Source organism: Hyperoodon ampullatus, assembly GCF_949752795.1.
Source record: "Hyperoodon ampullatus genome assembly, chromosome: 2".
In the NCBI taxonomy this organism is placed as follows: domain Eukaryota; kingdom Metazoa; phylum Chordata; class Mammalia; order Artiodactyla; family Ziphiidae; genus Hyperoodon; species Hyperoodon ampullatus.
In genome coordinates this window covers 175,752,196-175,896,374 of record NC_136915.1, presented here as the reverse complement: position 1 = coordinate 175,896,374, position 144,179 = coordinate 175,752,196, and the positions used below count along the sequence as shown (strand labels likewise).

General features: G+C 39.8%; 2 protein-coding genes and 1 pseudogene across 6 annotated transcripts; 1 reads left to right on the top strand and 2 right to left on the bottom strand.

Annotated features, from left to right (window-relative positions):
• Positions 1 to 19,624: 19,624 nt before the first annotated feature.
• MIXL1 (Mix paired-like homeobox) lies at positions 19,625 to 21,296 on the top strand (the record flags this gene model as incomplete). The annotated part of the gene is made up of 2 exons (XM_079697698.1): positions 19,625 to 20,032; positions 20,991 to 21,296. 2 exons carry the CDS (start codon positions 19,625 to 19,627, stop codon positions 21,294 to 21,296), a joined length of 714 nt encoding a protein of 237 aa, XP_079553824.1.
• A 6,252-nt stretch (positions 21,297 to 27,548) lies between these two features.
• On the bottom strand, positions 27,549 to 129,432 carry LIN9 (lin-9 DREAM MuvB core complex component; the record flags this gene model as incomplete). 4 transcript variants are annotated; one of them, XM_079726458.1, is made up of 15 exons in its annotated part: positions 27,549 to 27,654; positions 28,149 to 28,246; positions 28,404 to 28,583; positions 33,159 to 33,284; positions 57,117 to 57,197; positions 60,979 to 61,080; positions 61,938 to 62,057; positions 63,898 to 64,031; positions 93,186 to 93,343; positions 106,662 to 106,787; positions 108,507 to 108,640; positions 119,020 to 119,124; positions 120,647 to 120,741; positions 122,382 to 122,414; positions 129,354 to 129,432. In XM_079726458.1, the coding sequence occupies 15 exons, from the start codon at positions 129,430 to 129,432 to the stop codon at positions 27,549 to 27,551; spliced, it is 1,677 nt and encodes a 558-aa protein (XP_079582584.1). The 4 variants fall into 4 exon arrangements, with proteins under 4 accessions (XP_079582584.1, XP_079582585.1, XP_079582586.1 ...); XM_079726459.1 differs by lacking the exon at positions 57,117 to 57,197; XM_079726460.1 differs by lacking the exon at positions 60,979 to 61,080.
• Positions 129,433 to 138,927: 9,495 nt separating this feature from the next.
• LOC307066683 (isopentenyl-diphosphate Delta-isomerase 1-like) lies at positions 138,928 to 139,544 on the bottom strand (annotated as a pseudogene). Its single transcript has one exon. The product of its transcript is annotated as an isopentenyl-diphosphate Delta-isomerase 1-like (transcript).
• Positions 139,545 to 144,179: the final 4,635 nt, after the last annotated feature.

Genomic DNA, 144,179 nt, shown 5'->3' with positions numbered 1-144,179 from the left:
TGCCCCTCTCCTGAACTCCGCAGTCCCACTTCCTAGAGGTCAGAGTTTCTCAAGTATCCTTCCCTGAAATTTTTTCTATGCATATGCAAATATATACATGTAAATACAGTACAGAGCTTCTTTAAAAACATACACGTGTGCTTAGAGTAACAACTTGTTTGGCAATTTGCTTTTTTCATTTCACAATATCTTGGGGACCTCTTTCCAGATAGTACATTTAGAGCTACAAATTCTTTCTGCTTGGGTCTAGATCTCCTTTGAACCAACATACCCCAGTTTATTTAAGCAGGGTGGAGGGCACAGGAAACCAGACAAGAGGCACTCACCCATGCAGTCTCTCAGGCTCACCTGGGGAAGTGCAGAGGGGCCGCATTCCAGAAGGTGGCTGTGCTGTGTCATTATCCCTTCTCGCACTGCAGGCCGGGGAAGGATTTGAGTCCTGGAAGAGCAAGGGACCTAAGAGTCCAGTACCCACACTGTATGGATGAGAAACCTGAAGGGTTGTGTTGACCCAAGTCACCGCCAGCTGGTGGCAGATCCCATACTTGACCCAAAGTCCCCCAGCCCAGCTGACACACCAGCCCACCCTATGGTATCAGTCCCTCCCTGCCTCACACTCCACCATCCAGCCTCCTGGCCTGGGAGCACCTTTGAAAACCGCTGAGAGGGGCCTCCTCTTGTGCCTCACGGAGAACTGGGGGTCAGGGCAGCAAGTGGCCTTTGATGTGGCTTCTTTGGGGAGTGAATCCATCTGTTTGAAGGATTTTTAAAATAACGGATTTCTTGGAGTATTTCCCCCCAAAATTTAGGAAGTGAGTACAACCTATGATCTCATTAACTAAAAATAAGCAGAGTTAATATTTTCGAAAATGCCCCTCGAGAAGCTTTTCTGTGAATATATGTTTGGGTATTTTTTTATTTTTAGAAAATGGTATATTTTCCATATTGTTTGTCATGTAGCTTGCTTTTCACCCTCTGTGGAAGGGGGCAATATTTCATTTTCTCATGACAATGAATGTTAGTTCGCATCACAGTTTTCAATGCTTGCATCACGTTATATCTTATGAATGTACCATAATTTATGCAGCCAATCGTCTGCTGGTGCTGGTTTGTAATCGAATCAACTGTAGAAGAGTCAGGTTACCAACCAGCCTGTATTTCCTTCTGTGTGCAGCACTTGCTGAGGGGAGGGCAGAAATGTGCGTCTCGGCTCCTGTCCTCCGGAAACCAAACGTCTGCAAACACAGATCAAGAATGACAGGAGGGACTTGCCTGGTGGTCCAGTGGTTAAGACTCCGCGCTCCCAATGTAGGGGGCACAGGTTTGATCCCTGGTCGGGGAACTAAGATCCCACATGCTGCTCGACCAAAAAAATTAAAAAAAAAAAAAAAAAAAAAAAGACAGGAGACCGTGTATCGCTATGCTGGGAGATGATAAATGTGCCGGAGTTGAGAGAAGGGAGGGATGGAGGCTTGTCATGGTGAGGAGCTTAGACTGTGGTGTCTGGCAGACCTGGGCTTGGGTCCAGGCTGGGCCACTAAGCAGCTTGGATAAGGAGGTCTTGAGTCCTGTGCCCAAAGCCACAGTTTCTTTTTTTCTCTTTTTAATTAATTAATTAAATTTTTTGGGCTGCGTTGGGTCTTCGTTGCTGTGCACAGGCTTTCTCCAGTTGTGGCGAGCAGGGGCTACTCTTTGCTGCGGTGCACTGGCTTCTCATTGCGGTGCCTTCTCTTGTGCGAAGCAGGGTCTCTAAGTGCACGGGCTCAGTAGGTGTGGCGCAGAGGCTCTAGAGCGCAGGCTCAGTAGTTGTGGTGCACGGGCTTACTTGTTCCGTGGCATGTGGGATCTTCCTGGACCAGGGCTTGAACCCGTGTCCCCTGCATTGGCAGGTGGATTCTTAACCACTGGGCCACCAGGGAAGTCCAAGCCACAGTTTCTTTATCTATAAAATAACTGGTGACAACCATACAATGGGATACTTTCCAGCCGTGAGAAAGGAATGAAGTGCTGATACATGCCACAGCATTAGATGAACTTTAAAATATTTCACTTAAGTGAAAGAAACCAGACGTGAAAGATCACACAGGGGATGATTCTGTTTTTATAAAATATCCAGAATAAGCAAATGCAGAGAGAAAGGAAGTAGATTGGTTGTTACCAGAGGCTGGGAGAGGCGAGAAGGAGTTGTAACTCCTTAGTGGACACGGCGTCTTCCCTGAGGGTGATGAACTCGTTTGGAACTAGAAGTGATAGTTGCACAGCACTGTATACGTACTAAATGCACTGTATTGTACACTTGGAAATGGTTAGTTTTGTGTTCTGTGAATTTCACTCCTTAAATAAAACAAATGGTCACAGTGATTGTACTTACCACATAGGGCGGCTATGAGAGTGAAGTGAGATAAACTGTAGAGAGCATTAAGACTTCCCTGGCAGTCCAGTGGTTAAGACTCTGCATGCTGGGGACTCCCCTGGTGGCGCAGTGGTTAAGAATCTGCCTGCCAGTTCAGGGAACACGGGTTTGAGCTCTGGTCCAGGAAGATGCCACATGCTGCAGAGTCACTAAGCCCATGCGCCACAACTACTGAGCCTACGCTCTAGAGACCGCGTGCCACAACTACTGAAGCCCGCACACCTAGAGCCCATGCTCCGCAACAAGAGAAGCCACGGCAATGAGAAGCCCGCGCACTGCAATAAAGAGTAGCCCCTGCTCGTCTCACCTAGAGAAAGCCACGCACAGCAACGAAGACTCAACGCAGCCAAAATAAATAAATAAATAAAATATATTAAAAAAAAAAAAGACTGCATTATGCGGCAGCGTGACCGGAAAAAAGAAAGAAAGAAAGAAAGAAAGCATTGAATGCAGAACTCAGCACAGAAAAGAACTCACTATCAGCTATGGTTACAAAGTCCTTCCTCTGAGCAAAGCGTTCCAGGGCTTGGGCCCCCAAGAAAAGCCAAAGTCATTACGCTGTGTCTACTAACTAATCTGGACCCATTACCTCCCTGGCCTGTTTTCCTACTGCTTCCCCTGCTTCACACACTGGACTTGGGGTTCCTGCAACCCACCAGGCACACTGCGACCCTGGGACCTTTGCATTAGCTTTTCCCTCCACAGCCGTCACCTTCAGCGTTTGCTCCAGGCCTCTCTGACAGTCCTATTTAAGAGTGTCATCTCCACCCTATCCTCCTTCCCTACTCTTTTTTTTTTTTTTGCGGTACGCGGGCCTCTCACTGTTGTGGCCTCTCCCGTTGCGGAGCACAGGCTCCGGACGCGCAGGCTCAGCAGCCATGGCTCACGGGCCCAGCCGCTCCACGGCATGTGGGATCTTCCGGGACCAGGGCACGAACCCGTGTCCCCTGCATCGGCAGTTGGACTCTCAACCACTGCGCCACCAGGGAAGCCCCCTTCCCTACTCTTTATAGCACTTCAACCAAACTATGTAGTTAATTAACATCATACCAAATGCCTACATAATGAATCACTTATTTTGCTTATCGTCTGTCGCCTCTAAATCAGAGCCCCATGGGGGTCAGGAGTTTTGCTGTTTGGTTCACTGCTGTGTTCCCAGTGCCCGGGACAGTGCTGAACTGATGGTAGGTGCCCCCGGAACACCTCTGGATGAATCAGGTCGGAAGGCCAGAATGTCTCCCATGAGACTTATGCTGGGAGTGGGGACAGGGCCAGAGAGTGTCTGGGGCTCACGAGGAGCCTTGTGGGTTCAGAAATCCTAAACTTCTGAGGCGAGTGTGCCGAGAAAGGGCAGGAGGGAGGGCACACTGACCAGATGGCAGGCTCCAGAAGAGCCAGGGAACATCTGTTTTGTCCCCAAAGTGGTTGTCTGAGGACCAGGTTGTCATCTCAAGACTCGGTCCCTTTGGGGTTTGTGCGAGGGAACACCTTGATTCCTAGATGCTCCCAGGTGGATGAAAGAGGGCAGGGAAGCAGAGGAAGAGGGCTCTGGCTTTCCCATCATCTAGAAGGGAGTGCTGGGCGCCGCAGAGTGGTGGTGGGAACTGCATGGGGTTTGGAGGTGTGGGCAGACCCCTCCCCACCACATACAAGCTGTGGGTCCTTGGGCTGGTCATCTACATTCTCAGAGCCTCAGTTTCCCCACCTGTAAAATGGGAGAAAAGGCACATGAAGAATGGATTATTGGGGAAACGACTAAGGTTATATGCACAGAGCAGTTAGAAAAGTGCCTGGCCCAGCATGCATACTCCTTCCTCCCCCTGGATTGTACTGTCTCTGTTGGTTTCTAAGTAGATGTGTAAGAGAGCTAAGTCTCACAAGAGGGTTTAACATGGGTCTACGTGAAGTGCATTATTGGTCAGAGGCCATGAAACGATTTTGTAGTAAAAGCCCAGTATGTTGCGTCCCAAGGGTTTTTATTAGCAGTCTGATAAAACCATGGCTGTATCTCCCAACAGAGGGGTGGGGGTGAGGGTTGCTGCCTCCTGTCTGCCAAGCCTTGTTGTAGGGCCTGATGCACAACCAAAGCGGGACTCAGGGCCTGCTACAAAGCTTCAGACAGTGGGGTGGGAGAGTGTCTGGATCAGCAAGGGGGGCACACGGTGATCCTAGCACCATGAGGGGCCAGGTGCCAAAGAACTTGGTACGAGTGAAAAACCCACTGGGCATCGGGCCACCTCTGTCTGTCCCCTCTGTCCCTGCAACTCCAAACACAGCACTAGCTCTTTGTCCATTTCCCTTAAGTGTCTGGGGTGATGGCCTGAGTCCGGAGGCCCCTGCACAGTACACAGCCGTGGGCAGACCCCCGAGGTCCTCTCCTCTCTGAACGGCCTCTGTGTTAAAGAGAAAAAATTATTCATGACACTTGTTAAAGATGGTAATGCCGACTTTATTCAAGACCATCATCTTGATAGAAATAAGGACCACTAGGATCGAATTTTGCAGGGGAGGGAGAGAGATTGGTCTCAACTCCAAATACGGCAGGGGCAGGGGGGAAATTATAGCCAAGGAGCAGGGTAGGAGTCAGCGGATGGAAAATTACTAAGAGGTAATTACTAATATTACATCGGGGAACGGGGGATTCTGGCTAAACTAAGCTAACAAGATTCCTGCTGAGACAGGCCAGGGTGACCGGACATCACCTGGGGATGGTGAAGGATGAAGAACCTGGTCAGACATTTGAGGGGGGGATTCCTGCTAAACTGACTTAGCAGGGTTCTTGCTAAAACTGGATTCTACGAGGAGGTGCACAGACGAGCCTAGGAGAAGCTTCGGGAGCCTGACTAAAGTTGGGTCAGACAGAGTCCTTGTCACCCTCAAGCACTACAGTTTCCCTCTCCACACACAGGGTCCTGGGCCAGGTCCAGAGCCCCCTCATTGGACTTGGTGAGAACCTGAAACCCCCCAAGTCTCTGCTGGGCAGGGATGATGCCTATGGACTCGGAGTTCCCGGGGCAGAGAGAGGGAGAGAAGCTGGCATCGGGCTGGAACCCCTCTTACTTGTGATGATTTGAGAGTCTGGGGGTCATCCTTGCTTCCCCTCTCCTGGCTGCTGGCTTTCGGACCCCATCTCACTGTTCACCAAGGTTTCCACCAAAGAGGGTCAGGAGAAATGGCAGGAGATTGAAAACTCAAAAAGTCTGATGCAATTATCTACTTGTAACTCTGGTTTTAAGATTAAATTAATTAATTATTTTAAAAAATTTTAATTGAAGCACAGTTGCTGTACAATATTATGTGTTACAGGATTACAATATAGTGATTCACAATTTTTTAAAGGTTATGCTCCATTTATAGTTATCATAAAATATTGGCTATATTCCCCATATTGTACAATATATCCCTGTAGCTTATTTTATACCTAATAGCTTGTACCTCTTACTCTCTACCCCTATATTGCCTCTCTCCACTTGCAACTCTGTTTTTAAAAAAAGAATTTTTTATTTTATTTAATTTATTTTATTTTTTTAAACTTTTTCATTTTTATTTATTTTATTTAATTTAAAAAAATTTTTATTTTATACTGAAGTATAGCTGATTTACAATGTTGTGTTAGTTTCAGGTGTACAGCAAAGTGATTCAGTTATACATATACATATGTTTATTCTTTTTCAGATTGTTTTCCCATATAGGTCATTACAGAGTGTTGAGTAGAGTTCCCTGTGCTACACAGTAGGTCCTTGTTGATTATCTATTTTATATATAGTAGTGTGGGTATGTTAATCTCAACCTCCTAATTTATCCCTCCCCCCCCAACCTTTGATAACCGTAAGTTTGTTTTCTAAGTTTGTGTTTTAGGAAAGAATTTTGAGGAAGAGAATAAAACCTGACCAAAAAGAATACTAGAGAAATCTTATATCTGAGAAGTGGTTGGAAGTGGGTTCTGCACACAGGGGGAGCTCCAAAAGACTCAGATGGTATGGTTGAACTTCTCAGTCCCTCAGAGACTCCTCACTTGGTGGGAAGGTGGGTTATGATTAGTGAACCATAGAATTCTAGGAATTCTTTATTCTAGTGCTCAGACTTGGCTGCACATTGGAATCACCTGGGAGCTTTAATAACTCTGATGCCAGTGTCCCACCACAGAGGCTCAGATTTATTCCATCTGAGGTGCAGTCTGGAGTCAGGATTTTAAAGATTTCCCCAGGAGACGAGAGTGTGCAGCCAGTTTGGGGGTCACATCTCTCCTCAGTTTCCTCCTTTTACACATCAGGAAACTGAGGCCCAGAGAGGGGAGAGCTTGCTCCAGGCTTTGCCTTTCTGGGCTTTGCCCTTGGGCCCAGTCTCCTCAGCATGTAACCCAAAGCCCCCCTCCTCAGGGAAATGACAGATTTTGCCCGATAAGGGCCCTGCTCCCCGCTGCCCTCACGCCCTAGGTGTGGCTGATTGGCATGCTAATTCTCCCCCCCACCTCCATCACCCTCTAGGTGGCTTCACAAGTCCCTGTCAGCTGACCACTTCCTCCAGCCCCTCCTCCGAGGCTTCAAAAACTGGAGAAACTTAATATGGCCCCAAGGTCCTTTCATCCCATCAGTGCCTTTCATCTGAGCCTTTTAAAAGTGAAAAGTTTCAACTATCAAAGAACCCCCGGGAAGAAGGTAGGAGGCAGGTACCACTTTCCCCATTTCACTGCTGGCAAAACTGAGGCTCTGGGAGAAGCTGTCAGTTGCCCCCCTGAGCCCTCCAGTTCCTCTTGAGATAAATCAGTTGACAGAAACCTGCAGGGGCTGAAAGAAACCCCACTGAGTCTTCCAGAAAGAGACGGCCGACCAGACAGTTGCTTCGGCATGGACGGCCTCCCCTGTCCTCTTGTGTCTCAGCACCTTGGGTGGGTGCTATACTCCTTACCTTTGTGCCCTCAGGAGCTCAAGGCCCCGGACTCATACAACCCCAGACACGTCTGAGCTGGCCCCAGAGCTCGGCAGGCACCGGGGGCCCTGCCCACCGGGAGCTCGCAGGCCAGATGGGAGCCGAGATGAGCACACCTGAAACAACACTGACTTTGCAAAGCAGTAGTGAGACGTGATAGACCCGGCAGTGAGGGGCCGCAGAGGGCGGGAGGGCGTATGGGCAGAGCCACAGTGCGTGCACGGTGTCCCTCCACCTCGCTTTACCTGCAGCACCGCCAGGAACGTAGTACGGATCAGCCAGATGCTCCGCGGGCAGTGTTTTGCAGTGTTCATTGCCTCATCAGCCGAGACTCGCACCTGGCCTGGGCTAGCCAGCTTAAAAAGCCCTTTCGGGGGGCTTCCCTGGTGGCGCAGTGCTTGGGAGTCCGCCTGCCGATGCGGGGGACGCGGGTTCGTGCCCCGGTCCGGGAGGATCCCGCATGCGGCGGAGCGGCTGGGCCCGTGGGCCATGGCCGCTGGGCCTGCGCGTCTGGAGCCTGTGCTCCGCGGCGGGAGAGGCCGCAGCGGTGAGAGGCCCGCGTACCGCAAAAAAAAAAAAAAAAAAGCCCTTTCGGGAGTAAGCACCTCTGCTCTCCACAGACACATTCTGCAGAGGAGAAAACCAAGGCCTGGAGACGTTAAAGCCCTCGCCCAAGGTCCAACAACTAATCGAGGACTCAAGTGAAGACAAATTCAAGAATCTGCACCCTTCTGGGGCTGGAGACTTGAGCCAGAGTGGGCGGGAACCCCGAACTTGTGCAGTGTGCCAGCCACAGAAAACCCCTGACCCCCGCCTGCTTATCTTAATGAAATGTTCACCGAGCCCCTCTAGTGTGCCGGATACGAGGCTGGTGTTGGGTGAATGGAGAACGAGTCAGATCCAGCTTCCGCCAGTCTCCCAGGGAAGGTGGATGATTACCCAGGCGTCCCAAGCAGCGTGTAGACAGGAGGGCTGGGAGCAAGTGCCCCGGTCTTGGGCTCAGGGCTCCTTTTGGGTGTTCATACCACACTTCTACGTGGGCCAGAACCCCAGGCCATCTAGCGCAGGTCAGGAACTTTAGTGACTGCGTGGGAAGAAGGCGGGGTCGCCCGGATGGGGCCGTGCGTGGGGATTGTTGCCTGTGTCTGGCCTCAGGCTGTGAAATACACTCAGGCGCAGCGCAGTAATAGACCTGAACAGACTCTTGCTTCGAGGAAAAGCTGGGGCTAAAACAGGGAGAGGCCTTTTAGAGTCTGAGATGGGTGCTCCCCAAACAGCCCAGCCAGCCCCTCGTCATCCAGGCCCCTGCAGACTCCGCCCCTTCAGCCCTCAGCCCTCAAGGTGCCTCGTGGACCCCCAAGTAAGAGATGCACACTCAGCCACGCTCTCCACTCAACCTCATTCCTCTCTGGACGCGCTGGGAGGCAAAGGCTGCTCAAGTTGCTGGACCTCTCCTAACCCAAAGGCTTGTAAAACATCTCTGCATCAAGACAAAAGCTGTGCCCGAGGCCCCGGCTCAGACCAGATCTCACTCAGGCCCTTCCTGGAGTGAGCTAAATCACCTTCCTCTTCCACAGTCAGCATCAGATGCTTCCAAAGTAGCGCTGGCTCCAGGAAAGCGGGGTCTTCCCAGAGCTGGAGCAATCAAGGGATTTCCCCTGGGGCATCCTCGGACATATCCTGAGTCTTTCCAAATGCAGAACACACAGAAGATTACGAGAGTTTGAGAATGATCGCTGTACAGTGAATACAGATACTGTTAAAGCCTGTAAGGAAAAGTGTGAAAGTCTCTCTCCCCCATCCAACGCCACTTCCCACACAGATGGGCACACACACAGATTTTAGATTGTGATTTCTCTCCGGCGTCTGACAGATTTTATAGTGTGCTAGGCACACGGGGGCATAGTGATATCAAACAAAGAAATTACAGTCTGGCCAGGGAAACAAGATTCGACTGCAGAAAAACTATACATGAAATTATATACATATATGTACAGACACACACACCCATACACAGGTACCTACACAGAAAAGGTTTTACCCGGAAGGGTTGCTAAATGGCTGACCTCAGATAGATTTATTTCTGGGTCTTTTCTTTTTTCTGTGGTTTACATTTGACTTCTGCAGAAACTAGGACTCACATGAATTGACTGGAGAGCCCCACATACATAACCAAGGAACGGTGGCAGCTGGGGCAGACCCGGGGGGAGGACGACTTGAACCCGGACTGGCAGGGGGTGGGGTGGGACTTGGAACAAGTATCAGAAGGTGGAACCAAGTTACTCCCGAGAAGGACAGGGGTTTGAGAGCCGAGGAGGGATGGCCTGAGGGGGAGCAGACGGCACAGGCCCTGGCTTGGCTCAGCCTGGCTCTGATTCCAGCCATCTCAGGCCTCCCGGGCCCGTCCCCTCCCTGAGTCACCCTTCACCCCAGGGAGACTCGGGCAGGAAAGGCTCCGTGAGATCACATCTGCGCAGTCTCCACACGGGGAGCTCCAGGCCGGGCCGGGCCTGGCAAGCCCACCATTAGGCCCACGGGGTGGGGGGAGCAACGTGGAGAACCGGCAACAGGCTGGGGCGGGTCTTCCCGACTCTGGAAAGTTCCCAGGCTGGGCTCCTGAGCTCAGCCTCTCCGGGACAGGTCCCCTGTCACCCCTGCCCCTCACCTTGGGCCAGGACCAAGCGCTCAGGAAGGGGGAGCTCCCCCAGCCGTGCACACCCCCAAGGCACTCTCGGCCCCAGTGGCAGAGGTCGGAGAGGGGCCGGCCTGTAGGGGGCTGTTTTCTTAAACCCCACTCAGGGACATTTTTAGGGCTGTGGTTGAAACTGGGGAGTCCCCTCCCAGACTTACAATGGAACGGTCCTGAGCTGACCTCTGACTGGCTCTTTGCCACCAGGGTGGGCACGACTGCCAGCAACTCGTCCTCTGGGGAAGACTTTAACAACAGATGAGTCAAAATTCCTGGCAATGCCTCAGAACTCAACCCAGAGTCCCCAGAAACTTGCCCAGGATGATGGGGGAGAAAAAAGATGAAGAGCTGTTTGCAGAAGAAAAAAGGGCCTTGAGAGCAGTGGAATGAGAGGCTTGATTTTTCCTCTTCTGGCGTATTAGCTCTTCCCCTGTAGTCCCTGGCCATGGGGGTCCCTGTCCCCAGGCTGATACCTGGTTCTGGGGATCCAGGCTCCCTGACAGGCCTTGCTTATTCCTGCATTCGTACCTGTGTTCATGCCCTCTTCTCCCAAAGTCCTTCTCACAGCCTCCCTAAAGCCTGTCTGCCCGCCTGCAAGGCTCAGCCCGGCCACCCTTCATCCAGGAAGTGTTCCTGCACCTGCCAAGCCCACCCTTGCCTCTCCACCACGTCCTCTCCTTCTCCCCCCAGTACTCCCCTCATTTGATAAAGCAGCATGACCAAGTCTTCTGTGGTTGTGCCATAAACACACTGACTCGGTGGCTGTGCTTTGTGCAGCCTGGCTTGTGGCAGATTCCCCAGAGGGAAGACCCAGCTACAGATCACACTCAGCTCCGGCCCCGCCCCCTTCCTCTGCTTCCAGCTCCAAACGGGGTGACTGCGGCTGGTCTTCTCTCCCCTGGGTTCATAAAGCGAGTGCCACCTCAGGTCAGCAGACCCTGCCTCTCCAAAGTGGTATTTCTGTCCTCAGCCTCAGTATCTATCTTCTGTTTCTTTCAAAAATACTGCCTATTGCTTTTTAAAACTTTTTATTCCGGAAAAATCTCAAGCATTCACAAAAGTAGAGAGAATAGCATTGTGAAAGATCATGACGTAACTTCAACTGTTATCAATTCATACCCAATCTTGTTTCTTCTATATTTCCCCTCTCTTCCCCCGACCCCCAAAATAGATTATTTTGAGAGCAAAGCCCAAACATCTTATTATTTCATCTGCCAATATTTCCATGTTATCTCTAAAAGACAATCAGTCTTTTAAAAGTATAACACAAAATCACCGTAACTGAAGAAATATTAACAGCAATTCCCTAATATTGTATCCTATCTAATGTTTAAATGTCCCATCTTGCTTTAGAAATGAACTTTTTTTTTTCGGTACGCGGGCCTCTCACTGCTGTGGCCTCTCCCGTTGCGGAGCACAGGCTCCGGACGCGCAGGCTCAGCGGCCATGGCTCACGGGCCCAGCTGCTCCGCGGCATGTGGGATCCTCCCAGACCAGGGCACGAACCCGTGTCCCCTGCATCGGCAGGCGGACTCTCAACCACTGCGCCACCAGGGAAGCCCTAGAAATGAATTTTTACAGATGGTTTGTTGGCGTCATTCCCCAAATGTTGCACTGGGTTGATATGTCTCTTTGGTTTCTTTTGGTCTTCAGGTTTTCTCTCTCTCTGCACTTTATCTGATGAAGCAGCTGTTGGTTTGTCCTGCAGAGGTTTCCACACTCTGGGTTTTGTAGAGTGTATCCCTGTGGGTGATGTGGGACCTGCTCCTGTACTTCTTTTGAACTGGTAGGGAGCTCTAACGGCTGAACGAAATTCTGTTTCTAAATTTTGGCAAGAATGATTCATAGGTGGCGATGTGCATTTCTACAAGGACGCAGAGTTAGCAGCCATGACGATCACCGCTTAGGTCCACTATTTCATTAGAAGTTGCAAACGGGGTTATTCTAACTCTATCATTCCTTCTTCATGTATCAGCAAAACACCTCTATAAGGAGAAATTTTTCTTTGTCAAGAGTGTGTTTCCCTTGAGTTTCAGTCATACAGAAAAGGAAGGATAAACACTTCTTTCTTTTTCTTTGTTTACTAGTCTTCAGAAAAAAGGGTTTTTCCAAAGGTGACCAATTTTTGGTTTTTGTGATCATTATGAAATAAAGTTTTTTTTAACATACTTGATATGTTTCAACCTATTGCTTTTAGTATTCTTTTTTTTTTTTTTTTTTTTTTGTGGTATGTGGGCCTCTCACTGTTGTGGCCTCTCCCGTTGCGGAGCACAGGCTCCGGACGCACAGGCCCAGCGGCCATGGCTCACGGGCCCAGCCGCTCCGCGGCATGTGGGATCTTCCCAGACCGGGGCACGAACCCGTTTCCCCTGCATCGGCAGGCGGACTCTCAACCACTGCGCCACCAGGGAAGCCCTAGTATTCTTTTTTGACTTTTTGTTTTGTTTTGTTTTTGTTTCAGGATTTTTTGATTTATTTATTTATTTTTGGCTGTGTTGGGTCTTCGTTGCTGTGCTGGCGATTTTTCTAGTTGCAGTGAGCGGGGGCTACTCTTCATTGCGGTGGGCAGGCTCCTCTTGTTGTGAAGCATGGGCTCTAGGTGTGCAGGCTTCAGTAGCTGTGGCACGCGGGCTCAGTAGTTGTGGCTCACTGGCTTAGTTGCTCCGCGGCATGTGGGATCTTCCCAGACCAGGGCTCGAACCCATGTCCCCTGCATTGGCAGGCGGATTCTTAACCACTGTGCCACCAGGGAAGTCCACTTTCAAGATTCTTATTTATGCTCAAACTGTCCCAATGTTTGGTCAGTAGGAGCCTATTCAGATGGTTTCTTGGGAGGGCTCCCTTAGTAGTGCTTAACAGTTTGTCATTTTCAGATATGACTAAATATTTTAGACTCAAACATTTGCTGTCTCAGGCCTAGAATGAGCCATTTCCCAATGAAGCATTTTTCTCCTTTTAATAGGAAATGGTATGTAGAGACCAAAGTCTCAGTGCTAATGAGTTTAAATAATCCCAGAATAAGCAATCCAAATTAAAAGCCGGGCCCCCTTTGGCACTATGTACAAGTGATAAACCCAAGGCAAAAGCATATTTGGGGCAATAAAAGGGAGTGGGCTGAGTCTGGGTCAATGGCTGGGGTCTCGGAGTGGTGGGTCAGCTGCGTGGGGCGGGCTTCATTCATGCAGAATGGCCACTAGCCCAAGAAGCCAGGTTGCAAAGCCGAAGGCCCAGCAGTAAGGAGATTCTCTTCATGGTACTGCAGCTCGGTGCCTGGAGCACATGAGCACTGTCTGAAAGAAGAGGAGGTCAAGGTTACTTACTGTTCTGTCCAAGGGAGTCCGAGGGCCGGGACTGTGAAAAGGTAAATGCCCAATTGCTGGAGAGAGTGGATCTGTTTATTTAAAACAACCCTTCCTGGGCTTCCCTGGTGGCGCAGTGGTTGAGAGTCCGCCTGCCAATGCAGGGGACACGGGTTCGTGCCCAGGTCCGGGAAGATCCCACATGCCGCGGAGCAGCTGGGCCCGTGAGCCATGCCGCTGAGCCTGCGTGTCCGGAGCCTGTGCTCCGCAACGGGAGAGGCCACAACAGTGAGAGGCCCATGAACCGCAAAAAAAACACCAAAAAACCCCCCAAAAAAACCCTTCCTGGTGCACACTAAAATGGATTAGAATCCATTTGAAGGTGCCTTATTATATCCTATATCCACCAAGAATCTGTGCTTGATTGGACTAACTTTAGGCGGTATTTTACTTGCACAGATGTTCTCATCTATTATAGGCTTATAATATATCCAGTAAATGACAATACATTGGAAATACAGACCCAATACATGCTGGGTGGGACACAGAGTCCAGAATTGATCTTAGGTTACTTTGGGTATCTGCTAACATGCAATAAATTATTTGGGGGCAGAAAAGACAGGTATTGGCAGATTCTGTGTTCTCCTGACACCTCTCTCTTTACTTCTCCTGGTTCAGTTTAACTTTGTGCAAGACACATGATACGCGCTAATTCAATACCATGCCACACCCCACAGAGAGTCAGGGGATTCTGAAGCTAAGTTTCATTACCCGCTTAGAAGAGAACAGAATGATCAAAATGAAATGGAGTTTAGTCAACTGACAATGTTGAAGAAACTCATGGTATCATAAGCAGTGTTCTCATATCATCACTTTGGAGAAACACCATTCATGAATGCTACAGGAGTACCTCACACACTGCTCGGCCAAATCTATAGGAGACTGTCCAGTAGGAAAATGAGGTAATCATTTTGATGATCCAGAGTTCTGTTTAAACAATAAAAATGAGATTCTAGAATTCAAATCTAGTGTATGATTTTGTATCAACTGAATATCTCTTTGTATCTACATATAAAAAATTATCATGGGGGAGTTCCTTGGTGGCCTAGTGGTTAGGATTCCGGGCTCTCACTGCCGTGGCCCAGGTTCAATCCCTGGTTGGGGAACTGAGATCCCGCAAGCTGTGCAGCGTGGCCAAAAAAAAAAAAAAAAAAAAATTATCATGGATCTAGAGATTATCATACTAAGTGAAGTAAGTCAGACAGAGAAAGACAAATATCATATGATATTGCTTATATGTAGAATCTAAAAACATGATATAAATGAACTTATTTACAAAACAGAAATAGACCCACAGACACAGAAAACAAACTTATGGTTACCAAAGAGGGAAGACGGGGGAGGGATAAATTAGGAGTTTGAGATGAACAATATGCACTAATATATATAACGTAGTTAACCAACAAGTTCCTTGTAACTATACTCAATATTTTGTAATAACCTATCAGGGAAAAGAATCTGAAAAAGAGTATATATATTGATATATACATATATTTATATATATAAAACTGAATCACTTTGCTGTACACCTGAAACGAACACAATGTAAATCAACTATACTTCAATAAAAAATATCAAATCAACTATATATTCGATTAAAAATAAATAAAATCAAAACAAAGAGGAGTACAGACAGACTGTGGACAATGAAAATACGAAAAATTTCAAAACTTAAGCTACAAAATCTAGCACTTACCAAATAAAAAATATTCAGATGAAAAAAGAAATGATCAAAGAAGAGCGATTTGCTGGATGATGATACAGAGCTTAGCTGTTAAATATGATAGCTACTAGCCGTATGTGGCTACTTAAATTTAAATCAATTAAACTGAAATAAAATTTAAAATTCAGTTCCTTGGGGGCACCAGCCCCACTTAAAGTGCTCAGTAGGCACATTGCAGAAAGAAATGTCAGACAAATGCCAGGTGTGAGGACCAAATACTCTACTAGTTGTTTCAGTTTTTCTTTTCAAGTGTGTAGACATAAACTTGGAAAATTTATGGTTTCCTTTTTCTGAGGTTGAAATGTTCTTTTAACTTTATTGCATAGCTATGTGAATCGGGGTCGTGAAAGACATACAGAAGAGTCTTTCCTGCTCAGAGGCTTTTGGGTAAAAATCACTGAAAGAAGAAAAGGAATCATCCTTTTAAAAAACTCAACACACTGGGTTCAAAATCTGTTTCGTGTTTGTTATTTGAATTTATATGACGCTGACTAAACAACAAAAAAAGCTTCTTAACATTTTATCACTTTCCTGGCACATTAATACCTTTTGGGGGTGTTGTCTCTCAATCTCTTGTAACCACTGGTTCTGAAATAAACTTCAGAAACTGAAGAGGCCTGGGCAGAAGAGGAGATGAAATCAAAGCGAGGCCAGGATCAAAGGGCCAAACAGCTCTCGGATCTCAAGGTGAAAGCAGAGCCATCGACTCCCCTCGGCTGCTTTTTCCTGGCTCTCTCTTTAATAAACACCCAGGGCTCCAGAGCCAGGCCTTAGGGCAGCCCAGAGGGGAAGAGAGTACTTAGCACTTGGAGAGGAAAGGCAGGCCTCTGTGATGTTTGGGGGAGTCAGTGACAGGAACCGTGGTGGGAAATGTGGAGGAAGCAGAACAGGATGGTGACCCCAGATGGCTCCATCCTCCCCAGCCTGGGCTGTTACAGAGCCAGTCTTGGCTCCAGAGAATAATGTTTTCTTTATGTGTCGTTTTTCTGCTGCGTTTTTACTTGTATTTACCAGCTTTCCCCCCATTATACAGGAAGCATCTCTGAAAACTGTCTTCTATTTCACCCTGCCCTTCCTTTGTGTCTATTTCAATAGGCGTTACTGACAGACCAAATATAAATAATGGCCAAAAGCGCTCAGCAAATCAAGTGGTGAGGAACAGAGCCCACGTGTTAGTGAGGGGGAATCTGACCCCTGACCTCAGTGATCCTTGTCTTCGGCTAACCCTGAACTTTGGTTTGCTATTCTGTAGCTGGTAAACTGACTTGCTTTGGTAGAAGAAAGTACTTTACAGAGCTTATGTAAAAGGTAGTTAAATTTCACAGATTATCTATTTTGGGAAAGAACTTGCAATAGTTATTTTTTAAGATATTGCCAAGGATCGGGCTCTTTCCATGTTGCATTTGGAGAAACGCGTATAGAAGAATGAACAAATATGCATTGTGCATTCGCAGCAGGGTAAATGAGTAAGGAATCTAGAACTTGGATTTAGTGAGAACCACTTTAGGTGTTTGTCAAGCAAAAGAGAAGCAGAAAATAACTTCAGAGTGAACGTACTCCCTAGAGACCCTGGAGAGGCTTACAGATTGCTCACCTTGGTCAATGAAAAGCCCAAGAGAACTGGGAAAACTGTTGCTACTGTGCAGTAACACCTCTTTTCAGATATATTACATTGCATTCTTTGCTTCAGTTTTAAAAAATTAGTTTTTTTTAAAATTCAGATTTTACCAGTTTTTCCACTAATGTTCTTTTTCCTTTTCCAAGGATCCAACTCAGAATACCACATTGCATTTAGTCATCAAAAAACTAGGTTTGAAAAATGAACTTATAATGATAATACAGGCACACAATTAAAAAATAATAAAAATAATAAAGCACACCGAAGGGTATACAATAAAGTCTCCAACTATAACACTTCACTCCCAATTCCAACCCTGGGTTTCTACTGTCTCCTCAGCGAGGTTATTTTTTTAGGTATATGCAAGCACACACCATTAAAACTTCATTTTAGAGCAGAAGGAGGAGAGAAGGGGAAAGGCTGAAATCTTATTTCAACATAGAGGATTATAATTCCACACAGACTCTCAGGAAAAGTCATAAGAAGATAACGCTCATTTAGTCAGTTTGGAGGATTATCAAGTTGCAAATGGAACACTGCAATTTCTTACCACCAGTTTAAAAGACAGAGAAAAGACTGTCTTACATGTTGAGATTCCTTCATCAAATCGTCACCAGGCACTCCATTCGTGTCTGCAGGTCCATTTTCCTGGCAAAACTGCAAAACAGGCAGGTCTGGGGGCCCCTCACAAGTGAGCAGATAGCAGCAGAGGAACGAGGCTTGGATAAAGGACTTGGTGGGGGGCGTGATTTCCACACAGGCCGGAGAATGCTGATGACTCTTGACCCCTGGGCAGACTTTCTGGGTTGCTGGGCCATCTGGCTCTTAAACCTCAGCTGGCAGCCAGCAGCTGGCAAACCTCTGCTTTCCTTGCGTGGTTGGCCTTCTGATCTCAGAGCGACAACAGTGGAACTCGGGGTCTGCGTGGATCTGGCTCCATCACTTCTACCTATGACTGGGAACCCAATGGGCCCAATGTGCCTGGAAGAGAACAACCCCGAGACTGGAGAGGGCCAGGGGGCTTCACCCTCCTCTGAGGCTGGCAGGGGAGCTCAGCAGGGGGCCCGGGGGTCATGTCTGGAGACCAGCTCGGCACAGTGCCTTTGGAGTCATTTGGGCCTCGTCTAGATTGTGGAGTGTTTCTTGATCTGTAAAACTGGGATAGGAATACCTACTTCATAGGTACATAAGTAAAGCACAGCCTAGCACCGTGACACTACAAAAATGGTTTTTGAATTAATGAAAGAATGAAGGAGCATAGTAAAATAAGAGGGTCTGACCTCCCATCCCATACATCTTCTGCCTAAAAACCCCAATGACCTGGCTAAGGAATAAGGGAGGAAGAGAGGAGAAGGGAGAGAGAGAAAGACGGGGTAAGGGGTGGGCAGATGGAGAAGCAGGCTGTGAGAATGGTCAGACTGCCTACAAGAGCCTCAGGGGCTGTGCAAGGGCTCTGGGACACGGTCCCTGACCCTATCCCCTATCCCCACAGGGAGAGAATCAAGCACAGGGCTCCTCTTTGCAGCTGCCCCAAGAATCCTTTTTGCTTTGACACCTGGAAAGTCCATCCAGGACGAAACTATCCAAGCTCTTCCTGAGGCTGTCTTGTAGCATTCTAGAATGGATAGAGACAGGTGGGGACTGTAGCCTAAGAGACCCTCCCAACTCAGAGCCCTCTCTGAGTCAGTGACAGTAAATGGTCCTGGTGAAATCAGGGCTCAGGTTCTGGGAGCAAGAAGACCCAGGCCTTTGGGCTCCTCTCCTGAGGATGCGCACTCTGGTGGAGCAGTTCCCATACTGGACCATGAGTTTCTATAAAGTGAATTCAGTGGCATCCAATTCAACAGATGTTAATTGGTGCCTTATGCATAGTAGATGTACAAACTAGTACAAACTAGTAGATGTACACTCAGACTTGAATGAGAGAAGTGGTTCCTGTTAAGACTTTACAATCTAGGAGCGGAAGCAGATACGTAAACCGTAACCACAGTACAAATCAGGGTAAAACGGGAACCTTAAATGAGGACCAAAGGGCAGAGGCAAGAGAGAGTGGAAACGTGGTGGTGCCCCTTTCATCTCCTCCCTTCCAGCTCAGACGCGTCTTGAGCACTGTTGGCTATCTCCAGAAAGGCCAGATCAGGAGTCAATAAATGAGTCTAGAAAGGCACATTCTCAACCCTGCTGTGCCTAGGGTACCCTTATTCCTAGGCTTACAGGGACATTCCAGACAAAAGGTCTCCTCCCCTCCAAGATGAGTTTACTGTCTCTCTTTGAGGTCTCTTTATCTGCACCCCCTTCTTCTGATTCAGGATTTGTTAGGGAGGCTTGCGGAGGACAGGGGCTGGGCTGTTTGACCAACCTGGTACAGGGTCTAGCACATAGCAGGGGGGGTAAATAAATACCTTTGATGACGACAGACGGGGCAGCGGGCAAAGGCTCACTGACCTGGCCATGCGAGAGAGAGGCGACCCCCGGCCCTCGCCGCCCTGAGCGGGTGACCTGACCCCAGAGGAGGGCGGTTCCGCCCGCACTCCGCCCACCCACTCGAGGGGCCCCTCGCCGCCGCGCTCCCGGGTCAGACCTGCTCTGGGGGATGTGGATTGCGGTGGCGGTGGCGGTGGCGGGGCTGGCGGGGCGGATGAATGGGGGAGGGGTCGGAGGGGGCCCCGGCCCAAGTTCACGCCTTCCTCCCTCCATCCCACGGGCAGCGGAAGCGATTATTCCCCACCGGCGTCTGGCGGGGCGGGAGGCGGGCTCGCACCCCGAAGAGACACGGGCCTCCCCGCGTCCACCCCTTTGATCGCGCCGCCACACCGGGACCCCTCCCTCGGCCCCGGGGCCGGTATAACTAGAGGCCGTGCCCCTCCCGGCGACGCACTGGGGTCCGACAGCGATGGCCGCAGCTGAGCCCAGCCAGCTCCAGTTCGGGGAGATCGCTGCGCCCCCCGCCTACCGGCCCGCCCACCCCGGCGGGGCGTTCCTGCCGCCCCCGAACCCCGCCGCTGCTCTGCTCCCCGCGCGTCCCTCGGGCCCCGGTCCGGAGCGCGGCGCCCCGGTGGCCTTCGCCGGCTTTCTCGGGAGGGGTCCCGGGCCCACGGCGCCGCCCTCCGCCGCCCTGGGCCCGCCTGCGCCCCCTAAAGGCGCGGCCGTCCCGTCGGCGTCGCAGCGCCGAAAGCGCACGTCGTTCAGACCCGAGCAGCTGCAGCTGCTGGAGCTCGTCTTCCGCCGGACCATGTACCCCGACATCCACCTGCGTGAGCGCCTGGCCGCGCTCACTTTGCTCCCGGAGTCCAGGATCCAGGTGAGCGGCCGCGGCGGGCCGGCACGTTCGCCGGTGCCACTTGCTTGACGTTGAGCAAGTTCCTTCCTTTGAGCTTCGGTGTCCTAGGCTGTAAAACCAGTACTTGTTGCCTACGGTGATTGTGAGGCTTAAATGAAAAAATTCAGCCGCACGCTCAATGACTTCTGCCTCTCATTGCTGAGGATAACAAGGGCCCCTCCGAGGAGGCTAGCTGGTCTCTTGAAATGGTCAGAAAGTAAATCCTCAGCAGGAAGATAATAGGAAGTATTTTCACACTTTTTCCTTATCCAGGAAGAAGGGATGAGGCACAGTTGGTGTTTCCTCCTGCTGCCTCACCAAGTTGCCCCCTGGGCCCCTAGGCCACTTTCTTGGCAGGTATCGGGTCTGCAATGTGGGTTGTAAAGGATGTAACGTCTTGGGGTAAAGCCTGAAGCATATGGAGCTTCTCGTCAGAGTTTGAAAAATCTAGCACAAGGTGCGTTTGTTGCCTAAAATAATAAGGACAGGTTCCTCGGTATTTGTGGGGAAATAGTGAGCTGAAAAATTTATTCATATAAGTGAATGAAGTCCACTGAGCAAAATGCCTCCTTAAATAATTTGACAAGGGAGTACACGTTCAAAAACGAATTTTCCAAATTCTTTTAAGGGCTATCATCTTTAAGCATAGTAGCACTTTTTCCTAAAATTCTTAAGTGCTGCTATTTCTGTGGCCTCATTTTTCATTGCAGATGTCCCTATATAAAGTATAGCTAGAACTAGGTATTATTCCAATTTTGCATCTGGGAATGGTGAGGCCGAGAAAGCTAGGCGCTCTGATTTGTGAAGTGTTCTGTGAAAACCATAAGATTTGGGAGCAGGGAGCCAGGGCATGTTAAACTGGAACTTATTATGAACTATGAAGGTGTAATCGTAGCATGAGGACTCCAACCAAAAGCAGTTTCTCTCTCCCCCCTTCCAGGTGTGGTTCCAGAACAGGCGCGCCAAGTCGCGTCGTCAGAGCGGGAAATCCTTTCAGCCTTCAGCCAGGCCAGAGCTTTTCCTCCATCACTCTGCTTGTGAAACTGAAGCAGAATATTTGAAACCCCAGCTGCCTCTGGAGGTAGATGTGAACTGCCTGCCGGATCCCAACAAGGTTGGAGGAGACATCTCCGACCCTAGCTCCCAAGCTCAGAATTTTGAAACCTATTCTCCTCTCTCTGAAGACATTGGTTCAAAGCTGGACTCATGGGAGGAACACATCTTCTCTGCCTTTGGTAACTCTTGAGGCATCTGGGGGAATTCAGGATAAGTTCAGAGGAGCCATAACTGACAGCCAGGGAGACACACATCAGAACACCATCCTTTCTGGCTTCCACGTTAAGGACTCATCCATGTTAACCTTGGTAATGGTTTTGGGTCATCTCTCACCTGTGAAGCTTCTTCCCCTTTTGCCCATGAACTTTTGCCCATGGCCTGTTCTTTCTTTATAGTACACCCCCTTGGAGTTCTGGCATTTTTTACCAGTGCATCTCCAAACCTGCACTTTCATTCTGGTCTGCATACCTGCTCTTTCCTACCAGTCCTGTTGTTATTTTTTCGAACTAGTTTTTCAGAACTCACTATCTTCACAAGAACTCCTTGGTTCGACTCAGTTTCCCCTTGTGCGTAACAGGTGCTGTCTTCATATGGCTCCTCCAAGGCTTATACCCTTAGACTCATGTTAACCCAGCTCCTTCAATCCTCATCCTATCATCAAGATTTACTACTTTTAAATTTGGCCTAACATCTTTATGCTCATTCGTAGCTCCAGTGATTCTGCATCCAGATTATTCAAGAGCCCCCTGCCTCAAGTTTCTCAGCTTTTAAAATACTCTAGAAATCTGTAGTAGCCTCCAGTTGCTACCAAATTATAAAAACGTTTTGGTTACCCTTCCAGATAACTGACATTGATAGCCTACAGGACCATTATGCACATCTTCTTAGGGTCACCCATCCACAATATATATATGCCTCTGTCTCAAAGCCACTCCTTTCAGTTTTAGAACCAAATGAATAACCTCTGTCTTTCAAAACACTCTAGACCTCCCTCTTTCTGAAGGCTGTAACTTTTTCTAATCCTCATTTTGTACCTGTTACTTCAATCACTGCAGCATTACCCTTAGCACTTGTTATTGTACTTCTGTGCAACTTCAGTTTATTATTATTAAATGTTTTCCACAAATGTTTCATTGTAATTCTATTTAAATGACTTCTGTCATTTAGATAGCACTTAGTACAGCCCTTCACTCCATAACTGCTCAGTACATATTTTGTGGTCATGAGAAACATTTCTAAAAGAAAAGTTTCTGCAAATGTAGTTTATAAAGCCAGTAATCATGGTATCAGTAGGCCACTGTGCTGAGAAATTTAACTTGGTTAAAAGTCTATCCAGCTTGTTCAAAGTTTAGTAACATGAGTGTTCTGGTTTCAGGAGATTTCTCTTTCCCAATTTTATATGATAAGAATGTATGTAAATTACTAAGTTAGCCCAAGATAAATTATTGCTTCGAGGTTTTGAGGGTTTTCAGACTCCTAAGGACAAAAGGAAACTGTATGTGAGGTAATCATAGGTGAGGTTTCTCTGTAAACTGCTTTGGAGGCAGCTCATGAGAAGCCGTGGCTGGGGCCAGGACTCAGGTTTGTCTTTTTTTTTTTTTTTTTAATGGAATTTTTTTTTCTTTTGGCTATGCCACGCGACTTGCAGGATCTTAGTTCCCCAACCAGGGATTGAACCCGGGCCCTTGGCAGTGAAAGTGCGGAGTCCTAACCACTGGACCACCAGGGAGTTCCCCAGGACTCAGGTCTTGATGATTCCTAGAAGAGTCAGAGCTATGCTGAATGTCTCAGAGATCATACATGCCACTTACCCTGATTTTCATAGAGGTGTTAAATGGCTTGCACTTTTCAGAGTAGCAAATCCACTATTAAAAACAACCAGGACATAGTTCAGGCTTTAGTAGCAGACTTGCCTTCTGAACCTTAGAAGCTGTCTGAAACCAAAAATGAAATGATAAACATTAGCTCTTACCATTTTCAGTGCTTGTTATGTGCCAAACATCGTGCTCGGGGCCTGCCCCCGGGGTGGCCAGGAAGTCTCTCAATCACAGAGCGCTTCCTTTGCATTTAGACTCGTGACGAGGCCAAATGAGATGATATAAATATTCACAACTGAGAGACATACAATAATTAACTTACAGTCCAGTCCCCTGCCGGGGAGAGACGCCCGCTGGGGGAAAGCACAGGGCAGGGACCCCGACCCCGTCCTCCACAAAGCTTGGGTCTGCAGCCAAGTGGGTGCGCGTCGCCTCCTGTCCGCGTCTGTTTCCCCACTTGTACCAGAAAATACTACAGTACTGCACCATCTCTGGACGGTTGAATCTGAAGATGTGGAACCACAGACAAGGAGGAACTACTACATATAGGAGGGATGACTGTGAAGTTACATGGGGATTTCCCACGGCAGGGAGGGTTGGCCCCTAAACGCCCTCCCCACACCATGTTCAAGGGTCAACTGTGTATCAGTCTTTTCCTTTATTGTTAGCACGTTGTGCGTCCAGTTGAAGACATCTTTCCTGCTCCTGGATTATAAAGGTAATTTTCCTGGGTTGTCCTACAGTGGACTTTCCCGTTTAGGCTTTCAGTCCACCGGGACTTGACTTTTGAATATGGTGTGAGGTGGGGGGCAAGTCTCATTTGTCTGTCTGTCAAACTGTCCCAGCACCAGATTAACTTTTCAGTTACATCAGCAACTGCTTTATTTTAAAAAGTAATAGAAAAAAAAAAAGTAATAGAAACACTCCTACTAAAGTTAGTGAAGTACAAACCACTTCTTTCTTATCTATAGGCAATCTGAAGATTTTTGTTGTTTTTTGTTGTTGTTGTTAGGGAAATAAACCATTATAAAAAACCATTTACACTACTTTATTTCACTTAAACATTCGTGTGTCAGGATATTTTTATTTTATCATAAATGATTACTTAAATCACTGGCATAAACATTCCTGAATTTTGAATCACTTTAATTATAAATACTAAATATAAATTTTAAAAAGCTAGAAAGACAATTTCAACACATTTTACATGAAAAACTTAAAACATTCCGTCTTTCTTTCCGTTCTTACTTTTCCTGGATGTTCTCAAATAAAAATAAGCAAATGACTTAAAAAAAAAAACAAAACTTGCAGTCCACTAAGGATCACATTGAAAGGAAACTTGGTAATTAGCTTATTCACTTTATCATTGCATTTATATTGTGTTATGTTCTGCTTTCCCCAGTGAAGAGTTTAGAAAATCTACAAATACTTAAATATTGCCACAATTTTTAACGTGGGATCCTCTAAGAACAGTGATCTGTACCCCTCTCAAGCTCTTAGGAGACCCTAACTGCTAAATGTATCTATTATAGGCACTATATGTTTATTCCTCACAACTGCCATATAAGGTAGGGACTATTATTGTTTTAAAGATTACGAATTTTAAGTAGTGGTTGACAAACCACAGAGCTAATAAATGACGGCCAGGACTCAAATCTAGGACTAACTCAGTCCACCATTTATTCACCACCATATAATGCCTGCTATATTGGCCTGGCCTTTTTAGTTAGGACTAATGATAACGTGACAGGTTTAAAGGCAACTCCTTAAGCAGAATTTGTACACCCAAGTGAGTACTGTCTCATCTTTCAAAGCAATCATCATGGAGGACCATACTTTTACTCCAGTGACACTAATGTTGCTTAGAGCTCTTTTGAGACTCTTATTTGTTCCACAAGTATTTGGTGTCTATAAAAGGTACTTTATCAGGGCCTGGAAATAAAATGGTAAGCAAAACCAGCAACGGTCCCTCCCCTCATGGACCAAAGAGGCCAGTATGGAGACAAAAGAAGAAATATAAAATTGCAAATGTGACAAAGTGCTGGAAGGAGGGGTACACGAAGACCTGGAGATGATGTGTTGTGGTCAGAGAAAGCTTCCCTGAGAAAGTGATGCTGAAGGTAAGATCTGTAGGATGATCAGGAGTTACCAAGGTAAAAGAAGAGGGAACACAGAGGTCACTGAGTGTGCAAAGGCCCTGTGGAGTAAGGAACAGGATGGAGAAATTGTAGGGGAGGCTAGATCATGCCTGGCTGTGTAGGTCTTGTAAGAGAGTTCTGAAATTGTCCCGAGAGCTGTAAGACTTCAGATGGGGATAACATGACCAGTCCTGTGTTCTAAGAGTATCGCTCTGGCTGCATCTGAGGAGAGCTGAGTGGATACTGGGAGATAAGTTAGGAAATGACTGCTGTGTTCCAGGCTAGTGATGATGGCAGCTGGGCTAAGAGTACTGGTGATAGTCTAGATGGAGAGAAGTGCATGAATTCAAGGGAAAAAAAATTTTAATTGGCAAGTTGTTCTGTAGATTCTCAACGGTAGCAAGTGAATCTGATTTTTGGAACTAACAGTAATTCAGAACCAAATCTACGTTAACACCTGATATGCTTGCTTGCTCGCTCAATGTGGCTTTGATAGTTTTCTTTAGAGCTCCAAAAACGTGTTAAGCAGTGGCAGCATCATGTAAATGAATGTACAGCTGACCCCAAATGACTACTTTGAATTATACAGATTTCTTCTTCCTTACACAAAAATAAAATTCAAATATATTCTTAGGCACAGTACTTGCCATCAACACATGATGGCACTGAAAGATACGGACAATGCTTAATTAAATATGTGCAAAATCAGGTATAATTTATTTTATTTTATTATTTTTTTGACATCTTTATTGGAGTATAATTGCTTTACAATGACGAGGTATAATTTAAGTGTGACAAGTTAGCCTTAAGAAATGTAAAAGAAAAAATGTAAAAAATGCTTACCTAAGTCTAGGCAGAATATATTAAAAAATAAACCCTTCTCTAGGTCTACAGTAAGCCAGGTAACTTACTTGCTTAGTGTTTTCCACAGTAATTACTCAGTGATGGGAAAAATAAAACCCTAATGATATTTTAATTCAAAATGACTGGTAATTAATCTGTACCGTTTTTCCTAAAAATATAATTTAGTAGAAATGATAATTTTAAAAAACTTTTTAAATAGAAGGAATACTTATCAACTTGTATTAATTAAATGAAAATGTAGATCATATTAATTTTCATAGATCAATTTATTTAGAATTACAAATATTAAGAATAAAAGATTTATGCATTTAATTAACATAACAGTTTAGCTAAATATAAACTCTGCACTAAAGTTCTGCAGTGGCACAATACCAACAAAGAATATGGAAGCATTTTTAAACTATACAAAAATTTCAAATGGAAAATAATCTTGTTTCAGTTTTATTATACATTAACATATAAAAAGTCTCATTTTATGAGACATCTAAAAGAATCAAAGCCACTTCTACAGCTATATCTTAAACTCCAAATCTGAAAACAATTTATTTTATTGACTTTATAATATTCTATATTAAAACAGAGAAAATTCCAAATACACACTTTTTACAAGATTAACATCTTAGGCAGGGTTTTCCTTAAAAAACCAAAAACCAAAAAAGCCCACAACCAAATACAAACCTTTTTCTCCATTTCCTAGCACTGGCTATTATATTTGTTTTCCTTATAAAATCTTTTTACTTTAAAAATTGTGTAACTGTTGGATTTTAACCAGTAATCTGGTTCATGAGTTGTGCAAATAAACAAAAAATATGAAAATAGTGTGTTATCAGTCTTTTTTCTTTAAAAATAAATCCCATAACAATAGCACATCTCCCCCTGAATCGATGGGAAGAGACATGCAAAATCCATTTGCTGAATTTAAGCATCTTGCAGTAATGTTTCTTTCCTGCTCCTTCATTTTCTTTCAACAGACAAACAACAAAGGTTTCTTTTATAAATTATGATAAATTAAAATATTTATTATTATAAAATGATCTCTAGAACCATGTCACATTGCAAGTATATATCATATATACTTGTAAAGTCCATATTTCCCACCTATATTCCAGTGGCTTCCTAAAAATGAGGACTTCCCATATCTCATGATGTTATCTTTTGAAGACTGAGGCGGTGATCAACTAAATGAACTGGAGTTGTAATTTTCTAGATGGAATTTCCACATTGCCATGCATAATGCACAAAAAGACCATGTTTCTTCACGTTCTCCACTGCAGTAGTTGTCTGCATGGGTTGGGTTGAATTCATGCACGTTAAAAAGATGGTCAACATATTCTTCCATGAAATTATATTATGTTCAGACATTTTCAGTTTAAAAGTACTTGCTAATAAACATATGTAACATAAGCAGTGCTACTGCAGCTGAATAATAAAAGAAAAATAAATATAATGCTGGTCAGCAATGCTGGTTTAAGAAGCAGTACAGTATATTAAAATGCCTTATTTGGAGATTTAAATTTCTCTTCTTTTCCAGCAGTTAGGTTATTTGGTGTTGGAAGCCTATATAAAGGAAGAGAACTTCTCAAAAACAATGTCCTATGCAGTTGGAATAATTAAATCTTCTATTCAGTCTCTGTTGGTGTTATTTGCTGCAAAGGCATGTAAGTTTCCCATCTGGCTCAGGCCACTCTGAATGTGTGCAACATGAATTTCTACATTATTCTGAAAGCAACTAAAGAAAGAAGAAACATGGTTAACTACATTATCTCACAAAATGAAGAAAAACAATTTTTAAAAAAGGCAGAGCTGAATTGCAGTTAGGAAATAGCTAAGATAATGACCCCAGGTAAGTAAGAAATCTTCCCTTTACATTAGCCATAATTCTACTTCAGTAGTAATTGAAAGAGTATATTTGAAAGAAGCAAAGAAGCCATGGGAGTACTGGAAAGAGAGGATGAATCTCTCTTTGGGGAAGACTTCTAAGTTGAAATCCATGCTAAACCCAAACCTAAATATTACATGTCTTCTGATTCCTTTGTATAAAAAAACCCATCTGAAAATTCTACTCTGTCAATAGACTGGATATAACCAAAAAACTCGTTTACAATTTATTTAAAGGATAAAAATCATATGAATACTTCATAAATATGTAAAAGTCTTAAAGCCTATACTGGAAATCACTATGAATTTAATATAAAAATAATTAGAATACATCTAACGAATTACCTGATATTAGAAGCATCTATTGTACTCTTGATATCATTTAATGAATCTGTAAGTGATTTAAATTCAAAGGAATTCAGGTCTCCTCCTTCTGCCAGACACTAAAGGAAAAAATATTTCAAAATTTAATTGAATTATAGTTCAGATACAGACAAACACCCTGCTCTAATATAGTTTCATTTTTTAGCAACAAATTAGTATAGTTTGTTTAGGTGTCAAAATTAAGAAAATATTCTTAATATTTTCTCCGAAATTTACCTTAATTTGTAATAAAATAGCTGTAAGCCTGGAGATTAAGTCTGTCAGATTTTCATTTTCAACACAGGGCTGTCCTGTTGAGGAATTTGCATGCCGAACAATTTCCTGTGCTTCCTCCTCACACCTTCGTCTCATATCTGTCGGCTGATCTGCAGGCTGGAGCCCTTGGTCTGGAGCAAGCTGAATACAGATGATTAAAACATAAGATGTACATTCATAGGGCCATGATAATTTCTGTATGTTTGTGCCCTGTTTTCAGGTTAGGATTTTTATAAATCTAGCATTTATAACAAAAATGATGCTCACTCTTACCTTAGAAGTTTTTTCTCCTCTAACTGTATTTTTTTTCTGATTTGTTTTATATTTTTGGTAACTTTTTGAGATACTTTAAAACTTCTAAAAAAGAATAGAACAAAAAACTCTTGATAACCTTTTACCCAGATTCACTAACTGCTTATGGTTTACTGTTTGACTTAACATTTGATCTTTCTCTGTCTGTATATAATTTTTTTTCTCTTAACTATTTGAGAATAAGTTGCAAACACTGTGCCTCTTTACTCCTAAATACTCCAGTTTGTACTTCCTAAGTCCAAGGATATTCTCTTACATAACCACAGTGCAGTGATCACAATCAGGAATTTAGCACTATTTATAATGCCATTTTCTAACCGTCTGTATTCAGATTTCATCAACTGTCCCAACACATAGCTAGTTTTCCCCCTGAAAACATTTGGTTGTCCTGTCTCTCTAGACTTCTTTACTCTGGAACAGTTCCTCGGTCTTTCATGACCTTGATATTTTTGAACAGCACCAGCCAATTATTTTGCATAATATCCCTCAATGTGGGTCTGTCTGTTTCCTTTTGATTAGACTAAGGTTATACACCTTTGGCAGGAACACCACAAGAGTGATGTTGAGTTCTTGTCAGTGCATGGTGATCAGGAGGCGCATGATGTTTATCTGTCCCACTACTGCTGGTGTTATCTTTAGTCACCTCGGTTAAGGTAGCTATGTGCCTCCTAATCATCCCAGAGAGCTTTCTTGATCATTCTTAGAGCAGCACACTGCTCCACCATGGGATGTGCCATAAGTTTACCCAACTCCCTATGTATGGGCATTTAGGATTTTTCTAATATTTTGCGATTATCAGTAACACTGCAGTGAAGAACCTTGTCTTCTAATACTTAAAAGTTTTTTTAAAATTGAAGTATACATAAACATTATAAAAGGATACAAATCCTAAAGTGTATGGGTTAATGAATTTTCACAGATCAAACATGAGAAATCAGCATCGAGATTAAAATGGAACATTACCAGCCCCTCAGAGACCAATTGTCATCTTCCAGTATAATACTCCAAGGGTAACCCCCATCCTGACTTCTAGTATCGTATGTTGGCTTTTACTGGCTTTTGACCTTTACATAAATGGAATCATGCATTATATATTCTTTTGTGTCTGACTTTATCTGTTCAATATTTACATATGAACAAATATGTTCACATATTTGTGAGTTCATCCATAGTATTGTGAGTAGTTGAGTTCATTCATTCATTTTTTTTTCTAAGACTTTTTTTTTGATGTGGACTATTTTTTTAAAGAAGTCTTTATTGAATCTGTTACAGTATTGCTTTTGTTTTATGCTTTTTTTGGCTGCAAGGCATGTGGGATCTTAGCTCCCTGACCAGGGATCGAACCTGCACCCCCTGCACTGGAAGGCAAAGTCTTAACCACTGGACCGCCAGGGAAGTCCCAGAGTTCATTCATTCTTATTGCTGAGAATTCCATTGTATATTATATGTCAGTTTACTGATTCATTCTCGTATTGATGGGTATTTGGGTAATTTCTAATTTCTGGCTATAATGAACAGTGATGCTATGTATGTTCTAGTGTATATCTTTTGGTAAATACATGTTCACATATATTTGGTATATATTTAGAAGTAGACTTGCTTGTTCTTATTTTAAAATCAATATTGTACTTCCATAAGAACTTTGTGAAAATTAAATCATTTTACTCCATTAGGAAATGAGCCTATCACATATGGCCTTGCGTACATAATGAGATACAAAAAGACTGGTGAGCAATCCACTTCTGCGTGTTTTGTTACATGTTATCTTGGACTGCTTGGTTTGCACCTCTTGTGGATGGTTGCTAGTCCATGGGGAGAACTCTATTTGCTAGGACACACATATTGCTATGGAGGTAAATGACAGTTACCCGGAAAATAAAAATAAATGGTAATGGATGGCTAAAGGAATGAGCAAAATATACTCAGAGTTTAGTTACAGGTAATCACAGTTCATTTCCCTCAGTTCTATTCAAGTGGATTGATAACATCACCAGTGGCAGATCTTTGGGACTAAACTATGAGGCTAGCGTCATAAAAAACTGTTTAAGAATCTCATATCACAAATAGAGATGGCTTTAAATAAACCCATGCACTTATGGTCAATTAATTTACAACAAAGAGGCAAGAATATACAATCGAGAAAAGGCAATCTCTTCAATAAATGGTGCTGGGAAAAATGGACAGCTACATGTAAAATAACGAAATTAGAACATTCTCTAATACCATATACAAAAATAAACTCAAAATGGATTAAAGACCTAAATGTAAGACCAGATACTATAAAACTCCTAGAGGAGAGCATAGGCAGAACACTCTTTGACATAAATTGCAGCAATATTTTTTTGGATCCTCCTAGAGTAATGGAAACAAAAGCAAAATAAACAAATGGGACCTAATTAAACTTAAGAGCTTTTGCACAGCAAAAGAAACTAAATAAAACAAAAAGACAACCTACTGAATGGGACAAAATATTTGCAAATGATGCAACCAACAAGGGATTAATTTCTGAAATATACAAACAGCTTATACAGCTTAATATCAAAAAGCAAACAACCCAATAAAAACATGGGCAGAAGATCTAAAGAGACATTTCCCCAAAGATGACATTCAGATGGCCAACAGGAACATGAAAAGATGCGCCACATCTCTAATTATTAGAGAAATGCAAATCAAAACTACAATGAGGTATCACCTCACACTGGTCAGAATGGCCATCATCAAAAATTCTATAAATAATAAATGCTGGAGAGGGTGTGGAGAAAGGGGTACCCTCAGACACTGTTGGTGGGAATATAAATTGGTACAGCCAGTATGGAGAATGGTATGGAGGTTCCTTAAAAAACTAAAAATAGAGTTACCATTATGATCCAGCAATCCCACTCCTGGGCATATATCCAGAAAAGATGAAAACTATAATTCAAAAAGATACATGCACCCCAATGTTCACAGCAGCACTATTTACAACAGCCAAGACATGGAAACAACCTAAATGTCCATCAGCAGATGAATGGATAAAGAAGATGTGGTATAATATAAGAAAAAAACAAACCAGAACAAAACAAGAAGATGTGGTACATACATACAATGGAATATAACTCAGCCATAAAAAAGAATGCAATAATGCCATTTGCAGCAACATGGATGGACCTAGAGATAATCATAAGTGAAGTAAGTCAGACAGATAAAGACAAAGATCATATGATATCACTTAAACATGGAATCTAAAAAAATGATACCAAAAAAAGATTAAAAAATGATATAAATAAACTTATTTACAAAACAGAAATAGACTCACAGACACAGAAAAGGGGACATATAAAGGGTTACCAAAGGGCTTCCCAAGGGGTGGGGGAAGGATAAATTAGGAATTTGGGATTAATAGATATACACTACCATATATAAAACAGATAAACAGTAAGGACCTACTGTATAGCACAGGGAACTATATTCAATATCTTGTAATAACCTATAATGGAAAAGAATCTGAAAAAGAATATATATAATTATATATATAATATATATATAAAATTCAGATACATATATATATGTATCTGAATTACTTTGCTGTACACCTGAAACACTGTAAATCAACTATACTTGAAAAAAAAATAAGAGTGGCTTTACTGGAAATATACAGCCTCTAAGAAAGCAAATGCAGGAGCACACTAAACTTATCACAATCATCTAATTCTTACCTTTTAGTAAGAAACTCAAATTTTAGGTGAACCTGTTGAACCACCTTCATATATATAATTATATGTGCATGATAATGATAACAATAATGATAATTCACAAATAACTCTATAATCTATGTGACTGAAGTTCAAGAATCTATAGTTCTAATGTAAAGTTTATTTTTTAAATTTTTATTTATTTTTTAAATTGTTTTGGCCACGCCGCATGGCTTGCGGGATCTTAGTTCCCTGACCAGGGATTGAACCTGGGCCCTCAGCAGTGAAAGCACGGAGTCTGAACCAGGGAATTCCCAAATATAAAGTTTAAAAAGGAACAAACAAAATTATATACACAGCATGATCATAACTTTGTGAGAAAAAGCATGTATGGTAAAAAAAAAAAATTAGGAGGAAGTAAACCAAAATATAGTCTTTGGGATAGTGGAATTAAAAGAAATTATTTTTCTGGATGTTTCTAAATTTCAGGAGAGCTATAATATAATCATTTGTAATTCAAACAAACAGAAAACCAACAGAATTGATAGCTCACTGTGTATAAAGCACTCTTCAATACTGATGCTGTAAGGAACAGAAATACATATAAAATATGGTTCTGCTAAAGGATCTTGGCTTAATTTGGATTTTCTGAAATGTGATGGTAACAGTATTAAGCTTCAGATAAGAGTGGAGGTCACAATCCCCTCAAGGGAAATTCATACAAATTACCTACCTCATAGCAGTACTGTTGAACTTTATGCAAAACTTTGTTTAGGTCCTTGTTCAGTTGTTCAAGCTCTAGAACAATCGTTGCATATCTCCGCTGAAATTCAATGCCAATGGGCATGGAATATGATTTCTGAGAAGAAAAAAAGTCAGTTTTGATAAATTTTTTTTAACAATGTGATTTCAATTTCTAACAGGACATTGGACTTACTCAAAATAGACTAAAGGTTATTAAAACAGTCTGTACTCAATGTTACACTTCTTAAATATGATAATGGTATTACTGCTATTTAGGAGATGGTTCTTAGGAGTGTCATGATGTCTGTCATTTACTTTTTTTTTTTTTTTTACGGTATGCGGGCCTCTCACTGTTGGGGCCTCTCCCGTTGCGGAACACAGGCTCCGGACGCGCAGGCTCAGCGGCCATGACTCACGGGCCAAGCCGCTCCGCGGCATGTGGGATCTTCCCGGACCGGGGCAGGAACCCGTGTCCCCTGCATCGCAGGCGGACGTTCAACCACTGCGCCATCAGGGAAGCCCTGTCATTTACTTTTTTTTAAAAAAAATATATTTATTTATTTATTTTTGGCTGCGTTGGGTCTTCGTTGCTGTGCGTGGGCTTTCTCTAGTTGCGGCGAGCAGGGGCTACTCTTCGTTGTGGTGCGCGGGCTTCTCATTGCGGCGGCTTCTCTTGTTGCGGAGCATGGGCTCTAGGCACGCAGGCTTCAGTAGTTGTGGCATGTAGGCTCAGTAGTTGTGGCACATGGGCTTAGTTGCTCTGCGGCATGTGGGATCTTCCCAGACCAGGGATCAAACCTGTGTACCCTGCATTGGCAGGCGGATTCTTAACCACTGCGCCACCAGGGAAGTCCCTGTCATTTACTTTTTAAAAAACAGAGATCGTGTGTGTGTGTGTGTGTGTGTATAACATATATATATATATATATATACACATATACATATATATATATATACACACACACATATATATATATATAGAGAGAGTGTGTGCACGAGAGAGATTAAATGAAGCAAAATTGTTGAATCTATATATATGTTTGTTATATAAATCTTTCAACTTTTTTATAACTTTATCATTTTTAAAAATAAAAAGTTGGTAAAAAATTATATATATTCATTTGAAGTGTTCTAGTTACTAAAACTCAATTGATTCTCCACCTGGAATCAATTCAGTATAGCACAATGGATAAGAGCATGGGTGCTAGAATCATATTATATGTTCAAATCCCAACTCCATTATGTACTATCTGTGTGACCTTAAGCAAGTTCCTTAATTTCTCTGTGCCTCTGTTTCCTCATCTGCAAAATGGGGATAAAAGAACATCTACCTAATGAGATTATGGTAAAGATTAAATGAAATAATATATGCCAGTATATTGCCTTCCATATAGAAAATGTTCAGTAAATATTAACTGTTATCATCACTGTTATCATTTCATATTTGCTTCCTACCAGTAAGTGTAAATGGACTTTGATTCCATTTCCTTTCCTCTCTTCATAACACCTCCAATAAACTACACTATCCATTCTGCTCCAGCTACAAATGCTGCAATGAGACGTCTTCAGTCAAGCCAAGTTTAACCCACTTCTTTTTTCAGAGGATTTCTGAGAAAGCAGATCATCATGTACCAGGGAAACAAGTACAGTTAAGAAGGGAAAGGTATACCTAGACGGATACGGATAAACTACTTACACTAGCACTAAATCACAGTATTATAATTGTTTAAGCTAACAGAAACCTTAGAGATCATCTTGTTCAGCCTTGTCATTTTACAGATGAGAAAACTGAAGCCCAGGAAAGTTAAATGCTTTGCTTAACAGCACACACTATTAATAATGTACCAGGCACTGTTCTAAGTGTTTAACAGAATCTCACTGAATCCTCACAACCATCCCATGAGAAGGGTACTATAATTATTCTCATTTTACATATGGAGGAATCTGAGGTCCATGTACCACAGCCAATAAGTGGTAAGCATACTGGATCTGAAGCTAGACTGCATCAGTCAGAATTCCTCCGCCACTTCTCTAGGAGGTGGGTCAAAAAGGATCTTGCTGTGATGTATGTCATAGAGTGTTCTGTCTATGTTTTCCTCTAAGAGTTTGATAGTTTCTGGCCTTACATTTAGGTCTTTAATTCATTTTGAGCTTATTTTTGTGTATGATGTTAGGGAGTGTCTTAATCTCATACTTTTACATGTACCTGTCCAGTTTTCCCAGCACCACTTATTGAAGAGGCTGTCTTTTCTCCACTGTATATTCTTGCCTCCTTTATCAAAGATAAGGTGACCATATGTGCGTGGGTTTATCTCTGGGCTTTCTATCCTGTTCCATTGATCTATATTTCTGTTTTTGTGCCAGTACCATACTGTCTTGATTACTGTAGCTTTGTAGTATAGAAACGGAAATAAAAACAAAAATAAACAAATGGGACCTAATGAAACTTAAAAGCTTTTGCACAGCAAAGGAAACCATAAACAAGACCAAAAGACAACCCTCAGAATGGGAGAAAATATTTGAAAATGAAGCAACTGACGAAGGATTAATCTCCAAAATTTACAAGCAGCTCATGCAGCTCAATAACAAAAAAACAAACAACCCAATCCAAAAATGGGCAGAAGACCTAAATAGACATTTCTCCAAAGAAGATATACAGATTGCCAACAAACACATGAAAGAATGCTCAACATCATTAATCATTAGAGAAATGCAAATCAAAACTACAACGAGATATCATCTCACACCAGTCAGAATGGCCATCATCAAAAAATCTAGAAACAATAAATGCTGGAGAGTGTGTGGAGAAAAGGGAACCCTCTTGCACTGCTGGTGGGAATGTGAATTGGTACAGCCACTATGGAGAACAGTATGGAGGTTCCTTAAAAAACTACAAATAGAACTACCATATGACCCAGCAATCCCACTACTGGGCATATACCCTGAGAAAACCATAATTCAAAAAGACTCATGTACCACAATGTTCACTGCAGCTCTATTTACAATAGCCAGGACATGGAAGCAACCTAAGTGTTCATCATCGGATGAATGGATAAAGAAGATGTGGCACATATATACAATGGAATATTACTCAGCCATAAAAGAAACGAAATTGAGTTATTTGTAGTGAGGTGGATGGACCTAGAGTCTGTCATACAGAGTGAAGTTAAGTCAGAAAGAGAAAGACAAACACCGTATGCTAACACATATATATGGAATCTAAGAAAAAAGAATGTCATGAAGAACCTAGGGGTAAGACGGGAATAAAGACACAGACCTACTAGAGAATGGACTTGAGGATATGGGGAGGGGGAAGGGTAAGATGGAAGAAAGTGAGAGAGTGGCATGGACATATATACACTACCAAATGTAAAATAGCTAGCTAGTGGGAAGCAGCCGCATAGCACAGGCAGATGAGCTTGGTGCTTTGTGACCACCTAGAGGGGTGGGAGAGGGAGGGTGGGAGGGAGGGAGACGCAAGAGGGAAGAGATATGGGAACATATGTATATGTATAACTGATTCACTTTGTTATAAAGCAGAAACTAACACACCATTGTAAAGCAATTATACTCCAATAAAGATGTTAAAAAAAAAAAAGAATTCCTCCGCCACTGGGTCTCATGCAGTGAAAGAGAAGGAAGGGAAAGAATGTCAGAAGGAGATTAGGGAAGGGATAAGTCATTGTTAAAATTATTTTGGGGGTTTCCCTGGTGGCGCAGTGGTTGGGAGTCCGCCTGTCGACGCAGAGAGGTTTGACTGCACAGAGACCATAATAAATCAACTGCTTGCAGACTCATATCAAAACCCTATCAGTGAGTGGCAAGTGAAATCAAGCTCAGGGCTCCCACTGATTCTGCATTATGGTGAGTTGTATAATTATTTCATTATCTATTACAATGTAATAATAATAAAAAAAGTGCACAATAAATGTAATGTGCTTGAATCATCCTGAGACCATCCCCCGCCCCCCACTCCTGGTCCAGGGAAAAACTGTCTTCCACAAAACCAGTCCCTGGTGCCAAAAAAGGTTGGGGACCGCTGCTTTAGGTTGTCACATACAGGTTGAGTGTGGCACACAAGATGGACTTTTTTTTTTTTTCTTGGATGTATTCTACTTTCAGGACTGGTTAACTAGTAAGGAGATTTCTGCAGAGATTCATAATCTCAAAAATAAAAGAGGACTAACAAACATGATATGACAATTCTGACAACATATTCAGGGCAAGAAAAGACCAACTTTCATAGTGGTGGATGGAGAGAGGGAAGGAGTACAGACAACATAGTATTCAGAGTTTTCCAAAGCCACTAATACATGGTTTTTTTTTTTTTTTTTTTTTTTTTTTTTTTTTTTTTTTTTTTTTTTTTTTTTTTTTTTTGCGGTACGCGGGCCTCTCACTGTTGTGGCCTCTCCCGTTGCGGAGCACAGGCTCCGGATGCGCAGGCTCAGCAGCCATGGCTCACGGGCCCAGCCGCTCCGCGGCATATGGGATTCTCCCAGACCGGGGCACGAACCCGTATCCCCTGCATCGGCAGGCGGACTCTCAACCACTGCGCCACCAGGGAGGCCCAATACATGGTTTTAAAAATGGTGAAGACAGAACTCTCAGGGATAAATCCCCTTTTCCACTCTTGAATTATTATTAATGTCCATGTATGACAAGTCAAATTTCCAAAGTGGAAAAGCAATTATTAGAGACTGACTGAGACTGCTAGTTCAATATCTAATAGTGTTGAGGCAATTCAAATCTACTTTAACAAATTCCACATGCACTATTAATTTCTATGTGGATGCTTTGTATATGTATTTAAAAATATTTTAATAATCCAAAATAGAAAAGGCATATTGAAGTCAATAGCTTAGTTAAACTTTCACTGACTTTAACATACTACATAATCTGGACAAGAAAAGGTAGTTCAAAGCTTTAACTCTGAATGAACTTGATAAAAACTTTTCAGGTGTATGGCTGAGAAATTTGTCCTTGTTGTATCATAAAAGTGACTAAAGTATTTTAAAATAATTTTCCTCCCTTTGCTTTACAAATTGAAAGTTTGAACATCTAATTTCATATTTTGACAACTCTGGCTGTAGTTTGCTTTTGCTGAGTAAAGTATTAGATAAACAATTAAGTTTTCCAAAATTAAAGGAGACTTTATCAGACCAATGTTCCATTTTTTAAATAAATTCCATCAGAAAATATACTGGACAAAGTAGTATGTCCAGTTCTTTGAGATGAAAAATAGTGAACTACTCAGGTCATTTGGGTAAAAATAGAATAGAAATTAGCTATCAGCTTCAAAATTAAGTTAAATTAATTAAATAAAATTAAATATTTGTTAGGGCAGAGGCTGGGTAGGGATAGGGTAGATAAAATTACTCCTAGTCAGTGCTAAAATCACTTGGGATTAATGTAAATGTTAAATTAGTTCAATGTCACTAACCTGATGTGTCACAGAAAATTAGGGAAAAATGTATACCAAGAAAATCTGTAATCCATAAATCTGAAAAAATTGCTACACTTCTGAAGGTTTTTTAAAATAATAGTTCTGCATATATTAAAAATAAAATCTCCTTACAATTCCTGGGAGTCTTCCTTCTGCAAAGAAGGAATTAAACTAATTGAATAATCTGTATTTGTCCCTGAAATACTCTGCAAAATTCCAACTCACAAATAATATACAAAACAGAATAAATAATAGGTATGTTAAGATTAAAGGATATAACTTGATTTTTACTACCTCTACAAGGCTGTACATATATTATATCAACATAATAGAAATGGCATAGTCTCTGAAGATACTTTCCACATTTTATTTACTTTTTAAAACTAATCTCAAATCACATACCATACACCTATTTCCTTTTTGATGATTCCACTTAAACTTAAGGGTATGGTTTGTTAAACAAAGCTTATGAACAAAATAATTATCATGTTTATTGCATGTTATACAAAGGAGCTATTTTGAATAGAAATCCATCCTTCTCCACCATTTGTTTTTAATGAACACAGGTATCAAACAATCCTGAACATACTTCTGATACTACTAGCAGTTAGCAACTCTTCAAAAATCAACACAATTAGCAACAGCATTCATTTTACCTGCTACCTTAAACAATTTAAATTTCAACTCTTTGGCCAAGGAAGCATGTGGTTTACGCTTTTTCTTCTTTTGGAAACAGTTTTATTCTAAAGCATTCTGATACGTCTTCCCTTGATCTTATCCTGTAAACCTGAATTCCAGGTTTATGGTTAAATGACAGTGCCTGGATATGAGAAAAAAAATAGAGTGGTACATTTTCCTCCTGTTGTCTGAAAACATAATGAGTGTACATGTTTTAAATATTTTATTAGCAATGAATGACCATATGTTTACCAGTTGGAATAGTTTTATTAAATGTTTGAGTGTTTTGCACTGTAATAACAAAGATAGTAAGCTGGAGATCCTCTAAAATCAATTGTTGTCTGTTTGTTCTATGGATGCCTGTGGAAGTTTCATATTTTCTTTGGACATTATTAGACTTCCTAGCTCTTGAAGTAATGTTTTAATGCTATATGAATTATGACATTTTGCTTAACACTGGTATGTTCTGTGAATCCACCATCCCACTGGAAATATTCTATCCATATTAAATTTTCTTGTAAATCTAACTAATGGAGGAGTTTCTGGATATCTAGGTCATTCTAGCTTCCAGGCTTTATATTCTGTTTTCATAATTTGTCTGTGGAGACCATCATCATCTTCGGTGGCTCTAGACTTCAGTTATTTATTTCTGAATGTTAAACTCGCCTTGCATTCCTGGAATAAATCTATTGGCTGTGATGATGTACCTTTTTAAACATACTAACAAATTCCCATTTGTTAATATTTTGTTTAGAATTCTGTCACCTACATTCATGAATGAGATTGGCTAGTAGTTATTCTCTTTTGTCATATCTTTGTTAGGTTCTGATATTAAATTATTCAAGCATTACAAAAATGAATTGGAAAATGCTCCTTGTCTTTTTCCTATTCTCTAGAAAAAGTTTTTGAAAGTTGATGGTAATGGTAAACACCTGGTTGAATTCACTGGTATGGAAGAATTCATCTGGGGTTGTAGGTTCTTTGTGGTCAAGTTTTAAATTACAGATTCATTTATAAGGTAGTGATAGGCTTATTCAGACTTTCTAGTTCTTATTATATCAATGTTAGCAAGTTGTATTTTTCTAGGAATTTGTCTCCATCTCAATTTTCAAACATATTTACAGGTAGCTGTTTATAATATGTAGTAGTCTGCTCAGGCTGCTATAACAGAACACCATGGACTGGGTGGCTTAAATAACAGAAATAAATTTTTTTGTAGTTCTGAAGGCTGTAAGTTCAATATCAAGGTGCTGGCAGGGATGGTTTCTGATGAGAACTTTCTTCCTGGCTTGTAGATGGCTGTTTTCTAATTGTGTCCTCAGATGGCCTTCCTTCTGTGCACCCATGAGAAATCTCTGGTGTCTCTTCCCCTCTTCTTATAAAGACACCAGTCCTATTAATTTGAGCCCCAACCTATGGCCTCATTTAACCCAAACTACCTCCTGAAAGGCCCTATCTCTAAAGACAGTCATATTGGGCTTAAGGCACCAGCTTCTGAATTTGGAGGGGACAAAATTCAATCACACAAAATTCAATAACACAGTATCCTCTCAAGATCTTATTCATGTCTGTAGGTGGTATTGTGATGTCCCCTCTTTCTTCCTTTTTAAAAAAAATTAATTAATTTATTTATTTTTGGCTGCGTTGGGTCTTTGTTGCTGTGCGCGGGCTTTTCTCTAGTTGTGGCGAGCGGGGGCTACTCTTCGTTGCGGTGCATGGGCTTCTCATTGCGGTGGCTTCTCTTGCTGCGGAGCACGGGCTCTAGGCGCATGGGCTTCAACAGTTGTGGCTCGCGGGCTCTAGAGCGCAGGCTCAGTAGTTGTGGTGCACGGGCTTAGTTGCTCTGCTGCATGTGGGATCTTCCTGGACCAGGGCTCGAACCCTTGTCCCCTGCATTGGCAGGTGGATTCTTAACCACTGCACCACCAGGGAAGTCCAGTCCTCTCTATTTTAGATGTGTTTTCCTTTTCCTTAAAAAAAAAAATTATTTATTTTTGGCTGTGTTGGGTCTTTGTTGCTGCATGTGAGCTTTCTCTAGTTGCAGTGAGCGGGGGTTACTCGTCTTTGTGGTGCGCAGGCTTCTCATTGCGGTGGCTTCTCTTGTTGTGTAGCACGGGCTCTAGGCACGTGGGCTTCAGTAGTTGTGGCATGCGGGCTCAGTACTTGTGACTTGCAGGCTCTAGAGCACAGGCTCAGTAGTTGTGGCACACGGGCTTAGCTGCTCTGCGGCATGTGGGATCTTCCCAGACCAGGGATCGAACCCGTGTCCCCTGCATTGGCAGGAGAATTAACCACTGTACCACCAGGGAAGTCCCTGTTTGTTTTCTATTTCATTATTTTTCTCTTTGGATTTAATTTGTTGTTCTTATTCTAAAGTCTTGAGATAGATGCTTAACTTACTGATTTTCCAATCTTTCTTCAATTTAAACATGTTTTTTATTCTAAAATAGGCATGGCTGCATACCAAGATTTTGATATATAATTTTCAATACCACTAAATTAGAAACATTTTCTATTTCCTGATAATTCATTCTTTGATCTATGGTTTATTTAGCACTGCATTCTGTAATTTTCAAGCATGAGTTTTCTTCTTGGTATCCTTTTGTTATTAACTTCTAAGCTTATCTGCACTGTGATCAGAGAACTTGTTCTGGAGAATTCTAATCATTTTGCAATTTGTTGAAATTTGATTTAGGACCAGCATACAATTAATTTTTGTAAATATTCCTTGTGGGCTTGAAAATAATAGGTATCCTGAAGTTGGCAGGTATAACTGTCTACATATGCTAATGAGATCAAATTTGTTAACTGTGTTTTTCAAGTCTATGTTCTTTTTTAAAAAAATTAATTAATTAATTATTTTATTTATTTTATTTTTGGCTATGTTGGGTCTTCGTTGCTGTGTGCAGGCTTTCTCTAGCTGTGGTGAATGGGGGCTACTCTTCGTTGTGGTGCGTGGCCTTCTCACTGTGGTGGCTTCTGTTGTTGCAGAGCACAGGCTCTAGGCACATGGGCTTCAGTAGTTGTGGCATGCAGGCTCAGTAGTTGCGGCACATGGGCTTAGTTGCTCCGCAGCATGTGGCATCTTCCCAGACCAGAGCTCGAACCCGTGTCCCCTGCATTGGGAGGAGGATTTTTTTTTTTTTTGTGGTACGCGGGCCTCTCACTGTTGTGGCCTCTCCCTCTGTGGAGCACAGGCTCCAGACGCGCAGGCTCAGCGGCCATGGCTCACGGGCCCAGCCGCTCCGCGGCATGTGGGATCCTCCCGGACCGGGGCACGAACCCACGTCCCTCGCATCGGCAGGAGGACTCTCAACCACTGCGCCACCAGGGAAGCCCTGTTAGGGTTACCTTGTCTCCTATTGTGTCTGGGATTTAAAATTGAGTATTAGACACTGTATGTTAAAAACTGTAGAAATAATTTCAGGCAGGTCTAGTATGATATTATATTCCTCTAAGAGGATTTATATTTACTTCTAGTGGGCTGCTTGGGGTCCTAGTGCTCCATAATCATCTTAATTCAATTTCAGAGGTAAGATTATTTGAAGCTGGGCCAGTGTAGCCTTTTGGGGTTCCACCCAGAACATGGAAGGTTCACCAGCTTCCCTCAACCCTTGCTAGTTCTCTGGACTCTAATTTTTATCCTCCCCACCCTTGTAAGACTTTTGAGAACACCACTCAGTTTTTCAGCCACCTTTTCTGCAACTTGCAGAAGCCCCTAAGGAAAAAGGAATCCTAAATGCCAGGTCTCCCCTTCTGAGTTTACTTCTTTTCCTAGATTCTATCCCTATAATTCTTTAATACCTTATTAATGCTCCAGTTTCTTCAAACAGCTTATTTTTATATTTTATTACAGAGGAAATAGCTATTCTCAACTATCTGGATTAGGAAGACTAATCCAAATTATCTAGTCTACCATTATCAAAAGCAGAAGCAGCATTAACTTTTCCCAAGCAGTATGTTCAAATTCTTTAGAGAAGTGTCTGTTACTTTCCCTCCCTTTAACTTGGGTAAATACCACATTTACATTCTGTCATTGGGATGAAGAGGGGAATGTGGAAACAGAAATGGAATGAATTCCTTTTAAAGTACTGCATCTCACTTTTGAATTACTCTATCATATTTGCAACTATTGGCATGGAGTCTCTTCAGGGTTCCAACATGCAGACTCCTTTAGCCAAGGTTTTTATTTCATCCAACAACACGTAAGAAAAATTTAAAAAATCTTTCAGACATTGTTAAGCATTCTGTTTTCATGTATTCTATTTACTTTTTTTTGTACTTCTTATTTTGCATGGAATTGTAAGGGATAGGAAGAAAACACATGTTCAGCCTACCATCCTAAGTCAGAAGTATAATTAATCTTTAAAATGCTCATACATTTTGACCCTGCCATTGTACTTTCTAAGAATTTATCTTTTTTTAAAATTTTATTTTTTTATACAGCAGGTTCTTATTACTCATCAATTTTATACACATCAGTGTATACATATCAATCCCAATCGCCCAATTCATCACACACACACACCCACCACCACTTTCCCCCCTTGGTGTCCATACGTTTGTTCTCTACATCTGTGTCTCAATTTCTGCCCTGCAAACCGGTTCATCTGTACCATTTTTCTAGGTTCCACATATATGCATTAATATACAATATTTGTTTTTCTCTTTCTGACTTACTTCACTCTGTATGACAGTCTCTACATCCATCCATGTCTCAACAAATGACCCAATTTCATTCCTTTTTATGGCTGAGTAATATTCCATTGTAAATATGTACCACATCTTCTTTATCCATTCGTCTGTCGATGGGCATTTAGGTTGCTTCCATGACCTGGCTATTGTAAATAGTGTTGCAGTGAACATTGGGGTGCATGTGTCTTTTTGAATTATGGTTTTCTCTGGGTATATGTCCAGTAGTGGGATTGCTGGATCATATGGTAATTCTATTTTTAGTTCTTTAAGGAACCTCCATACTGTTCTCCATAGTGGCTGTATCAATTTACATTCCAACAGTGCAAGAGGGTTACCTTTTCTCCACACCCTCTCCAGCATTTGTTGTTCGTAGATTTTCTGATGATGCCCATTCTAACTGGTGTGAGGTGATACCTCATTGTAGTTTTGATTTGCATTTCTCTAATAATTAGTGATGTTGAGCAGCTTTTCATGGGCTTCTTGGCCATCTGTATGTCTTCTTCGGAGAAATGTCTATTTAGGTCTTCTGCCCATTTTTGGATTGGGTTTTTTTTTTAATATTGAGCTGCATGAGCTGTTTATATATTTTGGATATTAATCATTTGTCCGTTGATTCGTTTGCAAATATTTTCTCCCATTCTGAGGGTTGTCTTTTCATCTTGTTTATGGTTTCCTTTGCTGTGACAAAACCTTTTAAGTTTCATTAGGTCCCATTTGTTTATTTTTGTTTTTATTTCCATTACTCTAGGAGGTGGATCAAAAGAGATCTTGCTGTGATTTATGTCAGAGAGTGTTCTTCCTATGTTTTGCTCTAAGAGTTTTATTGTGTCTAGTCTTACATTTAGGTCTCTAATCCATTTTTAGTTTATTTTTGAGTATGGTGTTAGGGAGTGTTCTAATTTCATTCTTTTACATGTAGCTGTCCACTTTTCCCAGCACCACTTATTGAAGAGGCTGTCTTTTCTCCATTGTATATCCTTGCCTCCTTTGTCATAGATTAGTTGACCATAGGTGCGTGGGTTTATCTCTGGGCTTTCTATCTTGTTCCATTGATCTATGTTTCTGTTTTTGTGCCAGTACCATATTGTCTTGATTACTGTAGCTTTATAGTATAGTCTGAAGTCAGGGAGTCTGATTCCTCCAGCTCCATTTTTTCTCCTGAAGACTGCTTTGGCTATTCGGGGTCTTCTGTGTCTCCATACAAATTTTAAGATATTTTGTTGTAGTTCCATAAAAAATGCCATTGGTAATTTGATAGGGATTGCATCAAATCTGTAGATTGCTTTGGGTAGTAGAGTCATTTTCACAATATTGATTCTTCCAATCCAAGAACATGGTATGTCTCTCCATCTGTTGGTATCATTTTTAATTTCTTTCATCAGTGTCTTATAGCTTTCTGAATACAGGTCTTTTGTCTCCCTAGGTAGGTTTTTTCCTAGGTATTTTATTCTTTTGTTGCAATGGTAAATGGGAGTGTTTTCTTGATTTCTCTTACAGATTTTTCATCATTAGTGTACAGGAATGCAAGAGATTTCTGTGCATTAATTTTGTATCCTGCAGCTTTACCAAATTCATTGATTAGCTCTAGTAGCTTTCTGGTGGCATTTTTAGGATTCTCTATGTATAGTATCATGTCATCTGCAAACAGTGATAGTTTTACTTCTTCTTTTCCAATTTGTATTCCTTTTATTTATTTTTCTTCTCTGATCCCCGTGGCTGGGACTTCCAAAACTATGTCGAATAATAGTGGTGAGAGTGGACATCCTTGCCTTTTTCCTGATCTTAGAGGAAATGCTTTCAGTTTTTCACTACTGAGAATGATGTTTGCTGTGGGTTTGTTGTATATGGCCTTTATTATGTTGAGGTAGGTTCCCTCTATGCCCACTTTCTGGGGTGTTTTTAGCATAAATGGGTGTTGAATTTTGTCAAAAGCCTTTTCTGCATCTATTGAGATGAACACATGGTTTTTCTTCTTCAATGTGTTAATATGGTGCACACTGATTGATTTGCATATATTGAAGAATCCTTGCATCCCTGGGATATATCCCACTTGACTGTGGTGTATCAACCTTTTAATGTGTTGTTTGATTCTGTTTGCTAGTATTTTGTTGAGGATTTTTGCATCTATATTCATCAGTGATATTGGTCTGTAATTTTCTTTTTTTGTAGTACCTTTGTCTGGTTTTGGTATCAGGGTGATGGTGGCCTCACAGAATGAGTGTGGGAGTGTTCCTTCCTCTGCAATTTTTTGGAAGAGTTTGAGAAGGATGGGTGTTAGCTCTTCTCTAAATGTTTGATAGAATTCACCTGTGAAGCCATCTGGTTCTGGACTTTTGTTTTTTGGAAGATTTTTAATTACAGTTTCAATTTCATTACTTGTGATTGGTCTGTTCATATTTTCTATTTCTTCCTGGTTCAGTCTTGGAAGGTTATACCTTTCTAAGAATTTGTCCATTTCTTCCAGGTTGTCCATTTTATTGGCACAGAGTTGCTCGCAGTAGTATCTTAGGATGCTTTGCATTTCTGTGGTGTCTGTTGTAACTTCTCCTTTTTCATTTCTAATTTTATTGATTTGAGTCCTCTCCCTCTTTTTCTTGATGAATCTGGCTAATGGTTTATCAATTTTGTTTATCTTCTCAAAGAACCAGCTTTTAGTTTTATTGATCTTTGCTATTGTTTTCTTTGTTTCTGTTTCATTTACTTCTGCTGTGATCTTTATGATTTCTTTCATTCTGCTAACTTTGGGTTTTGTTTGTTCTTCTTTCTCTAGTTCCTTTAGGTGTAAGGTTAGATTGTTTATTTGAGATGTTTCTTGTTTCTTGAGGTAGGCTTGTATAGCTATAAACTTCCCTCTTAGAACTGCTTTTGCTGCATCCCATAGGTTTTGGATTGTGGTGTTTTCATTGTCATTTGTCTCTAGGCATTTTTTGATTTCCTCTTTGATTTCTTCAGTGATCTCTTGGTTATTTAGTAACATATTGTTTATCCTCCATGTGTTTGTGTTTTTTACGTTTTTTTCCCTGTAATTGATTTCTAATCTCATAGCGTTGTGGTCAGAAAAGATGCTTGATATGATTTCAATTTTCTTAAATTTACCGAGGCTTGATTTGTGACCCAAGATGTGATCTATTCTGGAGAATGCTCCGTGCACACTTGAGAAGAAAGTGTAATTTGCTGTTTTTGGATGGAATGTCCTATAAATATCAATTAAATCTATCTGGTCTATTGTGTCATTTAAAGCTTCTGTTTCCTTATTTATTTTCATTTTGGATGATCTGTCCATTGGTGCAAGTGAGGTGTTAAAGTCCCCCACTATTATTGTGTTACTGTCAATTTCCTCTTTTATAGCTGTTAACAGTTGCCTTATGTATTGAGGTGCTCCTATGTTGGGTGCATATATATTTATAATTGTTATATCTTCTTCTTGGATTGATCCCTTGATCATTATGTACTGTCCTTCCTTGTCTCTTGTAACATTCTTTATTTTAAAGTCTATTTTATCCGATATGAGTATAGCTACTCCAGCTTTCTTTTGACTTCCATTTGCATGGAATATCTTTTTCCATCCCCTCACTATCAGTCTGTTTGTGTGCCTAGGTCTGAAGTGGGTCTCTTGTAGACAGGATATAGATGGGTCTTGTTTTTGTATCCATTCAGCAAGCCTGTGTCTTTTGGTTGGAGCATGTAATCCATACACGTTTAACGTAATTATACATATGTATGTTCCTATGACCATTTTCTTAATTGTTTTGTGTTTGTTTTTGTAGGTCCTTTTCTTCTCTTGTGTTTTCCACTTAGAGAAATTCCTTTAGCATTTGTTGTAGACCTGGTTTGGTGGTGCTGAATCCTCTTAGCTTTTGCTTGTCTGTAAAGCTTTTGATTTCTCCATCGAATCTGAATGAGATCCTTGCATGGTAGAGTAATCTTGGTTGTAGGTTTTTCCCTTTCATTACTTTAAGTATATCATGCCACTCCCTTCTGGCTTGTAGAGTTTCTGCTGAGAAATCAGCTGTTAACCTTATGGGCGTTACCTTGTATGTTATTTGTCATTTTTCCCTTGCTGCTTTCCATAATTTTTCTTTGTCTTTAATTTTTGCCAATTTGATTACTATGTGTCTTGATGTGTTTCTCCTCGGGTTTATCCTGCATGGGACTCTCTGCGCTTCCTGGACTTGGGTGGCTATTTCCTTTCCCATGTTAGGGAAGTTTTCGACTATAATCTCTTCAAATATTTTCTCTGGTCCTTTCTCTCTCTCTTCTCCTTCTGGGACCCCTATAATGCAAATGTTGGTGTGTTTAATGTTGTCCCAGAGGTCTCTTAGGCTGTCTTCATTTCTTTTCATTCTTTTTTCTTTATTCTGCTCTGCATCAGTGAATTCCACCATTCTGTCTTCCACGTCACGTATCCGTTCTTCTGCCTCAGTTATTCTGCTATTGATTCCTTCTAGTGTAGTTTTCATTTCAGTTATTGTATTGTTCATCTCTGTTTGTTTGTTCTTTAATTCTTCCAGGTCTTTGTTAAACATTTCTTGCATCTTCTCTATCTTTGCCTCCATTCTTTTTCCGAGGTCCTGGATCCTCTTTACTATCATTATTCTGAATTCTTTTTCTGGAGGGTTGCCTATCTCCACTTCATTTAGTTGTTTTTCTGGGGTTTTATCTTGTTCCTTCATCTGGTACATAGCCCTCTGCCTTTTCATCTTGTCTATCTTTCTGTGAATATGGTTTTTGTTCCACAGGCTGCAGGACTGTAGTTCTTCTTGCTTCTGCTCTGTGCCCTCTGGTGGACAAGGCTATCTAAGAGGCTTGTGCAAGTTTCCTGATGGGAGGGACTGGCGGTGGGTAGATCTGACTCTATGAATTTATCTTACAAATGGACACAAACAAATGCACAAAACTATACAGACAAGGACATTTACTGTAGCAGTAGTTTAGTATAATCATGGAAATAACTCAAATATCAATTAATAGATTATTTAAATTATGGTATAATACAAAAATTTTAAGAGACTGAGATAAGTTAATATATAATGATATAATTTCATTTTTGTTAGGAAATAATTTTCAAAGCAACTCGGAAACAGACTCTGACCTGTCAGGGTGGCAATGGCCACTGAGCAGGGAGGAAGTTCTGCCTCGCACTCTGCGCAGGCTCTAGCTCCTCCAATAGCAGTCACACCTCCTATCAAGGTGACAGTGGCCAGCACACCCTCAGGAAAGATGTGGCTGTCATCCACATAAAATTCAGCCTTCACAGCAAAGACACTGGGCACATGCAGTCTACAAAGGGACACTCCCACATAAAAATACCCCTTCAAGACCACAATAGTTAACTGTTTTACCCAAATTCACAGAGACAGAGAAAGTAAAATGAAAAGGCAAAGGAACTACTCTCAATTGAAAAAGCAAGAGAAAACCCCTGAAAAAAAAAAAAAAAAGAAACGGAGATAATCAGTCTATCAGACAATGAACTAAAAAATTTGGTAATATGGGAATTCCCTGGCGGTCCAGTGGTTAGGACTTGGCGTTCTCACTGCCAGGGGCCCGGGTTCGATCCCTGGTCCGGGAACTAAGATCCTGCAAGCATGAGATCTTAGTTTGCGTGGTGTGGCCAAAAAAAAAAAAAAAAAAAAAATTTGGTAATAAAAATGCTAACTGAATTAAGAAAGAGAAATGATCTATAAGCACAGATCATTTTAATAAGGAACTAGAAACTATAAATAAGACCCAATCAAAAACAGGTAATTCAATTCCTGAGATAAAAGCACTCTAGAAGCAATGAATAGCAGACCACATCACAGAAGAACACATAAGTGATCTGGAAGACAGAATAATGGAAATCACCCAATCAGAACAGCAGACAGAAAGACAAATGAAAATAAACAAACCAAAAAACCCAAAACAAACAAACAACAAAAAAACCCCAAAAGCAACATGTGAGATCTTTGGGATAATATAAAACGTGCCAACATTCACATTATGGGGTTTTCAGAAGGAGAAGATAGAGAGAAACTGTATTTAAAGAAATTATGGCTGGAAATTTCCCAAATCTAAAAAAGTAAACAGATATCCAGGTACAGGAAGCACATAGGGCCCCAAACAAGGTGAACCCAAACAGACCCACACCAAAACATATCATAATTAAAATGGCGAAAGTTAAAGATAAATAGAAAATTCTAAAGGCAGCAAGAGAAAAACAGAGTCATAAATAAAGGAATGTCTAAAAGCCTATCAACTGATTTCTCTGCAGAAATTCTGCAGGCCAGAAGGGAGTGGCATGATATATTCAAAGTCCTAACAGGGAAAAACCTGCAACCTAGGATACTCTACCCCGAAAGATTATCATTTAGAATAGAAGGAGAGATAAAGAACTTCTCAGACAAGTAAAACCTAAAAGAGTTCACCAATACTAAACCTCGCCTAAAAGAAATGTTGGAGGGTCTTCTCTAAATGGAAAAGAAGTAACAGTCTATAGGAAAGGGGAAATCCCAAAAGAAAAGGCAAATATATAGTAAGGATTGAAGATCACTTAAATAAGACAGTACCTAGATTAAAAAAAAAAGAAATTATAAAAGCAACTATAACTACAATAAACAGTAAAGGGATAAGCATGAATGTAAAATATGACATCAAAAAACAACATATGAAGGGGAATTCCCTGGTGGTCCAGTGGTTAGGACTTGGTGCTCTCACTGCCAGGGCCCCAGGTTTGATCCCTGGTCAGGGTACTAAGATCCCACAACCCGTGCAGTGTGTGTGTGGGAAAAAAAAAAAACAATATATATATATATTTATATATGATATATATGATATATATATATGAAGGAGGGGAGTGAAAACTGTAGAACTTTTCAGAATGTGTTTGAACTTAAATGATTATCAGTTTAAAGCAAGTAGACGTAATTATAGGTCAACATATGTGAACCCCATTGTAACTACAAATCAAAAACCTACAGTAAATACACAAAAACCAGAAAGAAAGGAATTCAAGCATACTAAAAAAGAAAATCATCAAACCACTATGGGAGAAACAAAAAGAAGAAATGAATGAAGACGAACTACAAAAACAACTGGAAGGGCTTCCCTGGTGGTGTAGTGGTTGGGAGTCCGCCTGCCGATGCAGGGGACACGGGTTCGTGCCTCGGTCCAGGAAGATCCCACATGCCGTGGAGCGGCTGGGCCCGTGAGCCATGGCCGCTGAGCCTGTGCTCCACAACGGGAGAGGCCATGACAGTGAGAGGCCTGCGTACCACAAAAAAAACAAAAACAAAAAAACAAAAAAACAAAAAAACTGGAAAACAAGGATTAAAATGGCAATGAGTACATATCTATCAATAATTACTTTAAATGCCAATGGACTAAACACTCCAAAAGACAGCGTGGCTGACTGGATAAAAAAAACAAAACCCTTCAATAAACTTCCTAATAAACTCACTTCAGGGTAAAAGACACATACAGACTGAAAGTGAGTGGATAAAAAAACACTTCATGCAAACGAGAATGACAAGAAAGCAGGGGTAGCAATACTCATATCAGACAAAATAGACTTTCAAAGGTTATAAGAAAAGATAGCAAAGGGCATTATATAATGATAGAGGGATCAAAACAAGACAGGATATAACACTTGTTAACATACATGCACCTAATATAGGCGCACCTAAATATATAAAGCAAATTTTAACAGACATAAAGGGAGAAATTGACAAAAATATAATAACAGTAGGGGACTTTAACATCCCATTTACATCGACGGACAGAAAATCCAGACAGAAAATCAACAGGGAAACAGTAGTCTTAACTGACACATTAGACCAGTTGGACTTAATTGATAGCTACAGGAAATAACATCCAGAAATAGCAGAATACATACACATTCTTTTCAAGGGCACATGGAACGTTCTCCAGGATAGATCACATACTACGTCACAAAACAAGTCTCAAGAAATGTAAGAGGATAGAAATTATATCAAGCATTTCTCCCAAGCACAACAGTATGAAACTATAAATGAACTACAGAAAGAAAACCGGGAAAGAACAAACACACTGAGACTAAACCATATGCTACTAAAAAAAAAAAAAAAAAGGGGGGGGTCAGTGATGAAATCAAAAAGGAAATTAGAAAATACCTCAGGACAAATGAAGATGAAAACACAGTTTTCCAAAATCTATGGGATGCAGCAAAAATAGTTCTAAGAGAGAAGTTCACAGTGATATAGGCCTTCCTCAAGAATAAGAAAAATCTCAAATAAACAACCTAACGTACCACCTAAAAGAATTAGAAAAAGAAAAACAAAGTCCAAAGTCAACAGAAGGAAGGAAATAATAACGATCAGAGAGAGAATAAATAAAATAGAGACCAAAAAAATCAACAGAGAAGATCAATGAAACCAAGACCTGGTTATTTAAAAAGACAAATAAAATTGATAAACTTTAGCCAGGCTCTCATAAAGAAGAAAAGAGAGAGGACCCAAATAAACACAATACTACAGAGAAATAAACAAACAAAATGACAGAGAATACTACGAATAGTTATATGCCTACAAACTGGATAACCTAGAAGACATGGACAAATTTCTAGAAAGATACAGCTTGCCAAGACTGAGTCAAGAAGAAACAGATAATTTGAAGACCGATCACTAGGAGTGAAATTGAATCTACAATTAAAATACTCCCAGCAAACAAAAGTCCAGGACCAGACAACCAAACATGTAAAGAAGAACTTATACCTATCCTTCTCAAACTATTCCAAAAATCTGAAGAGGAGGGAATGCTCCCAAATTCATTTTATGAGGCCCCACCATTACCCTGATACCAAAATCACACATAGACTCTACAAAAAAGGAAAATTACAGGCCAATATCTTTGTTTAATAGAGATGCAAAAATCCTCAACAAAATATAAGCAAACCTAATCCAATGATGCATAAAACGGATCATACACTATGATCAAGTTGGATTTATCCCAGGGTCACAAGGATGGTTCAACATACACAAATTAGCCAATGTGACATACCACTTTAACAAACAAACAAAAAAAGATGAAAATCACATGATTATCTCAACAGACGCAGAAACTGCATTTGACAAACTCAATATCCATTCATGATAAAAATGTTCATCAAAGTGGGTATAGAGGGAACAAATCTCAACATATATGACAAATCCACAGCCAACATAATACTGAACAGTGAAATGCTGAAAGCCTTCCCGCTAAATTCAGGAAGTAGTACTGGAAGTCCTAGACACAGCAATCAAAAACAAAAAGAAATAAAAGGTACATAAATTGCAAGTGAAGAGCTAAAACTGTCATTATCTGCAGATGACATGATACTCTATAGAGAACCCTAAAGTCTAGGCCCAAAAACTATTAGAACTAATAGATGAATTCGGAAAGGGTGCAGGATACAAGACTAATATACAGAAATATGCTGCAGTTCTATATACTAATAATGAAATATCAAAAAGAGAAAGTAAAAAACAATCCTGTTTAAAATTGCACCAAAAACAAACTCTAGGAATAAACTTCACCAAGGAGGTGAAAGACCTATACTCTGAAAACTATAAAACATTGAGGAAGATGATTCAAAGAAATGGAAAAATATTCCGTGCTATTGGGTTGGAAGAATTAACATTACTAAAATGGGCATACTAGCCAAATCAATCTACAGATTTAATGCAATCCCTATCAAAATACCCAGGACATTTTTCACAGAACTAGAACAAATTATCCTAAAATTTATATGAAGTCACAAAAGTCCCTTAATTGCCAGGGCAATCCTGAGAAAAAGGAACAAAGCTGGATGTATAACCCTCCCAAGACGTCACACTATCCTAAACTGTAGTAAGCAGAACAGCATGGTATTGGCACAAAAATAGACACATAGATCAATGAAACAGGATACAGCCCAGAAATAAACCCAAGCACCTGCAATAAATTAATCTTCAACAAAAGAGGTAAGCCTATACAATGGAGAAAAGACAGTGTCTTCAACAAGTGGTGCTAGGAAAATGGACAGCCACATGTAAAACAGTAAGACTAGAACATTCTCTTTCACACCATATACACAAAAACAAAACAAAACAAAACAAACCCTCAAAACAGTTTAACTGTAAGCCCCGAAACCGTAACACTCCTAGAAGAGAACAGAGGCAGAGCTCACTTTGACAGAAATTGTAGCAATATTTTCTTGGATCAGCCTCCTAAGGCAAAAGAAATAAGAGCAAAAATAAACAAATGGGGCCTAATTAAACTTAAAGATTTGCATAGCAAAAGAAACCACTGACAAAAGAAAAAGACAAACTATGGAATGGAAGAAACTATTGGTAAATGATGCGGCTGACAAGGGGTTCATATCCAAAATATATGAACAGCTCATACAACTCAGTATCAAAAAAAACAAGCAAACAATTCAATCCAAAAGTGGGCATAGGATCTGAATAGACATTTTCCCAAAGAAGACATGCAGATGGCTAACAGGCACATGAAAAGATGCTCAACATCACTAATTATTAGAGAAATGCAAATCAAAACCACAATGAGGTATCACATCACACTGGTCAGAATGGTTATCATCAAAAAGTCTACAAAAGGGGCTTCCCTGGTGGCGCAGTGGTTGAGAGTCCGCCTGCCGATGCAGGGGACACGGGTTCGTGCCCCGGTCCGGGAAGATCCCACATGCCGTGGAGCAGCTGGGCCCGTAAGCCACGGCCGCTGAGCCTGCGCGTCCAGAGCCTGTGCTCCACAATGGGAGAGGCCACAACAGTGAGAGGTCTGCGTACCACAAAAAAAAAAAAAAAAAAAGTATACAAAAGACAAATGTTAGAGAGGATGTGGAGAAAAGCGAACCCTCCTCATACACTGTTGGTGGGCATGTAAATTGGTGTAGTCACTATGGAGAACAGCATGGAGGGTCCTCAAAAAGCTAAAAATAGACTACCATATGATCCTGCAATTCCACTCCTGGGTATATATGCAGAAAAAATGAAAACACTGATTCAAAGAGATACGTGCACCGCAATGTTTATAGCAGCACTATTTACAATAGCCAAGACATGGAAACAACCCAAGTGCCCAGCAACAGCTGACTGGTTTACAAAGATGTGTCATACACACACACACACACACACACACACACACAAATGGAGTATTAGTTGGTCATAAAAAACAATGAAAAAAAGCCATTTGCAGAAACATGGATGGACCTAGAGAATGTTATGCTTAGTGAAATAAGTCAGACAGAGGAAGACAAATACTGTATAACATCACTTATATGTGGAATCTAAAATGCAATACAAATGAATGTGTATGCAAAACAGAAATAGACTCACAGATATAGAAAACAAACTAGTGGTTACCAAAGGGGAGAGGAAAGCAGGAAGGGATAAATTAGGGGTATGGGATTAACAGATACAAATTATCATATAAAAAGTAGATAAGCAACAAGAATACACTGTATAGCACTGGGAATTATGCCCAGTATCTTGTAATAACCTATAACAGAATACAATCTGACAAAAATACTAAATCAATATGCTGTATACCTGAAACTAAGACAAAACTGTAAATCAACTGTACTTCAAAAAACAAAACAACATATGAAAGTATATGCACAGAAGAAGAAATCCATATGCTAAGCATAAAAACATATTTATACCATATACTAAATAGTTTTACAGTATTTCAATTTTTATAATGGTAATTTTTTCTAATCATAAATAAATTATACAGCCTATCAAGCCAGTTAGATTTCTACAGAGATCCCACATGCCAAGAAGCCAAACCAACAACAAAACAGGCCTTTTTTAAAAAGTAGGTAACACTAACTAGGTAAGGCAAGTCTAGTACTTTAAGGTGTGAAATCTAGATACAGGGAAAAGTCCTAGCTAGTGATATGAAAGTTAAATAATTTGATTATGCATCAGGGTGGAAGAGATGATAAAATGATCAGAGGAAATGTAGTGGGGGAGCATTGAAAAGGCATAGAATAAAGGGTAGAAGTAGAACTGATGGAAACCAAGATAAGAATTAGAGTCCAGTAGGAAAGAAGCAAACACATAGTATTTTTACATTTAGGATATATAATGGTAATATGTTACAGCAATTTTTTTTCAGTCTTTGATAGCCTGTGTATCTGACAATACTAATTTTATATCATGCCTAAATGAGTTAAACTGGGACTAAGGAGCCTGTTCTGGTACCTGTACTACTAAATAGCAGCATAATCTTAGTCCAAAATCCCTTGACATCTTTGGTCTTCAGTTTTCAATTCCATAAAAATGATGGGTTCAGATTAGATAATTCAAAGTCATGTTCAGATTAAAAAATTCCATAATCCTAAAAGGACTGTTCCTCATTCAGTTAGGTAACTACTTGTCCAGCTATTTACCCACACCTACCCCTCACACCATTCCAAACAAGAGATGACTAATGTTATGACAACTCCCTATTCCTGCATTCATGACAGACATTGGTAATTAGCTACAGCCCTTTGCCCCCAAGCCCAGTCACTGAGCTCTCTCTTACTTTCATACATCCTTGCAACCATTTTCAATCAAGTGGAGATGGTACTTGAGATAAAATCTATTCACCATCCTATAAATCCATAAGCAAGATATGACTTTCAATACAATTTTAAAACTTCCTTAGTATTTTCTACATTTTAAGAAACTCTGATAATTCTCTCCTATGAATAAAATTGACTCATATTTTTGTACTCATTAGATTAATAAAATAGGATATAAGCTCCATCAAGATAACCTGAAGATACCAGCCTATGTATTTCCTGATTTATTTATTCTGAATCACTTTTAATAACCTCTGCTAATATGACCTCCTTAGTCAGAGGCACCAATGCTAGGAATTCTACACTCACACAAACTGTCAAAGAACCTAATATATATCCATTAATCCTATTCAATGGCATAAGGAGGTCTGGGGTAATGAACTGTATTGCATTGCTAATTTACTTAGCGTATGTTCAGTATAACAAGAGATAGCGAGAGCAAATCAGGATTTAAAAATAACATTTATCTCAAGGTTTTCTTCCATAAAATATTTAAAAATCTTTAGATATAGAAGCTGCCCACCATTTTAAAATGAGACAAGCAAACAAAGAAAAAAAAATATCCTTACCAGTTTTTCTGCTTCTGTGTTCATTTCCCTTAATTTCTTGATATGTTCCTTTTTAATCATGAGAATTTTTGATAATCTGGTCTATAGACAATGAAGAAGAGATGTTTTGGAATAAACACAGGCACTTAAGTATATCATGTAGATGTCGAATTTCTAAGTTTTCACCAAGATATTTTAGCAGATTTTGGTGTTTCAATATAAATATAGCACAGACACTATTTTATAAGTCAGACTGGCTGAGAAGAAGATATTTTAAAATCCACTGTAACCAGGATATGTCAAAACGATTAAGGAGTCAACCTGAATAAGCTTTCACTGGTCCAATATGGAACAATGTGTGGACCAATCATAATAATAACTACAGTTAACTGAAGCACAAATACATTAAAATCCATGAGTTCAGACTGATACTTAAACAAAATTAACCATTGTTGGAGAATACTAGTGACCATACTCATAAACTGGAAAACAAAGACAAAGAGAGAAGCATTTATCCTGCCTATACTATACAAACTATGCCATTAGGTAACCAAATAATAGATTAGGGGAAGTTTTTCCTTATAGAACTATTTCAGCTACTAAACAAAGAACAAGAATAGCACCATTTTGCAATCCTAATGAATGAATTGACCTAGGCATTGATAATTAGTACCAGCCAACATTATATAAAAAAAGAGATAAAATAATATGGGTATCCTATTAGAACACAAAACCACACATAAAAGTAGTCACACAAAAACAAGTACACCAATCAAATAAAAAACCCAAATCAAATCAAACCTTTATATTCAATGAGCAATTTACATGAACTATAAAAGACAAAAGAATATGTTGGATGTTATCACAAGGATTCAGTCAGCAAAATCCAGACTGTGGGAGACTCTATGGACAAATAATCCAGTTTCTTCAACAAATAAGTTAATGGGGAAAAAGTACAGTCAACATTTAAGAGACAACTGGAGAACTGGAATGCTGACTGGATATGTGACGATATTAAGACTTTTTTGTTAACTTTTTAGATATAATAATGATAATATAGTTATGTCTCTTAAAAAAAAAGGGCCCTTACCACTTAAAGATATATAACGAAATATTTACAGATAAATGGTATGACGTCTGATTTCTCAAAACAGAGAAAGTGGGTGGGAGTATAGCTGAAACTGAACTGGCCAGGAGTTGTTGATAACTGTTATAGCTAGATAATGGGTACCCAGAGGTGCATTATACAACTCTGTCTGCTTTTCCTTTTTAAATTAATTAATTAATTAATTTTATTTATTGTCTGTGCTGGGTCTTTGTTGTTACACGTGGGCTTTCTCTAGCTGTGGCGAGTGGGGGTTGCTCTTCGTTGCGGTGCACAGGCTTCTCATTGCGGTGGCTTCTCTAGTGTGGAGCACGGGCTCTAGGTGCGCAGGCTTCAGTAGTTGTGGCACATGGGCTCAGTAGTTGTGGCTCGCGGGCTCTAGAGCACAGGCTCAGTGGTTGTGGCGGATGGGCTTAGCTGCTCTGTGGCATGTGGGATCTTCCCGGACCAGGGTTCCCGTGAACCCTGCATTGGCAGGTAGATTCTTAACCACTGCGCCACCAGGGAAGTCCCCTGTCTGATTTTATATGCATTAAATTTTTGATAATTAAAAAAAATCTAAAAACTTGACCTAAGTTGATACAGGCAGAGGGAGGGCCTGGTGAGATATGTTACATACTTATTCACACAGTCCCTCATTAGTATCTCCAGAGCTCTGGACTGGTACCCTGTCTCTAGTTGTTGGGGTTTTATGGAAATTTGTGTGATTCTTCAGAGTTAGAAGCAGTAAAAGATGGGATGAAGGCAACAGTCTCTCTCTCATTTTCAGTTCTGTGTTTCTTGTTTTTTTTTTTTTAATTAATTAATTAATTTTTGGCTGCCTTGGGTCTTCGTTGCTGTGTGCGGGCTTTCTCTAGTTGTGGCAAGCGGGGCTACTCATTGTTGTGGTGCGCGGGCTTCTCATTGTGGTAGCTTCTGTGTTGTGGAGCACAGGCTCTAGATGCTCAGGCTTCAGTAGTTGTGGCTCACGGGCTCAGTAGTTGTGGCTCGCAGGCTCTAGAGCACAGGCTCAGTAGTTGTGGTGCACGGGCTTAGCTGCTCCGCGGCATGTGGGATCTTCCCGGATCACGGCTCAAACCCGTGTCCCCTGCATTGGCAGGCGGACTCTTAACCACTGTGCCACCAGGGAAGTCCCTTCTTGCTTGTTTTTGATAGAAAATCACGCTGTTTCCTTTTCATTCTTTTCAAAACTGAGTCCTCTCTAAGAAGTGGGTCAATCTTTTAGATTCCTCAAAATCCCTAACCCCAGGAAAGAAAAAGTTTCCTAACTAAGCAAATTCATTGTAAACTATGAATTATAAAACTTGCAAAAAAATGATGTTTATTTTGTTATCAGAAAGAAAACAGTAACAGAAAAAGACAAAAACATATCTCACAGCTTAACAAGAGCAAATCTGAGTTTCATAAAACTTTACATATTACAAAAGACAAGTACATAAAAGGACTTTTATTTTTATCTGCTAGATAGCTTAAAAATGAAAGCAGTGTTTTAACTAGGCTTTTACATGTAGATTTTGAAGTTAAAATTAAGCACTGCAATCAAACATCTAAGCATCAATAAAAACATCAATACTTTAGAAGTAGCGTACTAGTATTTAGCCTCTGACTCCCTCTGCTGGTGTATCGATGGATCTCTCTCTCTCTCTCTCTCTCTCTCTCTCTCTCTCTCTCCCCAGACCCTCTCCCTCTCCCTGACCCCCTGTTCTTCCCCCCATCTCCCCCTACACACACTTGCCCAAATATGACATATTAGCTCTGTTTTTACTTCCACTATTTAAAAGAAAGAATTTCTTTAAAACAGAAGTGTCCTATGTGTGAAAATGATAAGCCTTGGCTCTTTTCATATTTTTAACTTTTCATATAAAAATATCTTATCTACCTTTGGAAGTTAAAAGGTGTAATTTTGTATTCCAAGGATAATTAACAACATACAACTAAGGAATAAAAAATGCTAGACACATACACACAAATGACAAGACTTTTCCTCAAAATAACATTAATTGTAAAAGATAACACTGTGAATATTTTAATGGATTACGCTATAAACATTTTTATTTATAAAGACTCTATCCCAAGCCAAGTAGTTTTACTTTTCAAATAAAAAGAAAAGAAACAAATCAAACATTATTAGACTATGATTCAAACTAAATAAAATAAAACATTAAATTACTGATTAAAAAACAAACTAAATAATTTATTTAATCCAATTTTCAAAACAAACAGCGCATTACATTCTTAAGAGTCAGGCTATTCAAGGAAATTGTTCTATATAATAATTCTATACTTGTTTCGATTTAGCCTTAGATTTCTTTGTGCCTAATCAATAAGTACTTAGCAAATGAATAGCTATTCCTAGTCTCAGAAAAGAAATAAAGTTCCTCCTAACCAGAGAGCTGGCCAACACATCACAATTGTTGAGGTGACTGATAATGGCAGGATTCACTGAGATTACTAAATAAAAACCTTTATAATTATACAATTTATGAACAGTTAACCATTCAGTTTCACAGAGCATATACTAGAAGGTTAGAGTCCTTAACACAGAAAAATAATAAGAACCAAACCCAAGAAAAGCCCAACAAAAATAGGTCTCTAAGTCTTTTTTTGCTGTTATAACTTATTTTCAAGCTTGTTGGAAAATAACAGAGTTCTTAAAACCAACACAATGATTTTCAAAAGTATAAAAATATTTGGTCCTAGAAAAATTTTCAACTTTAATAACACAAAAGTCATTGAATTTTTTTAACAAATAACCAAAATATTCAGAGCAATTCTTACCACTTGGATAAGGAACTCTACTGGAAAACCACCTAACGTTTCTGTGTCAGAGCCAGAAATTTTACTTCTCCAAGGTGACTGTCCTAATAAGGGGTCATTATCCTGTGGGAATAAAAGGGAATTATTTAACCATTGACTTTTCAAAAGGAAGTATCTATTTTTAAAATTTATTTATTTATTTATTTATTTTTGGCTGTGTTGGGTCTTCGTTGCTGCGTGCAGGCTTTCTCTAGTTGCGGCGAGCGGGGGTTGCTCTTCCTTGTGGTGCACAGGCTTCTCATTGTGGTGGCTTCTCTTGTTGCGGAGCACAGGCCCTAGGTGCGCGGGCTTCAGTAGTTGTGGCACGCGTGCTCAGTAGTTGTGGCTCGCCAGCTCTAGAGCACAGGCTCAGTAGTTGTGGTGCACGGGCTTAGCTGCTCCGTGGCATGTGGGATCTTCCCGGACTAGGGAACGAACCTGCGTCCCCTGCATTGGCAGGTGGATTCTTAACCACTGTACCACCAGGGAAGTCCCAGAAGTATCTTATTTTTTTAAAAATTTATTTTATTGAAGTATAGTTGATTTACAATGTTGTGCTAATTTCTGCTGTACAGCAAAGTGATTCAGTTATGCATATGTATATACTTTTTTTTTCATATTCTTTTCCATTACGGTTTATCACAGGATATTGAATATAGTTCTCTGGGCTATACAGTAGGAAGGAAGTATCTTATTCTTAAACAAAGAGCAAATTCTATTATAATTACTACTCTATTAAAAATCCTACAAAAAGGAAAATATTTCCAGAGTTGAAGCAACTATTTTATTTACTTTATTAACTTTTTATTTAATATCTGACAACTCAAAATAATGTGGGCACCTCCTGAAGTTACTGTAATAGATGTGTATTTCATAAGAACATAGTTTACATTCATAATAATCATTTAAACTACTGGTGGCATCTAAAAAATATTACTTACTGTAATTGGTGACTGGAGAGGAGGAGTATAATGTAACCGTGGTGGAGTCATAAAAAATCGAGAAGGTCGCTGTTTTTGTCCAAAGGCAGCAATAGGCATCGTCTCATGAGGCTCATTACTCTTTGGGAAAAGAAAATAGTCCCCAAAACTTGAAGACTTTACCAATCATTTTAGCTTTATAACAGTTCTATTTTATCATAAAGTATATTAACCTACAAAGATCAAAGGGCTAGAACTTAAGTCAGAGTATGGATACTACTCTGTTACTAAGAGGTTGAATTCATAAAAACAGAAGAAAGTGATCTATTGAAAGAAAGGAAAGTGATCTATGGTCACCCTTGGTTGTCTCTGTATTAAAGACTATATGAATATTACCCACTGTAAGTAAAGGCAATTCTTATCTGGCCAGGGAGAAATGTTTGGGTGATCTCATAAAGGAAATTACATTAATGAAACAGAAAAGTAATTTTTCTTTTTTGAAATGGGAGGTTTAAAGATTTCCTCCTTTAACGAAAAAAACTAAGATTGGTATACCTTGCTCTATATTTAGTCCAAATTTCCCTTCTCTCCTATTCCTCTCTAAAAGTACATTTGATAAGGAAACCCTTACAGTAAGCAGAGAGTCACAGTTTTTTAAAAAGTATAGATCAGAAAAAAAAGACTCTTCTATTTTTGCACTAAGGAGATAAAGTAATTTTGATTTTTAATTGTAAGTTCACAACCCTTAAAAATCAAGTTTGGGCTTCTCCGGTGGCGCAGTGGTTTGGGAGTCCGCCTGCCGATGCAGGGGACAGGGGTTCGTGCCCCGGTCCGGGAAGATCCCACATGCCACGGAGCGGCTAGGCCCGTGAGCCATGGCCCCTGAGCCTGCGCGTCCTGAGCCTGTGCTCCGCAACGGGAGAGGCCACAACAGTGAGAGGCCCGTGTACCACAAAAAAAAAAAAAAAAAAAAAAAGAGAAAAGAAAAAAAAATCAAGTTTATAACAAAGAAATGGAAAAAGGGGAGGCTAAATGTGAACAATTTAATTTCTATAATGCTTAGAGGCAAACAGTTTTGTTATAAAAATTTCATTACTCATTAAAAAAACTATTAGAGTTATATTTATCCTTTATATTTTAACTTATTAGAAAGGTATATAATTTCCATGACATTGCTAAATCAAGCATGATCATGAAATAATGGTCCAGTAGTTTCATGGACTATATCAGAAGTTCAAAAGATGTGGATTACAGTCTCAATAGGGCAAGAATTCAGCTTGGAAGCCTTGAATAAATTACCTAAAGTACTTATGTCTCTATTTCATCATGCAAAAGGTGGGGGTAATTAACAACCACCCTGCATACTCTGAGGATAAAATAGGAACATATAAAAATATATATTTTGAAGTGCAAGATGTTAACATACTTTTTTTTTTTTTTTTTTTTTTTTTTTTTTTTTTTGCGGTACGCGGGCCTCTCACTGTTGTGGCCTCTCCCGTTGCGGAGCACAGGCTCCGGACGCGCAGGCTCAGCGGCCATGGCTCACGGGCCCAGCCGCTCCGCGGCATGTGGGATCCTCCCGGACCGGGGCACGAACCCGTGTCCCCTGCATCGGCAGGCAGACTCTCAACCACTGCGCCACCAGGGAAGCCCAGTTAACATACTTTTAAAGTCATTTTGCAAGAGGACTATACCAACAGCTGAAATGAAAGTGTTGTGTAGCTTGTTCCCTAAGATTAGTTAGTCAAGAGTGATCAGTTGTGTCACACTAAATTAGGTAGATGGATGCTAGCTTCTGGAAAATGTGGAAGACTTAAGTATAGCTCTGCTCCAGGAGTCTAGTAAGCAGGGCTGGAAACCCCTGAAGATCTCTTCTTCTGTGATGTGAAATTTTGATTCTATCATAAATACAACCCCTAAGAAAACTCTACAAAACATATTTAATAGGCATAAAACACGTGTATTATGAAACAATACTTACAAGAACTTCATAGTCAGGGATAGTATGAGTTCCAAGCCCTGCCCTATCAAAAGTTACTCTATAAGTAGCATTAAGGGTATCCACAGCATCTATCTGTCCAGTGAACAGACCATCATGAACACCACGTAATCGTGCTGAAAAAAGAAACAAAAAGGCATTATGATATTTAGGAGATACAAAAAACTGTCACATACAAAACTGCTCCAAGCATGTAATTCAAAGTGGAGAAAGTATAGTACTGTTATCTATTAAAGTTTCAAAAAAAGCATGTACTTTATTTTAGGCTTAAAGGAACAACAAAAAATTTTTTTGAAACAGAAAACAAAACTATAAATGGTGATCCCTAATTTGATATATGAATGAAATCATATATCTACCAAACTAAGGGGAAAATACTTTAACATCATATCATTGCTTTAAACCTCGTATTGCAAAAAAAAAAAAAAAGTCAACAAATTTGGTCATTATACTCATGAATGAATCACTAGGAGTAGTTCAACTGAAAAAAAAAAGAAAAGAAAAAAAAGATAAGGGTGCTATGCAGAAAAGATTTACTAGGTTTCAGACTGCTAACCTTAGAAAGGGTTGCCTATAATGTTGACTTCTGGGTACGTGAATTTTGGGAGTGTTCCCATTGTTCCCATACTAAGAAAGGTGGTTTACTGTGCCTAGACTGTGCAAACAATGTGGTTACCTGCTTTCCAATTCTTGTATGTGTTGGGCAGAAGGTGCCTACGTAACCGGCCCCCTGTAAAAACCTTGGGCATTGAGTTTCTAATGAGTTTCCCTGGTAGACAACATTTCACAAGTGCTGCTGCAACTTGCTGCTGAAGGAATTATGCAAGTCTTGTGTGACACTACAGGGAGGGGACTCTTGGAAGCTTGCACCTGTTTTCCTCTGGACTTTGGCTCCATGTACCTTTCCCTTTGCTTATTTTGCTTTATATCCTTTTCTGTGATAAGCCATGGCCATGAGTACAACTATTTGCCAAGTACTCTGAGTCTTTCTAGTGAATCACCAAACCAAACCTGGGGGTGGTCTTGGGGATCCCTCACACAGATGAATTCTTGTGTCACTATTTAAATCCAGTCTGAAGTAACATGAGGAAAATCCAAGCAAACATCTAGCATGAGTGAAAAATATAAGAACAGTAGCATTTAAGGCATTAAACTAGGCAAAGTGACACATTTTATACACACAAAAATGTATAAAGATAGTATTTATTTTTTAATTTTTTTTGGCCACGGTGTGTGCCATGTGGGATCTTAGTTCCCCAACCAGGGATCGAACCTGTGCCCCCTGCATTGGAAATGCGGAGTCTTAACCACTGGACCGCCAGGAAAGTCCCAATGATATCATTTAAATAAAATACAAATATTCAATGCAAAACTGTTTAAAAGGATCAACTGATAAAAATCAATTGTAGAAGACTAAAATATCATTCTCTTATGGTTACCGGGGGGAAGGGTGGCGGGAACGGATAGTTAGGGAGTTTGGGATTGACATGTACACACGGCTATATTTAAAATGGATAACCAACAAGGACCCACTGTATAGCACAGGGAACTCTGCTCAATGTTATGTGGCAGCCTGGATGGGAGGGGAGTCTGAGGGAGAATGGATACATGTATATGTATGGCTGAGTTGCTTTGCTGTGCACCTGAAACTGTCACAACATCGTTAATCAGCTATACTCCAATAAAAAATAAGAAGTTAAAAAAATATCATTCTCAGTCTTTGACAGACCAATTAAAGGAAAAGTAAACAGGTATACAGAAGATACGAGTAATAAAAGTTGAATAAACAAACATAAATACAGAAAAGGACCTCCAGTTATGGCAGCGTGAAGAGGTTGGTGATTCTTCTCTGCAAAAGACTTGTATAAACCTGTACAAGATTGTCAAAGACAACCATTTCGGGGTACTAGAAATGGTCCAGATGCAGAAAACAATTAAGAAACGATTACTGTTGAAAAATTGCTAGAGCTTCAGTTAAGGACAAGTGAACTCAGTGGCCTTTTTGCAAGAGGCTATTGACACTCTACCATCAGCAACAGCTTGGTTGGTAAAAAGAGTTTTTCTAGTGTATGGTTGGTCATGGAAACAGTGTTGTTTGTTGCCAGAGGGGCAGACAGGATGTGGACCAGTGGGTAAAAACCTGTGACTGTGCTAGTTAAGAGTGGCAAACTCGATCAGGAAAGAATAAGAAAACCCCACAACTTTGCAAGCCTAAGAGGTAGTCCTGTCTGAGGTGACTGGCAGAATAGCTAGGAATTTAACAGGGAGATCCTGGAAACTAGAGAGCCATAAAAAGACTGAAATAAACTCTCCATAAATTCTTGCCTAAGTGGAAAACTATGTGATTAGGTGGGAAAGACCTAAGAAAGTCTGGTAAAAAGTAAAAGCTAAGGATGACCTGAAAACGGACAGCAACTTTGTATGTGTTTCCCAAGTCCACACAGAGATCAGTCTGAGGCCTTTCTGGATTAAGATGTTTGAGTACAATCTCTGCCTAAGTCATTGGTTGGCCACTAAGTTATGCAGACACAGGAACATTCCCTAGGAAGCAAGCTTAAAAATAAATAAAACAGTAAAAAAAGACTGAGCAGAGACATCAGTGGTTGCATAGGCAAGTTACTAAAGTAAAAACAATTCTCAAAAATTTACAGAGTTGCTACAATATATTATCTAAAATATCTAGTTTTCAACCAAAAATTACTAGATATGTAATGAAATAAAAAAGCATGATTCTTACTCAGGATAAAAGTACAGTAAGTAGAAATTGACACAGATGATACATTAGCAAAGTCTTCAAAAGTAGATTTTATAAATATGTTCAGAGAATTAAAGACAATGACTCAACAGGGAATTTCACAGAAACTATACAAAAGAACCAAATAGAAACTCTAGAGTTAAAGAGAAGATTTGAAGAAAAGAATCAGGGAATATTTTAGATAATATATTGTAGCAAGTCTGGATTCTGATCTATTAGAGATCAACAGAAATTATCCAATCCAAAGAACACAGAGAACAAGACTGAAGAAAAATGAAGGGAGCCTCAGAGAGCTGTAGGAAGATGTCAAGTGCACCAACATATTTGTAATGAGAGACCCAAAGGAAGGAGAGAGAGAAGGAGAAAAGGAAATTGTAAGAAATTATGGCCAAAATTCTCCCATATTTGATTTAAAAAATTAAGCTACTAACCCATGAAAGTCAATAAACCCCAAATAGGATAAGTATAAAGAGTATCAAACCTAGACACATCATAGTGAAATTTCCAAAATCCAAGGATAAAGAGAGAATATTCAAGAGAAAGGCTTCAAGAGAAAAATGACTCATCACATGTAGGAGAAGAGCAACACAATCAACAGGTACATCTCATCAGAAACAATGAAGGTCAGAAGGCAACAGAGTGACATATTCAGTGTGCTAACAAGAAAAAACCATCAGGCAAGAATTCTATATCCTGTGAAACTATTTTTCACAAATGCAGGAGAAATGGAAACATTCTCAGATAAAAACAGAGAGAATCTGTTGCTACTAGACAAGTTAGGAAGAAATACTAAAACACATTCTTTGTGATAAAAGGAAATAATACCCGACAGTAACTAAAATCCACAGCAAGAAAAGAAAAACACCAGAAATGGTAAATATGTGGGTGCATATAAAAAACGGTGTGTACAAAATACACACACACACACACTTTTTTTTTCTATTCTCTTCATTTTTAAAAAGTAAGATTATTTAAAGCAATAATTATAATACTATATTCTCAGGTTTATCACAGATATTAATGTAACACGTTTGATGACAGTAAAAAGGAAGTAGGAGAAAATGGAGCTACACTGGAGTAAATCTGCTATATTTTATCAGAATTAATTCAGTATTAACCTTAATTAGATTGTGATATGTTAAAACTGCATATTGTATTTCCCAGAGCAACTAACACACACATACACACAAAACTCTCAAAAAATACCTAAAAATAACAACAGAGAAATTAAAATTGTATACTACATTTGTATACTAATATACAAATACTAACTATATAACTATACTAAATAAAATTTGTATACTAATTGTATCCTAAACAGTATTTGTTTAACACAGAAGAATGCAGGAAAGGAGGTAAAGGAAAATAAAGGATATGAGACATATTGTAAACAAATAGCACAACGACAGGCATAAATGCAAGCATATCAATTATTACATAAAATGTGAATAGACTAACCACTGATCAAAAGCAGAGGGTGAAAGGGGTCAAAAGGTACAAACTTCCAGTTATAAAATAAGTAAGTTTATATAAAATACATAACCAATAAGGACCTACTGTACAGCACAGAGAACTACACTCAATATCTTGTAATAACCTATAATGGAGAAGAATATATATACACACACACACACACACACACACACACACATACACACACATGCACGCACACACACGTATACACATATAACTGAATCACTCTGCTGTACACCTGAAACTAACACATCGTAAATCAACTATATTTCAATTAAAAAAATTTTTTTTAATTGTACAAAAAACAAAAAAAGTCATGGGGAGGTAATGTACAACATGGTGACTATAGTTAATAATACTGAATCCTATATCTGAAAGTTGCTAAAAAAGTAGATCTTAAAAGTTGTAACTTTTTTGGTAACTATGTGTGGTGATGGATATTAACTAGACTTACTGTGGTGATCATTTCACAATATATACAAATATTGAATCATTATGTTGTACAGCTGAAACTAATATTAGATGTCAATTATACCTCAATAAAAAAATACAATTAGATAAAAATTTCTTAAATTTTTAAAAAGGCCGAGGTTTGCAGACTGACTTCAATAGAACAAGACTCATCTATAAGCTGTTTATATATTTCTACATGTGTCTGAGACACACTTTAGATTCATAGATTCAAATAGGTTGAAAGTAAAGGATGGAAAAAGATTTACCACATAACAACAGAGTACTGGAATGGCTATATTAATGAAAATTTAAAATAAGGGATACTACTGGAAACAAAGAGGGACATTTCATAATGATAACAGGGTCAATGTATCAGGAAAATATGACAAATATAAATATATATGCACCTTAACAGAGCACCAAAATACCTGAAGCAAAATCTGATGAAATGGTAAAGAGTTCAACAATTATAGTTAGAGATTTTAATATTAATCTTTCAGTAATTGATACAACAATAAAACAGAAAATCAATAAGAATATGGAAGACATGTACAACACTATCAACCGATTTGACCTAGCTAACATATACACAATGCTCAACCCAATAGCAAAATACAGTCTTTTGAAACATACATGGGGCATTCTCTAAGACAGATCAAATGCTAGGTCATAAAACAAGTCTCAACAACTTTAAAAGAAGTAAAATCATACAAAGTACTTTCTCAAACCATAACAAAATGAAATCAGAAATCAGTGAGTCTTCACCAAGCAGGCTTGGTTATGCAAAATAAACTGAGAGAATACTTATAATACGAAAAGTATAAGAACTCAAATATAATTTGGAGGGAGGACCATCTTATGTTCTGGCATATACTGTATACTTACATACATCAAACTTTAGAGGGAGATTTATAAAACTTTAGGGGAAACTCACTTTCTACACTTCTGTGTTTTTTCTTTTTTTTTTTTTTTGCAAATGTATTGCCTTTATAAATCGAGAAAAGAAGATATTTCCATATTTTTATATGGATGTCATTTATGTCCCTCTACCACAGATCAATATGTGAAGTCAGGCTCCCCTATTATTACAGGAGTATCTATCTGTTCAAGTGATGGCTAAATTCTATCCAGTTTTACTTAACTGGCTCAAAGACTTTTAAAAATATGCTTTTGTCTCTAAGGCAGCCCTCTCCTTAACAGCCATTTCCAGATTACTGGTGCTGACAATGCAAAGCTAAAAAAACAAAAACAAAAGCAGCAACCTAAGTTAGCATACATGGTCACTAAGGGTAAGCAGATTCTCGGTCAGAATGCCAAGTTCAGGAAAGTAAGAAAAAAATGCTTTTGTGGTTATCAGCATTATCCTAAGGCTCTGAGAATATTTTATAATAAGAAAAAAATTTCAAAATATCCTTTAGGTAGGGTAAATCCTATTAATCCATAAATCCTATTAGCTGATTATCTCAGGACAATGTCCATTTACACCTGTTATCCTACTTCAGTTATTAACAGCACCTCCTATTCTACTTTCAGAAGATGCTTACTTGGGTGATAGATTATATGGTCACTCTACTTCTTTGACAGTTTATAAGGTCAAATATGCAATGTCAAAAAAAGAGACAATTTTTCAAGCACAACAGAAGGTTTGCTGGGAATCTGGTGAACATACCAAATGGCATCCAAAAATCCAAGTTTAGAAAGTAATTTCATTATAAACAAACATCAAGGGACAACTTTAAATATTATTGGTCAGAGCCTCAGCTTTGGGCCAGGATTCAGAATTTGGGTTAAACCAGCAGCTGTCAAATCTTAACTCTACATTTACTTCTATAAATCACATCTTCCATATCTTCCAAATCACACCTTCCGTATTGTCCTTGATGACTTCCTTTCCCATAACCCTTTGACTTAGATAAACTACTTAGATAAACTACATTACTTTTAGGCCAGTTCTGAATTTTACAACTTCTTAACAAACCAATGATTTAAAAATCTCTTTTTATACCCTGGCTTCTCTGACTACACAGAGTTCTAGAACTATTCACAGCAACGGACACCTGATTAACGACTTCCTGTACAATGTGGTTAAAGTATCATGTCCAGACGTTTCCCCAAGACTTTTCCACTATTCAAATTTTCCATCATTTTGGTGTTTGTCAAAACTCTTGCGTTCTTAACTCTGTAACTAAGAATCACTTGCCGTCACTTTTTACCTGTCTTCTTTGCGCCTAATGCAAAATCTTTAATATAGTTACTTTAAAAATTCCTTTGTTGTTGTTATTGAGGAAAAGTCTACTACTCCTTCTTTACTAAAAAATTTCTTCCCAGCAAGGAATGTGGAATTTTGTTTGTTTATATACTTTTCTTTTCTAGGTAAAATTTACATACAGTAAAATGAAAATGTAAGTGTATAATCCTGTAAGTTTTGACAAATGAAATCATCCATCTTTAAAGTCACGGAATATTCTTATTATCCCAGAAAGTTTCCCCTTCCTAGGCAATCCTTTCTTCAGGAGCAACCTCTTTTCTGATGATATTTTTCTACCATAAATTAATTTTGCCTATTCTATAACTTCATATAAACGGAACCATACAATATGCATTCATTAGTTTTCAGTGTCTTTTGCTCGTCATACTGTCTGAAGTTAATCTATATGTCAGTAGTTAGCTCCTTTTTATTGTCAATTTGTATTCCACTGTAAGAAAATATCATGTTATGTTTATCCATTTGCCTGTTGTTGGGTTGATTCCAGGTTTTGACTATAAAATTAAAACAAAGATGCCATAAACATTCTTGTACATATCCTTCAGTGAACAGCAATTTTCATTTCTCTTACTTAAATACCTTGGAGCAGAACTGCTGGATCACAGGACAGACATAAGTTTAATTTTATTAAAAATTGTCATGCTTTACTCCAAAGTGGTATACCATCCTATCAACAATGTATATGAATTATGGTAGCTCCACATCCTTGTCAACATTTGATGTTATCAGTAGTTTCAATTTTAGCCATTCTGGTGTGCGTAGTGGTATTTCATTATGATTTTAATTTGCACTTCCTTGATGACTACTGATGTTGAGTGCTTTTTCATGTGCTTATTGGCCATTCATACATTTTCCTCTGGGAAGTCTCTACTCAAGTGTTTTGTCTATTTTTTGAATTGGATTACTTATGTTTTTATTACTAAACAATAGAGTTCTTTATGTTTTCTAGATATAGTCCCTTTTCAGATATATGATTTGGAAATATTTTTTTCCCAGTATATGGCTTGCCTATTTATTTTCTTAATGTTGGCTTTTAGTGGGCAGAAGTTTTAAATTTAAGTTAAACCTAAAAATCACCTTTATTTTTCTTTTTTGATAATTACTTTTTTGTCAGATCCAAGAAATCTCTGCCTACTTACAGATCACAAGATATTTTCCTGTGTTTACTTATAGAAGCTTTATAGTTTTGGCTTTTATGTTTAGCCCTTTGGTCCATCTTAGATCAAGTTTTTGGTATAGCATGAGGAAAGGTCAAGGTTCATTTTATTTCCATATATACACACCTAGTTGATCAATCATTATTTATTGAAATGCCCTTCCTTTCCATTGAAATGCTTTGGTACCTTCAGAAAGTCAACTAGACATATGTGTGGATATATTTCTGGATTAAACTATCCTTCCCATTTTCACAGACATTAGAATAAGCATGACAATTTCAAAAAAAAAAAAGGAAAAGAAAAGGCCTGCTGTGATTTAGACTGTTTACCTCTAAGATCAGTCTTGGCAGAGCTGACATTTTTAACAATACTGAGTTTTCCAATCCATGACATGTTTTATCTCTCTAATTATTTAGGTTTTTTATGCTATTGTCAATAGTGTCACTTTTTCAAATGTCATTTTCCAGTTGTTGCCTTATTATACAGAAATACAACTAATTTTCGTATTGATTTTATATCCAAAGACCTTGCAAAAAAATTCATCTTATTAATTCTAGTCCTTGATTTGTGGATTCCTTAGGATTTTCATATGGGTAATCATGTCATCTGTGAAAAGAGACAGTTTTACTTCTTCCAAACTTTATGATTTCTATTTTTTTTCTTGTATTATTTCACTGTATCTAGCAGAATACTGTATACAGATCGTAAGTGTATCCTTGCATTGTTCCCCGTCTTAGTGGCAAAGCATTCAAAATTTCACCATTAAGTATGTAGTTGCACATAGATTTTTTCATATATTAACTTTGTCAGGTTGAGGAAGTTCCCTTTTATTTCTAGTTTGTTGAGAGTTTTATCATGAGTGGGCATTAATACTGTCAAATGATTTTTTGTTATCTATTGATAGGACCATGTGGTTTTTCCACTTTATGCTACTAAATATGGGGAATTACATTAGTTGATTTTAAAAAACAGACTTTCTTTTTAGGAGCAGTTTCAAACACACAGCAAAATTTAGAGGAAAGTACAGAGTTCCCATACATGCCCTACCTTTACTCTCCCTAAGAGCTTCCCCTACTATCAACCCATATAGCTCCTGCCTGACACACCCAACAGGCTCTCGCACTATCAACATCCCACACCAGAGTGGTACATTTTGTTAGCTGATGAACCTACACTGAAACATTATTATCACCCAAAGTTTATAGTTTACATTAGGGTTCACTCTTGGCGTTGCACATTCTATAAGTTTTGACAAACGTATAAGGGCATGTACCTGCCCATCATTACAGTATCATTCAGAGCAGTCTCACTGCCCTAAAAAACCTCTGTGCTCCACTTATTAATCCCTCTTCCCACTAGCCCCTGGTAATAACTCATCTTTCAACTGTCTCCACAGTTTTACCTTTTCTAAAATATCATACAGTTGGAATCATTCAGTACGTAACCTTTTCAGATTGGCTTCATTCGCCTAGTAATATGCACTTCAGGTTCCTCCATCTCTTTTCATGGAATTTTGTTATTATTATTATTATTTTTAGGCCATGCCACACAGTTTGTGGGATCTTAGTTACCCAACCAGGGATCGAACCCAGGCCCCCGGCAGTGGAAGCGCAGAGTATTTACTGGACCACCAGGGAATTCCGTCTCATTTCATTTTAGCTTCAAATAATATTCCATGTCTGGATGTATCAGTTTATTCATCTAATGAAGGACATAGTGGTTCCTTCCAACTTTTGGCAATTATGAATAAAGCTGCTATAAACATCCATGTGCAGGTTTTTGTGGAGAAATAAGTTTTGAACTCATTTGGCTAATCCCCAAGGAGTGTGACTGCTGGACTGTGTGGTAAGAATATGTTTAATTTTGTAAAAAATTGCCAAACTGTTTTCCAAAGTGGCTGTACCATCTTGCATTCCCACCAGTAATAAATAAGTTCCTGTGCTCCACATTCTCATTTGGTGTTGTCATGTTCTTGATTTTGGCTATTCTAATAGGTGTATAATGGTATTTCATTGTTTTAATTTGCGTTTCCCTCATGACGTATGATGTGGCATATCTTTTCATGTGCCAATTTGCCATTTGTATATCTTTTCTTTTTTTAAAAATTGAGGTGACATTAATTTATAAGATCATATAAGTTTCAGGTGTACAACATTATATTTTGACTTCTATATATATTACAGCATGCTCACCACCAAAAGTTTAGTTTCCATCCGTCACCATACAACAGATGCCCTTTACTCATTTTGCCTTTCTCCCAACTCCTTTCGCTCTGGTAACCATACTACTCTGTTCTCTGTATTTATGTTTGTTTTCATTTTGTTTATTAATATTCTACATACGAGTGAAATCATATGGTATTTGTCTTTCTCTGACTTATTTCACTTTGCATAATACCCTCAAGATCCATCCATATTCTCACAAATGGCAAGATTTCATTTTTCATGGCTGAGTAGTATTCCACTGTATATTTTATACACACACACACACACACACCCCACATCTTTATCCATTTATCCAACAATGGGCACTTAGGTTGTTTCCATATCTTAGCTATTATAAATAATGCTGTGATGAACATAGGGGTGTATGTAACTTTTTGATTTAGTGTTTTTGTATTCTTTGAATAAATACTCAAAAGTTAAATAGCTGGATCATATGATAGTTCTTTTGTGTGTGTGTGTTATAGTTCTATTCTTAATTTTTTCAGGAATCTCCATACTTTTTGCCATAGTGGCTGCACCAATTTATATTCCCACCAACAGTATGAGAGTATATCTTCTTTGGTGAGGTACCTGGTCAGATCTTTTCTCCATTTTTTAATCAGGTTGTTAGCTTTCCTATTTATTAAGTTTTAAGAGTCCTTTGCATATTCTGGATAACAGTCCTTTATCAGATACGTCCTTTGCATATATTTTGCCCCAGTCTGTGGCTTCTCTTCTCATTCTCTTGACATTGATTACTTTTTCAATTATTTTGTTGTAGTAAAATACACTAAAAAGTTATCATCTTAACCATTCTTAAGTGTAGAGTTCAGTGGTATTAAATATTAGTAACGTTGTTCAATCATCACTCATATCTATAACCCTTTTCATCTTGTAAAACTGAAACTCTACACCCATTACAGTAACTCCCCATTCATCCCTCCCCCCAAGCCCCTGGCAACCACCATTCTACTTTCTGTCTCTACGATTGTGACTACTGTAAGCAGCTCATATAAGTGGAATCACAGTGTACTTGTTTTTTTCTGACATTTCACTTATCAATGCCCTCAAGATTCATCCATGTTGTTGCAAATGGTAGGATTTTCTCCTTTTTTATGGCCAAATAATATTCCATTGTATACACAGTTGACCCTTAAACAGCACAAGTTTGAACTTCAGGGGTCCACTTACACACAGATTTTTTCAGTTGTAAATACTACTGTACTGCATGATCCATGGTTGGCTGAAACTGCAGATACCCAACTGCAGATATGGAGGACTGAGTGTTTGTGAATTTTAGACTGCACGGGAGGTCAGCACCCCTACTCCCCGCATTGTTCAAGGGTCAACTGTATACACCATATTTTCTTTCTCCATTCATCTGTCAGTGGACACTTAGGCTGTTTCCATGCCTTAGTTATTGCAAACAATGCTGCAACGAACATGGGGGTGCATGTATCTTATGGAGATAGTGAGTTTGTTTTCTTGGATAAACACCCAGAAGCGGAATTGCTGGATCACATGGTACTTCTATTTTTAATTTTTTGAGGAACTTCCTTACTGTTTTACATAGTGGCTGCACTGATTTACATTTCTACTACCAATCCACAAGGGTTCTCTTTTCTCCACATGCTTTCCAACACTTGTTATTTCTTGCCTTTTTGATAATAGCCATTCTAACAGGTGTGAGGTGCCATCTCACTGTGGCATTTCCCTGATGATTAGTGATGTTGAGCATCTTTTCATGTACTTGTTCGCCATCTATGTGTTATGTTTGGAAAAATGTCTATTCAGCTCCTCTGCCCATTTTATAATCAGGTCGTCTTTTTGTTGTTGAGTTGTATGAGTTCCTTACATATTCTGAATATTAACGTCTTATCAGATATATGATTTGCAAATCTTTTCTCCCATTCTGTAGGCTGCCTTTTTATTTTGTTGATTGTTTCTTTGGCTGTGTAGAAGCTTTTTATAGTTTGATGTAGTCCTACTTGCTGATTGTTGCTTTTATTCCTTTGCTTTTGGTGTCATCTCCAAAAAAAAAAAAAAAAATCATTGCAAAGACCAATGTCAAGGAGCTTTTCCTCTGTGTTTTCTTCTAGTAATTTAATAGTTTCAGGTCTTACATTTAAGACTTTAATCCACTTTGAGTTAATTTTTGTGAGAGGTGTAAGACAGGAGGCCAGTTTTATTCTTCTGCATGTGAATATCTAGTTTTCCCAAGACCATTTGTCGAAGAGACTGTCTTTTCCCCATGGAGTATTCTTAGTTGCCTTGTCAAATATCAGTTGACCATATATTCATGGGGTTTTTTTGGGGGGGTTCAGTTCTGTTCCATTGGTTTATGTGTCTATTTTATGCCAGTCCCATACTATTTTGATTACTGTAGTTTTGTAATATAGCTTGAAATCAAGACATTTGAGTGTTTCAACGTTGTTCCTCTTTCTCAAGGTTGCCTTGGTTAGTCAGGTCTTTTGTGGTACCACATAAATTTTAGGACTGATTGTTCTATATCTGTAAAAAATGCCACTGGAATTTTCATAGGGATTTCACTGACTCTATAGATGGCTTTAGGAAGTATGAACTGTTTAAAACAATATTAAGTTTTCCAGTCCATGAACATGGGATATCTTTCCTTTTATTTTTGCCTTCTTCAATTTCTTTCATCAATGTCTTGTAATTTTCAGTGTACAGATGTTTTACATCCTTGGTTAAAATTATTCCTAAGTATTCCATTGCTTTTGGAGCCATCATGAATGAGACTGTTTCCTTATTTTCTTTTTCAGATATTTTGTCTTTAGTGTTTAGAAACACAACCGATTATTGTATGTTGGTTTCATATCCTGGCTTTACTGAATTCATTTACCAGTTCTTATAGTTTTTTGTAGAGTCTTTAGGGTCTTCTCTATATAAGATCATGTCATCTGCAAACAGAGATAATTTTACTTCTTCCTTTTGGATTTGACACCTTCTTTTCCCTTGCCTGACTGCTCTGGTTTGGACTTCCAGCACTATATTGTCACACTTGTCTTGTTCTTGATCTTTAGAGAAAAAGCTTTCACTCTTTCCCTGTTGAGTATGACGTTAGCTGTGGGCTTGTTCTTTAGCTTCTTAAGGTAAAAATAGAAATTTAAACCTTTATAAAATGTATATAAGCATTTTCTTCTGATGTAAGTATTTAAAAATGTAAAAGTTTCCTCTATATACTTCTTTAGCTGCACCCCACAAATATTTATATTTGGTATATTTATTATCTTTCAATTTAAAATATTTGCGATTCTCCCTTGAGATTGTCTCCTTTTACTTATGAATTATTTAAAGTATTATGTTTCATTCCCAAATACTTGGATGTTTTCAGAGATCTTACTGTTTCAATTTTTGATTAAATTCTGTTGTGCTCAGAGAAGTTCTGTACACTGTATATGATTTCAATCTTTCAAAATTTATTGATATGTGTTAATAGGCCAGCATATGATTTATCTTGACAAACAAAGCCTAAGCATGTGCCAAGATTATATATTCTGCAGTTTTGGGGTACACTGTTCTAAAAATGTCAATTAGATATCATGACTGGTAGTGCTATTCTTTTTTTTTAATTAATTAATTTTATTTTGGGCTGCATTGGGTCTTCATTGCTGCATGTGGGCTTTCTCTAGTTGCAGTGAGCAGGGGCTACTCTTCATTGCGGTGCGTGGGCTTCTCACTGCAGTGGCTTCTCTTGTTGCAGAGCACGGGGTCTAGGCATGCGGGCTTCAGTAGTTGCGGCTCATGGGTTCTAGAGCACAAGCTCAGTAGTTGTGGCACACGGGCTTAGTTGCTCTGTGGCACGTAGGATCTTCGCAGACCAGGGCTCGAACCCGTGTCCCCTGCATTGCAGGCAGATTCTTAACCACTGTGCTACCAGGGAAGCCCAGTAGTGCTATTCTAATTCTCTATAGTTGTACTGATTTTTTTTCCTGTTCTCAATTACTGGTAGAGAGTTGTTAAAATCTACAACTATAATTGTCGACCTGTATATTTCTTCCTTTAGTTGTCTTACATTTTGCTTTAAGTATTTTCAACTTCTGTTATTAGGGGCTTACTAGTAAATATATATTAGGATTTGTTGTGTTCTTCTAATGAAGTGCTCTTTCAATCATTATTAAGTATCTCCTCTCTCTGGTAATACTCTTTGTCTTGAATTCTATTTTGTCTGATGTTAACACAGCCACTTCAACTTCCTATTGTTAATATTTGACTGGCATATCTTTCTCATTCTTTTGCTTTAAACCTGTCTGTGATTTTTATATTTCAAGTACCACTCTTGAAGACAGCACATACAGTTGACCCTTTAACAACATGGGGATTAGGAGTGGTGATATCCCCTGAGCAGTTGAAAATCTGTGTATAACTTTTAACTCAAGAGTATAACCCAAAACTTAACTACTAATAGCCTACTGTTGACTGCAAGCCTTACAGATAACATAAATGGCAATTAACACATATTTTGTATGTTATATGTACTATACACTGTATTCTTACAATAAAGTAAGCTAGGGATAAAAAAAAGTTATTAAGAAAATCATAAAGAAGAGAAAATACATTTATAGTACTGTATATTTTTATCAATACCGTAAGTTTACATCGTCTGTTCACAAGATGAATCGTGTCTCAGTACCTATATCAATATTGTCTTATATGATATTACAAAATGCTTTACATGTTGTACATATTACTAAAACTAGACATCAAAAAAGAAAAGATAATGTGAAAAAGAAATTCATCTTTATTTACAGGTACAATGATTCATGCATTGATAATGAAGAAAAAGCAATACAAATTGCTTTATAGTAGTCTAGTGTAATCAATATGATGGCTTCATGGTAGCCTGGCATATACATTAATGAATGAATCATTATAAAAATTTTATGGCATACAGTTTTACTGTCATATTCATAATACAGTATTAAAACACTTTCATTTTTAAAAATTTGAGGTATAGTTGACTTATAATATTATATTAGTTTCAGGTATACAACAAAGTGACTCAAAATTTTATAGCTTATACTTCATTTAAATTTATCACAAAATATTGGCTATATTCACTGTGCTGTACAATACATCCACATAGCTTATTTATTTTATACTTAGTAGTCTGTACCTCTTAATCACTTACCCCTATCTTTCCCCTCCCTTACCCCGCTCCTCACTGGTAACCACTAGTTTGTTCTCTACATCTGTGAGTCTGTTTCTGTTTTATTAGCAACATAGGTTACTTCCATATCCTGGCCATTGTAAATAATGCTGCTGTGAACATTGGGTTGCATGTATCTTTTCAAATTAGAGTTTTCATCTTTTCTGGATATACACCCAGGAATGGAATTGATGGATCATACGGTAGTTCTGCTTTTATTTTATGAGGCACCTCCATACTGCTTTCCACAGTGGATACACCAACTTACATTCCTGCCAGCAGTGTACAAGCACTCCCTTTTCTCCACATCCTTACCAACATTTGTTAATGGTGGTCTTTCTGATGACAGTCATTCTGACAGGTGTGAGGTGATATCTCATTGTGGTTTTGATTTGCATTTCTCTGATGATTAGTGATGTTGGGTATCTTTTCATGTGCCTGTTGGCCATCTGTATGTCTTCTTTGGAAGAATATCTATTCAGGTCTTCTGCCCATTTTTTAAAATCAGGTAGTTTTTTCAATATTGAGTTGTACGAACTATTTATATATTTTGGATATTAACCCCTTATCAGTTGTATCATTTGAAAATATTTTCTCCCATTCAGTAGGTTGTCTTTTCATTTTGCCAATGGTTTCCTTTGTTGTGCAAAAGCTTTTAAGTTTAATTAGGTCCCATTTGTTTATTTTTGCTTGTTTCTTTTGCCTTAGGAGACAGATCCAAAGAAATATGGCTACGATTTATAACAAACTGTGTCCTGCCTCTGTTTTCTTTTTTTTTAAAGTAGTTTAATTTATTTAAAACTTCATTTTAAAAAATATTTATTTATTTATTTTTGGATAGTTACAGAAGTCAAGGGATCTCGACTTTTTTTTGGCTGCACAGCATGTGTGATCCTAGTTCTGTGACCCGGGATCAAACCCACACCGTCTGCAACGGAAGCATGGAGTCCTAACCACTAGGCCACCAGGGAAGTCCCTGCCTATGTTTTCTTCTAGGAGTTTTTTGGTTTCCGGTCTTAAAGTCTTTAAACCATTTTGAGTTTATTTCTGTATGTGGTGTGAGAAAATGTTCTAACTTCATTCTTTTACATGTAGCTGTCCAGTTTTCCCAGTACCACTTATTGAAGAAACTCACTTATTGAAGAAACTGTCTTTTCTCCACTGTATATTCTTGCCTCCTTTGTTGTAGATGAATCAACCATAAGTGTGTCGGTTTATTTCTGGGCTCTCTAGTCTGTTCCATTAATCTATGTGTCTGTTTTTTTGCCAGTACCACACTGCTGTGATTACTGTAGCTTTGTAGTATACTCTGAAATCAGGGAGTGTGATACCTCTGTTCTGTTCTTCTTTCTCAAGATTGTTTGGGCTATTCAGGGTCTTTTGTGTTTCATACAAATTTTAAAATGATTTGTTCTAGTTCTGTGAAAAATGCCATTGGTATTTTGATAGGGATAGATTGAATCTGTGGATTATCTTGGGTAGTATGGTCATTTTAACAATATTAATTCTTCCAATCCAAGAACATGGTATATCTTTCCATCTGTTTGTCTCATCTTCGATTTCTTTCATCAGCGTCTTATAGTTTTTGGAGTACACGTCTTTTACATCCTAGGTTAGATTTATTCCTAGGTATTCTATTCTTTTTGATATAATTGTAAATGGGATTGTTCCATTAATTTCTCTTTCTGATAGTTCAGTGTCATTGTATAGAAATGCAAGAGATTTCTGTATGTTAATTTTGTATCCTGTAACTTTACTGAATTCATTGATGAGCTCTAGTAGTTTTTTGGTGGTGTCTTCAGGATTTTCTATGTATTGTATCATGTCATCTGTAGACAGTGACACAGCGACAGTTTTACTTCTTCCTTTCCAATTTGGGTTATATTATTTCTTTTTCTTGTCCAACTGCTGTGGCCAGGACTTCCAATATTATGTTGAATAAAAGTGGCAAGAGTGGGCATCTTTGTCTTGTCCCTGATCTTAGAGAAAATACTTTCTGCTTTCTATTGTTGAATATGATGTTAGTTGTGGGCTTATCATATGTGGCATTTATTATGTTGAAGTAGGTCCCCTCTATACGCACTTTGTGAAGAGTTATTATCATAAATGAATGTTGAATTTTGTCAAAAGCTTTTTCTGCATCTATGTAGATGACTGTATGATTTTTTATTCTTTAATTTATTAATGTGGTGTATCACATTGATTAATTTGTGGTTATTGAACCATCCTTGCATCAACTGGGATAAATCCCACTTGATTATGATGTATTATCCTTTTAATGTATTGTTAGATTTGATTGTTAATATTTTGTTGAGGATTTTTACATCTATGTTCATTAGTGATATTGGCCTGTAATTTTCTATTTTTGTGGTATCTTTGTCTGGTTTTGGTATCTGGGTGATGGTGGCCTTGTAGAATGAGTCTGGAAGTCTTCTTTTCTCTGCAATTTTTGGGAATAGTTTGAGAAGGATAGGTGTTAACTCTTCTCTAAATGTTTGGCAGAATTCACACATAAAGTCATCTAGTCCTGAACTTTTGTTTGTTGGGAGTTTTGGGGTTTTCTTGTTTTGTTTTGTTTTGCTTTAAATTACTGACTCAATTTTATCACTGGTAACTGGTCTGTTTATATTTCCTATTTCTTCCTGGTTTGGTCTTGGGAGATTGTACAGTTCTAAGAATTTGTCCATTTTTTTCTAGGTTGTCCATTTTTGGGGCATATAGTTGTTTGTAGTATTCTTTTATGATCCTCCAGTGTCAGTTCTGACTTCTTCTTTCTGGCCCTCTTTTTTTCTGGGGGAGTCTGACTAAAGGTTTATCAATTTTGTTTATCTTTTCAAAGAACCAGCTCTTAGTTTCATTAATATTTTCTTTTTTAAGTCTCTATTCCATTTATTTCTGCTCTCGTCTTTATGATTTTGAATAATACATGATGAATAATACTTAGGTCATGATGATGATGACACAAATACATCTCATACAGTTCTTGCCGTGCAGTGATTAGATTTTCACAGGAAGACACTCACACACCTACACAATAGATAAGTTTATTAACTGTATGGAATGATGATTATTTACTATTCACTAAGTGGAAATGAATCATCATAAAGGTCTTCATCCTCACCATCTTCATGTTGAGTAGGCTGAGGAGAAGAAGGAAGAGAAGTTGCTCTTGCTGTCTCAGGGGTGGCAGAGGTGGAAGAGGTGGAGGAGGTGGAAGGGGAGGGAAGACAGTCAGGCACACTTACTGTGAATTTATGGAAATACATCATAATTTCTACTTGACTTTTTGCTTTTTCATTTCTCTAAAAATGTTTCTATATGGTACCAATCCTTCTGCCATTATTTGCTTTAGTTTCAGTGACCCTATCATAGAAGGGTCTATGCTATTAAAAAAAAGCAAAAGCAGTCTTGAAAATTGAAAGTCTTCTCCCCGACTGTCTAATGTCAATTTGTTTTCTGACACTGCATCTTCTATGTCTTCTTCTTTATTGGCTGGCACTGATTCAGAAGCACTCATCTCCATCAAGTTGTACTGTTAATTCCTCTGGTGTGGTGTCTATTAGCTCTTGAAAATATCCATGTCTTGAAGCCCTTCACCCCCAACCTCTTTTTTGTTCCTCCATCTCTACAATCTCTTTCCTTGACTGGCTCAGGCTTTTTCTATAACAGTGACATCTTCAGTGATATAATCCTTCCAGATTTTCATGATGTTTTCTCTATTAGAGTTCTCTTCCATAGCATTGACAATCCTTTCCATAGAGTACCATGTGTAATGAGCCTTGAAGGTACTTAAGGCTACAGGCTGAATTATAGATGTTGTGTCTGGGGGTAAGTAGACCACTTCAATGCCTTTGGAGTCAAACTCATGGGGTTCTGTGTAGCCAGAGGCATTGTCCAATATCAAAAGAACTTTAAAAGGCAGTTCCTTACTGCCAAGGTACTTCCGGACTTCAGGGACAAACCATCAATGGAACCGATCCAGAAAAAGAATTTTTGTTGCCCAGGCCTTCTTACTGTACAACCAAAAGATGGGCAGCTGGTGTTTATTTTTTCCCTTCAAGGGTCCAAGGTTAGCAGCTTTTTTTTTTAATTTAGTTAAATTTTTTATTGACGTATAGTTGATTTACAATGTTGTGCCAATCTCTGCTGCACAGCAAAGTGACTCAGTTATACACACATAGACATTCTTTTTTTTTTAATATATATTCTTTTCCATTATGGTTTATCACAGGATATTGAATACAGTTCCCTGTGCTATACAGTAGGACCTTGTTGTTTATGGCTGGCAGCTTTATACATAAGGGCAGTCCTGATCATAAACCCGACTGCATTTGCAAAACAGTAGTTAGTCTATCTCTTTCTGCTTTATTTTTTTGCTTTTTAAATATTTGGCTGCGTTGGGTCTTTGTTGCTGCACAAGGGCTTTCTCTAGTTGCAGCAAGCAGGGGCTATTCATTGCGGTGCGTGGTCTTCTCACTGTGGTGGCTTCTCCTGTTGTGGAGCACGGGCTCTAGGCGCACGGGCCTCACGAGTTGTAGCATGTGGGCTCCATGGTTGTGGCTCGTGGGCTCTAGAGCGCAGGCTCAGTAGCTGTAGCACACGGGCTTAGCTGCTCCGTGGCATGTGGGATCTTCCCAGACCAGGGATCAAACCTGTGTGCCCTGCATTGGCAGGCAGGTTCTTAACCACTGCTCCACCAGGGAAGTCCACCCTTTCTGCTTTAACTCCTAGTGCTTGCTTTTCTTCCTTACTAACAAGGTTTTTTTGTTTTATTTTGTTTTGTTTTTTGTTTTACCAGAATAGGGCACTTATGTCTGCATTAAAAACCTGTTCAGGTAGATATCCTTTCTCCTCCATGACTTTCTTCATGGCATCTGGGAAGCTGTCTGCTGCCTCTTGGTTGGCAGAAGCGGCTTCTCCTGTCATCCTGACATTTTTTAAGCCAAACCTCTTTTTAAAATTATCAAACCATCCTTTGCTGGCATTAAATTCTCCAGCTTTAGATATTTCACTCCCTTTTGCTTTGTCGTCATATAAATGACTTTGCTTTTTCTCAAATCATATTGGAGTCCATAGGTATGCCTTTCTTATATCAATCCTGCACCCACATAAGAGCTGTATTTTCATTATGAGATAAAAAGATACTTCAAAAAAATGCTAGGTATTCATGCCTGCTGGCATAGCTGCAGCTATAGCTTCACCAATTTCCTTTTCTTTTTTTTACAATGGTCCTTACACTGTATTCATTTATTTATCTTGAAATAGTGGGCAATCACAGCTGAGGACCTCAATCTACAGTACATATCAAGCAATTCAATTTTTTCTTGTAATGTCATGACTTTTCTCTGCTTCTTAGGAGCAATTCTAGCATCACTATGGCACTTCATATGGGCTCCATGGTTTATGGTCTTCCACTAAACACAATGAAAAATACTTGAGAACTGCAAGAGATCACTTTTTACAATGATATGCAATTTACTGGAGATGAACTGATCACATGGAAATGATTACTGTCACACAGCATTTTTAGCAGATACTCACAACACTTGAGCTCATTGCAACAGCAACGGGAGGTTGCTACAAAATTTTTACAGTAGTACAGTGTATACTACAGTTAATTTTATGAAGCTATGATTTAATATGGCATCTTTATGTTTGCTTACACTTCTCTCAATGGCAAATGTATGGACTGTGTTTGTGGAAGTAAGTTTTGATAAATTTTACTACCATAAAATATAGTAGTAAATGATAAAATTGACTATGTCTACATATATCTTATGCATTCATGACATATCTAACTATTTAAATTTTTTAAATATTTCAAGGCTAAGCAATTCATCTGCAAGTTCTTTCAAGTTGTCACAAATTTCCAAAAAAATTTCCAGTGTGTTTATTGAAAAAGAAATCCACATATAAATGGACTTACACAATTCAAACCCGTCAAACCCATGTTGTTCAATGGTCAACTGTAGTTGAGTTTGACTTCCTTTTTTTAAAAAAACCCAATAAATCCAGTCTGATAAGCTCTACAGTGTAGTGTTTAGTTCATTGACATTTAATGTAATTTTAAAAGGACTAGATATAAGTCTACCATCTTGCTATTTATTTTCTACTCTGTTCTTTCTTTCTTGTCATCTTTTCACTTAATTGAGTATTTGTTACTTTGTCAAATTTAATTCCTCTATTGGCTTTTTAGGTATACCTCTTAACACTTTTTTTTTTTTATGGTACACGGGCCTCTCACTGCTGTGGCCTCTCCTGTTGTGGAGCAAAGGCTCCGGACGCGCAGGTTCAGCGGCCATGGCTCACAGGCCCAGCCGCTCCGCAGCATGTGGGATCTTCCTGGACCGGGGCACGAGCCCATGTCCCCTGCATCGGCAGGCGGACTCTCAACCACTGCGCCACCAGGGAAGCCCATCTCTTAACACTTTTTTAAAAGTAATTCCTTCAACTGGACAGCCAAATGCAAAAGAAGAAACTAGACCACTACCTCACATCGTATACAAAAATCAACTCAAAATGGACTAAAGACTTGAAAGCAAGACCTCAAACAATAAAACTCCTAGAAATAAACATATGCAGTATGCTCTGTAACATTGATCTTAGCAATATCTTTCTGGATATGTCTCCTCAGGCAAGGGAAACAAAAGCAAAACTGAACAAATGGGATTATATAAAACTAAAAAGTTTCTGCACAGCAAAGGAAACCATCAGCAAAATGAAAAAACAAATGGGAGAAGATATTTGTAAATCATATATCCATTAATTGGCTAATATCCCAAATATATAAAGAACTCATACAACTCAACAACAAAAAGACACACAACCCAATTAAAAAATGCGCAGCAGAGCTGAATAGGTGATTTTCTAAAGAAGACGTATAGAAGGCCAACAGGCACATGAAAAGATATTCATCACTTATTGTTAGGAAAATGCAAATCAAAACCACAATGACTCACTATCAAAACAAAACAAAACAAACCTCAAAACAACCCAATCAAAAAATAGGCAGGGGACTTCCCTGCCACAGTGGTTAAGAGTCCGCCTGCCAATGCCGGGGACACGGGTTCGAGCCCTGGTCCAGGAGGATCCCACATGCCATGGAGCAGCTGGGCCCGTGGGCCACAACTACTAAGCCTGCATGCCACAACTACTGAAGGCCGCACACCTAGAACCCATGCTCTGCAACAAGAGAAGGCACCACAATGAGAAGCCCGCGCACTGCAACAAAGAGTAACCCCCACTCGCCGCAACTAGAGAAAGTCCATGGGCAGCAGTAAAGACCCAACTCAGCCAAAAATAAATAAATAAATAAATAAATTAATTTAAAAAAAAAAGACAGGTGATCTAAATAGACATTTCTCCAAGGAAGACATCCAGATGGCCAACAGGCACATGAAAAGATGCTCAACGCTGCTAATTATTAGAGAAATGCAGATCAAAACTATAATGAGGTATCATCTCACACGGGTCAGAATGACCATCATCAAAAGTCTACAATAAAAAATGCTGGAGAGGGTGTGGATAAAAGGGAACCCCCATACACTATTGGTGGGAATGTAAATTGGTGTAGCCACTATGGACAACAGTCTGGAGGTTCCTTTAAAAACAAAAAATAGAGTTATCATATGTTCCAGCAACCCCACTCCTGGGTATATATCCAGGAAAGATGAAAACTAATTCGAAAAGATACATGCACCCCAATGTTCATAACAGCGTTATTTACAATAGCCAGGACATGGAAACAACCCAAGTGCCCAGCAACAGATGATTACTTTAAGAAGATGTGAGATTTTATATATATGTATAAAACACACACACACACACACATACACACACTCACACACACACACAGGAATATTACTCAACCATAAAAAAGAGTAAAATATTTACAACAACATGGATGGACCTAGAGAATATCATAGTAAGTGAAGTAAGTCAGAGAAAGATAAATATTATATGATATTACTTATATGTAGAATCTAAAAAGTAATACAAATGAATCTATATACCATATAGAAACAGACTCATAGACACAGAAAACAAAGTTATAGTTACCAAAAGGGAAAGGGAGGTGTGGGGCATATAAATTAGGAGTATGGGATTAACAAAACTACACATAAAATAGATAAGCAACAAGGATTTACTGTACAGCACAGGGAATTATATTCAATATTTTATAATAACCTATAATGGAAAATAATCTGAAAAAAATATACGTATAATTAAATTACTTTCCTATACACCTGAAACTAACACAATATTGTAAATCAACTATACTTCAATTAAAAAAAAACCACAGTGAGATATCACCTCACATCCGTTAGACTGGCTATTATCAAACAGGCAAGAAATAACAAGGGTTGGCAAGGACGGGAGAAAAGGAAACCCTCATACACTGTTGGTGTGAATGTAAATTGGTGCAGCTACTATGAGAAACAGTATGGAGATTCCCCCCCCAAATTAATACTAGAACTACCACATGATCTACCTATCCCACTTCTGTGTATTCATCCAAAGAATACAAAAACACTAATTCAAAAAGATATATGCATCCTTATGTTCATAGCAGCATTATTTAGAATAGCCAAGATATGAAAACAACCTAAGTGCCTATCAATGAATGAATGGATAAAGATATGCTACACACGGACTTCCCTGGTGGCGCAGTGGTTGAGAGTCCACCTGCCGATGCAGGGGACACGGGTTCGTGCCCCGGTCCGGGAAGATCCCACATGCCACGGAGCGGCTAGGCCCGTGAGCCATGGCCACTGAGCCTGCGCATCCAGAGCCTGTGCTCCGCAACGGGAGAGGCTGCAACAGTGAGAGGCCCGCGTACCTCAAAAAAAAAAAAAAAAAAAGATATGCTACACACACGCACTGGAATACTACTCCACGGTAAAAAAAGAGTAGTGATTACCATAAATGTGATACTACTCAGCCATAAAACAGAGTAATGATTACCAGAGGGGAAGGGGTGGGACAGGGGAGGGTGAAATGGGTAAAGGGGATCAACTGTATGGTGAGAGACAGAAACTACACTTCTGGCGGTAAGCCTGCTGTAATGTAAAGAGAAGACAAAATATAATGTATACATGAAACTTACGTTATAAACCAATGTTACCTCAATAAAAGATTTTTAAAAAGTAATTCCTTTACTAGTTCTCAAAGTACAGCCCCACTCCAGCAGCATCAACACCACTTGGAAACTTCTTGAAAAGAAAATTCTCAGGCCCTACCCCTGACCTTCTGAATCAGAAACTCTGGAGTGGGGGGCCAGTAATCTGTCTTTTTAAAGCCCTCCAGGTGATCTGACGCACACTAAGGTTTCTGAATCTCAATATTCTAGGGATTATAATATTCACTCTTTACTTATTACACGCTACTTCAGTTAATACTATATACTCTCACTACAAATTTAAGAAACTTAAACACAACAGTTCCATTTTACACATATATTTACTATTTCTGGTGCTGTTACTCTGTAGTCAAGGTTCCATCTAGTATCATATCCCTTCAATCTGAAAAGTTCATTTGACATAACATCTAGTGTTCTTTTCCCGTAAGAAGTCAGCTGCTGTTTGTATCACTGTTCCTCATATAATGTTGTTTTTCTAATGAATGCTTTCAAGATTTGCTCTGTATTTTTTCTGTATTGTGTCTAATTATGGGTTTTGTATACACGTGGGTTATATGGCTTGGGGTTTACAGTACTGTGGATCTGTATTTTTTTTTTTTTTTTTTTTTGCGGTACGCGGGCCTCTCACTGTTGTGGCCTCTCCCGCTGCGGAGCACAGGCTCCGGACGCGCAGGCTCAGCGGCCATGGCTCACGGGCCCAGCCGCTCCGCGGCATGTAGGATCTTCCCGGACCGGGGCACGAACCCATGTCCCCTGCATCGGCAGGCGGACTCTCAACCACTGCGCCACCAGGGAAGCCCCCACTTTTTATTTTTTTTAAATCGAGTTTGGGGAAGGTGGCCACAATGGCGGAGTAGGAAGTCCTTGAGCTCACCTCTTCCCATCGGCACACCAAAATTACAATATTTACAGAGCAACTATTGATGAGAAAGACCAGAAGACAAGCAAAAATGATCTTCTACAACTAAAGATGCCAAGGAACCACGACCGGACAGGTAGGAGGGGCAGAGACACAGTATAGTCAAGAACAATACCTCCACAAAGAGGAGGATAATAACAATTGCAGAGGTTCTCCCCAAGAAGCAAGGGGTCTGAACCCCACGTGGGTATCTCCAAACTGGAAGTCCTGCACTAGGACGACAAACACCAGAACACCTGCCTTTGAAGGCCAGCAGGGCTTACATTCGGGAGAGCCAGAGGGCTATGGGAAATAGACTCCATTCTTAAAGGGTGCACACAAAATCTTACAAGTTCTAGGACGCAGAGCAGAAGCAGTAATTCAAAAGGAGCCTCGGTTAGACCCACCTGCTGATCTTGGAGAGCCTCCCTGAGAGGCAGGAGCCAAGTGGAGCTTACCGGGGGGAAAGAGACACTTGTGGCAGCCATTTCTGGGAGCTTGTTCAACCACGAGGACACTGGTGCTGGCGAGCGCCATTTTTTAATCCTCCCTCTAGCTTATTAGGGCTGGGAACCGGCCCCGCCCAGCAGCCCGTCTGCACCAGTAATGGGACACCTCAGGCCAAGCAGCTGGCTGGGCGGGGACACAGCCCCACCCACCAGCTGGCCAGCTGGGAGCCCCTGAGCCCACAGCCGCTTCAGGACCTGGACTTATCCACCAGAGGGCCCAGGACCAGCCACTGACACCAACGAGCCTCACTAGTCCCAGGTCCCCAGGGCCCTGCACCAGAGACCCTGGGACCTGGCTTTGCTCACAAGTGAGCCAGCATTAGCCCCAGAATCAGCCTGACCCGCCACTGGGCAGGCACCAGCCACTGGGTCCTGGCCCCGCACAACAGAGACCAACGCACTAACTCAGCGAGTTCCAGGGTCCTGCAGCCAGAGAATTTGGGACTGGCTCCACCCACCAGTGAGCCGGCACTAGCCCCAGGACCCAGGCTCACCCGCCAGTGGGTGGGTACCAGCCTGGGGACCCTCTGGGCCTCAGCCCTACCCACCAGTGGGCGGACACTAGGCCCTGCGGCTAGAGAACCCAGGACCCAGCTCTGCCTACAAGGGGGCCGGCACCAGCGCAGGGATCTGATCCCCTGCGCCCTGTCCCACCCACCACTGGGTGGACAGCAGCCCCAGGACCACCACAGACCTACAGCCTGCTGTGTCTGGATGCAGCCCACAGACCAGCTGGCCAGCACTAGCTCCAAGACCCACTGAGCCCTAGTCCCGCCCACCAGCAGGCTAATGCCAGCTCTGGGACACATTGGGCCCCTCAGCTAGCCGCCCCAGGAACTGCCCCTGTCCACCAGTGATGGGACACTAGCCCAGGGAATACCGGGGGCTCTGGCCTGCCAACAGCAGGCTGACAGCAGGCCACCAGACATATTGGACCCCTCAGCCAGCAGCCTCAGGACCCAGCTCCACTAACCAGCGGGCTGATAACCAGCTTTGGGATATCCCAGGCCCCTACAGACAGCCATGCCAGGAACTATCCCACCCACCAGCACTAGATCTGGGACCCCAGCCTGCAACCACCCACCCCGAGCCCAGCTCCGCCCACCAGTGGGCCAGTACTAGTCCCAGGAACCCCCCACTCACTCCTGCAGCCAGCCACCTTGTGCCCCAGCCCACAGACAGAAGCCTTCCACGAGGCAGGGCCTAGCAACCAACCTATAGGAGGGCCAGCCACACCTATCAGACTGCCCACAAGTAGTCAGGCCACCACAACAGAAGGACCCAGGCAGCCCACACGGGGGGCACCCCTAGAGCACATACCTCTGGTGACCAGAGGGGAGTGCGCTGCTGGGAAGCACAGGAGGTCTCCCACAAAAGGCCACTTCTCCAAGGTCGGCAAATGTAATGGATGCAAGTCAAATCATTATGACCTACACTTTACAGTGTGTATGTCAACTATATCTCGAAAAAACTGAAAGAAAAAATCAAATCTTTTGTCTTTTTTTTCGCACATGCCATTGTGCCTTTCTTCTCCTTTTAAGAACAATAATTACATGTATGTTATTTGCATAATATTGTCCCACAGGTCTCTGAGGCTCTATTAATGTTTTTTCCATTTTTTCCTCCATGTTTTCACAATGGATCATTTATACTGATTTATTCTGAAGTTCACTTACCCTTGGTTTTGCTGTTTCTAATATGCTTTTAAGCCCATTCAGAATTTTTCTTTTCAGACACTATACTTTTCAATTTTAAATGTGTTTTATCTAAGTAATTTCCATCTATCTACCTGTGATATCCCCATTAATTATGACCATATTTACATTTAAGTTCTTGAACATGTTTTATAACAGATATTTTGAAACTAATTCCAGTATCTGAGTCATCCCAGCATCTGTTTTCTATTGATTGCTTTTGGTTTTTACTACAGAACCTGTTTTTATGTTTCTTCATAGGTTTAATAATTTTTTATTGTATGCTGACACCTCCTCTAAACCAAACAGAAACTTTCAAAAGCTCTAGTAGTTGATTCCTACAAACTTTTCTCATATCTTGACATATCCAGTCCCACCTATTCTGCATTGTGACATGAGTACCTACTTACTGACACTGTAAAATTTTCAGTCTTATCAAATAATACTGCCAATCCTTAAATGCTGGAGCACTTAACTTTTAAGGATTTCCTAATTGGGCCTACGTGTCACTCTATTCATGCCAGCATTTCTCTGATTAGTAGTTATATTGTAGACTTTGTACTTATTTATATGGGGTTTTTAGAACTAATATATTTTTTCAGGAATGCTCTCTCTCCCTCACTCTACCTCCACCCCCAGTCCCAGACTAATTTTGTAAAGAGAGAGACCATATATATCATCTGTAACTTCTATACATGGTAGTTTATGACTAAATGCATTCTTCTCTTTTCCAACTGCATTTTATATGCATGATACAGTCTCTTCCTTATTATCTACCTTTCCTTTCATTACCCATTTTTACAATATAATGGAAACATGTACCACTTTTATATCCAGAAAATAATAATATAAATATGTAATTCAAAGTTCCCTTTCCTCCAGAAAATATTCTGATTAATCCAACCATTTTTCAAACTCTTCCAGTACTATTACTGCCCTACCTACCCACTTAACACCTTGTTATTTCTTGTATTACATAAATTGTAATTTTAGATCACCAAATTATTAAGGATTAACTTAAACTTGAGGTTTTGGTGGTAATTTCCCTCAGTGTTGTAACTGAAATGAACACACAGAATCACCACCTACAAATTGACAGAATTTACATCTTTACAAAAGTTTGAGCAAACTACCTACTGAATAATTTAGTTTTATTCAGTCATTAGAAATGGAGTACTTCTAAACCCAAAGATCACAAGAACAATGGTGTTTGTGAACTGACCAGGTAAAAATGGTTAGAAAAGAAAATCAATGATGTGGAAGCAAAAATAGAATTCAAAATGTTTAAAATTTAAACATTATACTTATTTTAAATTTCATCTTTGTGGCAGTTTGCTTTAGTTTATGTGTGGCAGACATTGCTTTGAAAAGGTACACTTTTATCCAATTTCTTTAAAAAACAGACTTCACAGATTAAGAAACAGTAACCTCTACAGAATATTGCTATAGAATTATAGTTTAAGCTTTCTAAATATAAAAGCCATTTGTCCAATAAACGTTATCTTGGTGAAAAACTACAAGTCAAAACAGTAATAAGCTTATCTTCACCTACCTGTAACTTTGGTTCCAATAACCAGGGGCAAAGGAATTTCGTCTGGGAGATCCTTGAACTGTGAAACATCCGCAACTTTCCTTTGTTGTAAGAGCCTTATTTTCTGCCGTTTCTGTTTTAATGCTGATCTCTCTTCCTCAAAAAATGCAGAAGAACATCTAGAATAAATTATAAAAATCATATAAACTGATAACTGTCCTATATAAAAACTTCAAGTCAGACCATTCATCTCACTACTCTCTTTATTCTTCTCATTCTTTTAAGTACTATATTTAAAAATGGGTTCTTAGCAATAATCATTTTCTCTTCAAAGTAAATTACCTTTATATCTTTTTAAGAACAGGACCTTGCAAGACTGAAAGATACATAAGTCAGTCTAGATTATTCCTTCCTACAAAGCAGGAGGATTTGTTCACCATCCTTTGACAAAACTGCACCTGGATCCCAGGTCTCCTCTTAAGAACAACGTTCAGTTTCAATACTCTATTCAAAAGAACATGATATCTTCCCTGTGACCCAGTGAGCCTATCTGTACAGGAATTAAAGATGAGACTTGCCACCGTGTAAACTTTTAATCATATTTCCTGTCTTGAAGTATGAATACTGAATATACTCTTATCTTTAGGGCCTGTCTTATTTCTATTTTCAAATTCTAGGATGAACCAAAGGTATTTAAACAAAGCTTTCAGGCCACGAAATATATATCCATATCACTACAGTCAAGATAATGAACATACAAAGACATTAATCAGCACCCCAAAGTTTCCTTGTGCCACTTTACTATCCTTTGCTTCCTCTCATTTCTATACTCCCACTTCTCAAGCAATCACTAAGTTGCTTTCTGTATTATGTTTCTATCTTCTAAAGTTTTATATAAATGGAATCATCTAGTATATACTCTTTCTTCAGGTTTCTTTCATTCAGCATAATTATTCTAAGATTTGTCCATATTGGTGTATGTATCAGTGGTTCATTTCTTTTTATTGTGACACATCCTATTCTATGGATATATCACCATTTGTTTATCCATTCACCTGTTAGTAGACTTATGGGTTATTTCCAGGTTTTGGCTATTATGACAAAGTTGATATGATCATCTGTGTGTGGGCTTCTGTACAAACATATGCTTTCATTTCTCTTGATTAAAGTAGTGGAAGGGCTGGGTCATACGGTCAATGTGTGTTTAACGCTTTAAGAAATCAAAGAATCCAAATATCACCAAAAAAGATATACAATTAGCAAATAAGCGTATGAAAAGATGCTCCACACTATATGCCACCAGAGAAATGCAAATTAAACGAGATATCACTACACACTTATTAAATTGCTAAAATCTGGAACACGGACAACTTCAAATGCTGGTGAGGATGTGGAACAACAGGAATTCATTCATTTCTAGTGGAATGCAAAATGGAAGACAGTTTGGTAGTTTCTTACAAAACTAAATATACTCTTACCATAAAATCCAACAATCATGCTCCTTGGTTTTTACTCAAATGAGTTGAAAACTTATGTCCACACAAAAATCTGCATAGATGTTTACAGAATCTTTATTCATAATTGCTAAAACTTGGAATCAACTAAGACGTTCTTCAGTAGGTAAAGGAATAAACAAACTGGTACATCCAGAGAATGGAGTATTATTCAGCACCAAAAAGAAGGAGCTATCAAATCATGAAAAGACATGGAGGAACCTGAATGCATATTACCAAGTGAAAGAAGCCAATCTGAAAAGGCTACATTCTGTGTGATCCCAATACATGACATTCTGGAAAACACAAAGCTATGAAGACAATAAAAATATCAGTGGTTGCCAGTAGTTGTGGGGATGGGGAGAGGGGTGAATTGGTAGAACACAGAGGATTTTTAGGGCAGTGAAAATACTCTGTAAAATATAATAATGGTAGATATATGTCACTAAACATTTGTCAAAACCCACAGAAGGTATAATACCAAGAGTGAACTCTAATGGAAACTATGGACTTTGGGTTGTTATGACGTGTTGGTGAAGGCTCATCAGCTGTCACAAATGTACCACTCTGATGGAGGACACTGAGAGTGGAGGAGGCTATGTATGTGGGGCGGCAGTAAACCGGAAATCTCTGTATCTTCCTCTCAATTTTGTTGTAAACCTAAAACGACTCTTAAACATTTAAGTCTTTTAAAACAGAAAGGAACTGCCAAACAGTTTTTTCAAAGTGGTTATACAATTTGTATTCTCATCAGCGGTGTATAAGAGTTCAAGTTTCCCCATAGCCTCACCAACACGTGGTAGGCTTAGTCTAGTAAATTTTCAACACTGTGGTTTTAATTTGCGTTTTTCTAATGACTAATTATGTTGAATATCCTCTCATTGGTTTATTTGATATTCTTATATCATTGGTGAATCATCTGTTCAAATCTTTTGCCAATTTGTTAAATGGGCTGTTTGATTCTTTTTTTTTTTTTGGCTGTGCCGTGCAGCATGAGGATTCTAGTTCCCCAACCAGGGATCAAACCCATGCCCCCTGCAGTGGAAGCATGGAGCCCTAATCACTGGACCACCAGGGAATTCCCGTTTGATTCTTAATACTGAATTTTCAGAGTTCTCCATACGTTCTGGATATAATATACACTTTCAGCAATCAAATTTTATTTAAATAGTATTTTTGCATAGTTAATACATTCATAGCCTTCTAATTTAAAAGGTTCAAAAGGCACTGAAAACTCTAATACCTCTGTCCCTCGGTTTCCTGTCTTCCAGAGGATCATGACTGTAAGTTTTCTACATGTCCTTCATTGATACTTTAGGAATACACAAGCAAAAACTGCTTATGTTCCCTGCTTATCTTCCCCAAATAGCTACAATATGCACTGTTGTGTATTTTGCTTTCTTAAAGTATCTTAGCAATCACTTCTACTACATCAGTACATTAGAAACTTCCTCTGTTTTTTGGTGGGTTTTTTTGGCCATACCACACAGCATGTGGGATGCTGGTTCCCCGACTAGGGATTGAACCCGCGACCGCTGCAGTGGAAGCACAGGGTCTTAACCCCTGGACCTCCAGGGAAGTCCAACTTCCTCTGATTTTAAGTTAAATGATTTCAGAGTTTTCTACTATTTTGAGGTACCATACTTTAATTAATCATTCCTCTATTTATGGACACTTAGGTTTTTGCCAATCTTTTGCTTCTACAAATACTACTGTACATGTCATTTTACCCAGGTACAAGTATTTCTGTGATCTAAATTCGCAGAAGTACTAGGTTACAGGGTATGGAAATTTGTAAATTTGACAGATATTACCAAATTGCCCTCCACAGAGGTTATATAAATTTAATCTCTCACCACCAATAGTGACTTTTTCACCACACCATTGCCAACCCAACATATTAAAACTTTAAGGACTCCACTGATCTGACAGTTAAAAACAGCATTCTGATTTTATATTTGATTTTATATTTCTCACTATGAGTAAGATTGAACTGTTTTCATCTGTTCAGAAGAGCCATTTCTTTTTCCTTTCTTATGTACTGTCATATAAACAGACACTTTTATTATAGGTTATTTGACTTTTTTTATCGATTCATACATAGTTCTTCATATATTTGGAAATTAGTCCTTTGTCTGTGATAAGAATTATAAATATTTCTGTTATTGTCTTTTGACTTTGTTTATGGATTTTTTGTAGGGGGCAATGCAAAATGTTTTTATTTTTATGAAGTCAAATTTATCGATATTTTCTTTTATGGTTCCTAGCTTTGGAGCCTGTTAGAAAGATCTTCTCCAATTCAAGATTAAGCAAAACTCTCCTACAGGTTCCTCTAGTGGTTTTACTGTTTCATTTTAAAAATGTGAATCTCTGATCCTTTTCAAATGTTTCCTGGTATAAGGTATGAGATATGAAACCAACTTGTATTTTCTTAGATTGCTTCAGAGTGGTCTCAGTATCCATTAAATAAGTAATTTAACCCCTCTCTCCCCTGTGTGCTTGAGACGCAACCACTGTTATCATGTATTAAATTCCTGTAGACATCTTTGATTCTATCTGGACTTTCTCTCTCTCTCTCTCTTTTTTTTAGTTTTAATTTTATTGGAGTATAGTTGATTTACAATGTTGTGTTAGTTTCATGGGCTTTCTCTCCCTTTAAATTCATCTTCTATGCATGTACCACTATAACACCATTTTGATTATGATCACATTATATCTATTTTAATAGGTGATAATACATACTACATATGTATATATGATACTACATAGTCTCCCTTTATTACTTTGCTTCTTCATAATTTTCCTGGATCTTCCTGCTTGATTTCTCCTCTTATATGTGAATTTTAGAATTAGTTGATCTAGTTTAAAGTAAAAAAAAAAAGCAGGGGGGCCTACTGATATTTTTATTGGGACTGATTTTAGAATGCTGAGTATCCTAATCCAAGATCATCTATGTCTTCCCATTTCCTCATTTGTATCCTGCACATTTCCTGTTAAGCTCCTCCTTGGTATTTTATTTTACTTTTTTTTTTTTAGGATATTTTGAAAGGTATATTGTATCAATAATTTGTAGTGTACCTCAACTTCCTCAGAGAAAATAAAAACTATAAACTTTTGTTGAAAATAAAGACTTAATTTCAACTATTAATCTACCTTGATGAAGTAAAGGACTATAAAATTCAACAATGTTATGGTAACATAAGAAAGGATAAATTAATAAGAGAAATATTATGATGACAAACTGCAGAATTATAACTAAACAATAAAATAAGGAGTGACTAATATCTCATTCTGACAATAATTAGAAACACTATGGCTTAATTTACTCAAACATGTAAAGTCACAGCAAAAAGCCCCCAAATGACCTAAAGTAATTACCAAAGACCATAAATTACCTGTATGAAACACACTAACATAGCACATTTTGATTTGTTCTTATAAATGAGGGAAATATTTAAAACATCAGCAGCAATGTCAACTTTCAATACAAGGGATAAAATATTACCAGTTCAATGAAAAGTTCTCCTTGAATTTCATTACTATCTACAGAAATCATGAAAACTAAATTCCATACCTACTTGTCCAAGTCACTTTATAGTTCCAAGTCTTCTCTGAATTTCCCCACCATTTAAACTGAAAAAGTCTTACACATGCTTTTACTAGGCAGACAGACATAATATGAGACTAATGATGTATACTGCAAAATTTCACTCAAAAGTAATATAAAGGTTTTCTGATGTGTTAAGGAAGCAAGATAACGCTAGAAAAGGAAAAGCAGTTTAACATGAAAAGTAATTCTCAGGAAGTAACATATTGGATATATTCACTTGATTTGTTTTTACATAAAGTAAAACATGCATTTGTGGAAAGGCTCTTGAGGTGATAAAAAGAGTTTTACAAAAGGTAATAACAATGTATGCGGGACATCGGGGAAGATGGCGGAAGAGTAAGACACGGAGATCACCTTCCTCCCCACAGATACACCAGAAATACATCTACATGTGGAACAACTCCTACAGAACACCTACTGAACACTGGCAGAAGACCTCAGACCTCCTGAAAAGCAAGAAACTCCCCACGTACCTAGGTAGGGCAAAAGAAAAAAGAAAAACAGAGACAAAAGGATAGGGACGGGACCTGCACCAGTGGGAGGGAGCCGTGAAGGAGGAAAGGTTTCCACACACTAGGAAGGCCCTCCACGAGCGGAGACTGCGGGTGGCGGAGTGGGGGAGCTTCGGGGCCGCGGAGGAGAGCACAGCAACAGGGGTGCGGAGGGCAAAGCAGAGAGATTCCTGCATAGAGGATCGGTGCCAACCGGCACTCAACAGCCCGAGAGGCTTGTCTGCTCGCCCTGCTGGGGCGGGCTGGGCTGGGAGCTAAGGCTCGGGCTTTGGTAGGAGCGCAGGTAGAGGACAGGGGTTGGCGGCGTGAACATAGCCTGCAGGGGGTTAGTGTGCCACAGCGAGCCGGGAGGGAGTCCGGGAAAAAGTTTGGACCTGCCGAAGAGGCAAGCGACTTTTTCTTCCCTCTTTGTTTCCTGGTGCGCGAGGAGAGGGGATTAAGAGCGCTGCTTAAAGGAGCTCCACAGACGGGCGTGGGATGCTGGGGCTGCTGCTGCTGCCGCCAAGAGGCCTGTGTGCGAGCGCAGGTCACTGTCCATGCCCCTCTTCCGGGGAGCCTGTGCAGCCCGCCACTGCCGGGGTCCCAGGATCCAGGGACGGCTTCCCCGGGAGAGCGCATGGCGCGCCTCGGGCTGGTGCAACGTCACACTGGCCAATGCCGCCGCAGGCTCACCCCACACTCCATACCCCTCCCTCCCCGTGGCATGAGTGAGCCAGAGTCCCTTTAACCCCGTCCTGTCTGAGCGAAGAACAGATGCCCTCTGGTGACCTATACGCAGAGGCGGGGCCAAATCCAAAACTGAGACCGGGAGCTGTGAGAACAAAGAAGAGAAAGGGAAATCTCTCCCATTAGCCTTAGAAGCAGTGGATTAAAGCTCCACAATCAACTTGATGTACCCTGCATCTGTGGAATACATGAATAGACAACGAATCATCCCAAATTGAGGAAGGGGTCTTTGAGAGCAAGATTTATTCCCCTTTTCCTCTTTTTTGGGTGTGTATGTGCATGCTTCTGTGTGAGATTTTGTCTGTACAGCTTTGCTTCCACCATTTGTCCTAGGGTTCTATCCGTCCGTTTTTTTTGTTTGTTTGTTTTTTGTTTTAATTTTTTTCCTTAATAATTATTTTTATTTTAATAACTTTATTTTATTTTACTTTATCGTCTTTCTTTCTTTCTTTCTTTCCTTCCTTCCCTCCTTTAGACAACAAATCATCCCAGATTGAGGAGGTGGACTTTGAGAGCAAGATTTATGATTTTTTCCCTTTTCCTCTTTTTGTGAGTGTGTATGTGTATGCTTCTGTGTGAGATTTTGTCTGTTTAGCTTTGCTTCCACCATTTGTCCCAGGGTTCTATCTGTCTGTTTTTTTTTAAAACTTTTTTCTTGATAATTATTTTTTATTTTAATAACTTTATTATACTTTATCCTATTTTATTTTACTTTATCTTCTTTCTTTCTATTTTCCTTCCTTCCCTCCTTCCTTCCCTCCCTCCTTTCTTTTTTTCCTTTCTTTCTTTCTTTCCTTCATTCCTTCCTTCTTTCTTCCTTTCTTCTCCTTCTAATTCTTTCTTTCTACTTTTTCTCCTTTTTATTCTGAGCCGTGTGGATGAAAGGCTCACGGTGCTGCAGCCAGGAGTCAGTGCTGTGCCTCTGAGGTGGGAGAGCCAACTTCAGAACACTGGTCCACAAGAGACCTCCCAGCTCCATATAATATCAAGCGGCAAAAGTCTCCCAGAGATCTCCATCTCAACACCAGCACCCAGCTTCACTCAACGACCAGCAAGCTACAGCGCTGGACAACCTATGCCAAACAACTAGCAAGACAGGAACACAACCTCACCCATTAGCAGAGAGGCTGCCTAAAATCATAGTAAGTCCACAGACACCCCAAAACACACCACCAGACGTGGACCTGCCCAACAGAAAGACAAGATCCAGCCTCATCCAACAGAACACAGGCACTAGTCCCCTCCACAACCCACTGAACCAACCTTAGCCACTGCGGACAGACACCAAAAACAATGGGAACTACGAACCTGCAGCCTGCAAAAAGGAGACCCCAAACACAGTAAGATAAGCAAAATGAGAAGACAGAAAAACACACAGCAGGTGAAGGAGCAAGATAAAAACCCACCAGACCTAACAAATGAAGAGGAAATAGGCAGTCTACCTGAAAAAGAATTCAGAATAATGATAGTAAAGATGATTCAAAATCTTGGAAATAGAATAGACAAAATGCAAGAAACATTTAACAAGGAACTAGAAGAACTAAAGATGAAACAAGCAACGATGAACAACCCAAAATTGAAATTTAAAATACTCTAGATGGGATCAATAGCAGAATAACTGAGGCGGAAGAACGGATAAGTGACGTGGAAGATAAAATAGTGGAAAAAACTACTGCAGAGCAGAATAAAGAAAAAAGAATGAAAAGAACTGAGGACAGTCTCAGAGACCTCTGGGACAACAGTAAATGCACCAACATTCGAATTATAGGGGTTCCAGAAGAAGAAGAGAAAAAGAAAGGGACTGAGAAAATATTTGAAGAGATTATAGTTGAAAACTTCCCTAATATGGGAAAGGAAATAGTTAATCAAGTCCAGGAGGCACAGAGAGTCCCATACAGAATAAATCCAAGGAGAAATACGCCAAGATATATATTAATCAAACTGTCAAAAATTAAATGCAAAGAAAACATGTTAAAAGCAGCAAGGGAAAACCAACAAATAACACACAAGGGAATCCCCATCAGGTTAACAGCTGATCTTTCAGCAGAAACTCTGCAAGCCAGAAGGGACTGGCAGGACATATTTAAAGTGATGAAGGAGAAAAAACTGCAATCAAGATTACTCTACCCAGCAAGGATCTCATTAAGATTTGATGGAGAAATTAAAACCTTTACAGACAAGCAAAAGCTGAGAGAGTTCAGCACCATCAAACCAGCTTTACAACAAATGCTAAAGGAACTTCTCTAGGCAAGAAACACAACAGAAGGAAAAGACATACAATAACAAACTCAAAACAATTAAGAAAATGGGAATAGGAACATACATATCAATAATTACCTTAAATGTAAATGGACTAAATGCTCCCACCAAAAGACATAGATTGGCTGAATGTATACAAAAACAAGACCTACAAGAGACCCACTTCAGACCTAGAGACACATACAGACTGAAAGTAAGGGGATGGAAAAAGATATTCCATGCAAATGGAAATCAAAAGAAAGCTGGAGTAGCAATTCTCATATCAGACAAAATAGACTTTTAAATAAAGACTAGGGCTTCCCTGGTGGCGCGGTGGTTGAGGGTCCGCCTGCCGGTGCAGGGGACATGGGTTCGTGCCCCGGTCCGGGAGAATCCCACATGCCCCAGAGCGGCTGGGCCCGTGAGCCATGGCCGCTGGGCCTGCGCGTCCGGAGCCTGTGCTCCGCAGCGGGAGAGGCCACAACAGTGAGAGGCCCCCGTACCGCAAAATAAATAAATAAATAAAGACTATTAGAAGAGACAAAGAAGGACACTACATAATGATCAAGGGATCGATCCAAGAAGAAGAATAACAATTGTAAATACTTACGCACCCAACATAGGAGCACCTCAACACATAAGGCAAATACTAACAGCCATAAAAGGGGAAATCGACAGTAACACATTCATAGTAGGGGACTTTAACACCCCACTTTCACCAATGGACAGATCATCCAAAATGAAAATAAATAAGGAAACACAAGCTTTAAATGATACATTAAACAAGATGGACTTAGTTGATATTTATAGGACATTCCATCCAAAAACAACGGAATACACATTTTTCTCAAGTGCTCATGGAACATTCTCCAGGATAGATCATATCTTGGGTCACAAATCAAGCCTTGGTAAATTCAAGAAAATTGAAATTGTATCAAGTATCTTTTCCGACCACAATGCTATGAGACTAGATATCAAATACAGGAAAAGATCTGTAAAAAATACAAACACATGGAGGCTAAACGATACACTACTTAATAATGAAGTGATCACTGAAGAAATCAAAGAGGAAATCAAAAAATACCTAGAAACAAATGACAATGGAGACACGATGACCCAAAACCTATGGGATGCAGCAAAAGCAGTTCTAAGAGGGAAGTTTATAGCAATACAATCCCACCTTAAGAAACAGGAAACATCTCGAACAAACAACCTGACCTTGCACCTAAAACAATTAGAGAAAGAAGAACAGAAAAACCCCAAAGTTAGCAGAAGGAAAGAAATCATAAAGATCAGATCAGAAATAAATGAAAAAGAAATGAAGGAAACAATAGCAAAGATCAATAAAACTAAAAGCTGTTTCTTTCAGAAGATAAACAAAATTGATAAACCATTAGCCAGACTCATCAAGAAAAAAAGGGAGAAGACTCAAAATCAATAGAATTAGAAATGAAAAAGGAGAAGTAACAACTGACACTGCAGAAATACAAAAGATCATGAGAGATTACTACAAGTAACTCTATGCCAATAAAATGGACAACCTGGAAGAAATGGACAAATTCTTAGAAATGCACAACCTGCCAAGACTGAATTAGGAAGAAATAGAAAAAATGAACAGACCAATCCCAAGCACTGAAATTGAAACTGTGATAAAAAATCTTCCAACAAACAAAAGCCCAGGACCAGATGGCTTCACAGGCGAATTCTATCAAACATTTAGAGAAGAGCTAACACCTATCCTTCTCAAACTCTTCCAAAATATAGCAGAGGGAGGTACACTCCCAAACTCATTCTACAAGGCCATCATCAGCTTGATACCAAAACCAGACAAGGATGTCACAAAGAAAGAAAACTACAGGCCAATATCACTGATGAACATAGATGCAAAAATCCTCAACAAAATACTAGCAAACAGAATCCAACAGCACATTAAAAGGATCATACACCATGATCAAGTGGGGTTTATTCCAGGAATGCAAGAATTCTTCAATATATGCAAATCAATCAATGTGATACACCATATTAACAAACTAAAGGAGAAAAACCATATGATCATCTCAATAGATGCAGAGAAAGCTTTCAACAAAATTCAACATCCATTTATGATAAAAACCCTGCAGAAAGTAGGCATAGAGGGGACTTTCCTCAACATAATAAAGGCCATATATGACAAACCCACAGCCAACATCGTGCTCAATGGTGAAAAACTGAAACCATTTCCACTAAGATCACGAACAAGACAAGGTTGCCCACTCTCACCACTCTTATTCCACATAGTTTTGGAAGTTTTAGCCACAGCAATCAGAGAAGAAAAGGAATCCAAATTGGAAAAGAAGAAGTAAAGCTGTCACTGTTTGCAGATGACATGATACTATACATAGGGAATCCTAAAGATGCTACCAGAAAACTACGAGAGCTAATCAATGAATTTGGTAAATTAGCAGGATACAAAATTAATGCACAGAAATCTCTGGCATTCCTATACACTAATGATGAAAATTCTGAAAGTGAGATCAAGAAAACACTTCCATTTACCACTGCAACAAAAAGAATAAAATATCTAGGAATAAATCTACCTAAGGAGACAAAAGACCTGTAGGCAGAAAATTATAAGACACTGATGAAAAAAATTAAAGATGATACAAATAGATGGAGAGATATACCATGTTCTTGGATTGAAAGAATCAACATTGTGAAAATGACTCTACTACCCAAAGCAATCTACAGATTCAATGCAATCCCTATCAAACTACCACTGGCATTTTTCACAGAACTAGAACAAAAAATTTCACAATTTGTATGGAAACACCAAAGACCCTGAATAGCCAAAGCAATCTTGAGAATGCAAAACGGAGCTAGAGGAATCAGGCTCCCTGAATTCAGACTATCCTACAAAGCTACAGTAATCAAGGCAGTATGGTACTGGCACAAAAACAGAAAGATAGATCAATGGAACCGGATAGAAAGCCCAGAGATAAACCCACGCACATATGGTCACCTTATCTTTGATGAAGGAGGCAGGAATGTACAGTGGAGAAAGGACAGCCTCTACAATAAGTGGTGCTGGGAAAACTGGACAGGGACATGTAAAAGTATGAGATTAGATCACTCTCTAACACCATACACAAAAATAAGCTCAAAATGGATTAAAGACCTAAATGTAAGGCCAGAAACTATCAAAACTCTTAGAGGAAAACATAGGCAGAACACTCTATGACATAAATCACAGCAAGATCCTTTTTGACCCACCTCCTAGAGAAATGGAAATAAAAACAAAAATAAACAAATGGGACCTAATGAAACTGCAAAGCTTTTGCACAACAAAGGAAACCATAAAGACCAAAAGACAACCCTCAGAATGGGAGAAAATATTTGCAAATGAAGCAACTGACAAAGGATTAATCTCCAAAATTTATAAGCAGCTCATGCAGCTCAATAACAAAAAAACAAACAACCCAATCCAAAAATGGGCAGAAGACCTAAATAGACATTTCTCCAAAGAAGATATACAGTCTGCCAACAAACACATGAAAGAATGCTTAACATCATTAATCATTAGGGAAATGCAAATCAAAACTACAATGAGATATCATCTCACACCAGTCAGAATGGCCATCATCAAAAAAATCTAGAAACAATAAATGCTGGAGAGGGTGGGGAGAAAAGGGAACCCTCTTGCACTGCTGGTGGGAATGTGAATTGGTATGGCCACTATGGAGAACAGTATGGAGGTTCCTTAAAAAACTACAAATAGAACTACCATATGACCCAGCAATCCCACTACTGGGCATATACCCTGAGAAAACCATAATTCAAAGAGTCATGTACCAGATGTTCATTGCAGCTCTATTTACAAGAGCCAGGAGATGGAAACAACCTAAGTGTCCATCATCGGATGAATGGATAAAGAAGATGTGGCACATATATACAATGGAATATTACTCAGCCATAAAAAGAAACGAAATTGAGCTATTTGTAATGAGGTGATGGACCTAGAGTCTGTCATACAGAGTGAAGTAAGTCAGAAAGACAAAGACAAATACCGTATGCTAACACATATATATGGAATTTAAGGAAAAAAAATGTCATGAAGAACCTAGGGGTAAGACAGGAATAAAGACACAGACCTACTAGAGAATGGACTTGAGGATATGGGGAGGGGGAAGGGTAAGCTGTGACAAAGTAAGAGAGTGGCACGGACATATATACACTACCAAACATAAAATAGATAGCTAGTGGGAAGCAGCCGCATAGCACAGGGAGGTCAGCTCGGTGCTTTGTGACCACCTAGAGGGGTGGGATAGGGAGGGTGGGAGGGAGGGAGATGCAAGAGGGAAGAGATATGGGAACATATGTATATGTATAACTGATTCACTTTGTTATAAAGCAGAAACTAACACACCACTGTAAAGCAATTATACTCCAATAAAGATGTTAAAAAAAAGAAAAAAAGATTGTACTATGAAATAGCATGTTTCTAGAAATTATAAAACGTATTTATGTTTGTCACACCACAAAATGTTAATAAAGTTCACAATTGTTTAATTCTTTGTTTTCACTAAAAAATTAAAATTTCAAAGGATAAAAAAAACAATGTATGCATAACCTTATAGCTTCATTAAATGATTTTTAGTGCATTCTTAAATATTTTTTGGAACATAGTGGAGCATAGATTTTATAACAAAATTATGTTCAAAGCCTGTGACCTGAATAAAAATGAAATTGTGCATTTAATTATAAGATGCATAAGTATAAAAAGCACCTATATTAATGTTTGTCAGTAGGATATATTTAACATATAACTATTCTGGAAAGTTGTTTTTTGGTACTAGTCCTTTTGAAGATGAAAAAGTCAATATGGTAATGATACTACCAACTAATTTATTAATTTGATTTTAAATAAAAACACTATTTTTACCTCCGTGGTTTCCCCATAAGCCGCCTGATTTTTCCCCATTCTACTCTTGTTAACTTTCTTGTTTTCAAATTAGGAAAAGATTCCTTTAGACACACACAGAAGTCATTGTCGCCTTCAAAAAGTGGTCTGTAAAACAGAAATAGTATTTTAATAGTTAATATACAGTGTGTTACTTAAGAGCCATAAAATTCAAAATATGCATTCCAATTTTCAACAAATTAATCACAAGATGCCAAACGTTCACTTCTACCCAAAACAGGCACAAATTCCAAGTGTTAAAATTAAACTAAATCCTTTGCATTTACGAAACAAATAATGTGTAAAAGTTACTCAAGAAATACTGTCTGTGCTTGAGACTCCAAGAGACACTGATTTTTGTTAAAAATCTCGTATAGGAGTCTATCCTTCCAGAGGTTATCTTGGCATTACCATATCTGGTGAGGATAAACAATGTTAGCTACAAAGTATCTTTGTCCCAAAAGTAATACCATCACCATGGAGTTCTCTTTGAGAGTAAATCAGTTTTAGAAAACTGGGGGACTCCAGAGGGTTAGATTAGTTCTTGGGAACTCGAGAACTCGGATCATACTAGGACACCCTAAGAGCTCTCTTAAGTTTATGAAAAAAATTGTGGACAAAAATAAAACAATTTTATTCATGAGTTTGGGAAACCAGGAACCAGTCTCAGCAATGACACATGAATGTCTTGGGCTTAAATATGAATGTTCATGAGATGCACAAGGTTCAGAGTAGGCAACTGGTGAAAGCAGAGAAAGGAAATAAAGATAAGCAGTCAGCAAAGCAAGCACCACTGACTGGCATGGATTAGATAAGATTAGACTGTGGTGGATGAGAAATCAGAATTTTTCCTCAATAAATTGTTGTTGAATAATTGGATTTCACCCAAACCTCTTACTATGTTCTTTTTTTTTTTTTTTGTGGTATGCGGGCCTCTCACTGTTGTGGCCTCTCCCATTGCGGAGCACAGGCTCCGGATGCGCAGGCTCAGCAGCCATGGCTCATGGGCCCAGCCGCTCCGCGGCATGTGGGATCTTCCCAGACCGGGGCACGAACCCGTGTCCCCTGCATCAGCAGGCCGACTCTCAACCACTGCGCCACCAGGGAAGCCCCTACTATGTTCTACTTAAACATTTACGTATAACTAAAATGCATGAATATCATCCCCCAAATAGAAAGACTCATAAAAATCTTCCTGAATCACTTTTACCATTAATAACTGTTTCTCTACTATTATACTAGCATTTAAAATCTCGAGATTTATGAAACAAGTCCCATTCACTGCAAATAATGGTGCTTTGTTTTTAGGGTATCTCCACTCCATAGTCTTTGTAAATTATAATATGGAGATTATACTTTCATTTGATTTTTCAGAAAAACATATAACAACTTCTTCCCCAAAAGGGAGAGGAGGGAAGAAAACTATGAAAAACGGAAATGGATCAAACTAGAATGAGGAATAGAAAAAGAAATTCAGGAAAAAAAATAGAAACAAACTAGACCTCTAGAAAAGCTCAGTTGAGGCTTTGAAAGATTTTTTTTTTTTTTTTTTTTTTTTGCAGTACACGGGCCTCTCACTGCTGCAGCCTCTCCCATTGCGGAGCATAGGCTCCGGATGCGCAGGCTCAGTGGCCATGGCTCACAGGCCCAGCCGCTCCACGGCGTGTGGGATCCTCCCGGACTGGGGCATGAACCCGTGTCCCCTGCATCAGCAGGTGGACTCTCAACCACTGCGCCACTAGGGAAGCCCAGGTTGAGGCTTTTAACATTTGAAAATCTTAAACTTCTGGTTCAAATGATACTTGTGATATGAGCCATGATACATACTTATCTATATTTGAGTAGAACCACTCATATATGCACCACTTATGTGCTTTGGGAAGCTTGAGTAAGTTACGTAATCGAAAACCAATCTTCTGTGAGGCCTTCTTATCTGGTGTTGACATTGTTGCTGTAAATTTCTGTACAATAAAAAAAGAGAGAAATTACAGTTCCATTGAGTAAAAACAAACATCTATAACAATGAATACATTTGTAAAAAGGCAGATTATGGTAGGTACTCAAAAAGATTAAACAATATCCAAAATGAAAATTTTTGTTATTATTTAACAAATATACATTCTGATTATTTCTTACAAAGTTAAAGCCTCCAATTTCATAACATATTTTGACGAGGGTGAAATACTTGCCCCCGCCATGTTTGCACTACAGTGTAATTTCAATTTAGGTATGCAGGAAGAAGATACTTGTGAAAAATATTTCTAGAGTTCTAGGGCCAGAAAAGACAAGTAAGGACTCTGACACTATTGTGAGAGACAGAGTGAGAGTGAGAGAAAGAACCTGCAGAAAATATTACTCATTTGTATGAACTTTAAAAATGTTTGGAAAGATGTTTTGTACTCATGGATTGGAAGAATATTGTTAACATGTCCATAATACCCAAAGCAATCTACAGATTCAATGCAATCCCTATTAAAATTTCAATGGCATTTTTCACAGAAATAGAACAAGTAATACTAAAACTGTTATGAAACTGCAAAAAAACCTGAATAGCCAAAGTAATCCTGAGAAAAAAGAACAAAGCTGGAGGCATCATGCTCCCTGATTATAAACTATATTACAAAGCTACAGTAATCAAAACACGATGGGACTAGCATAAAAACAGACACATTAGGGCTTCCCTGGTGGCGCAGTGTTTGAGAGTCCGCCTGCTGATGCAGGGGACACAGGTTCGTGCCCCGGTCTGGGAAGATCCCACATGCCGCGGAGCGGCTGGGCCCGTGAGCCATGGCCACTGAGCCTGCGCATCTGGAGCCTGTGCTCCACAATGGGAGAGGCCGCAGCAGTGAGAGGCCCACATACCACACACAAAAAAACAAAAAACAAAAAAAAACAGACACATTAGAGCAATGGAACAGAAGTGAGCCCAGAAATAAATGCACGCATATATGGTTAACTGATATTTGACAAGGTAACCAAGAATACTCAATGAGGAAAAGACAGTCTCTTTGATAAATGGTGTTGGGAAATGGTTTTCACGTGCAAAAGAATGAAACTGGCTTCCTGTTTTACACCACTCATAAAACTTAACTCAAAATGGATTAAAGCCGTAAATTAAAGCCATAAAATTCCTAGAAGAAAATATAGGGAAAAATCTCCTTGACACTGGTCTTGGCAATGATTTTTTGGGGATGATACCAAAAGCAAAGGTAACAGAAGCAACAATCAACAAGTGGGATTACATCAAACTAAAAAGCTTCTGCATTGCAAAAGAAACAATCAACAAAATGAAAAGGCAGCCTACAGAACAAGAGAAAATGTTTGCAAATCATATATCTGATAAGAAATTAATACCCAAAGTATGTAAGAAACTCATAGAACTCAAAAACAAAAAGACAACCTGGTTAAAAAATGGGCAGAGATACTGAATAGACATTTTTCTAAAGAAAACACAAATGGCTAACAGGTACATGAAAAGGTGCTCAACATCACTAATCATCAGACAAATGCCACAGCGAGATATAACCTCACACCTGTTAGAATGGCTATTATCAAAAAGGCAAGAAATAACAAGTGTTGGAGAGCATGTGGAGAAAAGAGAACCCTGTGAACTGTTGCTGGAAATGTAAATCGGTGCAGCCAGTATGGAAAACAGTATGGAGGTTCCTCAAAACATTAAAAACAGAAGTACCACATAATCCAGCAATTCTAATTCTGGGTGTTTATCCAAAGGAAATGAACTATCTCCAAAAGATACATGCAGCCCCATGTTTGTTGCAGTATTATTTACAATAGCCAAGACATGGAAACAACCTATGCATTCACTGACAAATGAATGAAGAAAATGTGGGGTGTGTGTGTGTGTGTGTATATATATATATATATATATATATATAAATAATATTATTCAGCCATAAAAAAGAAGGAAATCTTGCCATTTGTGACAACATGGATAGGCCTTGAGGACATTATGCTAAGTGAAATAAGTCAGACAGAGAAAGACAAACACCATATAATTTTACTTATATGTGTGACCTAAAAAAAAAATTACTTCCCTCCCCACAAAAAACCCAACTCAATAGATACAGAGAATAGACTGGTGGTTGCCAAAGACAGGGGTAGGGGGGCAAATGAAATGGATAAAAAAGGTCAAAAGATACAAACCTCCAGTTATAAAATAAATAAGTCATGAGGATGTAATGTACAGAATGGTGAATATACCATACTGTATACCTGAAAGTTGCTAAGAGAATACATTTTTAAAGTTCTCATTACAAGAAAAATATTTTTGTGACTATGGTAATGGATGTTAACGATAGTAGACTTACTGTGATGATCATTTCACAATATATACAAATACTGAAATCATCATGTATACCTTAATATAATGTTGTCAATTATATTTCATTTTTTAAAAAGCTTAAAAAACACCATCAGAACATCAAAAGAATACAACACAACCAAGTGGAATTCATTCATGTCAAGAATACAAGGATGGGTCAGTATTAGAAAACTATTAATGTAATCTGTCATTATTAATAAATCAAACAATAAAAGTCATATGATCACCTGCACTGATGCTAAAAACACTTAATAAAATTCAATGTCCATTAAAAAAAGAAACTCTTAATGGAATATAAAAGTAGACAAAATGACTAAAAAAACATGATATACCAGAAGTTAAATGATACAACTAAAGTAGTACTTGAAGGGAAATTTAATTCATTGGGTAAATGCTTATATTAGAAAAAAGGAAAAATTTCAAATAAATAACTTATCCTTCCACCTTAAGAAACTAGAGAAAGAAGAAAACTCAAAGCAAGCAGAGGAAGAAAATAATAAAAATTAGAGCATAAATAATAGAAAGAAAAAATAGAAAACCAACAGAGAAAAATCAATAAAACCAAAAGTTCTTTGGAAAAAATCAACAAAATTGACAAACCTTTAGCAATAATGACCAAGAAAATAAAAATAGATGAACACTTTCTTAACCTTCAAAACACGTTTCTCCCTATTCCAATCAAAAGGTCAGTATTGGACTTCCCTGGTGGCACAGTGGTTAAGAATCCGCCTGCCAATGCAGGGGACAAGGGTTCGAGCCCTGGTCCGGGAAGATCCCACATGCCACGGAGCAGCTAAGCCCGTGTGCCACAACTACTGAGCCTGCACTCTAGAGCCCGCGAGCCACAACTACTTAGCCCTCATGCCGCAACTTCTGAAGCCCGTGCGCCTAGAGCCCGTGCTCCGCAACAAGAGAAGCCACTGCAATGAGAAGCCCGCACACTGCAAAGAAGAGTAGCCCCGGCTCGCCACAACTAGAGAAAGCCCGGGTGCAGCAACAAAGACCCAATTCAGCCAAAAATAAAATTAATTAATTAATTAATTAAAAGAAAAAGAAAGGTCATTATCATATTCAATGTTAAAATTCTAAAAACATTCTCATTAAAGTGAGGAATATGACAAAGATGTTGATTATACCCCTATTTTTGACACTGTTTTGATGGAATTAGCCAATTAAACAAAAGGAAGAAAACTGTAAAGGAGAAGACAAAATTACCATTATTTTCAGGTGATATGACTCCCCCAGAAAACTCAAGAAAATCAACTATAACCATTAAAAGGAATAAATTAATAAAGTGGGAGAAAACAAAGTTGTTATACAAAAATCTCTATTTAAAAAATATCATTATCGACTGAACTGCCCCAGAGCCCGAGGGGAGGGCAGACTCACTGAGGCTGCCAGCTCTGGAGGGGCTCCACCAGCCGAAGCTGCGACAGTCCTTGGGACCCTGGGCCAGCTGTTTCAACAAGTAACTTAAAGACAAAATGGAAAAACAAAGAGGTTTGTGCCTGAGATCATGTTGATGTGAAACCAGGGATGGCGACCTTGTGTCAGATCATTCATCCTGGGGTAAGCCAGCTGCCATGTTATGAGGACATTCAAGCAGCCCTCAGGAGAGATCCATGTGGCAAGGAACTGAGGCCTCCAACCTACAGCCACGAAATCAAATTATCAATGCCTGAAGGAGACTGACCAGAGGCCCAAGGACACAGGAAATATCAAGGTCATTACACAAACATCAGCCCCACAGAACCCCTAAAGCCCAGATCCTGAAGAAGCAAAAGAGGAGATAAACTGCCTCAAAAGGGATATTGGTCATGTATACTCCCTGCAAGAGTACATCAAAGGGCTTGTTTCCACTGATGACAAGAGATGACACAACGGTACTTTAAGTTTGCAATATAATGGAAAATAAACCAAAAAAAAAAAAAAAAAAAAACCATTATCAGGACTTCCCTGGTGGTGCAGTGGTTAAGAATCCACCTGCCAATGTAGGCGACACAGGTTCAAACCCTGCTCCAGGAAGAGCCCACATGCCGCAGAGCAACTATGCCAGTGCACCACAACTACTAAGCCTGCCCTCTAGAGCCTGTGAGCCACAACTACTGAGCCCGAGTGCCACAACTACTGAAACCCACGCACCTAGAGCCCATGCTCCACAACAAGAGAAGCCACTACAATGAGAAGCCCACACACCGCAACGAGAAGCCCACACACCACAATGAAGAGTAGCCCCTGCTCGCTGCCACTAGAGAAAGCCCATGCGCAGCAACAAAGACCCAACGTAGCCAAAAATAAATAAATAAATAGATAAATAAATAGATAAATAAATAAATAATTATCTTTTCTATATATCAATGAGAACAAATCAAACAGAAGAAATATCCTGTTTATGACAGCAAAAACAGCAAGAACAAAAAGTATTAAACACCTAAGAATATACTTAAGAAATGTGCAAGATTGACATGGAAAAAAATTTTTAAGTCTACTAAGGGGTACTAAGGCTTGAATAAGTAGAACTACAACCAGTTCTTGGATGGGTAGTATCAATGTTACACGTCATAACCCCAAAATTAATTTATAATATTAGTTCAATATCAATGAAAATCCCAACAGAATTTTTTTCCTAGTCAAGTTGATTCTGAAGTTCATATGGAAAAATAAATGTGCAAGTATACTTAGGAAAATCTTAAAAAAGGATAAGTAATAATGTTATATCAGAGATTAAAACACAATATAAAGTCACATTAAAACAAATTGAGGGACTTCCCTGGTGGCGCAGTGGTTAAGAGTCCTCCTGCCAATGCAGGGGACATGGGTTCAATCCCTGGTCCGGGAAGATCCCACATGCCGCGGATCAACTAAGCCCATGCACCACAACTACTGAGCCTGCGCTCTAGAGCCCACGAGCCAAAACTACTGGGTCCATGTGCCACAACTACTGAAGCCCGTGTGCCCTAGAGCCTGTGCTCCACAACAAGAGAAGCTACCACACTGAGAAGCCCACATGCCACAATGAAGAGTAGCCCCCGCTCACCACAACTAGGGAAAGCCCACACGCAGCAACGAAGGTCCCATGTGGCCAAAAAATAAATTAAAAAAAAAAAGTTGACACAAGCACATACAGAGACATGCTAGATATAAAGAGATAGAAAGTCTAGAAATAGCTGTTTCCCTGGTGGCACAGTGGTTAAGAATCCACCTGCCAATGCAGGGAACATGGGTTCGATCCCTGGTCCAGGAAGATCCCACATGCCACAGAGCAACTAAGCCCATGCCACAACTACTGAGCCCACGCACCACAACTACTGAAGCCCTCGTGCTCTAGGGCCCATGTACCACAACCACCGAAGCCCGTGCTCTGCAACAAGCCACCGCAAGGAGAAGCTCACACACCAAAACGAAGAGTAGCCCCCACTTGCTGCAACTAGAAAAAGCCTGCATGCAGCAACGAAGACCCAATGCAACCATAAACAAACAAACAAACAAAAACTTAAAGAAAAAAAAGAAAGTAACTTGGTCTTCCCCATTTGAATTCTTTAAAAAAAAAAAGTCTAGATATAATCCCAAATATACACAGGCATATAGCTTGTCATGCAGCAGCATTATAAACCAATGTATAAAAGATGGATTGTTCAGTAAATGTTACCCAGGACAAATAAGTAGTCCTCTAGGAAAAAAATTCGGTTGCAGTCTTACCTCATTCTTTATTCCAAAATAAATTCCAGATGGACTGAAGATTTAAACATTTTTTTTAAAAAAATGAAATAAGAAATATAGAAAGAATTCTAAAACTATAAATGTTAGACGAGGGAAGGTCTTTCTAATCATAAAATCAAAAAGTCATTAAAAGGAAACACAGCTATATTTGACCCTTAGAATTTTTTTCAGTCCTCTATGGTGAAAAACATAGAAACAAATCACAAGACAAACTACAAACTGTGAAAAAAATTATATCCAGTATGAACAGCCAAAGGGCTAATATTCTTAATATATATAAATTCTTACAAACTAATAAGAAAATGACCAACAATCTAATAAAAAAACGGAGAAAGACAAACAGTTTAGAGCTAAGGAAAGAAAGTTTGTAAACATATATGAAAAGTATCTCACCGTCACTCATAGATGACATGCCAACTAAAACAAGTGAGATTAGCAAAAATCTAGATGTTTAGTTATATACTGAGTTAACAAGCATTAGGTAAAATAGGCACTGTGATATATTACTGGTTGAAAGTATAAGCCAGTACAATTTCTTTGGAGAATAATTTGGCACTACTTTAAAAACTTTAAATGTGCATATCCTGTGATCCAGCAATTCCACATTTTAGCCAGCTGCCCTAGAAAAACACTTGCAAATTTATACAAATACGTTTGGGATGTTCACTACAGCATTGTTTGTAATAATGAAAACTTAGAAACCACTTGAATGCCCATAAAATAGGAGAATTTATAAATAAATTATGGTATAAGATTGACTACTACAAAACAGTAAAAAAAATGAAATATTGAAGCGTGTCTAACTAAATCAGTCAGCATGGCCAGATCTCAAAAAAAGACTTTTGATTTCACTGCAGGGGGCCCGGGTTTGATCCCTGGTCAGGAAACGAAGACCCCTGCAAGCCGCGAGGCAAAAAAACCCAAAAGAACAAACAAACCAAAACAAAACAAAACAAAAAAAAAACCACTTTTGAGTGAAAAAATAAATTACAGAATGATGCCTGATAAAATATCATGAAAATACTATAAATGTAATTTTAAAACTACAAAACAATACCATATATTTTCTATGAATACATATATAAAGGTTTAGAAGTATTAAAAAAATCTAAAAGGATAATCAAACTACAGTGGTTGGTTACCAGTGGAAGAGGGAAGCAGATCTGGAGGGTAGGTGAAGGTCAAAATTAACTTTTTATTTTTTATATTTTTTAATATAAAACTTTACTTAGGAAAAATTGTAGATTTATAGAAAAGTTGCAAAGATAATACAAGGTTCCATATGCCCTTCATCCAGCTTTCCCTAATGTTAACATCTTATATAACCATGGTTTGTCAAAACTAAGGAATTAACATTCGTATAATACTATTAACTAAACCACAGACTTTATTCGGATTTCTCCAGTTTTTCCATTAATGTCCTTTTTCTCTCCCAGAATCCAATTCAGGATACCACATTGTACTTAGAAAATTAACTTTTTAATGTAAAAAAAAATTACATGTCATGAGTCATTTAGCATAAATAATAACCAAATTATTATAAAGTATTATTATCAGAAAGAGTGCTATTTTTATTTCTACTGAGTTATTGACCCAAATTCTAAAATAGGGTATTGGTGGCTCATTGCATATAAAACTGTATTAAAGATTCCTCTGGTGAGTATGAGGAAATATATTCAATCTGTTAGTGGAAATATAAATTATTACAACTTTTGTAAATAGATTATTAGGTAGTATCTTTCAAAGTTTAAGTGTAAATACCCTTGTAGCAATTACACTTCTAAGAGTTTATTCAACAAGTGGAAAATGGACAGTGACTGCTACTTTGAGATGATGAAAATGTCCTAAAATTGGTTGTGGTGATAGTTGCACACCTCTGTGCAAATATTAAAACGACTGAATTGTATGCTTTAAATAGGTAAATTGTATGCTATGTTAATTGTATCTCAATAAAGCTACAACAAAAAAAGTAGACCTGTGAAGACAGGTTGCCTGCCATTTAGTATCAGCTTTCACGTATTAGCTTTGTGATCTTGAACAAGAAACTTCTCTGTGGACTTCCCTGGTGGCGCAGTGGTTAAGAATCCACCTGCCAATGCAGGTGACATGGGTTCGAGCCCTGGCCCGGGAATATCCCACATGCCGCAGAGCAACTAAGCCTGTGTGCCACAACTACTGAGCCTGCGCTCTAGAGCCCGAGAGCCACAACTACTGAGCCCACGTGCTACAACTACTGAAGCCTGCGGGCCTACAGCCCATGCTGTGCCACAACAGAAGCCACCACAGTGAGAAGCCTGCGCACCGCAACATAGAGTAGCCCCCGCTCGCTGCAACTAGAGAAAGAAAGCCCACGCGTAGCAGAGAAGACCCAGTGCAGCCAAAAATAAATACGTTAAAAAAAAAAAACAAAAAAAAACCTTCTCTGTGTCTGTTTTCTCACCTGAAAAATGGGAAATAAGAAAATAGTAACCTAATTCATGGGGGGTTTGAAGATTAAATCAAAGTAATACATATGAAGTGCTTAGAACAGGATCTGGCACATACTAAGTACTGAATAAACATTGGTTTTTAGTAATTTTCCAGCTCTGAATAGTACTCTTTAAACAAACACACAGATAGAATACACCAGATTTAAGGCTGTGACTAGGAGAGTAAGGGAACAACGCATATCATGTAAATGAAGATTGAAAGAACTAGGCATGTTAAGACTAGAAAAGAGAAAACTCAGAGGGTATAAAATTTTTTCACATAGTTAAAGAAGTCTCATATCATGTCTGTCCTATGTTATATTTGTTCTGTATTGCTCACAAGTAGAAAGGCCTTTGTGAAATAGTCCCAGAAGGAATGATATGTGCCTGAGGAGGAGAGCTTTGGACAGACTTAGGACAGGATGGTTTCACAGTCACAAAGACCAGAGTTTTCTGTATGTTTGAAAATTTTCCTAGTAAATAGTTGGAGGGAAAAAAAAGACCTTAAAAAAAAATCCACGGGCTTCCCTGGTGGCACAGTGGTTGAGAGTCCGCCTGCCGATGCAGGGGACATGGGTTCGTGCCCCGGTCCGGGAGGATCCCACATGCCGCGGAGAGGCTGGGCCCGTGAGCCATGGCCGCTGAGCCTGCGCGTCCAGAGCCTGTGCTCCACAACGGGAGAGGCCACAACAGTGAGAGGCCCGTGTACCGCAAAAAAAAAAAAAAAAAAAAAAAGAAATCCACACCTCTGGAAATTTAAAAAATCTAAACAGCATTAAAGCATCCAAGTTATCCTAATAACACAGCTCTTCTAAAATCAATACAAGAAATAGTTGTTGACTATTCTTGTATTCATTCAACCTTGTATCCGACATCTACTGAGCCAGTCAATGCACACTGTGTATTAGTTTCAACTGGGTCAAATTTTTAAATTGAATTTTAGATGCTTATGCACACTTGTCCTTGATGTTAAAAAGTTCATATATTTTTGTTCATTTTACAGAGAACGAACATATTTTACTATCTGAAATGATCATAAAGGTATGTAAAAGTTCTTTGGGTTTTTTTTTTTTTTTTTGGTAAGGGCATATTGCTGGTAATACCTTTAATTAATTTGATGCCAAATCCTTGCTTGAGAAAATTACCTCTACTGTGATACATCCTACTGAAAAACATTATAGCACTTTTGAAAAAAAAATGAATGGGAAGTAGGGAATAACTGTATCAAAAATTATACATTTCATAGGAGAAAATTATTGTATTCTTAAAGTTAATATTTCCTTATCTAATTTTCATTCATTGCTTTGATTCTTACATGTCCACTATAATTTTTCTTTAAAAGATGTCAAAAATGAAAAAGGAGATATGATTTCATGCTCTATATTTTCCTCTTTTGGATAAAGGAAGTCTTCAACATACTTCACTCAAAGACAAAGTAAAATGGGTTTTCCCCTCTGATTTCCATGCAAACGCCAAGCTGATTCCAATTTGCCAAATCCATTTGCTGAATGTCCACTATCTCCACGCTTAAAAAAAGAGTGTGCATAGGAATTCCCTGGCGATCCAGTGGTTAGGACTCCATGCTTCCACTGCAGGGGCACAAAATCCTGGTTCAATCCCTGGTCGGGGAACTAAAATCCCACATGCCTTGTGATGTGGCCAAAAAAAAAAAAAGAAGAAGAAGAGTGTGCATCTGTAAGACTGAGGACTGGCTTTCTATACTGGCTTAAAGTCCAATAAATATAAACTTTATTATACTGAGCGATTGCTCACTTTCTTTCAATGAAGCAAAATTTTAGCACACACATACCTGTGGAACCATTGCCACCCTCTGATTTCTTTTAGGTGACCTTGTATTTATTTGTCTGTCATCTTCATCAGAAAAGAGCCGACTTCGTTTTGAATTTCTGAAAGGCTATGATAGAAATTTTTTTATTTAATGAAAAGGCCAAACACCTGCCATTTTTGTTCCAAAACACAATTCTATACTTGGAAAATACAGTTAATTCCGAATTATCAGCAGTATTGAAGGATGAAGAATGGGTAATAAAAAGCACACAAATAATTTCAGATTTTAGAAAGTAGAAAGATACATATGTACGTAATTTGTTTAGAAATGAAACACCTAGCTGTTAATTAAAACTAGAACCCAAGTCTTCTTCGTATAGTACACTGGCAGTCTTGCATGTTGAAGATAGGAAAATTAAGCTCTGGAAATTCTAGTTCTCATTATGTTGGCACTTGGATTAATACCAACCAGTTGGGTGTTTCACCTGATAGGTCTATTGGATAGGGCTGGGTTGAGACAAAGTTACTAGATCACTTTTAGAGAGTAAATCTAAATGTATATAATATTATACTAGATCCGCTGTCAAAAACTGTTGACAAATTTCCATTTCCAAATAAAAATACAAGATACCTATAACAGATACTTAATAAGTGCATGCAGAACTAAAAAATTTTAAGCATCCCAAGTACATCACACACTTAAGGATTTATAATATGAAAAATTTTACAGTCCATCCTAGGTTCAGAGGCGTAATAGGGAAGAACAACAGAAATAATATCCCAATAGCACCCACATCATTTTTCAAATCCTTCTCCCACCCTTCAAGACAGTTCCATGCCTACTTAGAAGTGAAGCCGGTGCAGCGGGCTAGCAACATACGGGAAGCATCCAACTGGGTCAAGGCTAGAGGTATGGGCCGGTGAAATTAAACCCACTGAGAGTCTCAACACTGCAGAGCCCTGACAGGAAGTCCCTTCTACCCTGCTCCCCTCCTCTGACCATGGGCAGAGAGGAGGAAGAGAACGATGGTGACAGAAATGATAACAGCGTGGAGAGTCCTGTACACTCACTGTGGCCAGCTGCCCGGGCTACTGACAGCTACTGTCTAACCTAGCTCCAGGCTTGTTTCATGATTGACCCCTAAAATTTCCTGGCTACCTGGCTGGGCAGGGGAGGAAGAGAGGCCCCGAAAATTGTTAGTCACGCCAATTATACGCTCATCTCTACTTCCCAGCCCTAAATGCATTCATCCTTGACTTACACAAGATTTCAGTATCTTACCACTTATTTATATATCTTTTTGTAGGGACCAGAGCCAGGTACAATCTTTTTATTTTAAAAAAATCTATTAAATTATTAAAAATCTATTAAAAGTAAGATTTCGGGTTGTTGGGAGTTTTTTGGGTTTGCCTATTTAAAGAAACTACCATTACTTAACAAATGCTTAATGATGAACAGATTATCACAGGCTATAGATTATTTATCTAGATATAATCAAATACTGTTCAATGACACTTAATGACACAAATGCTTGGAGTTGGGGAAAACCCTTGGAAAATTTTTATAGTGCTGTAAGAATGTGCACGTGACAGTAATACAGACAATTTAGCTATCATATTCTAAAGAGTAAGAAAAACTAATTCCTTACCATTTCCACAGCAGAGCCTGTATTCCTGCCTTTCCAAACAGGTGTTTTTTGTAAAGAGCTGTACTTTTCATTCCATGTGTTAGATAAGCTTCCCTCTGTAATAAATAATTATTAATGATACTTAAGTTTAGTTCAAAGGATTTCATACTATAAACATGGCCTTTTTAACAACAGCAATATATCTGAAATATTTACAAATACGGAAAAAATATACTGACCATAATAATTTTAGTTTATTACAAATAAAAAAATCTTTTCTGTATTTTTTTGTCAAACTCGCTAAATAATTTGACAAGGCAATGCTACTTGAAAGTATTACATTTTCATATTAAAACATGTGTGGCTTATTTCATTTTGTTTTTCAATAACTCCTCTATTCTTATTTGCCAAGAACTACCTCAGTACAATCTGACTGAAAGCAGGCAAGGAAAAATGGGAAAAGCTCCTTTAACCTTGAATTTAGAGCATATTTCTGCTTCAATGTGTAAAACACTTGATATCCAAAAATGAAATATGTGGGGTTTTTTCCTTAATTCAAAGAAACGTCTTCAGAGTTGTATGCAACCAGAAAAAATCCGATCAAGTTACCGATTAAGTGTGTTATGAAAATAAAGAAGGCGAGTTTAATGTTTACAAAAAGGATATGTTTATTTAGAGAGAGATATACAAAACTGGGATAAATATACACAAGATAGTTAGTTTTATTTCCTTCTAATTACCTGAAAGCATTTTCTAATTTTTGTATAAAAAATTTATATCACTTCTATATACTTTCTTAAAAAGAGTAATGGCTTTAATATTGGGAGAAAAAAATTAGTGGAATACTTTTTCAGACATATATTTTAATAAGTACAAAAGAAAAGAGATGGGATGTGGTTGATCCTGCTGGGCAAATAAATTAGGGTAATCCTGGAAGATAAGTGTTCTCAAGCCAGAAGGACTTAATTTGGTAGATCACCAATTCAGAGTATAATAAAGTAGCTTTAAAAACTGAAAGCACTAATGAACCTTTGAGAAGATCTACATTGGTTCCAAATTTACTTATCCAGTAGAATCTTGCTCAAGAGGTAAAATCTCAAAATAAATTATATTAAGAGGATAGGTCTAACATACTTACACAAAGAAACAGCAAGACCAAGGAACACATCTAACTTTTTCTCAGAAAAAAATATTATCATTCTTTTATTTCAAGAGACTTGCATTACTACTTAGAAGACAAGATTCTTAAAAAACAAACAATTATGTAAAAATACAGCTTAGCCCAGTTGTTTAATAAATGATTTAACTCTAGTAAGAAATGTCTGGAACGTTTAGTTAGAAAGTTCTTTAATCAATAATTCTAGGGGAGGGCTTCCCTGGTGGCGCAGTGGTTGAGGGTCCGCCTGCCGATGCGGGCGGCGCGGGTTCGTGCCCTGGTCCGGGAGGATCCCACGTGCCGCGGAGTGGCTGGGCCTGTGAGCCATGGCCGCTGAGCCTGCGCATCTGGAGCCTGTGCTCTGCAGCTGGAGAGGCCAGCGTTGCGCAAAAAAAAAAAAAAAAAAAAAAATAATTCTAGGGGGAGAAAACCAAGGGCCGATTCCCCATATGAACTTATTATCACCAGTGAAAACCAGTATTTAAAAGCTATAATGAATCATAACTTAGAAAGAAAAGAGAAATACTATATCCAAATAAATTTAGTGAAATAAATTCCTAGTTTGTGTCATACCTAAAAGAATCATGCTATGATTCTTACCTTTTAAACTGACAAGGGCTTTCGCTGAAGAGCCTGCAATGAAAACAAATCAGTATTACTTCATAATCAAAGTGAGAGAAAAAGAACTTGGTTTAGGGTTAAAAGTGATCCATTTAGTTTTAGCAATGTTGAAGTGACAGTGGAATGTGCAATTAGAAATAACTAGTAGGGCTTCCCTGGTGGCACAGTGGTTGAGAATCCACCTGTCAATGCAGGGGACATGGGTTCGAGCCCTGGTCCGGGAAGATCCCATATGCCACGGGGCAACTAAGCCCGTGCATCACAACTACTGAGCCTGTGCTCTAGAGCGCGCAAGCCACAACTACTGAGCCCACATGCTGCAACTACTGAAGCCCACGTGCCTAGAGCCCGTGCTCCGCAACAAGAGAAGCCACCACAATGAGAAGCCTGCACACTGCAACGAAGAGTAGCCCCCGCTCGCCGCAATTAGAGAAAGCCCGTGCACAGCAACAAAGACCCAACACAGCCAAAAATAAATAAATTAAAATAAATAATTTATTTTTTTTTAAAAAAAGAAATAACTAGTAGACAATTCAAGCTATTGACCAAAACTCAGACAATGTAAGGAAGAACTGGAGATATTTGGGAGTCTTGTTTGAAGCTGTGAGAACTGGAGACCTTCCCAAGAGAGAAAAATGTAGAGGGAGAGGTAAGAGGAAGAGTAGGGACAGAAGTGATTTTGGATCCTCATCCAGAAGTGTGCTGGAGAAGGAAAAGAGAAAGGGAATTGACATTTATTGAGGCAAAGATCAGAAGTGGTAATAGAGTGGAGAAAACAGAAGATGGAAATGATCCAGGGACTGTCATAGCAGACAATAAGTCCCTTGGAAGTCTAGAATGCAGGTATGTGCATCACTTAAAGATCCAAGCTGGATTGGGAGCTGGAGGGGTTCGCTGACTAAAACATTAGTGCATATTAGAATAACCAGGAAGCTCCTCATACATGCAGAAACTGTGTGATTAATAAAGGCCCTCAGGGGATTCTGTTGCAGGTACCCCTCAGGTCCATTTCGAGAAACACTGGGCTGCAGGTTCTGGTGTAAATAAAGGATGGGATCTATAGGTGAGGGGAAGTAGGAGAACTGATAGGGAAAGAAGTTTTTATGCGAGAGGGGGAGCACTAAGTTGAAAATCTCAGAATCGGATAGGTATACTGCAAAGAAGCTCAAGTCACCTGAAAAATAATAAAGTATGATCTCTCTCACTTACATGTGATGTCTTAAAAAAAGCAGTAAAAGGGAATTCCCTGGCAGTCCAGTGGTTAGAACTCCACACTTTCACTGCCGAGGGCCTGGGTTCAATCCCTGGTCGGGAACTAAGATCCCACAAGCTGCGTGGCATGGCCAAAAAATAATAGTAATAATACATTTTTTTTAAATTAAAAAAACAAAAAAACCCCACCAAACTCACAGATACAGAAAACAAATTGGCGGTTGTCAGAGGCAGGGGGTGGGGGATAGGCAAAATAGGTGGAGGGGGTCAAAAGGTACAAACTTCCAGTTATAAGATAAATAAGTTCTGGGGATGTAATGCAAAGCATGATCGCTATAGTTAACAATACTGTATTATATATTTGAAAGCTGCTGAAAGAATAGATCTTAAAAGTTTTCATCACAAGAAAAAAAATTGTAACTGTGTGGCGATTAGTAGTTAGTAACTAAACTTATTGTGGCAATTGTTTTGCAACATATACAAATATCAAATCGTTATGCTGTACTCCTAAAACTAATACAATGTTATATGTTCATTATATCTCAATAAAAGAAAATAAATTAACAGGGGAAAAAAACCTTTCTATGCTCCAAAATAGAAATTATTCACATAATTATTAATGAGCAAAATCTCCCTCTTTAAATTTAAAAAACTGTTTAGAACACCTTTTTTTCTTTTACTATAGTCAAATTATTATTTCTTATCATTCCTCATTTTTAAATTTGTTTTATTTTACAACCAGCTATTTCTCATCTCAGTTACTCTGACATTCGTTTATGTTTAAAAAAATATAATCTAAGACCAGGCAGTAGTGATGTTATTTGAAAGGTTAGCCTTTTACTTACATTGAGATAAGACAGATTTGTAAGTGGCTTGTTAAAAATGTCTGTCAACATCTGTAAGGAGCCAGTCCAGTATGACATTACACAAAACACAAAGATAAATAAATAAAAGATGATCTCAGGGAATAAAGTAAGATAGAAGAACATGAACTAAGTACAAAAATCAGAGAAGACAGATTAATTCTCCTTGGTTTTAACAAAAGCAGCAATGATTTACAACTCACATAAATGGACAACAGGCGTTAAATGAGAAGTAACAGATAAAGTATCATGGTTCTGGCTATGAAGCATTTTTATGTATCTCAGATCTCTAAACCTCAACTGATTTCTCTGCAAGGCAGTATGAGAGGCTTGTCGGACAACCCACCAACATCAAAGCCACTCTTGCTTTCCCCCTACACTCCTGCCTGGATGTGGAGAATGGTTAACAGGACACGTTAACAGCTTCTATATGGCAAAGTGAAGTTTAATGACCAAAGGCAGTAAAGTTGTAGGGGGAAAAGTGGGGGAGAGAGCCCATAAAGCCTTGCTAAGAAGCCTCAAAAAATACAACACAACTGGGAAAGCAGCAGTAGTAGACAGGGCACGTGTCAGTGTAGCTACCAAGAAAAACATGGTCCATTTGAGAAAAAGTGGTAACCATTCATTCATTCAGTGAATATGTGTAGAGTGCTGCCTGCATCCTGGCCCCTGCTCTAGTCACTGGAGATACAGACAGCACGCAAAACAGACAAAGTCCATGCTCCTGATGCTCTCCTGGAATTTACATTCTAGCGAGGGGGAAACACACACACACACACACACACACACACACACACACACACACACACATCACGGGATGATAAGCACTACTGGAAAAAAAAATAAAGCAGGATAATAAGGATAGGGAATGTGGGGTGGGAGTTGGTGGAGGGAAGACTATTTCTCTATAAGGTGCTCATGATTAGCTTCTCTGAAACGTGATATTTGAGCAGAGATCTGAAGGAAGAGGTATAAGTTGTAAGGATATTCATTCCTGCTCCAAGAAGGCAGGGACTGTATCTTGCAGACTCTGACCTACCACCTTTAACCTTCTTCCCTTCTTGAGAGATAGTATAGCATAGTAGTTAAGAACACAGATGGAGACTAGCTGTGTTTGAATCTTGGCTCTGCCACTGTCTTACTGTGTTATCTTAAGCAAGTTACTTAACCTCTCTGTGCTACTTATTCTTCTTTTGTAAAATGGGGATTAAATGAGTTAGTATATGTAAAAGTGCTTAGAGAAAAATGCACATGGTACAGGACTAATTTTCAGACCATGCTTATTGTTTGTATTACTTTGATCAATCAAAAAAAAGATTAGGTTAAGAACATGTATTTTGCAGGCAGGTGAATTCAATTAAGTTAGACTCCTGCTTTAACTGGGTATGTTCATTCATTCAACATATATTCCCTGAATACCTGCCACAGCACTATTCTAGGGACTGGGGTTAACTGAAGGAAAAGCTAGACAAAGCCTCTGTTCTCAGGGAAGTTTACACTGTAGTGGGAGGAGACATACAATAAACAAGTATATAAAATGACAGCTACACTGGTGGCAGCTGCTGTAAAGGAAATAACCAAGGGATCGCAGCGTGGGGAGTAACTAACTTTACACAGGGTGGGTAGGGAAGGCTTCTCTGAGGAGGTAACATGTGAAAAGGACTAGCCATGAGAGGACGGGGGGGCAAAGCAATGAGTCAGGCTGGTAGAAACAGCAGGTAAAAAAGCCCTGAGGTAGAACATTTAGAATATTCTAGGAAGGGTCGGGGCATTATGTTTGGGAAGTCACTGGCAAGAGAAGGGTGGTTATGAAAAAAGAACAGAGAAGTAAGCCAGCTGTCATGCATGGAACTGGAACGCAAGCATGAAGAAAAACAGAAATGGCACCTTCTCTGGTGGGGCTTCTAACCAAAGCTAACCAAACAATCACAGTAACAAATGTAAAGCTGCAACTGTGACAGCTGCCAGTAAGAAATTACACAGTGGTATGAAAAGATTTAATAAGAAGATGTATTATTTGTCAGGGAGGACAGAAGCTTAAAATGGGATCTAAAGGATAAGTAGCACTTAACTGGAAGTGAGAGGAAGGAAGAGCATTCCAGGTAGAGAGAACAGCATGTGCAAAAAAGAAAGCCTAGTGAGTACAGGGAATGAAAAAGGTCCAATTTAGTTCAAAGGGATAGAATGAGAGGAAGAGTGGTACAAAATGTAGCTGGAGAGGTGGGGAATGGCCAGACCACAAAGGGTCTTGTAGTTAGTAAAGTGTTTTCAGCAATAGGATGACATAACATACATTCTGAAAGGATCACTCTGGCTGTGTGTAGGTTGCGGGGGAGGGTTTGGGTGGTGGATTGATGGGAGGCTGAAGCGATTAATGCAGAAGAGATGGTGACAGCTTGGACCAGGATGAAGGTGAGAAGTAGATAAAACCGAGAGACATTTAGAAGGTAAAAGTTACAAGATTCAGTAAAGGCTTAATTATGGGAAGTGTGGAAGACGACCTCTATCTAGGTTTTAGCTGACTGCACAGCGGAGCCATTCATTATGACCGGAACCACTGGAAGTATCTCTGTACTGCAGTAGGATTATGAGGTAGATCTTGAACCCATAAAGTCTGAGGGGCCTCTGAGGCATCTGAGAGAAGATGTGAAATGGGCAAGAGATATTAAGCACAGAAGCCCAGAGGAAAGATCTGGGCTGAAGATAGCCTCAGCTACGTCATTAGTGAGAGTACTTACCTCAACTGGAATGAGGATTAAATGAGCAAATGTATACAATATGCTTTGCACAGCACCTGGTTCATAGTTAGTACTAAATAGATAGTAGCTTTTATTATTGATAATGTTATACTGACTATTGGATAACTTACAAACTAGCCCCCTTTACTAAAACTGGCAAAGAAACATATCGCTACTTCTAGTATCAAACTGAAATCACTTCTGCTGCCGTTTCATTAACCATGCCTCTTACCCTACATTCAATTCCATATAAATTAAGCATTCATATATATCTGATTTATGGCACTGTGTGACAAACCAGGTAAAGCAATCCCTGCTTTCAACCAGCTGTGGTGGTCAAGCTAAACAAGACATATATCGCACAAGCTAAGGTGCACGCCCACACACACCCTAGTGTACCAGAGATGTCACAAAGCAATATAAATGATTATCTTATATAGCTTGAGAGTGTAGTTGTAATTTGAACCCTAGTATGAGTCCCAAGTGTCTGCAAAGAACCAGAGTAAATCCCCAATAAATGTTTAATGATAATGAGCAAATATTCTAAATGACAGTTATCTAGTGAGTGGGACTTCCAAGAGGTGATAAAACATCTTTACGACAAAGAGAGCAAGGACTTCCAGATGACGAGCACATTGTGTTTAGCAGGCCCCCCTTTATTTAGAAGCATCCTAAATCACAATCGACTGTATTCTCCAAATAAGAAACAATAAAATTCATTGGCGGTCTACAGCTGTGCCTTATCCAATACAGTAGCCGCTAGACACACATGACTATTTAAACTTAAATTAACAAAAATCAAACGAAATTTAAAAGTCACTCTAGCCACATCTTAAAAGTTCCATAGCCACATATGGCTATGTGGCTACCCTACTGGACATCGCAAAACAGAACATTTCCATCACTGAGAAGGTTCTACTGGAATTCCGCGCTGGTCTAGAGCAAATTTAAAACACAAACTCTCTTAATACAACTTTTCACCAGTTTGGCAACTTGAACTTTCAACTTTATAGCACATTAAGAATATACGACCCCACAAGGAAAACAGAATTGGCTGTGTTCAGTTCTCACTTTAAAAGTGTCTTGCACAGATAAATTTAACAGTTGTTTCTATTACACTAAAAACTCTCACAAACGATACATATACATAAACGGAATAGCGAGTTGCATCAGGACCCATCTGTAATTAACTGAAAGATGTGCCTTTATCTTGTATACTTTATATCAATACAATATTGTAAATTACAAAATTAAGTTCTATTGTGCTTAAACTACAGAATTAGTGCTTTTACTTACTAAACACAAGTGAGCATCCACGTCTGAGATGGCAGGATGAGCAAACGTAGTTAAAGGAGGCAATGCACAGGGTGGGTGTCAGGAAGAGTACTGAATATGCCTGTGGTGATGGTCACATCCATGCGTAAAGGTACCCCCGTGATTCCTAAGACACATACGCAGAGAAGAAAGTCTGCGGGATGGGGGCTGCCTGAACACTTGTGTACCCAGTCTGGATTATCTCTGGAAAGGTCCACAGCCACCTGTGGTCCCAGGGGAAGGGGTCAGCCCTTTGACACGGAAATGCTTCCAGGGGTGGACACACCGGAGGAGGGAGGGGAGGGCAGTGATGATCACAAGTGCCTGCAGCGGCAGGAACTGTGACAGGACAGGATCAGAGGCCGGGACAAGAAGGAGAGCTGTGACCACCCCCTCCCCAGCCCGAGCCCTTCCCGGCCCCCGAAAGCGAGTTACATAACCCCGCCAGGCGTCTCTCCGCGCCGGGCGAGCGGTGCAGGCGGGGAGGACAGCCCCCGCGGCCGGCGGTCGCTCTTCCCCCACCGCGGCCGGGGGCCCAAGCCGGGCCAGGAGAGCAGCCACCGCCTTCGCCCCGCCCGGGCTGGGCCCCCGGGCTTTCGGTTTCCGGCCCTGGCTCTCACACAACCCCACAAACCAATACACAGACACCATAACAAAGGCGGCGACGCGGCGGCAATACCGGGGTGAAAGGACTAGGGGACCACAGCGGGGCTGGCAGTCAGCCCACTTGCCCGGCAGAGGACACGGCCGCCCGTCCCGGCCGGATGCAACCCGGGGGCAGGCGGACGGCGGGAAGAGTGGGGGTGCTTTGAGGTGCTACTCACTCTCGTCAGGCAACTGGTCGAGCTCCGCCATCTTGAACGAGCCGCGCCGCTTTTTCAAAGGCTGCCCGCCGCGGTGCATTGTGGGGCGGAGACAGTCTTTGCGAGGGAGGTTCGAATGCGGAGCTCGCTGCCCGCGGTGCGGCGCACCGCGGCGCTACTCCCGCCGCTGCCGGCTGAGGCGGGCCCGGCTCCGCCCGCGCCTGCCCGGGGAGGGGGTGCCGCCGAGTGGGGCTGCGCCTCGCCCCTCCGCTCCCGCCCCCGGCCGGGCCGGAGGGAGGGGGAGGGAGGCCGCGCCGCCAGGCCCGTCTCGCGCCGCCCCTACCTGGGCCCGGCGCCGGAGCGCGGGGAGAGCGGGGGGAGCGGCGCGAGCTGCCGAGTCCCGCCCGGCCCGGCTCCCGGTCCGCGCCGCCCGCCCCCTCCGGGGCTCGCTCCCGGCGCGCGTTTCGAGTCTCGCGCTGCAGCTGCGGGAACTGCAGGCTGTTTATTCCGAGTGGGGAAAAGGAGGGAAGGTGGGAAGGAGGCCCCGGCCGGCTGAGGAGAGGGCAGGGGGGCAGGGAGGCGGCACCCGTAGGCCCGGCGCGGGGAAAAGCCCCAGGTTCTCGGCCGCATTCCCCTAGGGGGTTCTACCCGAAGTAAAATTTTCGCGGCTCTCCAAGCCCACGTTTCTCCGGCGTCTCCATCCCCTCCTTTCTCCGGAGAGCTGGGGGAGGGCCGGGGAGGAGGGCTCAGGCCGCGGCAACCCCACAGCTTGCCCGCCCAGGACTCGCGGTGCCCGCAGCCCCTGGGAGCCTGGGCCACCCCTCCCGAATGCCGGAACCGGAGTTGCGTGGAGCTCGGAGGAGAGACCTTGAGAGGTCATGAAGTTAGTCATTTAGGTCGTCAGCTGAAGAACTGTTTTGCTCAGCTCTTTCACCCATTCGCACTAGACCATGTAGTGAGCTGGGAGAGAATTACAGAAACAAAAACCGACAGTGACACTTAAAGATGATGAAGTACCCTGATCGAAATGTTATGAGAACACAATGAGAATTCATCCAGTTTTGAAAGAAGCCCAGGAAAGATTTCACAATTCCTGTCTATAACAGTGTCCAGTAATAAACCACTCTTGCTTTTCAGCAATTCATCTAACAAATGTTACTGAGCTCCAGTCCTTTTTTTCCAGGGATGTAAGGGGGGGCGGGGCGGGCGGGGGATAGTTAAGCATTGAGAGTACAACACGGGTGAATTCCAGGAACTAAAAAGTTAAAAGGTGGTGGACAGATGAGGACAGCAGAACACACAGGCCGGCCCAGGCTAAGGAGCTGAACTTGCTAAGAGCACTGGAGCAATGGATGGTGGGGTTTTAAAGTATAGGGCTGGCATGTTTCCATGTGTGTTGTAGAACACAAATGTGGGAAACGAATTGGAGTGTGACAAAATGAGAGTTCTGGAAACCGGTCAGGAGGAAGCTTGTTGGGGCAGGCAGGCAAAGGAGAGGAGATATCTGTACCAGCCACCCTAGAGTTTCAGAGGATGGACTCTGGAGCCCCAAGGCTTGGCTGGGATTCTGGCTGCTAGTTGTATAATCTCAGGCAAGTTTGTTTATTAATTCTCTGTGCCTCAGTTTCTCATGTGTAAAATGCAGATAATAACAGGGTTGTTTTGAGCATAAATGCCTTGGTAAACATAAAGACCTCGTAATAGTTCCTAGAACACAGTTTGGCTCAAATATTAGCTATTGCCACCACCACTTTGGAATGGGAAGTATCACCGGATGCTAACTTCGTGCCTTGGGTAACTGGGTACCGCCACTTACTGAGGTTGGAGGTGAAGCAGGGTGTGAAGGGGAGGGGGATGAAAAATTAAATTTTACAAAGTAATCCTTCATAGGTAACTTAACCCCTCCTGTGCCTTCTAATCACATTTTGATCTATCTTATGTGAAGATGAAAAACAACTGATGGCAAACCAGGTTTTATCTTAAGGCAGTTTTCACACACACACAACAGCAGGTCTGCTGTTTAAACAAATATTTTTAGGCTATTTCTCTGATAATCTGCATTTTAAAGAAGGACCCTAAATGAGTCTTCTCACACTCTGAAGCCTGAAGCTGTATCCCAGCCTCAGATCTACCACTTATTAGCTGTGTGACTGCAAACAAGGCACTTTATTATTTTCAGTGAGGGTCTTTATTGGATATTTATGAGGGAGGTTTTTATAATCTTTGACTTACTTGATCCTCCCAACAATCTGGTAACTTGTTCAAGGACAACATTGACCGGGTGATAGAATCAGGAATCCGGCCCACTCTCAGAGCCTCAGTTTCTCCCTCTGTGATGTTAGGGTAACACATCCATCACAAGGTTGTTAAATTTCCTCGAATTGTGTATTCCAATTTAAAATGACATGATTGTATGTGTCATTGTTTGCTTAAAGAAAAAAAAAAACTAAAATTTTGACAAGGTCACTAAAGTCATGAAAATAAATCATAAGAGAAATAAAGATGGCCACATTTTAGGGATTTGTTTGGTCATTTCCAGTCCCATGGCCCATTTATCAAATATTGAGTTATTTCTGTGTTAACTTGTGTGCTTCAAAGGACACTATTAAGAAAGCAAAAAGACAGCCTTCAGAATGGGAGAAAATATTTCCACATCGTATACCTAATAAGGGACTTGTAGCCACAATATATAAAGAAATCTTACAACTTGATAATAAAAAGACAGCCCAATTCAAAAATGGGCAAAGGATCCAAAGAAGATATAAAAGCCAATAAGCACATGAAAATATGCTCAACATCTTTAGTCATTAGGGAAATACAAATCAAAACCACAATGAGATACCATTTCACACCCACTGGGGTGGCTATAATCAACAAGACAGATAAGAACAAGTGTTGACAAGGTAGTGGAGAAATTGGAATCTTTGTGTATAGCTGGTAGGAATGTAAAATGGTACAGCCACTATGGAAATGGTATGGCAGTTCTTCAAAGAAATTAAACAGCATAACCATATGATCTAGCAAGTCCACTTCTGAGTGAGTATATAGCCAAAAGAATTGAAAGCAGGGTCTTGAAGAAATACTTGTACAACCATATTCATAGACGCATTATTCACAATAGTCAAGAGGTGGAAGCAACCGACGTGTCCATCAATGGTGAATGGATAAACAAAATGTGGTATATACATACAATGGGATATTATTCCTCAGCCTTAAAAAGGAAGGAAATTCTAACATATGCACAATATGGATTAACTTTGAAGACATCATGCTAAGTAAAATAAGACAGTCACAAAAAGACAAATATTGTATGATTCTACTTACATAAGGTACCTAGAATAGTCACATTCATAGAGACAGAAAGGAGAACGGTGGTTGCCAGGGAATGGGAGAGCGGGAAACGGGGAGTTACTGTTTAGTGGGTATAAAGTTTCTTTTGGAAAGATACAGTTCTGAGATTGATGTGGTAATGTTTGCATAGCAGTGTGAATGTACATACTGCTACTGAACTGTACACTTAAAAATAGTTTAAATAGCTAATTTTACATTATGTATACTTTACCACCATAAAAAAAATACAGTCCTGGCAGTCCAGTGGTTAGGACTCTGCGCTTTTACTGCCGAGGGCCGGGGTTTGATCCCTGGTGGGGGAACTAAGGTCATGCAAGCCTCGCCTTCAGTGCAGCCAAAAAAAAAGTACATGTTGCACAAACAGGCCACACGATGTGATCTCATTTACAAATATATATGCATAGACTAAAATCCAGAATGAAAGATATACAGTGGTGGCTGTCTCTAGGTGGTAGGATTATGGGTGACATTTTTTCTTTATAGTTATTATTTTTCTACAGTAAGATTTTTGTTACTTTCATAATAAAAGTGGTTGTTGAAAAAATTGGTATATAATATAATAATAATAATGGAATATTATTCAGCCGTAAAAAGAAATGAAGTACTAATACATTGCTACAACTAGATGAACCTTGAAAACTTTATGCTAAGTGAAAGAAGCCAGACACAAAAGACAACATATTGTATGATTCCATTTATATAAAATGTCCAGAACAGGCAAATCCATAGAGACAGAAAGTACAGTAGGTTAATGGCTGCCTAGGGCTGGAGTTGGGAGGTGGGGGGAGAATTGGGAGTAACTGTTAAAGGATACAGTGTTTCTTTTTGGAGTGAGGAAAGTGTTCTAAAATTGATTGATTGCAGTGATGGCTGCACACCTCTGTGCATGTACTACAACCCACTGAATTTTAAAACGGATGAATTTTATGCTATGTGAATTATATCTCAATAAAACTGTTACGTGAAAAATCTTACTTTTAGACTTTTTGGGTTTTGTCTCAATCTAAAATCTTTGGTAGTCACTTTTTGTAGAATCCTTTTCTTAGTCACTTAATGAAGATGCAAAATCAACCACACTCTGCTGGGCAATTTTATTTATTTATTTGTTTGTTTGTTTACTTATTTATTAAAATGAATTTATCTTTTTTTTCTTTTTTAAATGAATTTATCTTTTTAAAAACATCTTTATTGGAGTATAATTGCTCTACAATGGTGTGTTAGTTTCTGCTTTATAACAAAGTGAATCCGCTATACATATACATATATCCCCATATCTCTTCCCTCTTGCATCTCCCTCCCTCCCTCCCTATTCCACCCCTCTAGGTGGTCACAAAGCACTGAGCTGATCTCCCTGTGCTATGCAGCTGCTTCCCACTAGCTATCTATTTTACATTTGGTAGTATATATATGTCCATGGTGCTCTCTCACTTTGTCCCAGCTTACCCTTCCCCCTGCCCGTGTCCTCAAGTCCATTCTCTAGTATGTCTGCGTCTTTATTCCCGTCTTGTGCTGGGCAATTTTAAATGATAGCTGCAAACAAAAGACCGATATCAGACTGCTTTCCTTTCCACTTTGTCTTTTCTGCCAAATATTCTACTTACTATTCTGCAAACTATGCTGGAAAGAAACTGCTTTTCCTGTTGGACCCAAGTGGCTACAGGAAGGTGCAGATTGAATTCGTGACAGAGCCTGTTTTTTAGAATGAACCTTAGGAGGGTCATCAAACACCAGTTTCTCCTCAGACCCAGATGAAAGTATCATTTGGTTAAAAAACAACAACAGCAACAACAGAGGAGGGGATTATTAAGCCTGTTTCCAGGGCTGTAGTGCGAATTAAATGAGATCACTTATGTAAAACACCTGGCCCACATCCCAGCACATAAACACCAGCTCCCTGCCACTCTTTCCTACATCCTGCTTCCCTAAATTGTACCAAGAAGGAACTAAGTGTTGTTAGTTGTATTTCTGAGAAACTACTTCTAAAGACATTATGCTCAGCAAAGTTTAGTGGTGTATCCCAGGTTATTTAGGGAGACCTCGGTTTTTCAGTCTGCAAAATGGAGCCAAGCCTAAGGAAAACCATCAATTCCTTGAAGGAATAAGAGCAACCTCTTTCAACCGGTATCTTTAGTAACAAACTATGAAAAAGTTGTAATAGATCATCCCATGGGAGGGAAAGTAGAAAGACATATTCCCCACACAAAGGAACACACTGGATCATTGTCCAGAATTTTCTAAATGAATTGGGGGACATCAGCTAAGGAGCACATGAGACCAGACTACCCAAGAAGGAGTGCCTTGTCATCAGAGCTCCCCAGCCAGAAAGATGCAGTGGATTTATGGATTCCAACCTGGAAAGACTGCCCCTTCAGGACATGTATGTGTCCATGGGATGTAAGAAAACATTGAATTGGATAATCACTGATTTTGCTTTCTCTTCTTAACCCCCAGATTCTAAGCAATTCAACAGGGTGAAATTATCCATCAGTTGATCAGCAAATATTTATTAAGCACCTACTGTGTGGCATACATTAGGCAACATTCAATGTGACATAGTGCCTACCCTTACAGATTGTACAGTCTAATGGAAGACAGACTCTTTAGGAGATTACAGTAGCATGATGAGTGCCACCTTGACGTTGGGAACAGGATGCTATAAGAGCATAGAGTAGGGAGGGGCGGGGAGCAGGAAAATTTTCTCAGGGAAATGGTCTCTGAACTGAGACCTGAAGAATGAGTAGAAATTAGGGAAAGGAAGTGGAAGAAGAAAGTAGTATTATTATTTGCAGAGGGTCATGTACAAAGGCCCAGAGGTGAGAACGTAAATGACTTTTATTCCAGGAACTTTAAGTAGTTCAGGATGGCTGGAGAGTAAGATATGGCAAGAGGAAAAACCTGAGAAATAAACGGGGGTCACACAAGAGTCAGGGGGAGCTTTGAGAAACTTCTCCTGAAGTGGGTTTTGCTAGCTATGGAGGTAGATGCCTCACAGATGTCCAGGCTGTTGGTTGATGGCCCCAGCCTCTGCACCCTAAGATGTGCTCAGCATTTGTGCTGATGCCATGCTCTCCTCAGGCTGCTGCTCCTAGCCAATAACTGAGCATGGCAGAGCTGCTAGAGCCAGGCCATTTGTCCTCAACATGGGCCTTCCATAATGTACAATCTTGGCTTTGGGGCTCCTGCATGGCATGGTCTGGATTGGCTGCATGCTTACGTACAGAGCTGCCTGCAGCATGTGACCCTCGGCAACACTGTTGAACACAATAAAGGATGTTCTGTGACCATTGGTCTGTGTTTGGGGTGCAGGATATACCAGCTTGTCAGCATTAATTAATAGGTGTTTCTTTGGTGGAGCCTCAGGGATTTCAATGATTAGGGCTGGTAGTGGAGCTAGAATAGGCCTACACTATCAGCTCACTCCAATAGATTCCCACAATGAGTCAATTTTGGACTCCTTGGTACACAAGCCAATGGTGGTTTGAGACCTGGAGACAAAGCACATCCTGTGCGATCCAGCAGTGGGAGGACAAAGAAGCCTGTGCCTGAGATCTCCAGCCCCCTTCCTTGCATAACTTCTCCTGCTGTTACTGTACTGTATCCTTTGCCTGTAAAAAAAACAAACAAACAAAGAGAAACACTGTTCTGTGCTAAGAGTGGAGCCTAATGTAAACTGTGGACTTCAGGTGATAACAGATGTGTCCATGTGTGTTCATCAGCTGTAACAAATGTATCACTCTGGTGGGGGACGCTGAAAAGGGGAAGCCGTGCTGTGGGACGTGGGTATATAAGAAACCTCCTTCCCTTCCATTCAATTTTGCTACTAAAATTGTTCTAAAAAGAAAGTCTAAAAACACACAAACAAAAAACACAGGTAGGGCTTCCCTGGTGGCGCATTGGTTGAGAGTCCGCCTGCCGATGCAGGAGACGCGGGTTCGTGCCCCGGTCCGAGAGATCCCACATGCCGCGGAGCGGCTGGACCCGTGAGCCATGGCCGCTGAGCCTGCGCGTCGGGAGCCTGTGCTCCGCAACAGGAGAGGCCACAGCAGTGAGAGGCCCGCGTACAAACAAAAAACAAAACAAACAAAAAACGCGGGTATATAAGAAACCTTCCATTCAATTTTGCTACTAAAATTGTTCTTAAAAAAAAAGGTCTAAAAACACACAAACAAAAAACTATGAGTATAAACCGTTGGAGTCCTGTGAGTCCTTTCAGCAATCAAACATGTAAGGTGTTTAAAGCATAATTAGCACAGCCTCCCCACTGGCCTGGCCAAGATATCCTCAGAGCTGCACTGCAGTTGGAAGCTCCTCCTATGAGATGCTCCTTCCCTTGCCTTCCCTTCCCTTCCCTTCCCTTCTTTTCCCTTCCTTTCCCTTCTCTTTTGTAAGTGTCAGACCTGCAATCTGGTCTGAGGCTCTCCCCACATCCTCATGATCCCTCTCTGCTATATCTTTCAAAAGTGTTTCCCCAAATAAATCTTCTGCATATCTGATTCTATCCTGACATCTGTTTCTCAGAGAACCTGAACTGGAACAGTAGGTATTAGGAAATGGTCTGGAAAAGCAGGTGGCACAATGGATTTTGAACTGGATAACTCATCACCCGGCTGGCAGGGACTATCCCAACCCAAGTGGAATGTGGAGCGTAATGCCTGACACATGGTGACTGAAGATTCCACTTGTGGTGTCCTGGGAAATATCCCAGGGCAGGGGAACACACCTTTACTGGTGCCATGATTCAGGCATTGAAAGAAAAGGGGAAAATAGTGCTTATGAGGACAGTGGAGTTGGCTGGTTTTTACTAAATTGCACTGATGTCCTGTATAGGAATAATGAAGAAAAAAAGAGTTATCAAACACCTAAACACTAAGTGGAGAGCCAGAGGGCCTCTTTGGTAGCTTATAAGGAGACCTTTATCACCTCCTTGAAGCGTGAACACAGCTAAGGGGTAAGAGCAGGACTTAATAGCTTGAGCTCCAGAGACATTTAATCTCTCCGCCAAGGCAGGTTTGTTATGCTAAGGTTAGAGTCCTAGTTGAGAAAACCTGAGGTCCTTTGACAGTGACACATGGAAAGGAGACTTTTAGGGGGATGCCCCTGAGGATCTGGCTCTGCAGACTCTCCGGAACCCTCAGAGTTGCAGAGGTGCCCAGCCGTCCTTTAAGAGCTAGCACTCCTCCCATGCAGGAAGACACTGCAGAATCTTCTCTCTGACAAAACAATACGTTTCCGACTCAGGAGTGATGGGAATGATGCATGGCCTATTGAAAATAACAGAGGCCAGATGGCAGTGCTTAATCATGGGAAAGCAGGGGGCTGCCTTTACCATAAAAATTGGCAAGGTTGAAGGGACAGCCAAGGGGAGTTGACCCACAGGGACATGTGGAAATGGAAATAGTTAATAGGACATGGTGTCTCTAGGGGCAAAATAGATGGGTAGCCAACAAAGCAGGTACTTAATATCTACAATCAAGACAAGACTGGAGGAGTAGGAATGGGTGGGCAGTCACCCTAATGAAAAGCCTTGATGCCTTGCTCATTTCCCAGACCTGAGCCAAATTTCAGATCTGGAACTCCTTGATTGAAGAGCTGGCCAGGTCCCTAGGAGGGAGCGCCCTGGAGCAGTGTGGCAAGTGTACACTGTAATGATTCCTAGTCGTTCCTCAAAGGGACCTATATATTCAGGTGAGTGTACACTGAGGAAAGGGGGATACCCAGATGTTTCCAGGACTATCGAACACATATCTGAGTTTGATAGTCATAGGCCTGAAGTCATCATCAACTTCCTTTAAAGTTGGGGTATATGGGGTAGAGGCAGGAAGTCATAAACGGAGTCCTGGCTTCCAATAAGTCCAGTGGGTCTGTGGACTCACTTGGTGATCATTTCCTCCGTCCCTGAGAGTAGAAGTTGGCAGTTAGAGGATCCCCCTAATTGGGTCCTTGGCCTGTGGGATAAGAAGAGCTACTGTAGTGGGGAAGGTTAAAAGGGTAAGTGGAGCCTCTGAAACTACCCTCTGTTTCTCCCCACAGGATATGAAATCAAAACCAAAATCAAATCCTGGGGGAGAGAATGGTGAAGATTGTGCCACCATCAAAGATCTGAAAGATCTAAAGGATGTCAAGTCTCAGATTTGATTCTTTTTAATCTAAGTTTAATAGAGACCAGTTTTTCAGTACTTGTAAAATCATTCAGCCACACTTTCATGTCCATGTCAGTTCAACAAACTGATTCAAAAAAATTACCTCAACATGTACGGAGAAAAGTCTGTGCGATCATTTTAAACCACGAAGTTATCTTGATTACACCATCGGCTCCTTTTCTCAAGAGTCCTCTAGTTCTTCCTTGGACACATAACAATAGCTCTTAATCCCACAGGGATAGGAATCCAAAGCTACATTCTTCCTCACAAACAAAATGTACCCAATTTCACCCCAAAGATCATCAGATTGAGCCTGGTAGCGAATTTGCGTTAAAAAATTAACATCTTCTGGGGAAACCTGTGCCATGGGAATTGTTAATTCAGCTTTTAAAGACCTCTGTGCTGCCTTTCTTAGTCCAATTGCATCATTTTCTTCAAGTTCTCCTTTATGACTTAATGGATAACTACAAGTGTTGGTAAAACAACCTGGAAAGGAAATTTTAGCATCTGACCTCTGCTGTAGCAGTAACTTATTTTCTGTGTTGAATACGATGACACTTAAGGCTCAGTGCAATAGTCTTTTCTCAATGTTTTCATTCAAGTCACAATTCATTTGGGTTCTAGGTCCAATTTTGTTGTAATTTTCATGGATAAGAAGATACATCGCTGCCAGAAATGAAAACTATTGCTCATCAAAATTGTCAATATTTATTTCAGGCATTGTTAGCACATGTCTGTTCTGTCCTGAATATCCTTGCTCCTCCAGGACCTGCAGGTCACCGTTGATTGGCTCAAAGGTAACTCCTACCAAAGATTTTCTTTCTCACGCTTTGGCACAGGTGATTGATTCAAAGATGGGAAACTGAATCAGTGATTCTCTCCTGTAGGGATTGCTGAATGGGATCCGTAAGAGTGGACTTAGTCACTTTCCAAATGGTTACACAGTAGAGCACAAATTTGTCCTTTTCTCTGTCTATGTGTTTTTCTTGTGGCTAGAAAAAGCCCGTCCACAGAGAAAAGAAAGTGGTGGACTCACGGGACGCTCAGAGAGAAGAGAGGGACTGAACACCAGCAGTGTTCCCAGGCCTCTTTCCATTTCTTTGCTTCTGAGGCCTGGCTGCACTCCTGCCCTGGGGTTTTTCACAACCCAATGCCTCACTATCTTGTATTTCTATGCTGTAGTTAAACTAAACTGCGTATGAGCGAAGGATGAGAGGCAAAGAAGGAAAATGAGAACAGTTTAATTTATTTGATGGGTGAATGTTGGCCTTTATTTTTATGTCTGTGAATAATTTGCATCACAACCAATTTTTAGATTTAAAAAAAAAATTGAAGCATAACATACATTTACTAAAATGCACATCTTAAATATATAACATCTTGACAATTTTTTTCTTTTTAAATCAACTTTATTGAAGTAAAGTTTATATATAATAAAATGGACCCATTTTAAGTGTATAGTTTGAATTTTGACACCAGTGTATACATCATCAAAGTTAAGATACACGGGTTTCCCTGGTGGCGCAGTGGTTGAGAGTCCGCCTGCCGATGCAGGGGACGCAGGTTTGTGCCCCGGTCCGGGAAGATCCCACATGCCGCGGAGCGGCTGGGCCCGTGAGCCATGGCCACTGAGCCTGTGCGTCCAGAGCCTGTGCTCTGCAACGGGAGAGGCCACAACAGTGAGAGGCCCGTGTACCGCAAAAAAAAAAAAAAAAAAAAAAAAGTTAAGATACACAACATTTTCTTTTTTTTTTTTTCAGCTGTGCTGCTCACATGAAGGATCTTAGTTCCCCAACCAGGGATTGAACCCATGACCCCTGCAGTAGAAGTGCGGAGCCCTAACCACTGGACCGTCAGGGGATTCCCAAGATACACAACATTTTCATCATTAAAAATTTCCCTCTGGGCTTCCCTGGTGGTGCGGTGGTTGAGAGTCCACCTGCCGATGCAGGGGACACAGGTTCGTGCCCCGGTCTAGGAGGATCCCACATGCCACGGAGTGGCTGGGCCCATGAGCCATGGCCACTGAGTCAGCTTGTCTGGAGCCTGTGCTCCGCAACGGGAGAGGCCACAATAGTGAGAGGCCCACGTACCGCAAAAAAAAAAAAAAAAAAGTTCCCTCATACTCCTTTGCAGTCAGTCCCACCCCCTTCCAATGCTAGGCAACCACTGATCTGCTTTCTGTCACTATATAGCTGTTTTACCTGTTCTAGAATTTTATATAAAAAGATATGTAGATATATAATAGATATATAAATATAAATATATGAATACTTTTGGGAGCCCAGATTATTTAGCTCAGCAATAATGTTTCTGAAATTCATCCATGTTGTTGCATGTATTGGTAATTTGCTCCTTTTTATTGCTGAGTAGTATTCCATTGTATGGATATACCACTGTTTGCTTATCTATTTGCATATAGATGCACATTTGGATTGTTTCCAGTTTTGGAGTATTATGAATAAAGCTGCCATAAATATGTGTGTTCAAGTCTTTTTTGTGGTCATGTGTTTTCATTTCTCTTGGGTAAATACCTAGGAGTAAAGTGTCTGATAGGTGTGCACTTAACTTTATAAGAACCTGCCAAATAATTTTCCAAAGTGATTATGCCATTTGGTGTTCCTACCAACAATGTATGAGGGTTCCAATTGCTCTGTATCCTTGTCAGCACTTGGTATTGTTGTTTTTTTCTAGCTAATTTTGGTTTTTTTCTTTTTTTTACAGAGGTATAGTTGATTTACAGTATTGTGTTAGTTTTAGGAGTACAGCTCAGTGACTCAGTATTTTTGCAGATTATATTCCATTATAGTTTACTGTATTTTATTTTTAAAATTTATTTATTTTTATTTATTCTATTTTTGGCTGTGTGCGGGCTTTCTCTAGTTGTGGCGAGCAAGGGATACTCTTCATTGCAGTGCACGGGTTTCTCATTGCAGTGGCTTCTCCTGTTGTGGAGCATGGACTCTAGGCATGTGGGCTTCAGTAGTTGGGGCTCGTAGGCTAAGTAGTTGTGGCTCATGGACTCTAGAGCGCAGCCTCAGTAGTTGCAGCGCATGGGCTTAGCTGCTCTGTGACCGGAGCAACTTCCCAGACCAGGGCTTGAACCCATGTCCCCTGCATTGGTAGGCGGATTCTTAACCATTGCACCACCAGGGAAGCTCTACGGTATTTTCTTAATTTCATTTTAGAGTCAGTGCTTTATCAAAAATAAAAGGATTAGATGAGGTTGACTACGGAATGAGGATTCCATATGTGTTTCTGTACATAAAATATCAACATTATATTTATTGCATGGTACATATTCATACTTATATACAAACATTTACCCTGGAAGGTGAGGGTATTGTCATTTTTTTGATTTGTTGTTGTTGCCGTTCTGCTTCTTTTGGGGTCAAAGAACATACTTTATATTGTTTCACGTGAGACTTGTTTTATGCCCAGGATATGGACTATCTTGGTGAATGTTACATTTGCACTTGAGCAGAATGTATATTTTGCAATTGTTAGGTGGAGTGTTCTATAAATAACAGTGAGGTCAAGTTGACTGATAATGTTCAAATCTGCGCCTGTTGATTTTCTCTCTACTTAATCTATCAGTTGCTGAGAGAGAATTGTTGAAATATGCAACTGTAACTGTGGATTTGTTTATTTCTCATTTCTGTTGTGTAATATTTGGTTTCCTGCATTTTGAACCTCATTTATTAAGTATACACATACTTAGGATTCTTATCTTCTTGATGAATTGTCCCTTTTGTCATGATGAAAATTTTAAAAAAATCTCTAGTAGTACTCCTTTTTCTGGAGTTTACTCTATCTGATATTAATTTAGATTGCTTATGATTAGTGTTTGTATTTTTTCATTCATTTATTCTTAATCTGTGTCAAAGTACATTTCTTTAGACAGTGTACAGTTTGGTCTTGCTCTTTTGTTTTATTATTTTTTAATTAATTAATTTATTTATTTATTTTAAAATTCATTTTTGGCTGCTTTGGGTCTTTGCTGCTGCATGAGGGCTTTCTCTAGTTGCATCAAGCCGGGGCTACTCCTTGTTGCAGTGGGCGGGCTTCTCACTGTGGTGGCTTCTCTTGTTGTGGAGCACGGGCTCTAGGCACATGGACTTCAGTAGTTGTGGTTCACGGGCTCTAGAGTGCAGGCTCAGTAGTTGTGGTGCATGGGCTTAGTTGCTCCGTGGCATGTGGGATATTCCCAGACCAGGGATCGAACCCATGTCCCCTGCATTGGCAGGTGGATTCTTAGCCACTGTGCCACCAGGGAAGTCCTTGGTCTTGCTCTTTTAATCAGTCTGCCTTTAGTTGAAATGTTTAGATTATTTGTATTAATGTAATTATCAGTACGGTTGAATTTTAATCTGCCACTTGCTAGTTGTTTTTCACTTGTATCATTTATTCTTTGTTTTTGTTTTCTTTTTCTGTTGCCTTCTTTTGATTATTTTTAGGGTTCCATTTTTTTCTTCTCTATTGACTTATTAGCTATACCTCTTTTTTATTTCTTTTTCTTCTTTTTTAAAAAACTTCACACTAGGATTTATAATCTGAAACTTTAATTTACCTCATATCTTTAAATATTGTTAGCCCACTTTACATATAGTAACTTTTAATAGTATACCTCCACTTTCCCCTACAACCTTTATTCTACTGTTGTAATACATTTTATTTCTGTATATCTTTTAAAGCCCAAAATATATGTTTATTTTTCTTTAAATAATCAATTGTCTTTTAAAGATTTTAAGAAGTATTTTGTATTTATCCATGTATTTACAATTTCAGCCACTCTTTTTAAAAAAATTTATTTATTTTATTTTTGGCTGCGTTGGGTCTTCGTTGACACGCAGGCTTTTCTCTGGTTGCAGTGAGTGGGGAGCTACTCTTCCTTGTGATGCACGGGCTTCTCATTGTGGTGCCTTCTCTTGTTGCAGAGCACGGGCTCTAGGCATGCGGGCTTCACTAGTTGCAGCACGCGGGCCCTAGTGTGTGCAGGCTTCAGTAGCTGTGGCGCATGGGCTCAGTAGTTGCAGCATGCAGGCTCTAGCGTGCGTGGGCTTCAGTAGTTATGGCGTTTGGGCTCAGTAGTTGTGGCTTGCAGGTTCTAGAGCTCAGGCTCAGTAATTGTGGCACATGGGCTTAGTTGCTCCACAGCATGTGGGATCCTCCTAGACTAGGGATCGAACCCATGTCCCCTGCATTGGCAGGCAGATTCTTAACCACTGCACCACCAGGGAAGTCCTAGCTCTCCTCCTAGGGTGTGACCTTTTGGAGATCTCTATTAAATATCTTAGGTGTTTAATCAATACTTTTCACTCTGGTTGGTTGGAAGTTGCCATAAACTGAATGTTTG